The 115,523-nt window shown below is 53.7% G+C and overlaps 3 protein-coding genes and 1 long non-coding RNA gene across 16 annotated transcripts; 3 read left to right on the top strand and 1 right to left on the bottom strand.

The window, feature by feature from the left end:
- Nucleotides 1-2,152: 2,152 nt before the first annotated feature.
- Nucleotides 2,153-47,437, top strand: UBE2F (ubiquitin conjugating enzyme E2 F (putative)). 4 transcript variants are annotated; one of them, XM_070786978.1, is made up of 10 exons: nt 2,161-2,318; nt 7,191-7,324; nt 16,620-16,649; nt 20,473-20,538; nt 31,978-32,045; nt 39,325-39,395; nt 41,234-41,291; nt 42,573-42,605; nt 45,174-45,236; nt 47,169-47,437. In XM_070786978.1, the coding sequence occupies exons 2-10, from the start codon at nt 7,207-7,209 to the stop codon at nt 47,217-47,219; spliced, it is 558 nt and encodes a 185-aa protein (XP_070643079.1). In that variant the 5' UTR covers nt 2,161-2,318; nt 7,191-7,206; the 3' UTR covers nt 47,220-47,437. The 4 variants fall into 4 exon arrangements, with proteins under 4 accessions (XP_070643081.1, XP_070643082.1, XP_070643079.1 ...); XM_070786979.1 differs by lacking the exon at nt 2,161-2,318 and adding an exon at nt 3,608-3,953; XM_070786980.1 differs by lacking the exon at nt 16,620-16,649 and having other exon boundaries at nt 2,153-2,318.
- On the bottom strand, nt 12,731-21,773 carry LOC139182300 (uncharacterized). The gene is made up of 3 exons (XR_011565967.1): nt 21,655-21,773; nt 15,972-16,245; nt 12,731-13,332 (listed from the first exon to the last, which is right to left on the bottom strand). It is a non-coding gene; the product is annotated as an uncharacterized lncRNA (long non-coding RNA).
- Nucleotides 47,438-58,605: 11,168 nt separating the features above from the next.
- Nucleotides 58,606-89,203, top strand: SCLY (selenocysteine lyase). 3 transcript variants are annotated; one of them, XM_019958011.2, is made up of 12 exons: nt 58,606-58,759; nt 61,812-61,927; nt 66,506-66,606; nt 71,312-71,492; nt 74,918-75,045; nt 75,226-75,390; nt 76,463-76,569; nt 82,949-82,985; nt 85,589-85,672; nt 86,177-86,276; nt 87,516-87,591; nt 88,274-89,203. In XM_019958011.2, the coding sequence occupies exons 1-12, from the start codon at nt 58,695-58,697 to the stop codon at nt 88,425-88,427; spliced, it is 1,314 nt and encodes a 437-aa protein (XP_019813570.2). In that variant the 5' UTR covers nt 58,606-58,694; the 3' UTR covers nt 88,428-89,203. The 3 variants fall into 3 exon arrangements, with proteins under 3 accessions (XP_019813570.2, XP_019813571.2, XP_019813569.2); XM_019958012.2 differs by having other exon boundaries at nt 58,607-58,759; nt 61,815-61,927; XM_019958010.2 differs by lacking the exon at nt 58,606-58,759 and adding an exon at nt 66,128-66,215 and having other exon boundaries at nt 61,828-61,927.
- Nucleotides 89,204-89,350: 147 nt separating this feature from the next.
- ESPNL (espin like) lies at nt 89,351-113,247 on the top strand. Of its 8 annotated transcripts, XR_002180429.2 has the most exons (11): nt 89,351-90,502; nt 91,638-91,828; nt 93,272-93,458; nt 95,762-95,944; nt 99,833-99,964; nt 100,538-100,609; nt 106,181-106,295; nt 107,252-107,364; nt 108,042-108,239; nt 110,673-112,711; nt 112,847-113,247. XR_002180429.2 is itself a non-coding variant. In XM_019958005.2 (10 exons), exons 1-10 carry the CDS (start codon nt 89,993-89,995, stop codon nt 112,260-112,262), a joined length of 3,291 nt encoding a protein of 1,096 aa, XP_019813564.2. In that variant the 5' UTR covers nt 89,351-89,992; the 3' UTR covers nt 112,263-113,247. The 8 variants fall into 8 exon arrangements, 7 of the variants coding, with proteins under 7 accessions (XP_019813564.2, XP_019813565.2, XP_070643084.1 ...); XM_019958005.2 differs by having other exon boundaries at nt 110,673-113,247; XM_019958006.2 differs by having other exon boundaries at nt 107,255-107,364; nt 110,673-113,247.
- The last annotated feature ends 2,276 nt before the right edge of the window (nt 113,248-115,523 follow it).

Raw genomic sequence — 115,523 nt, forward strand, 5'->3', positions numbered from 1 at the left:
AGGACAAGGCCAGTCCCCAGAGGCCAAGACTCGGAGCCACTAAGAGCTAGAAGCCAGGCTCCCAGTTTCCTCCTCAGATTGATTCCACATGTATATCTTGTCTTCTAAGTCTTTTGTGCTTGAGTTAGTGAAAGTTTGGTTCTGAAGGGATTATGGATGAAAACCAATTGCTTCCCTCGGAAGCAGGAGGGCCAGCGTTGCCCTTCTCTTGACCGATGGCAGCACCTGCCACCTAAGGGACATGGTGCACAGGTTGAGGGCAGACCCCCAGCTCCACCTTGGCAGGCAGATGACGTCTGTGCCTCGGTTTCCTCATCCAAAAAGCAGAGGTAATAAAACACCTGTTTCATTAGCTTGTTGTGAAGATTATAGGAATCAACCAAGTCCCTAAATAAGGCTCAGATGAAGGCATGAGGCAGCCTTATGAAATGGAGTTAGGAATGGCTTCATTTATCTGCACTGGTGAGGTGTGGCCACCACGGGCCTGTGTGTGTTCAGGCCGTCCTGTAGAGTGCTCCTCCGCAAGACATGTACCCAGGCCAGCCCACTGCACCTTCACATGCTGCCTTGCTTCAAGGCCTTATCTTCTCTCTCCAGGACTCCTGCAACTACCTCGGGTAGTATTTATCTGGTACCTGTTACATGTCAGGACGGGGGAGGAGGGTCAGACGATGGGAAACACAGAAGAGGAGCTGATGGAAACAGGCAGTGGCCCTGACCACCAGGAACAAGGAAGCTCAGAGCTTCAGCAGAGTCACAGAGGGGCACTTGCACCTCCCCAGCTTTCGGCCCTCTCTGAGAAAGTGATGTCTAAGCTTAAAAAAAAATTAGGGTAAAGGAGGAGGAAACTGTCCCCAAACAGAAGTAACACCATGAATTTTTTTCTTGACTGGTCTTGCTGACCCAGGTTTCCTCTTTGCCTGTCCCCTCTTCCATCAGCTTTCGGAACCAGAAGCCTCTTTTAGAAAGGAAACTTGATGTTGTCACACCACCCTCTAACACCTCTCAATGGGGCTTCTGAAAATAAAATTCTAACTTCTTGGCTGTTTCTTCCCTGTCCACAAGGTGAACCTCTTCTCTCAGATGGCTCACTCCTCCAGGAGCCCTGCACAAACCTGCCACAGTGCCTGTTACCAACCTCACCAGGACGCGAAGGGACAGGAAAATAGTGTGTACTCAAGAAGCTTGAGAGTCCCTTGGACTGCAAGGAGATCCAACCAGTCCATCCTAAAGAAAATCAGTCCTGAATATTCATGGGAAGGACTGATGCTGAAGCTGAAGTTTCAATACTTTGGCCACCTGATGCGAAGAACTGACTCACTGGAAAAGACCCTGATGCTGGAAAAGATTGAGGGCAGGAGGAGAGGGAGACACAACAGAGGATGAGATTGTTGGATGGCATCCCCGACTTGATGGACATGAGTTTGAGCAAACTCAGAGAGTTGGTGATGGACAGGGTGGCCTGGCGTGCTGCAGTCCATGGGGGTCGCAAAGAGTCGGACACGACCGAGCGACTGAATTGAAGAAGCTAGAAATTAGAACAATTTGAAACAGACTTTTTTAAAGTAAGTACTTTACAAAAGAGTAAGCGATGAAAGAAGGAATAAAAAACGTAGGGCAACAGGAAAGGCCCCACCGATTCTACTGCGGGCCCCGCGAGCACCCTGGGGAGTTTGGAGGCTGCAAGTCTGAGACAGCTGCGCCCCGGGTCACTCCCGACCGTGCGGGCTTTGGGCGGCTCCTCTGCATTCTGAGCACGCTGATGGGCGTACAGCGGGCGCCCCATCCACCGAGCAGTCAGCATCAGCCTGGCCGACCCCGCGGACCACGCTGCGTGACGATCCGGAGCCGTAGGCACAGACCCAGCACAGGATCAAATGAATGGAGGCAGGAACTTAGCTCTGAGTCCCAGGAGCTCTGGCGCGCAGGCTCGGGAAAAGACTGGGTGACCCGCCCCCCTGTCGCCACGGGCCAATCAGAGAGGGCCGCAAGATCCGTGCCCGCCCCGCAGCCAATGAGCTAGGCCCCATCGGCCGGCCGCCGAATCCAGCCCCCTTCCTCGGTGCACACTGCTGTTCGTGTGTCAGGCTCCAAATAAAGTTCTTCGGGCTTTTGAATTTTTTTTTTAAAGCGCCCGCTGCAGTCGCAGCCGTAGCCGCCGCCGCCTCTGGCGAGAGCGGTCGAGTCTCCGCCCCGCCACTTCCGGTCCCGCCGCCCGGAGCCGGTGCTGGCTGTGAGGGGTCGCGTCTCGCTGCCGCAGGCCGGCTGGGGCATGGTGTTGGGCGCCGGGCCCGCCTCGCCTGTCTCGGGGTGCCCAGGTGAGTAGAGCGCGGCCCTGCGGCGGGCTGCAGGGGGCCGCGGGAGGGCGGCTTGGCTCCCTCGGCGCCGGTGCACCCGGCGGGCGGGCGGCCGCGGGGCCGCCGCAGGCCTCGCCGCTCCTCTCCTCACGGCCCTGCGCTGTGCGGGGCCGGAGGGCCGGCGGGCGCCGCGGGGCGCGGGCTGGGGAGTGCGGGGCCGGGGCGCTGGCGGCCTCCGGGCTCCACGGACAAGGCCGCCTGAGCCCGGGCTTTGGGGGCACGCCGCGGCCCCCCTCTCTCGCCCGCCGTCTCGGGGGGGAAGCTGCGAGCCGCATTGTCCGCGAAGAAACGCAGCGCCCAGCGGGCTCAAGGTCACCGGTCCAAAGTGGCTGGAGGCGGCGGGACTCAGACGCGGGCAGCCGGACTCCTGACGTCCGGGGGAATCGGGCTAGGCCGGGGAGTGGGGGGCACCCCTGAGGGTGCGGAGGAGCCGGGCGGCCGCCTCGCCGGAGTGCCTGCGGCTTCCCACTGGGGGAGACTGGGGCCGGTTTGGAGGGTCTTCCCGGGGCAGAGGATGGGGCGAGGACATCTTGGACCCATCCCTAAGGCCGCCGAGTCCCGGCTGCTGTGGAGTCTTGGGTGTGGCCCTCCCCTCCCCGGGTCTCGGTTCCCTCAACTGTCATACTCGGGATCGGGCCCGCCCCTCTGCCCTCCCCCCAGCTCCCGAGTAGGGTCGGGACGGTTTCGGAGTGGCGGGAGAAGGCTTCTTGGAGGAGGTGCAGGAATCTGCGGCATAGTCATCGGTTATCCGAAGGAAGAAGCAGGATGAGGTGGTGAGGGGAGGCAGGGCATCCAGACCGGGGTGTCAGATAGAGCAGAAGCTTCCAGAAATGAGCGAGGTGTCGCTGAGGAACAGGGAGGAGGGCCATCTACCTTGTACGGAGGGTTCCAGGCTGGTAAGGGGATGAGGCAGGGGAAGGGCGCATGTTGGGGAGATGTTCCAAGAATCACCAGCAGGTTAACTGGTACGGGGCTTGAGGACCTCCACCTGGACAAACTACCCCTCAGGTAGTAGGCAGGGCACGGGGAGGCCGGTTTACCGCTCCGGATAAAAGGGCTGGGCTCCAAAGATCATCAGGCAGCCAACCGCTGAGCCAGGTGGGCGGGTTCCTTGGGCCCTGGCCTTCTGAAGGAGGAGGATGGCTGTGGACTTTTTATGTCCTGATCTGGGCCCCTTTTTGACTGTGGAGTTGGTTGACCCCTAGTGACATGCAGTTTCACCTTTTACACTTAGATTGGGACTCTACCAAGGAGAAGAATTCTGACTAAGGAGTATCCCACCCCAGGAGTTGACTGGCCCCTGTGCAGGTGGCCTGGCCTGATTTTGCCGCTGCAGGCCAGAACGCTGAGTAAATACTTCCTGATGATGAGCCTAGTAAACAGCACAGGGGCGTCCCTGGTGGCTCAGTGGTAAAGAAAATGCCTGCAATGCAGGAGACTCAGGTTCGATCCCTGGGTTGGGAGGATCCCCAGGAGAAGGAAATGGCAACCCACTGCAGTATTCTTGCCTTGGGAAGTCCCGTGGACAGAGGAGCCTGACCGGTACAGTCCCTGGGGTTGCTAAAGAGTCAAATACAACTTAGCAACTAAACCACAGTAAGTAGCACATAAAAATCTTTGAACACTTGCAATAAAGTCCCACCCAGAGGAAGAACTTAAATGGGCCAGTTATAACTTAAGGAATTTAGAGACTGAGTGTGCTATTCAGTGTAATTGATTTGAAATTACTGAAAATGCCGCCATGGTCAAAGTGTAATTTTTGGTAAAAGGGAAATTTTAGTTTTAAACCAGGTCTTCAAAGAGTAAAGCATATTGACGAAGGAAAATAGAATTCTGAAGCAAACCACAGGTGTTCAGTTAACCTGACAGCTTGAATAATTTATTTTCATTCACATCTCTTTGCACAGAGTTAAATTAACAGCTATGGAACATGCCCAAATTAGACCTTTGGTTTATCCCTAAAGTGGTGTATGAAAATGATGCAGATGATGGAGAAATAGGTATTCATTATATAATTAGATTTCTTAGAATGTTCAGAATATGTTTTGTCTTCTATGGAAAAACAGGACATCACAGTTTTTATATGTTGCTTAATCAGAGCCCAGTGTCTTTTATTAAGGGTCACAAACTTGTTGAATATCGAAAACCAGGAATCTGACTCTAAATGGAATTGTGTATGGGGCATACTCTGCCCACAGAGAAGAATTTAGTGTGGGGTAGGAGTGTAAGATGATTAAGCAGAGTCCATAGGCTGAGGCGACACAGAAACATCTTGGTGTGAGCCTTTCTTTGTGTCAGTTGGTCTTGCCGGGATGCTCTGAGCAGCCCCTTCAGTGCAGGCCTGCAGGGAGCTGGGTGTGGGCCAGTCGTGTGCCCTGGAACCCACTCTTCCACTGGGCTCTTTATTATGACTTTCCTAGGGTACTGCCTACCGAACTCTCTTTACACAGGCTGTGCTTTTGTTGTTTGCCATGTTTGTGTTACCAAGGTCAGCTAGAGTGTAAAAACCAAGTGGACTTTGTGATAGATGAAGATCTTGGCGCATCATCAGGCTGCCCTGTCGATACCGCAAGACTGATGTCCTCAAGTCTGGGTGCCTGGCAGTGGGTTTGGTTGGGAGGCAGACACTGCTTTGGGATCCAGATCTGCTTGAGGGATTAATGACAGGCTCCCTGGAGCGGGACTTGGGGGTGGTGGGGGTGAGCAGGACCCCTAGGCTGTAGATGGTGCTGCTGTCCCTGGTAGCTTGTGGGCAAGAGCCCACAGATATTCCTGACGCCACCCCAGCCCTCCCTCGTGAGATTGCTTTGTAAGCTGAAGCGATAGTCCCCCACGCTGGGTGAACCTGAGATGTGTGTTAAATGGTTATATCCTCTCTAGTGATGGCTTGGTATCACATTTTGACCAATCTTATTGAGGTACAACTGAAGTCCACTATGCTGTACGTGTTTAAAATATGTGATTTGATCAGTCTTGATGTGTGTATATAGCCCTGGAACCATCACCACCTTCAGGATAGAAACATCCCCATCATCTACTCGGGGGAAACCAGTGTTTCTATGGTGACCTCTTCTAGAAGCTTCTAGAAGCTGATCCCAGGCCCCAGCTGTTGAGAAAGTGGGAGTCAGGGGAAGGGGTCCTTCCCAGAGCTAACATTCTAGGAGCTCGTGAGTGCTGATGTGTAATAGAACTGTCTCTTGAAGCATTGAGACCAAGGTTCTTAAAGGGATTAGGTGAGTGAGAGATCCTGTGTAGTTCAGAAGAGCATATTCAATATATTGTTTTCATAATAGAAAATAAAATCTTACAGTCTTTGTGGGGTGGGGAGATACACAGATGATGACGTGAAAAGTGAGGGACTGGATTAAAATGGCTCAAGATATTACTTAAGTGTTAGTTGCTCAGTCATGCCCGACTCTTTGTGACCCCATGGACTGCAGCCTACCAGGCTCCTGTGGCCATGAGATTTTCCAGGCAAGGATACTGGAGTGAGTTGCCATATCCTTCTCCAAAAGATACCACTTTTGGAGGGAGAGAGTTATTCTTATAGTTTGGCTTTCAGGATCTTGGCCTCAAACTGAAAGTTCTTTCCTTACATAGGTTTAAATTTTTCATCTGGAAATTCTGGATCATTTTCTCTTGAAAATGATCAGAGTGATATTGCAAGGAAATGATATTAAAACAACAAAGGAAATTATGAAAATACTGAGCTGGTGATCAATTTTTGTCCTCAGTCAAAAGTTCCAGAATTCCTCTCTGACTGGTAAAGCATGCAGGAGGAGTCTGGCGGCCCGTCAGGAATGGCGGTTTGTGTACATAAAGAAGGCGATGCTGGAGGACAGTTCTGTCTGTGAGCACTGCTGACATTTAAGTCCTTTCTCCCAAGCAGGTGCATCACCCATGCTTGGTTTTTATCGTCCTTCCCGGTGAGCTGTCAGGGAGGGAACCTGAAACACAAGTGGGCTGGAAGCAGCCGAGTGAAAAGGATCTAGTTTGGGGCATTAATTATAACTTGATTAAGTTGCTGTTGCCTTCCAGTGTGAGTACAGCACAACATACACAAATGTGAAAATGCTTATTAAGGTTCTAGCCACACCTTTATTAAAGGAGGGAAGAAAGCATTGCGGTGCTCCCTCCTCACCAGGGGCGGAAGCTCCCCTCGGTCTGCGATGGGCCAGACACTGGGGCCACACCCTCAGAGGCAGGGTCCCCGCAGCAGGGGAGGGCAGTGAGCAGTGGTGGGCCCGTGTGGGACCTGTTGATGGAGGCTGCCCTAGACGTGAGCTCTACATCCCAGGGCCTGCTGCTCAGTGAATATTAAATGCTTGGCTCTCCTTTTAAATTTTTATTCATACTTTAAAAAATTAGATTTAGAGAGGCATAGAGATTACTCCGGAGAAGGCAATGGCAACCCACTCCAGTACTGGAGTACTGGATTGCCTGGGAAATCCCATGGACGGAGAAACCTGGTAGGCTATAGTCCATGGGGTCTCGAAGAGTTGGACATGACTGAGCGACTTCACTTTCATTTTTCACTTTCATGCACTGGAGAAGGAAATGGCAACCCACTTCAGTATTCTTGCCTGGAGAATCCCAGGGACGGGAGCCTGGTGGGCTGCCGTCTATGGAGTCACACAGAGTCGGACACAACTGACGTGACTTAGCAGCAGCAGCAGAGATTACCCAAATTCATTATGGAGGAATGCAGTCTTGTTAATCTATCTTACAGCTACATTTTTCTACAACTTAAATTATGGGAAAAAATTAAAAATCACCTTACATCATTGTCTCAGTGTCTGGAGATGAGTGCTTAGCCTGCCTTTTGCCTTTCAGGAAAAAGGCAGCAGCGATGCTGACGCTGGCAAGCAAGCTGAAGCGGGATGATGGTCTCAAAGGGTCCCGGGCGTCAGCCACAGCCTCTGACTCCACTCGGCGGGTGTCTGTGAGGGACAGGCTGCTTGTTAAAGGTAAGGGCCACCCGGTGAGCTATGTTTATATCCCACAACAAAACGATGTCTGGCACGTGGCTCTTTGGGGTTATGAAGCAGCCTGTTGCTGCTAAATAGAAATACCTGTTTGAAAATATTTTTAAATATAATTCCTCATCACTTACAACAGAAGGACTTTGCACTGTGCACACACTGTGGGAATGCTGATGGCAGGAAAATGGTATGAGAACTGTGGTGTGTCTTGTATACTCGGGCTGTTCTCTGCAGGGGCCACCAGAGTGCTCATGGAAGGAGTAAGGCGCCAGGGACAGCAGATCCATGTCTGGTCTCAGTGCTGTCTTAGGTGTTGGGGGGGGGTTTCTCCTTTCTCCTGGACTCCTCGGCACCAGAGGATCTCATTTGTAGAGGGAGGGTAATTTCTTAGGATCCTTCTCTCTCATTCAAATCACAGCCTTAGGAGAGCCTTATGCAAAATTGATTCTCTTCACAGAATTAATAAAGGTGTCCTAGAGCTGTGTAGTGTTTGGAGAAGGGTTATGTAGTGTAGGGGGTATGTGTGTGTGTGGATGGATATGTGTGTGTGTGTGTGTGTGTGTGTGTGTGTTTGTGAGAAACTTGTGTGGTTAGTGACTGAAGAGAATTGCAACTCTTGAGTGCAAAAGGCAGTTTCTCAGGGTCATGAGACCCACAGAAGAAGAAACGGTTTCTTCTTTGAGGGACCTTATAGCTGGCAGCACGTTTTTACTTTAAGACACACGTTTACATTTTGTAAGTGTAAGGCTTCAGGAAGCACGGAGTGTTAAGGAACTTGTTAGAACCCCTGTTTCATTTTGTATTAGGTGGATACCGTGGGGGTTCCTGGCGTTTGCATGTCCAGGAACAGATCTGATGGGGGAGACCTGGCATGTATGAGTGCCCCGTGATGGGCCTTCTCAGAAACAAAGCACCACTGAGTCTGTGAACAGAGGCGTCGGGTTCGGGGAGATGGGTGGTGCCTTCGTCCCTGCTTTCTCTCTGCCTGAGTCCTGACTGAGCTCTGGCTCTCCCAGCTTGAGGGATGATGGGCTAAAGATGGAGTACGGATCGTTTTTGACATTTGACAGTACTTGCTATGTCCGGGAGTGCGTGGACTGCGTTCAGTTTGTCACAATGCAGGAAGTTTACCCTATGGGAAGTGGGTGGGGCCTGGCTGTAGCCCTGTACTTGGAAGGCCTGGTAAGACTTTCCAGGCTGCTGGCTCTAGGGCTCCATCCACAGAGGAAGCCAGGAGCCAGCCAGACAAGCCAGGGAAGGGATTTGATGCTTGAGGTTATAGTCCTTCAAGATGGAGGGTGTTCTAATGCCAGGGAGTTGATATGAGGAGGGTTGTAGCTGAGCGGTTGCGGGTGGGACACTGGCACAATAGACGGTGCTACCTTCTTTCTACCTCCTCCTCATGGCTGACGGCAGCTGCTGTCCACTGAGCACTTGGGGCCAGGCCCTCTGTTGGGGACTTTGTAGGGCAGTTCTTGTTTGACTTTCGCTAAGCCTTGCCAGGTGAGTGGTTCATTTTACAACTGAAGAACTGAGGCTGAGAGGGGTTTAAAACCTTGCCCAGGTTTCAGCTTTATTGTAGCAAGACAGCTAGACCCACATTTTGGGGTAGGGCAGGCACTTGGGGAGCAGGCCCTGCGAACGGAACCTGAAGGAGCAGAACAGAAGTGCGAGTCCACAGCAAAGAGAGTTCAGGGAGGCACAGAGTCTCCACCACCTCCTCCTGCTCGGGGACTCCCTTGGGAGCCCTCAGGTGACTCCAGGGCCTGACACAGCCCAGGGAGCCCACTGAGGCCCATAGTGCTGGACTCTGCCCCAGGTCCTAGCACAGGAGACGTCTTTGGCTGGGTTGACAGGCTGGGTTGAGGTCCTTTCGTGTAAGCCTCATCAGGGAGAGGTGTGGAACCTCCTCGCGAGGCCACCGGTTCATTCTCCCAGAAACACTGGGAGTTATTAGGGTTCTGGGCCCCAGAGCACTTGCAGTTGATGGGTGTTTGTGCAGCAGGGCTCAGAGCAACATGGCCCTCGTGTGATCTGCTCTCTCCCTCAGTCTCAGGGGCAGCCAGGCCAGGGGGCGCCAGGCTGACTGAGTGGTGAGTAGTTTGGGCTTCTGATGGGGGGTAGGTGGAGAGGAAGGGTGGGCCTGTCCTGAGAGAGGAAGCTGTGGCAAGAGGTGCCTGATAGAGGATGCTCTGATGGGTGATGATTGCTTGGTCCACACCTGAAGCACTGCTTCTCCTGGTTGGATGTGGCCGCAGCCTTCATTCTGGGGATTTCTGATGGTGGAAGTGAAGTCTGGTGGAGTCCATGGCTCCTGTGGGCCTGATGAGGCCCTTGGAGGGGTGATAATTGCAAGAATCCCTTCTAGGTGAAACTCCTCTTTTGGGGCTTGGAAAAAAGTAGGTTGGTTGTCTGTGTTCAGCAGGATTGCTGCAGTCAGGACAGTCACTCGGGGCTGTGGCTTTGCCTCTGGCTCATGTGAGAGTGTTATTCATGAGGATCAATAAGTTGTAGAAGAGTGTGTTAATGTGTTTTTGGGACTCAGTAGTATGTGCTGAGTTCCTAGAAGTGGGGAATTTGGCGTGCCATGAAGTTATTAAAGGGTGTCCCTGGGACTGATCCCTCTGGAGAGTGGTGGAGCAAGCAGGAGCAGGGGGAGGGAGAGCTCTGACAAAGGCTCCAGGACAGACAAGGGCCTGTCTGTCTGCTCCTGCCTTTCTGCTCTGGGGCAAGCTCAGCCCCTCGGAGCGGACCCTAGTCCAGTGAGACGGTCAGGCCTTCCTGCTCTGTGTCAACCAGTCTGGCCCGAGGCAAGGGCTCTGTGCAGCTTACGTTTCCCCGAAGGACTGAGAGTGGCAGGCCGTCTGCAGTCAGCCCTCATGAGAGGGCATCTGGGCCATGCGCCCCATATCCCAGAGGAAAGACCACAGACGCTTCCAGGCAAAAATATTTTTTTAGCCAGTCTGTTGTCGTGCTTGGATGACCTTACACGGTAGGGGATCTGGCTCGGTGCAGATGGCCGTGGGGTTAAGATGGGAGGTTGGAGGTTGACAGGGACACTCGTCCCCAGTGGTGAGGGCCAGTGGTGGCTGCACAACGGAAGAATTGTGGGCCTGGTTCGGAAGGTGACAGGTGTGGCCAGCTGTCCCTGGAAGCACCGGGGCCTGCCTTGGAGCAGCTGGCCAGCATGAGGCCTCTGGGCCACACCAGCTTTCCATTTGCACCCCTGGGGTCACCCTCAGGGACGTCCTCCAGGCTGGAACTGGAGAGGTGCTTGCAACAGCAGTCCCTGAGGTAGCGCAGTTGAGTGTTTCTAGGCGAAGACTGTCTGTCCTGAGTCCTGGGGAGCTGGGGATGCTGGCGGGAGAGTGTTGGGTCTGCATTTCCTGTTGGCCTCAGCTCAGGTCTGGGCCTGGCTGGGAGCCGTCCCCTGTGTTCTCAGCCACAGGGTGGGGGCGCTGCTTTCTGATGGGCCTTTGTGGCTCCGCTGAGTCCATTAGTTTCTGAGTCTGATGGTGCTCCCCACCTCCCAGAAAAGCCTCTGGGCAGAATGTCTACTTTCTTGTCTTTCTGAAGCTTACTTTTCACATGATGGGAACATGTCAGTATGTCTCCCTGTCCTCTGACTTATTCACTTGACAAAGATTTATCTTAGTGCCCGGTGTGTCCCAGCCTCTTGTTAGTGACCCCTGAAGACCTCTAGGGGCTCCAGGCAGGCTGGTCGGAAGCATTTGCTAACTGTGGAGATTTGGAGTTGAGTTGGCTGAGTTCAGGGCCAGGTCTGGAGTCAGGAACTACAGGGACTGATTCTGCAGCCTTTGTCCCCTCAGCCCCGTGCCCCACGTGGCCGTGGTGTTGTTGTTGCCATGGCTGTGGCGGCTCTCTGTGCTCCTGGCCTGGTCTGCTGAACCAAGGGGCCTGGCTGCCCACCTGCGTGGGCTTCCCACACCCAAGGTGCAGGCGTCCCCACAGGGGCCACGTGTAGCCTCCCTGGTTGAGCACGTCTGTGCCCACCCGAGCAGTCCAGTGCTGTGGTGGTGTAGGGAGGGCTCTGGTCCAGGGCGCTCCCTGGAAGAATGGGCGAGAGAGAAGCATTTGTTGTTCTCCAGAGCTTTCTTGTCCTTGCCAGCCCTGCCCAGGACTCTGGAGGTGGTCTCGGGGTTGGCTGGCCATGCTGGCAGAGTGTCCAGAGCATTTAGCAGCGTGTGAAGTTGTGGGCTGTGTGTTACAAAATGTGTTTAAAAAAAAAACTAGGGCAGTGGCCCAGAGAGGAGGAGCCCTACTAACGCGGAGTGAGGTGGTGGCCCACGGCTACCCTTTAACACTTTCTTACAGGGTTTTAAACACCAGTGAAACTGCCTGGGAATGTGGCAGCCCCCTCAGGCTTGCCAAATAGCCCCATATAGCCCCAGATCTGGGGGAGGCGGGGCCAGTGGGGGTGGGGAGGATCTGTGCAAGAGGAATGAAGGTTCCAGTCAGCTTTGTCTGCTCATGTTGAGAGTGGGTGGTCGCACGGTGTGGGGCTCCACCCCCATCCAGAGCAGTCTCTGCTGCAGACTCCGTGCTGGTTTTCGGGGTTTCATCATTGCTGCCCCAGAGTGTGGCGCGGCCTGACTCCTCTCCTGTGGGCCTGCTTTCTGCACTGTGCTGCTGGAGGGCCCTTAGACTGAGTGGGAGTGGCTCGGTGGGCGCTTGGCCTCAGCTGTAGCAGTGCCATCTCTGGGGGTGGGATGATGCCCTTGGGGCAGGTGTCTGCCCATAAGGGCACTGTTCGTGGATGCTGGCAATGCAGAAGAGGCACTCAAGGCGTAAAGACAGACAGGAAGCTAAGAGATAAAGTCCTAGATTGAGAAACCTAAGAAGTAGGGGTGATTGAGGTAAGAAGAGGTAATCAAGTCTTCTGGGCAGCAGCTGCCAGCTCTGCCTGGGTCAGAGGGCACAGCTGTCCTGCCTGGGTTTCCTGACAGGGCTCGGAACTGGCTCCTGCCCAGAACCATTGCATCTGTGATTGGGCTTGGTCTTAGTCAGCTCAGGCTGCCATGATAGAACACCACAGCCGGGGCTGGGGGCCTGGACACGGGGAAGGCCAAGGCCAAGGCAGTGGCAGATTCAGTTCCTAGGGAGGGCTTCCTGGCTTGTAAGCACCTGGGTCTTTTCCCATAAGGGCACTAATCTTATCATGAGGGCCCCACCCCACATGACCTCATTTAACCCTAATACCATCACCTGAGTTTAAGGCTTCACCATATGAACGTGGGCAGGGGACTCAGTTCAGTCCACTACACCTTTGGAACTGCTTGGTCACCAGCTGTGTGAAGAGCCAGGCTCCTCATGTCTCAGGGTGTCCACACTGCAACCACTGCCGCTCTGCTGGAAGTGTGCTTGCTTGTCAAGCGTCTCCCAAGCACTCTGTGTGTGCCGAGCTCAGACCCAGGGGCTGGGGTCCCAGGGCTGGATCGGAATGCACAGCCCCCACCATGGACACTGTGCAGGTCCCAGGGGTGGGCAGTGTGGGAGCGGCTGGAGCACTGTGTTGTGAGCAGCCCACAGCAGGAGGGGGTCCATGCTGTATGGGGGCCATTGTGGTGATGGGTGGCTTTTGTAATCTGACATTTCAGTGCAGTTGTGCTTCAAGTGGGCTCTGTGGTTTGGTCTTTAGTTAGAAAGGAAAAGAGTCTAATTTCTCAGAAGGAAGTTGTGCAGCCACTTAATTGTGCAAGGTGCCAGGTATCTCTCCAAAGGCTGGGCTGGTGAGCCAGAGAGGTGTTAGCATCTTTGGAATAGGCAAGACTTCGGCAGTTTAAAAATCTCTAACTTCTTGGTACCTTCCAGGTGGGGGTAGTGAGTGTCCTTCAAGCAGGGCAGGGCTGCCGCTCGGCAAGAGGCCTCTCAGGCGTGTAAAGCAGATCGCTCGTTTCTTTGGTCATAGTCTTTTTGTACGTGGGTTCTGAGTTCATTGGACTTCCCTGCTTGCTCAGCGGTAAGGAATCCACCTGCAATGCAGGAAACTCAGGTTCAGTCCCTGGGTTGGAAAGATCCCCTGGGGAAGGAAATGGCAACTCGCACCAGTATTCTTGCCTGGGAAATTGCATGGAAAGAGGAGCCTGGTGGGTTACAGTCCATGGGGTTGAAAAAGAGTTGGACACAACTTAGAGACTCAGCACTTCCTGAGTTAACTGCTATTGCTGTTAGTGAATCACTGTCTGCCCTCATCTGAAGTGCACAGGTGTCATTTGTGACCCCTCCCTGAGAGGAACGCTGCGTTGTAGTTCATTTATCCTCTGTACTGGGCTGGACCAAAGTGTCCAGCTTCTTTAATGAAACCCTTCTGCCTCTAAGGTCATATTTCTTGCACACACTGGTTCTTGGACTAGAGGCCTTGACTGGTTGTGGTCGTCACTGGACTGGGTCTGGGGGCTGCCCTCCCCGGCCGTCTTCTTCCTTCCCCAAGGGAGTTACACTGAATGGGGAAGGCAGGCGTAACACTCTTCTTTGGAGTTTGATTCTAGACCACGATGTGAAATTATTAAATCCATCTATGAAAATAGCTGTGTGTAGATGTTTTAGCTTGGCAGAATAGCCTACAGTGCTTTCCTACACTTGGAGAGAATAATAAGATTCAAGGGCCTTGGCCCCACCCAGGCTTTTCAGTGTAATTGGTCTGGATGACGGGGTGAAGGGTTGCTCAGCAGGGACTAGATTGTGGGATGGATGCACAGCTCCACATTTCACTAAGATTTACTGAACTGTACACTTGGGGTTGGTCTGTTTACACCACGTGGATTGTACGCCCCCGATGATTGTGCGCAGTCAGGGCGGAGAATCCCTGCCCCGCGTGAGGTGTCCTTGGCCGAGAGCCTCTCGTCCCGCCACCCCATCCCTGTGTGCGGGGTCCGTTCTGTTGATCAACACGATGCTCTGGTCAGCGCCTCTCTGCCCTCCCGCGCCCAGACCTCACCTCTTCCCTGCTCCTTGGTGCCAGCCTGTCTTCTCAACTATTTCCCTTCTGTCATGTGGCCCCCTTATACATCCTCTGGGCACATTTTCTGTTTCACTGGGCTTTTGTAAAACTGAATGACCAGAGCTCTTACGACAGCAGTCAGAATAGGCCTGCCAGAGAAAACTGGGTCCCAGGGGGCAGCGTCGGTCTCTCCAAAGGGTCCTCAAGAAGTGTTGTAAATTCTTGTCAACCAAAAGCTAATAATATAATAAATATGTAAATAGTATTTGCCTTAAAACCATATAGGTTTCGTTATATGGATGATGTTTATTTAGAAGTGATTAATATGCATAACTCCTTTGGTCAGATGTGCGCTTTGTTGATAAAATGAATGCCCCGTGTGCACGGCTGGAGCAGAGCCAGGCCCTTGACCCTGGCCTGGTCAGAGGGCCCGTGTGAGCTGCGCCAGAGCGTTTCTTTGCCCAGTGCCCTGCTCTGTGGAAGGCCTGGAGCGGGGAGCCTGTCCCTTCTCCAGGGGGTCTTCCTGACCCAGGAATCAGACCGGGGTCTCCTGCATTGCAGGCAGATTTGTTACCAGCTGAGCTCCCAGGGAAGCCCATGGAAGGGCTATAGTGCACCAATCAGAAAGAAAGGTCCTCAGGGTCCTTATAAGGATGGTGCTAGTGAAGGATCAGCATCATTTTGTTTTAAGTGTGTATATTCTAATGCACCACAGCACAGTACTGCCCAGAGGATAGACGCCAGGCTCGCATTTGATCACAGACTGCCCTTTTTTGTTTCTTGACTCCTCCTTCCCCTGCCCCATCTCACTTTCCTGGTTACCTATCCTGAATGCCTGGACCCCAGAGCTAATACATCTAGTGGGCCAACTGTCTCTACCCAGATTGTCAATTAGCTGAAACCAGAGGCCTGGCTCTTCCCTAAACCCTCGGCCTCAGAACGAGATGGTTGGATGACATCACCGACTCAGTGGACATGAATGTGAGTAAACTCCAGAGATGGTGAAGGACAGGGAAATCTGGCGTGCTGCGGTCCATGGGGTCGTAAAGACTCAGACACAACTGAGCAACTGAACAGGCCTTCCCACGAATGCACTCAACTCTGCAAACATTGGGGCCCTCCCCCCTCCTCACCTGAAGGAGTTACTTGCTCCTTCCTGTTTTGTCGTCTGGTTTCCATCTTTCCACTTACCTCCCTGCTGGTTTGGATGCACTCCACAGGGTCTGACCCACATCCCAGGCTCTCCCTCAGGCCTCATCCCCCTTGTACCACCGGACCAGCATGCCCTCTCTGCTGAATCACTCCTGCATTTCCGCTGGTGGCTGTCCCTGCTCCTGTCCTCCACTTGCTGCCGGAGGTCTTTCTTCTCACCAGCCTCTTCCTCCGTGGGTCTCATGCTGTCAGGTGGCATGACTGCAGGGGCTCCCAGCCCTGGTCATGAACTCAGACTGCACTCCTTCCGTCCCACCTCTGTCGCCCTCCCCCTCAGGGGCCCCCAGCCGCGCCCCCACAGTTGGCCCATCCTTCCATCTGCCTCACTTTCAGGCCTACTGGCTCTCCCTGCCTGTCAGGAGCACCCACCTCACAGGTGCCCTGGCCCCCGCTTTGCCCTTTATAAAGCTGTGCCCTTGAGGCAAAGCTTCAGATATGTCAGGGGCACAGGCGACTTGCCTGGCTTGCCTGCCCGGTTGGTGGGGGCTTTGCAGCTTCATCCTGGCAGAGCGGTGCTGGGCCTGAGTGCCAAGTGTGTGCCTGATGAAGAACCCCAGAGGAGAGCGCTGAGGCTGAGGAGTGTCGCCCCAGGAGGAGGCTCCCTTGGGTGTCAGTGCACCCACAGATGGCGGGGCCAGCGCACGGGCCCAGCGGGAGGCAGAGCGTTTTCTCTCACTGGAAAAGTTCGAGCGCAAACTGGGCGAGCCCTCGCGGGAAGACGAATCTAGAAAAACTGGAAGAGGCAGAGTTATAAATATAAATCAGATTTTGAGGGCAGTAGTTCCACTACTTGGGGGAACGAGATTTTCAAAACCGCTTTAGTGACTGTTTACCCATAGGTAATTTCTGTTAATTTTGAACGCTTCTCATTTGTACTAAAGTAAATTTCAAGGGCCCTTGACGGCACTTGGTCGGCATCCTGCGAGTCACTGTGTGTATTTGAAAGCAACTTCATGGCTTAAAGTCTAAGCATCAGACCCAAGTGTGGATTTTGGTTAATTCTTTTTTTTTGTCTCTCAGTGTTTTGGAGGGAATTGTCAATTTAGAGCAGGTGATTTTATGTGGAGTAATTAACTAATATTAACAGTAATCTCTTTGTTTCCACAGAGGTTGCAGAACTTGAAGCTAATTTACCTTGTAAGTATAGCGTCCCCAACCAAACATTAAATGCTATAAAGTAAATTGCATGGAGAAGCTCGTTTTATGTTTTAATAACTCTACATGGCAAAAAGCCTATTTTATGTGTGTATTAGAAATGTGTTTGCAAACAGGTATCAGGGTTTTTTCACGGCCCTGAAAAGGAGAAGGTAGCCAACAGCACCCCTCTCCTTACTGCCACAGGAATTCGTTGGTTGGAGCTCGTTCATCCTGCACACCTTCCGTCCCATGTCCCCTTCCAATGAAGAGGCACGCGAATCAGTGATGGGCAGTCCTATTTTTGTTAGAGATGGTACCAGCATTTTGTTCCAGAAAGCACTTATTTGTGACTGGTCCTTGTGCCCAAGGTTGGACAGCTGTGCTGCCTTTATGTCTCCAGGTCCCCTCCCCTTGCTTGGTCCTTCCCGCCCGACACATGGGCCTGACTGAGGGCCTCGCTCTTGAGCAGGCTCGCCTGCCCAGCATTCACGCCTGTGATACGTGTCGTCGGTGCCTTCCCAAGCCCTTTATGGTGTGCAAGACCATCCAAGTCTGAATGCTTTGACCACTGTAGTGGTTTTTGGAATTAGAACTTTTTATCATTACACTTGCTTAAGGCTGAGGACATTTACGATTTCAGTGAAATATTTTATACGTGGGTCTCCTAGTCTGGGCAGATGCTCGGGAGAGCTTGTTACGGAGGCCTGTCTCACACAGGGTGAGAAAGGGCCTTCTCCAACCCCACCGAAAATTGGAAAGATCCTTGTGGGGTGCAGGGCTTCAGTGGTTGTGCAACCAGTATGTAAGGGTTAGTACATACTCCTTGAAACATTCTTTTAAATATATAACATTTATATATGAGTATAGTGGGTTGTGCTAAAATATATTTCTTAGTGTTGGTCAAGAATGTCTTAAAAGTGGCTGGATTGCTTGACTTCAAAGTTTTCTTCCAGGCAGAACAAGAAGGAAATACTTTGGGATTCTGTGAAAAGGTTATCTTTCTACCTACGGAAGTATTTACAAATGGTTTGCTTTAAGTGTGCCAGGAGGACAGGCAGACAACGGCGTGTGGGCAGGGCAGGGAGGCAAGGGCGGTGAATCCTGAAGCGAGGGCGGCTGGGTCACACTGCGCCCACTCTTTGTTTCCCCTCTTCTTTTCAGGTTATGTAATAATCTAGTAAAATCCAATTAAAGAGGAAAAGGATGTGGTCCTTCTGTTCTCAGCCCCCGTCATGTCTTCCCACTGGCCCCCCAGCTTGAACATATATACTCATGCAGACGTTTAATCAAAGACCATAAAAACCCAGAGATTGTTGGTTAGTAACCCATACATAGAGTATAGTTCAGCTTTATCTAAAAGTTTAGTTTGAAAACAATAAAACTATAATTGTCTTTCAAACCAGGATTTTAACTGTATATCTTAGGTTTGAAAAAGGCGTGACCGGTCTTCCCAGGCCGTACAGGTGTGGTGTCAGATTAAACAAACTCCATGCTGCATGCTTCTGTCCGTCTTCCTGCCTGCTTTCCCAGTCTTAGTGGATGCAATATAAATCAGTTTATACAGACAGCCAGGCTTTCCACAGGTACATAGCTCGTTCTAAAGAGGAAGCAAGGAGCCGTGAAAGAGCAGATCTTTCTTGTCTGATTCAATCTTTCTAAAATATTAAGGCAAACAAAATAACTTGCCATAGAGCAATGCTGCTTAGAAATTATTCAGAACTAGTTTGGAACTCTGTACCTGCAAGTTTATAGAGGTTTCTCTGTTTGCAAAAAATAAAAAAACGTCTCTTTCAATTAGATGGAAATATATGAACGTCTTAGCCTATGTCTACAGACAGAGAAAAGGCTTAATTCTGGAGTTTCAGTAGTTAATGGTTTGCCACCATTCCCTTCTCTGTTTAATAAAGCCCCTACACTGAACTAAAACAAAACCTGACTTGAACGTTTTGCTGCCGTTGTAGGAGCTTAGACGTCTCTCTAGCTTTAAAAAGGTTTGGTTCTTTTTAGGAATTTTACTGTTTTTGTTTTTTTTAACCCATCTTGATGATTTCTTTATTCTTGGTGGGTCAGTCTCTATTAGAGGAATTGATGTCCATATCTGTCCCTTTATTAAATGAGAATATGAAGCATTAAAGACAAATGGATGGTGCTAACTCTATTAAATGAAGCATTTCCCACACCCTTGTCTTATGTTTTTGTTACATATATTTCACTAGAAAAATGGCATTTATCTTTTCAAGTTAAATTAGGAAAAACAAAACCCATTTAAACTACTATGCACTTTTCAAATGTGTGTCTTGGATGAAAACCTTGAATTCTTCAGTCCCTGGTTTCTTTGTTTCAAAAACAAAGAAAATGGCAATGTGATCTCTGAGACCCTGTCCTGCTTTTCTAGACTAAGTCACCTTTCACTCTGCGTTGATTTTTCTGAAGGATTGGTCCAAAAACCGCATACACAGTTCTGCCCTGCTGCGTGTCATATCCGGCACGTTCATGGCGTGATGAAATGAGGCGTAAACTAGTTTTATTTTGGGAGCTCACCTCCCTTCTGTTTGATAACCTCACTGAACCTCTCTGGGCCTTCGTGTCATCTTTCACAATCGATGATGTCGGACCAGATGGTCTCTAAGGCTGTGTCCCAGGCTAAAGTAGAATCTTTCTCTTTTGGATAAAAATTCATACCGTGTGAAACTAGGCAGATATTTTCAGAAGGACTTGTAAGAAATTGTCAGTAGATGACTCAAGGAATTTAGCATATTTTCCAGGCTTATAAAATACAATTTTTACCTATATCCCCTCCGTCTTCTGTCTTTATTTAGTCTCTTGGGTATTTGCTCTTCTCGTGTGTCATTTGTTTGAAGGCGGCAGATGTCAGCTGTGGCCACCTTACCTTGTCCGCCCCACCGCAGCAGCGCTCTCCAGGGGTCTCTCCGTGGGATCTCCTAATCCAGACCCTTCTGGGGCGGCTCACGTGGGCCGAGTGTCACCATCTGAGTCAGCTGAGCCTCATTCTACCAACAAACCAAGTGGAGTTACCGGTTGGGTTGTGAGGATGTTGCTGCTGCTCTGCTAAGTTGCTTCAGTCGTGTCTGACTCTCTGTGACCCCATAGATGGCAGCCCATCAGGCTCCCCCATCCCTGGGATTCTCCAGGCAAGAACACTGGAGTGGGTTGCCATTTCCTTCTCCAGTGTATGAAAGTGAAAAGTGAAAGTGAAGTCGCTCAGTTGTGTCCGACTCCTAGCGCCCCCAGGGACTGCAGCCTACCAGGCTCCTCTGCCCATGGGATTTTCCAGGCAAGAGTACTGGAGTGGGGTGCCACTGCCTTCTCCTTGTGAGGATGTTAGGGAAAGATAAAAGAATGCCGTGGCCTGGGTGTGTGCTTCCTTAGCTGGCACGGTTCTTTGTAACTTCTGTGTGCTGTGGTGGGTACAGACCAGAGTGTGGCCTGGGCTCTTTTCCTGGTTTTTCTATGTTTAGCTCGCCTTTACCCACATACATTAATCTCCCTGAGGTGTGACTTCTCAAAGTAAAGTAGCACCAGTCTTGACATGGAAAGAGCTCTGTTTTTAGGAACCATTTAAAGGATGAAAGATAACATGGTCAATTTGGAATTAACTAATTAAAACCTGTAAGGAGGAAAACACATGACAAGTATCACTGGTTTGCAATTTGAGCACATTGGCACGATTATTACCAAACAGAGGAAATCTACTGGTTTAGCCTGTCAGCGCCTCAGCAGCGTTAAACTTTCCATGTATTTCGAGGTTCGCCTCAACTTAAGGACTGTCGCTAGCCTTCCTGACGAGCTGTTTCTTTTGCAGGTACGTGTAAAGTGCATTTTCCTGATCCAAACAAGCTTCATTGCTTTCAGCTAACTGTCACCCCAGGTAATATTCTTACGTGTGTAAATGTTAAAGTGATTTTCAGACAGCAAATTCTAAAGATTTTCCAAGTGTATAATTGTTGGTTTGATTTGTCCTCTAACTTTTTGTAAGTTATAACAGCAGTGACCATTCCAGATGCAGAGGAGATGCGTGCCGTGTGGTCAGATAAAGCATCATGAGGTGATGTGAGGCGTGTGGCATGTGCTCCAGGAACTGGTGCAGACTTTAACAGCACGAGGGAATAACCGTGGAGGCTGCTGATGCGGAGTGCAGAGTGCGGGCTCCGAGGCTGTGACTGCGTTCAGATCCTGTTCTGCCCACTTGCAGCAGCGTGGCCATGCCCAAATTGCTCAGTAACCTCTCTCAGCTGCAGCCCACCCAGCTGCAGAGCAGGGATCAAATAGAACCTATCTCCTGGGACACTTGTGAGGATTAAGTAGATAATGTGTGTGAAGCACTTCAGCCCAGGTCTAGCAGAGGAAACAAGCAGATAACCAGCTGTCCTTGTTAGCACTGATAGGTGTCCAAGCTGGCAGATAGTTCTCCTTGTTCATACTGAGCAGCTGGAGAGAGGGTGTGGGTCTTTCCTAGTTACGGTGCAGTTGGGGGAGTACAGCTGCCAGCATTGCAGCCCACCAGAGTTCATGTTGACAGGGCATTGTGCTGTGGCGGGCTGGCTGGGGATAGGAGAGAGCAGGGCAGAGAGAATTAAGCGAGGGGAAGGAGTGCTGTGGAGGAGGTAGAGGGCGGTGTTTTACTTGGGAGGTGGAAAGCAAGTGGGAAACTGGGAATCATGAGTCACTAGCTAATTAAACAGTGAAGGAGAATGCAGAGTTTCAGTGGGTGATAATGAGCCCGCAAATAAGCCCTCGCGTTGTCTGCCTACAGGTAGGATGGGAGGTGATGTGTGGCAACAGGAGAAACCCTGCTTTCAAATGTGCTTGAATCTTTAAAACCTCACGTAATCTATGTGCTGCTCCCACAGGCGGCTCTGGAACGCATCCATAAGTTCAGTCTGCTACATCTCCATTTTCTAAGTTGAGCGAGCACCAGGGTAGAGATCCTAGCACCAGGACACTGTCATCAGAGGTGGGCCTGACCTCCAGAGAGGACTTTTACCTGTGAAATCAGGAGGCTCTAACCATCCTTTGGCTGCCTTCACAAAGATGTGGCAGGTTTGCTGTGTTTAGCGAGAGGTCCTGAGCACACTCTGTTTCCTGGCGACCAGAGGGCACCATTATGAGCATCACTGTTACTGCTAAGCACTGCAGGGTATTTTCAGAAATGACTGTAGTGATTAAGATTGGTTCTCTGTCTACTAAGTAGTCTCACTCTTGTGTGTTTGCAGTAAAAATATCTTCTTCTCTCTGCCTTTTTAAGCATTTTCAGTGGCTGTCATGGATTCTGCTATTCTGCCAAAGCTTGGGCTTTGTGGTTCTCAGCTCTTCAGAGACCTTGTTTGCTTTCCCAGGCTTGTTGCTCTCTTACATGTGTCGAGTCCAACCTCTGGATAAGTGTTTCTTTTTTTTTGCTTTTTTTTTCAACTGAATGTTTTTACTGAATGACGTGAACGTTCTCACTAAGGTTCTGTCTCTGACACCATCTTTGATGATATTCTTATTCTTGGAACTGTAGCACAACTGTTACAGTTTTTGTGTTCACTGTTCCATCAGGTAAAAAAGTAGCTTGTGTTTCGGTGCCTGTAATTGCTGGTACTTGAGTGTTCGAATCTGTGGACGTGCGCACGTGGAGTTATATGGTGTGCTCGTGTTTTGTGGTGTCACTGGGGCAGGAAGCTGCTGTTTCTCTTGCCCTGGATTATTTAGAGAAGCATCACAGACATCTGCCAACCCCAAAAGCTTACCCAGTATGCTGGTTTTTTATAAAAACTTTCTGGAGTCATGCTGTCTTTAGTATTGAAGAGAAACTATATAGAGATAGGCCCGAGGAGTGACAGTGTTTTAACAGTGTATGGAACAGGTGGTTTTGAAACTGGCTCATTTTGGCCTGTAATCTTGGGGATGAAAACTAAATAACGTACAGGATCTGGATATTTAGGTGGTCGGGGGCAAGAGTTGCATCTGCACTTGAAGCTCAGATCTCTTCTTCTTCTGGCTCTTGGCAAGATAGTCTCTGTTTGTACTTGGTACAATTTTTATAGTTTTGTTTCTTTTTGGAATATCCCTCATGCTTGGGAATAAATGCACTCTTCAGAAAAAAGATGGAAATGTAATTAGGTGATGGAAGAAAAGAAAAAAAAACAAATTTGGAAGAAAAAAAATCTCCACATTAACTCACAAAACAAGAAACAATGCTAGAAAGGGAAATGAAACACAGCAAAAATCTAAAGACCGGCTGAAATACCCGCTGGTGTTGTCTGGGAAGTCAGAGGGGTGGTTTGAAAAACTGGGCCTGCTGACCTGTGGAGGCCCCCCCAGCCTGCTCCCATTGTGGTGTGGTGAGTTATAGGCAGAGGCGACCATAGACAGTTTTTATTTCAAGTTTTACTTTTTAAATAAATTTTACTGAAGTATAAAATTATTAACAATAAAGTGTGCTAATTTGAACTGCAGAACATAATTAGTTTTACAAAATGGACACGTACCCTGGTTTAACCATAATCCTTGTAAAGATTTTGCAGCATTCCCGAAGTTCTTTCTTCCTCTTTGCAGTCAATTCCTCACCCCCTGCTACCTACCCACAATTGCTTTCTGATTTCTCTTATTGTAGTCCTTAAATTCCTTGAGTTCTTGAATTTCATTTAAATGGAATCATACTATGTACTCTTAGTCTCTGGCTTCTTCCTTGTTAACATGTTTTTAAATTCATATGTGTTGTTGTGGGTAGCAGTATTTGTTGTATGAATATGATGAATATAATTATTTTCATATTGATGGGCATTTTAATTCTTTCCAGCTTTTGGCTATTATGAGCAAGACTGCTCTTGGCGTTTTCACACCATCCCAATTTGTTCAGAATATTTTCTTATTAGCCTGCTGGTATCTGTGGGATCTGTCCTGACATCCCTATTTTTATTCCTGATGTTGGTTTATTTGGACCTTCTGTTTTTTCCCTTGATCATGTTAGCTTGTGGTTTATCCAGTTTATTTTTTTGGAAAGAGCAAGCATTTGTTTTTCTGAGTTATCTATCCATTTTATTGATTTCTGCTCTTTATTATTTCCTTCCTTACACTTTAGGTTTAAATTGCTTTTCTTTTTCTGCCTTCTTAAGGTGGAAATGTAGATTGATTTTAAAAAGTTCTTTAAAAGCAATGTTGATGAGATAAGTTACATTATTTTACTTGGCATAACGCTTTTGAGTTTCACCTGTGTTGTATTTTGTGTCTTTTTACTGATGGGTTTACTCTGTCGTATGTGTGTATACCAGTATTTATACCAGGTTATTGATGAACCTTTGTGCTGTTTCCACTTTGGGGCCATCATGCGTAAAAGCTGCTGTAAACCTTTGTGTGCAGGACTTCATTTGCAGTGGGTTTTTTTTTAAATGTTGACAATGTTGTGTTGGTTTCTACCATTCAACAGTGCAAATCGCCATAATTATACTTGCCTCCCCTGCCTCCCCCACGCCTCTGGGTCATCACGGATCGCAGCCGGGGCCTCCTGTGCTACACGGCACCTTCTCACCTGCGCCCGTCTCGCCCCTCAGTGTGTACATGCTGGTGCTGCTTTCCCTGTTTGTCCCGCTCTCTCCTCCCCCACTGCGTCCACGAGTCCACTCTCTGCATCTGCGTCTTTCCTGAAAATAGGTTCATTGATGGTATTTTTCTAGATTCCATACATGTGCATCAATATATTGTATTTGTTTTTCTCTTTCTGACTTACTGCACTCTGTATAACAGGCCCTAGGTTCCTCCACCTCACTAGAACTCAGATTCATTCATTTTATGGCTGAGTAGTACTCCACTGTATATGTGTACCACAGCCTCTGTATCTGCTCATCTGTCAGTGGACATCTAGGTTGCTTCCATGTCCTGGCTATTGTAAACAGTGCTGCTATGGACATTGGGGTGCATGTGTCTTTTTCAGTTATGGTTTTCCTCAGAGTATATGCCCAGTAGTGGGGTTGCTGGGTCATATGATAGATTTATTCCTAGTTTTGTAAGGAATCTCCATACTGTTTTCCATAATGGCTGTATCAGTTTACACTCCCACCAACAGTCCCCTTTTCTCCACATCCTCTCCAGAATTTATTGTTGGTAGATTTTTTTGATGATGGCCATACTGACTGGTGTGAGGTGACACCTCTTTGTAGTTTTGATTTGCATGTCTCTAATAATTAGTGATGATAAGAATAAGTTTAGCTTTATGAAATACTGGCATACTGTTTTCCAAAAAGAAAGTCCATTGCATTCCTGCTAGCAATGAATGAGAATTCCAGTTAACCCACATTCTTGCCAACAGCTAGTAGTATCACTTTTTTCAATTTTAGCCGTTCCAGTGTGTGTGTATCTCATTGTGACTTTGGTTTGCATTTTCCTAATGATCAAAGATATTGAGCATCTTTTCCTGAGCTTGTTTGCTCTGTTTATGTCTCCTTTGTTCAAATATTTTACCCATTTAAAAATTGGATTGCTTGTCTCATTATTGAGTTGCGAGATTTATGTACCTGGGTTCAGTTCAGTTCATTTACTCAGTTGTGTCCGACTCTTTGTGACCCTGTGGACTGTAGCACACCAGGCTTGCCTGTCCATCACCAACTCCCAGAGCTTGCTCAGACTCATGTCCATCGAGACGGTAATGCCATCCAACAATCTCATCCTCTGGCTATATGTTTTTTATTAGATATGTGGGAGTTTTGTTTTTTTTTTTTAATGGTGAATAATATCCTTTTTTTAAAATTGTTACATATGATAAAAGTTCTGATTAGGGAATTACATAGTTATATTGTAAATCTTGTATATTTAGGTATATATTCATCTAAATGTGTTTAAAATGTGTTGATTATCAGATTAGTCATGTTTTCTTAATTTGAACATATAATTTATAAAAAGCTCCCTAACTGATGAACTTGATAATAAAAGTGCACCCTACACTGAGTCGTGAAATTTAAATTATCTATTACCCCGTGATGTTTGGTTCTCAGTTATTCTTAGCTTTGTTTCGCAGCTCTGGAGTTCCAGAAGGAAAAGCTTCTAAATGTGAAATAAAGTAAGAGCCCAATTTCCCAGCAGAGAAGTATGGTTAGTAAGCCTGAGGCATAGGTTTGGTCCCACACGTGAACATTTTGGAGCGACATTTACATGATCATGAGCATGTTTAAAGACATGAAAATGGATGAGAGCACTGAAGCAGACCTCTGGCTTGACCACCACCCTGGTCCCCTGGTAGCTGGAGTGCAGTTTACCGTCACTCCGTCAAGGTTTCAGACACACAGAATGTGTACCCTCTTCCCTGGTTCTTTCTAGGTTGATTTTTAGCTTTCTGGGAACCATTGCAAGGAGAAAAATTTGAAGAGGAAGAGACTTTTTTCCTGATGGCGTCTTTTCTTTCAAATAACCCTGGAAATGCAGTGGCAGTTATTGTCCTTTCATATATAGTAGAAATGTGGTGTCAGCGCTCAAGACAACCAGTTACCTCCCTTGGCACCAGCTAACTTTTGTTAGGGAAACGTTCCCTGCCCTCCTCCTTGTCTTTGCTTAGATCCTGCTGAGCAGGGGATGTGTTGTCTGGTATCCACTGTGCTCACAGATTTCTGCCCTTTGCCTTGCACATAAAACTCTGAGGCAGATTCTCTCTTGGGATGCTCACACTTCAAGGAGTATGAATAAAATGTCTGCCATACTGTTTTAAAAGCCATTATTACCATAGTTAAACATAGATTCTGATGGTTATTGTATATAAAATGTTTTTTAAGAGGACACGCTGTTTAAATGTTAAGCTTTCTGGCCTTGTAAAAATTGCCAGCACACTTTCATTTTCCCGTACCACCTAATAGTGCCTGTCATGTAGCAAGCTTTGTCTTTTTCAAAAATCATGTTCAGTGAAGCATAACTTTACAGACAGTAAATTCACCATTCTTAGGTGTAGCATTCTCTGCATTATGACAACTACATAATGGTTGTACAAGCACCAGCACAATTGAAATGCACGGAGAGTGTGTCCATCAGCTCAGAACTCGGGCCCCTTGTTAGTGAGCTTCCTCTCCCCACCCCCTGGCAATCTTTGATCTGGTTTCTGCCCTGCTGTTTGTCTTTTCCAGAAAGTCACATAAATTGCCCCAACCAAGATGTAGCATTTTGCCCATGGCTTCTCTCACTTACACACCCACGCTGTTGTCTGTAGTATTAACTGCCACCGGCCTTCAGTGACTGTGAAGGTGGAGGAAGGGGCCCTGGGCCAAGGAGCGCAGGTGGCTGCCTAAAGCTGGGGCATGAAGAAAGTGGATTTTTCCTCGAGCCACAGAAAGAGCTGCAGCCCTGCCATCCTTTAGCCGCTGGGACTGGTTTCAGACTTCTGACCTACAAAAGATAATAAGTTTTTATTGTTTAAGCTGCTGAGTTTATAATAATTTATTTACTAATTTATTACAGCAACAGTGCAAACACAATGCTTTTTGTGTCCTAAGAAATCTTTGTCTAAGAAATGCAGGTTTCCCCCTTTTTTTAAAAAAAAAAAAAGGTTTTATAGCTTTGGGTTTTAAAGTCAGGTCTGTGAGCCATTTTGAGTGAATTTTTGCATGTGGTGCAAGATAAGGCTCTAGTTTCTTTCCTTCCCCTCCTTATTCTTCCTGGAATGAATGGGGAAGTGTTCCTTTCTGTTTCCTGGAAGAGTTTTATGTTGAGTTACTATTAATCCTTTATTAAATGATAGAATTCACCAGTAAAACCACCTACGTCTACCATTTTGTTGATTTTTTTTGTGTGGTAGGAATTTAAGTATGAATATATAGCTCATGCGAAGAGTTGACTCACTTGAAAAGACTCTGATGCTGGGATGGATTGGGGGCAGGAGGAGAAGGGGACGACAGAGGATGAGATGGCTGGATGGCATCACTGACTCGATGGACGTGAGTCTCAGTGAACTCTGGGAGTTGGTGATGGACAGGGACGCCTGGCGTGCTGCAATTCATGGGGTCAAAGAGTCAGACACGACTGAGTGACTGATCTGATCTGATCTGATAATAGGTATGAATTACTTGGATTTCTTATTTTTGGGTGAGCTTTGGTGATTTGTATCCTTCAAAGAATTTGTTCATATCATCTGCATTTTGAATTTATTGATGTAAGTTTGCTCTTAATATCTTCTGACCCCTTTACGTTTTATAGAGTGTATTGATATACCTTCCTTAATTCCTGGCGTTGAAAATTTCTGTTTTCTTGATCCAGTTAGCTGGAGGTTATCAATTTCATTGGTCTCTGCAAGGAACCAGTGTTTGGTTTCATTGATTCTCTTCTAATATTTTTTAGTTTTCTGCTCATATGTCCTTTTTACAGTTTAATTTGCTCTTCTTTTTCTATTTTTTAAGGTGGAAGTTTAGCCAGGTTAATAGTGAATTTCCACTTTCCCATTCAGACCTTTATTTAATAATCACGTTTACTTAACAGTGAATTCTGGGTTATAACAAATGTAATTACCTTTGTTTTAGATAATTATATTTTCTTTATATATTTATTGACATATTTACCACTTACAGCTTTCATTCCTTTTGTAGTTCTGAGTTCCCATCTGTTTATTTTCCTTCTGCCTGAAGAACCCCCTTGATTTTTTTTTTTTGGTAATGCAGATTTGCTGATGATGAATTCCGCCAGCTTTGCTGAATGTTGACTTCTTAAGTTGACAGTGCCAGCATTGTAAGGATGCCGTTCCTCTGCCTTCTGACTTGCTCTTTCTCCTCTTGTGAGAAGTTAGTGTGATTCTTTGTTTTACTTTCTGTGGTGTGCATTGTCTCTTTGTCGCAGTTTTTGACAGTTTTATTATGGTGTGCTTTGATGGGATTTTTTTCCGTGTTTATCTCACTTGGGGTTTATTGATCTTTTTGGATCTGTGACTTAACAGTTTTCATCAAATTTAGAAATAACTGACCAACATTTCTTTATTTTATCCATAAGCAGTTTATGGGGCTCCAATTATGTATATGAATGGTAATATCTTGCCTATATATACCCTCTACATATGAACTGTGGGCAACACGGTTCTGTTTACTTTTCTCTGTGTGCTTCACTGTGGATCTTCTCTATTTCTACCCAAAGTTCGCAGCGCCTGGCCCTTCACAGAGAGATTGCCGACCTCCTATCTGCAGGCTCATCTTGGCAGGGATTGTGTTTTTCCTTCGAGTTTAAAATTTGCATAGCATGTGATTCCCGTGTGCTGTAAATATTGACATTTAAAGAGGGGGAAAAGTCTTGTGTTACTCTTTAAAATATTTCCAGTGGAGTCTAAATACCATGGATATACCTACCATCATGCATTTAAAAAACAAATGAACAAGCTCTACTTTAATCATTGGGAGATGTTCATTGCTACTTTTTCTCCATGCACTCATAGTGTTATTTCTCTTGTCTCACAGAATTTTGGGCTTCCCTGGTAGCTCAGATGGTAAAGAAACTGCCTGCAGTGCAGGAGACCTGGGTTCGATCCCTGGGGTAGGAAGATCCCCTGGAGAAGGAAATGGCAACCCACTCCAGTATTCTGGCCTGGAGAATCCCACGGACAGAGGAGCCTGGCGAGTTGCAGTCAGTGGGGTCGCAGAGAGTCCGATAGGACTGAGTGACTAAGCACACACACACAGAATTTTATCCCGAAGTAAACATTTTTCTGCCTATAAGAATTTTTTCACCCTGTCATCCTGTTTTGTAACTATTATTCGGTTATTCAAGAAGCTCTATAACGTAAGGCCCTCGGGTGTTGAGCCTGGCCTCGTGACTGACTGTTTTGTCTGTTCAGCTCCTCGATCCTGGTTTTCCTCCATTGCCACTACTGCCCTTCTTGTCCTGCCTTCTGACCCCTCTAAGCAGAAGGCCCCTCAGGGCTTCGTCCTGTCCTTGGCCCACCATAGTCGGGTCCCTGAGGACCTCTCCAGCTCATGAAGTCTGGATGCTTCCGTGCACAGCTCCCAACCATGCTCCTGTAGCCCCAACTTCTCCCCAGCGCTCCCATCAATGTCTCCACTTCGTTGTGGACATGCAATCTCAGATGGATCTCACATCCGATGTTAAATCTCACAGCTGTGCCCTCCACAGGCTGTCTGTCTCTGAGGTGGCAGCTCTGCCCTTCTCCATCACACTCAGAGATCCGGCACTTTGGCTCCTCCCTTGCCCGCCCACCCTCCTCTGTCCACAGATCCTGGTGGTGTCACTCTCACGGGACCTCTGCTTTAGCGGCTCTCACCTGGTCTTCACCAGCACAGTCTCACCTGGACTGTTTCTGTGGTGCTGCCCCTCCTCTGCCCAAGCCCCCCTGCAGCCTCGCTCTGAATGAAAGCCGGTGTGCTTAACCGTGGTCTGCAGCAGGCCTGCTGCCCCTCCCGCCTCAGCTCCTCCTCCTGCCTCACCTCCTGGCCTCTGCCAAGTCCCTGGGATGCATCAGGCCCTCTCAGGGTCTCCCCCTGCTTTCCTTCCCCCTCCTTTAAGCCTTCACTTTCAGGTCCTATTAGAACTGCAGTTCCTCCCACCTCCTAGCCCCTTAGCTCTTTTTCACTTTCTATTGTATGATTTACTTATTTACTTTGTCTCCCTTCCTCTGGAATATAAGCTTCACGAGGCTAGGAAGGTCTCTTACTGGTGTGTCAACCCTTGTCTAGAACAGTACCTGACACATAGTAGGCACTCCTCAAATGTTGTAGGATAAATAATGACTTTAAACAATATGTTGCAAGCTTTGATGGTTATTAAACCAAATAGCAGTTTATCTGAAACGTATCTGAGAATGTCGAGGTTACTGTTAGCATTTTCCTCTGATTCAGTTAGGTGTTTGTGAACAGAATCACTTAATGCTAGAAAGAAGGGTTCACTCAGTGTCAGTTTTCTTCCTTCCTTTTGTCTTTCTGGATGTAGCCACTGGAAACTTCGTGTGAATAAGTAGGCAGGCGTGGGAGGCGTTTGTTGTCACTGTCGCTGTGTCACTGGGCTTCAGAGTCAGGAGCCAAAAATCATATAAGGGGTTTGATAAGTCGTCAGCTGAGGTTAGGCTCCTTGTGTTGTGTTGATGGCAAAGAGTTGAAAACCAGCTGGTTGGAAATGGCTTTACAGACCTGGTCACTCGGGTCCCTTTGTGTCACGTTTTCCGAGGCTGCCCCAAACCAGTTTCCTGACACCAGCTCACTGACCGCTCATCATACCTGTCCTTCTTCCCTTGACAGCCTCTCATTGTACATGAAGTACTAGATAGCACTGAGAAAATTGATACTAATTTTATCATACCCTTACAGTATTATCATACCCTTACAATATTAAACACGTGGGCCTTACGAAAGCTCGTGAATGCAGATTTAGCTCATTGAATTTATAAGAAATATCTGCATCAATAGACAGAACCAGTTCTGTCAAACCACTCTGTCTCGGGTGAGGCCTTAACTTTTTATAAACTTGAAGGTTTGCATCTGACAGCCATCCCACTTCCAAGTTCAGTTCCTAGTGGAGAGGTGCGGCGTGGAGCTGATCACCATGTGGAGGAGGGTGCCTCTCTGTGCTCCTTGGCGCCCTCTTTGCCTGCTGCTCCTCACAGGGGTGATGCTTTTTCCTTTACAGCAGTCTTAAGATTGAAGTGACTAAATGAAATTTAACCATCCCTGCCATCAGGCTCCACAGTGTGTCTTAATTCAAGACATTCCAACGTGAACCGTGACATCTTATCTGTAGTGCTGTGCTGTGCCCCGAACAGAAGTGGGTGTGAGATGGAGAAAAGCACAAGCCCACACTGGGCCTGGATTCAGGGTGCTCCGCTGTGGGCATGCATCACCCCTGGTACAGCATACCCCAGGGAGAGGCTGGATGAGCAGCGTGCCTTCTCTTTTGAGCGGGAGAAAGGTCGTGAAAGGGAGGTGGGAGGTGACAGGGCCATCCGCCTGCCTGCCCCTTGGAACTGACTTCTCACGGGGAGATGAGCAGCAGACAGACGACCAAGAGCTGAGGCAGGACAGCAGCCTGTCATGAGATGTGCCGGAGGCTTGAGGGGGGCCCCGAGCACTGCAGTTAGGGCTAGGCTGCTCCAGGGGCGGAGGAGGAGGGGAACCAGGCTCCCAGAAGATGCCTCCCCTTTCCCGAGGGCGCCGCCCACCAGGAGGAGAGCGGGCCCGCCAGTACCATCAGCTCAGGGGCGAGCTTGCAGTAACAAAGGAGCCTGACGGTCCTCTTTTTAAACTATTAATTTTAAACTATTAATTTAAACTCTGTATATGCCATATCCTAACATAGTGCTTGCCTTTTGTTTACTTTTTTTTTTAATTTAAAGGATTTCTTTGTTCTGTTTTGTGTTTTTTGATAGATGAGGGTTACTACCAGGGTGGAAAATTTCAGTTTGAAACTGAAGTTCCTGACGCATACAACATGGTGGTGAGTAGCCTGCGCTTGAGTCATGTTCCCCCTTCGCGTGGCGGCTGGCTATCATGGGGCCTGGTGGTCCCCTCCCCAGCATCGTGTCCACATGCGGCCCACCCGGTCCTGGGACTGAGCATGGAATGGCCGGCACTTGTGTGGTTAATGCCCCTCACCAGCAGTATTTAGAGTTTTAGTAGAGAGGTTCATTCTCAGTGCACATTCGCAGGTACTGTGTGCCGGGCAGTCTGTGCCGGGTGCAGCTCTACTGAGGCTGGAATTACTGTCCTGAGACCACACGTTTACAGGGATCTGCCCGCGTATTTCATGCAAATCTTGTTAAATTCTGACACTGGGGGAAAGAATATTTTATTTAAAACTGTACGTTTGTTTATTGTATAACACCAAAATTTGAGAAGCGTATAAAACATGTTTTAGATTTTTGGAGAAGGAAAAAACCCATGGTTTTAAACTATGAGTGTTTGTTTACACCCCTGTAAACATGTCGGATCCTTCAAGGACCCTCCAGGAGTAGCTGCCCGGTGCGGTTACGTTTTGCCTTTGTTTTTAGGATGTGCTGACCACGTAGGAAAGTGAGAGAAAGGGTAGAAAATCAGTCATAAAGTGCTGAAAGTAGTAAGTAGCAGACAATGATCATCAGTCAACAATAGGAAACTGGAGAACTCAGAGAAGGAAGAGAGAAGGTCGTGTTTGGAAAGTGGTCAGGGCCAGTTAAGGGTCTGAGGAGAGCTAGAATTGGGTCGGCTCAAGCACAGCTGAGGCAGGGGTTCTGGGTGACGAGACATGTCTCCTGCTGTACTGACAGCTGTGGAAATGAGAGCCGGCAGCCTTTGTACAGGGCAGGTTGACCAGGTCAACTTGAGGAAGACTTGGGATCAGGAAATAGTGAAGTGAGGAAACCCAGATGTGAGGTTTTGGGGGGTGTTTTCACTACAGCAGTGAGAAATCTGTGAGGGCTCCGAACAACCCCACGCCCCCCGAGCAGGGGCAAGGAGAGGGCATGGTGCGCCCGCCCAGGCTCTGCGCCCCCGGGCTGGCACGGGGCCAGCTCTACGGATTTATATATTTTGCATATTGATGTGTCTACTTCCCGCCATGTTTCTTCACATTCTCTAGGCCTGTTGAGCAGGAAAGAAAAATCTGATGGTAAAATTCAGTCTCCTGTGAGTCTGAGGCTGAGGGAGTTGGCACCGCTCGGGCCCTTGCTCCCCTCAGTGACAGCTCCCTCCTCTCTGACAAGTGGGGTTGTCCCCCTCCTCCTGTGCTTCCTCCCCACCCCCGACCCCCAACCCTGGCTGTCTAGTTCAGTGGCTCTAACACTTGTCTATTTAAAGCCAAAACTTTTCTGTATGGAAGTTGATCTCTTCTGGGCTACTGTGTTCAAAGCCCTTTTGGAGGATGTGGAAGAGTTGGCAATCTAAGAAAAAGAAAAAGGAAATTTAAATGTTACACAAAGATAGGAAGATACGCCTTCCAGGCCTTTGTTGACCCACCCATCCAGCTGCCCACTGAGACTTCCTGTTGCCCTGGTCACTGACAGGGGAACCTGCACCTCCTCAGGCAAGAGCAGTGTGAGAACTTGGTTTACAGGCACATGTTTCGAATGTGGGGCTATTTTGATGGTTTCTGGAAACAACCAAACATGCAGTTCTTAAAACTCCAGGCTCTGGCTTCCTGGACATGCGCCCTCTCTGTGAAGAGAGGTAAAGGTCGTAGGTTTGCGATACCACGTTCAGAAAAGCAGGGAATTTCAGGGGAGGAGGATAGATCATAGGGTTTATCATAAGCTGGTGAACTTTCCAAACAAGCCTCGAAGCTGAGAACTGCTGTAGGTGTGCGTCAGACATCATTTGGTGGGAGAGTGTCTTCTTCCCAGTGTAAGGAGAGAGCAGAGAGTCAGGACAGGAAGGGAGGAACAGAGGCGTGTTTCGGGCTTCCACGTGTCAGGCGCTTCCACTCATTTTGCTTAGGTCACCAGTCGTTTGGGTGACCTCAGTATTCCTGTGTTTACCCATCAGGAAGTTAAGGCTCAGAAAGGAAAGGTAAGAACTTACCTAGGGGGCCTTGCTGGTCTCAGTGTCTCCATTGCCAAAGCCGATTCTTGTCAAGAGCTGCCCGCCTTCCTAACGTGTGCCCTTCCCAGCACACCTGGTGGCCGCTTTGTAGTCAGAAGTGTTGGTCATACTCCCCTGTCCCTGTGACTTCTTTAAGAAATGAAGTCAGAAATGAAATAAGTAGCAAATAGAAAACCATTGAGCCTCAAAGACACATTCCCTCTAGTACTGGTGGCTTATCTCACATTTTTCTATTTTAGTTTCTGCCTCCTTTGGAAAATTTCTAAGTGACAGGGTTAGTCCTCTTTCATTGGGAACAAAACCCGTGTTCTCCAGCCAGAAAGTACTGAGAAGCCAGGCCGTCCGGGTGTATCCAGACCCCACCCTGCTGCCGGGAGGGCCTCTGCGTGCTTTGTCTGCCTCTGTAGGCAGGGGCCAGCCAGAGCCGTGAGCTCACAGCAGGGTGAAGAGGGCGGCCCAGTCCCTGGAGGCGTGAGGTGGTGTGCTTCGTAGGCACAGAGGTGGTGCTGTCCCCTTGTTAGTAGTCCATCTTTGTCTAGTTCTCCTCACTGTCTCTCTTCACTGGACTGTCTGCTCCCCAAAGGAGGAGTCTGGGGGTGCCTTGATCTCACGGTATTTCCACTGCTGTGCATAGGTGGCCACACCAGGCATGTGGCTCACATTTGTTCAGTGGTTGGTACGTTCTCTGCCCCCAAGAAATTTGTGGTGTGGAAAATAAACCAGCATTTGAAAATACAGAGGTTCCAGGCATGTGGAGTAGGGATTCTGAGAGCAGACATTCCAGACTTTCAGGAATTCACGTTTCACTGGAGTGAGGAGAGACAGCCGGTTTTCAGCAAGTCAGCCTGAAAGGGCTTTGTGGAGCTTTCTCAGAACTCATTTGCTTTTACATCACAGTTATAGGATTTCTGTACTTTATAAGGGCTTTTTTTCTTTAAAACCCCTTACGCTTATGGTTCCTGCAGTCAAGGTCAGTTTTTAAGATTGTGAATGAAGCTTTTTTAATCAGTTAATCATCAATAAATCATTATTTTAGAATAAACTTTTTTAAAAAGAAAACACCTATTTGATATCCCCTCACCCCCTGCCCACCCCCCTCAAGCCCTCTGCCCCAGCAGCTAAAATGCAGATATTTCCTTTGGTTCTTTGTCCTTTGATCCCTGAACTTTATGTCACAATCTCCAGCTGCTTCACAGTCTCTCTCAGCCCTAGAAGTTGGCTGAAAGTGGAGTGACATTTAATGAGCTCCTAAAATGTTCTGGGTTCTGGGTCAGGCCTTGTGGGCTGGAGGTGAGAAGTCAGGCGGCCTTGAAGAAGCTCAGCCTCTGGACCCAGAAACGGTGACAAGCCAGGGTGGTGATGCGGTGATGGTGATGCCCCAGAGTGTGGGGACGCGCAGAGCAGGAGGAGGCCTGGGAGCAGATAGCAGCTTGGCTGCGGTCTCACACGCTGGGCCCTCACGCGCTCCCCTGGCTCGTCACCTGAGCTGTGGGAGGAATCCGCGTGCTGAAGCAGGAGACAGGAATGTGGCTTTTCTCTCTTCCTGGAAGTGAGGTTATGTGATAAAACCACATCAAGCAACATGATCGCGAGCAGTCCTAAAGGGGTCAGGAAGGGCGGTCCTGCCACATTTCCAGAAGGAGAGCAGGAGGTACCACCTGAATGCCCACAGGCCCCTCTTCTTTTTAGGTAATTTATTATACTCCATGGAAAATTGAGGAAAAAATCACTGTGCACAAATAGAATATTAGTCATCTGTTGTCTCTCTCCAGCATCAGAGATGATCATCACTAACTTTCTGATGGATGTTATGCACGATATCTAACCATACATACAAGTGCCATCATGCTACACACAGCTTGGTGGCTTGGCGTTTTTAATATTACAGTATAGTACAATACGGGCTTCCGTGGTGGCTCGGCCGTAAAGCGTCCACTTGCCAATGCAGGAGACGCACGTTCGCTCCTTGGGTAGTGAAGATCCCCTGGAGAAGGTGATGGCAACCCACTCCAGTATTGTTGCCTGGGAAATCCCATGGACAGAGGACCCTGGTGGGCTACAGTCCATGGGGTCCTAGAGTCACAGCAGCAGCAGCATAATACATCATCAGATCATAAGAATGTATGTTCTCTTGTCAGTTAGTATATAATTATATCATCCTTAGTAGGAGCACTTAATTGTGTGATGTATCATGGTTTTAAACTAACCTTTTATGGTTGATCACTGGGTGACCAGTGTTTGATAATATGAGCCAAACTTTTGTAAAGGGCCAAACAGTAAATATTTTAGGGCTTGTGGACTATATATGGTCTCTGTCATATATTCTTTTTTTTAAAAAAAAAAAAAAAACACCCTTTAAAAATATAAAGGCTGTACTTAGGTCATAAACCACTTGAAATCAAGCTCGGGCTTATTTGGTCCATGGGTTGTAGTTTGCTGACCCCTGGAATAAGCAGTGCTGTGACGCAGGTCCTGGGCAGCAGCACACGCATGCCTGCTGCTGCTGCCTTTGGATAAATTCTTAGAAGTGCGATTACAGGTATTGAGTTGTTGATGCTGATTTTAAGGCTTTTTAATCAATATGATTCAGTTACCTTCCAGAGAATTTCCATTTGGCATCTCCACCATCAGTGTGTGAAAATTGTTTTTCCTAAACCTTGACCAACATGGGATGTTTTCATTATTTTTTTTCTTTTTGCTCTTTTGGAAAGAAATAAATAATGTCTAAATGTTATTTGCATTTTCATTTCTTAAATAGGATGCTAATTTTTTTCCCTACTTATTAACTGTTTATGTCTTTTATGGGCTATTATTATATGCTTAGCCCCCTCCTTTTTTTCTGTTGTGTTTGTTTTTCTTATTGTAAGCATTCCTATATAGATATTATATGAAACTTTTTTTTAGTTTACTTAGCTGTGTCATAAACATTTTCGTGTTTTCATTTGTCTTTTTGTTGTTGTTCTGTAAAAGCTTGTGGCTTTTTGTTTTAAGGTGTAGCCAAATCTACTTTTCCTTCTTGAATTTTTCATGTTGTGGAATGCTTGTAACAGGCCTTCGGACCCCGAGGTAGCTCATCTGTTTGTTCTAGTGCTCTTAGAGGTCTGTGTTGTTTATGTTATGTGAAGCTCTCAGCGAGCATCTGACTGTACTTTTCTGAATAGTTAACCCTTGAAGCGCCCGTGTCCCCATTGATTTGCAGTTGGCCTTTGTCATGTACACACCCTGAGCTGTGTGACAGGATGGCTAGTGATGCCAGCCCCTGAGGTAGGAGCTGGAGCTGAGTGCATCTTGTTAGTCTGGTTTTGGAGGTGGTAGGGGTCTGTGAGAGTAGTTAACAGACTATTGAAAAGTGAAAAAGTGTGAAAAGTGTGTGTCAGAATCAGGTCCCCAGTTGTGGTGCAGAGGTCTGCTGTCTCTCTGGGGCACTGCTGTCTCTCTGGGGCACTGCTGTAGAGAGGGCCATCGACAGCCTCCAGCTGTGGGAGGGGTGAGGGGTGAGGGCAGGTGTGGCCCCACACTTGGAGCTGCAGGGACACCAGGCAGGTGGCAGTGCGTTGGGGCTTCAGAGCAGGGAGGGGGCCTTCAGTCCCTCAGACACTGAGTCAGTGATGCAGTCTGCCCTCCAGGTACTGTGTTCAGTAGATTTATCACATGCGCAGTGCCAGCAGGGCTGACCTTCCTCTTGAGCCTGAAGGCCTTGCTGAGAGTGCAGGCTCTGCTAGTATTTGTTCTGTCAAATGCATTCCTATTTACCTGCAGAAGAGCAAGTTAGAGAATATTCAGATTGATTTCAGCTCCCACTGATCCTAAATTTTGTAATCCTCACATACCCACCTCTACTTGGTTGGACTAATCATTCAGGGGAATCTGTTGACGTCATGTGGCTTTGAAATCAGGAAGAAAATTTAATGATGGTATGAAAAAAAGTGTTTAAAAATGTTTGTTTTATACGGATTCAAAAGGTGACAATATTAGAGTACTAGAAAAAATACAGAAGATTTGGATGGTGACATATTCTCTAGATTTGGTCTCAGAGATAAAAATTACAAAGATTTTGTATCTGTGAGATGACCTGTCTGGTGAGATTCTGAGAGACGACTGTCATGCTCCTCAAACCAAGGTGACCTTGCAGTGGACTGGGCCTGGGGAAGGGGCTACCCACTGGAGTCAGGGATGGGCGTGCAACCTCCCTGGAGGCGAGGGCGCTTGGCACTGGCTCCGCAGCAGCGCTCTGGCCAGAACCCCCCGCCCAGTTCCTGGTCTTATCCCAGTGAAGTATTTCATTCCGGTGTGAGTGAAGATAGCATTGATTTAGCGGTTTTGTAGTAGAAGTGGGAAGAACCTAAGCTTCTGGGCTTGCTAAATGCTAGTGTTTGTGCCATGGAATGCATGGACGCCCAAAGGCATCGGAGACAAGAATAAATGTGGAAAATGTACAGCACGTCTCCCTACTTCTAGAAAGAAAAACGACTGTGCACCACACACATCTGTGTGCATGGCCTCAAAAAGAGGCTCCAGAATACGCATCAGATATTAATAGAAATTATTCCAGGTAGAGTGCTATATCTCTGTCTACACACATATTAGTATCTTTCCTTTTTGTTTTTGCTATTTTTTTTAGATGAGTGTGATCGGTTTTAAAATAGAGTAAGATTAAAAGAACGTTACCCAAACACGCTCCATGCTAAGTGATGTTGATGTGTCTTATTCCCACGTGATCCTTTTCGTTCTCTCTCCCTAAGTATTAGTGGACAAGGACTTGCATCTAGACATGGAAAATGACAGTAGTGTCTTCAGAAACACCCACAGAGGGTGCCAGCGCTGCTGTGGGGAGCAGAGCTTCAGCCGCTCAGCCACGCAGTGCGAAGGAGTCTAGGGGCTCCTGGTTCACAGCAGGGTCTGGGGGTACAGAGCTCCTTCCCCAGGCCTCTGCGGCTGCTCCCCGACAGCCGGAGCCTAGGGAGGGGCAGGGGGCAGGAGCCTGGCGGCCAGCACCATCTGCTGTCAGCCCCAGGGTGCGGAGGGGTCCTGTGCAGGGACAGCAGCCGCCCCCAGCGAGACCAGCACTGCATGCAGTGTGCAGACACTGCTATAGGGTCTGGGGCCGCTGCCTGACGATCCGGGAGTGCGCGGTAAAACGGCGCTGGATGAGGGACACAGAAGGTCTGGAGCGCCTGCGATCTCTTCCTTCTGTGTTGCAGCCTCCCAAAGTGAAATGCTTGACCAGGATCTGGCACCCCAACATCACCGAGACTGGTGAGATATGTCTCAGGTGAGTTCTGTCCGCTTCCATCTCCTGTGCTCTGAGTGCTGCCTGAAGCTGGGCTTCCCAGGGGTCACCTCCCCCGAGAGGACACTCTGAGGCTGGGCTTCCCACCCGTTACTTCCCCTGAGAGGACACTCTGAGGCTGGGCCTGGAGTTGGGAGGCCTTGGAGCGGTCTCTCGGCTCCCCCATCCCAGCCTGGCCTCTGCAGTCCACCTAGGACGGCCCCTCTAAGGACCTTTACCCCATCCCCTCTTATTTTAATGAGGCACACTCCTGCCACGTGGCTGATTTTAGATAAAAGGGGAAACTATGATTAATGGAATTCACAGTGGGAGGATAATGCGGATGGCAGGCTTCAGAAGACCGCCCACTTACATTTAAGTGTCCTTTCTTGTGGTTTTTCTTTTCTACTGTTTTTGGCTGCATGCACGTGGCTTATGGGATCTTAGTTCCCTGGCCAGGATCAGTCCCAGGCCCTGGCAGTGAAAGTGTGGAGTCCTAACCACTGGACTGCCAGGCAGTTCCCTCAGCATCCTCTTTACCAAAACGATGTGCGCAGGAGCGCGTGCCTGGAGCCTTTTATCCGTGGTGCCCGGGGCCCTGCCCTTCCAGGGGCAGATGGCTGGGAACCAGCCATTTCCTGCTTCTAGAGCTTGCTGGTCACTAATGTAGAGAACCAGAGAGGTTGTGTAGGGTGGGGGTGGAGGTGGTTTTCAAGTCAGTTTAGCCTGTGGGCTGTGTCTTGTCTTGTGTCCCGCACATTCTCTGGCAGGGCAGTGAGGTCAGCTTGCAGGGCTCTGGTGCTGGCGTCCTCGCCCAACCCTGGTGGCCGTGTGACCCGGGGAGCCCGGCTGCTCCATGTGGGGCATGTCTCCAGCGTGCTGTGTGCTCCCTTGCTGTGATCTCATCCTCAGGCCCTGCCTCTGGGTCCTGTCCTCCCACCCTCTTCTCCCTGCAGAGAATGCCAGCACCTATGAAAGGCCATGTGCAAACTAATCGCCCTCCCTGCAGGCATGAGGATACCCACTTTCACATCCACTTTGGCTTTTGATAGTGAAAAATACATTTTATAAGAGTGTATTTTTTTTAAAAGGCATCTTCCCTTTTAACTATCTGCCCTTTAAGTGTTGAAACTTTAGAAATCTGTGATCTTCAGTTTCGGATCCTAAGTGTCTTGTCTCCCCTCCTCCAGTCAGAGTGGGTCCAGAGAGGGTGTTTCTCTGGTCACTTCTGCCATCTTCTGAGAAATCAGATTATTAACAAAATATAATAGGAATTTAACAGATGGTCGCCTGCTGCAAAACCTAGAAACCATAGTTAATAGATTTAGCCACGTTAAAATTAAAAACACACAATTTGAAAGAGAAAGTATCAGCAGGATTGCACCCCTTGTATGTAAACAGTCCTTTCAATTGATAGGAAAAAGATGGGGCCCCCCCCTCCACTGGAAAAATGAGCTTTGGCTCCAAGTAGGGGATTCACAGGAGGAGGCACACTGTGGGCAGAACACGTCTGGGGCTGCTTGGTCTCCATGGCGATGGGAGACGAGCACGTGGAAGCAAGGGGAGGCTGCTCGCCACTTCTCAGGCTGGCAGACAGCAGAGCGTGCGTGTGCGTGTGCGTATACGCGTGCATGTGTGCACAGGCTCCTGTCCACTGGAGGGCGTGTGGATCTGTACACCTTTGCCTGGTCCTTCAGCCATAAGGAGACTGCAAACCACAGAGAAAAGAAGGGCCCGGCAGACAGGAGCCGCTCGGTGCCGCTGCGCCCAGCTGCGCACCTGCGGCTGGTGGGCCTGTTGGCCGCTCCTCACTCACCACTCCGCTTTTCTGTCTGTTTCAGCTTACTGAGAGAACACTCGATCGACGGCACCGGCTGGGCCCCCACAAGGACGCTGAAGGTGAAGTGTGGGCCTCTGCCTGGGGCCTCCCCGTCTGGGAGGAGTCTCCCGGGAGGCCAGCAGTGTGCACACTGTCCCATCCACACGGCTGGCCACCCTCCCCGTTCCTGCTGCCCTCAGCGCCTGCCAGCCCTCCTGGGGCTCCACCACCCCCGTTCCCTGAGCGGGTTGAAGGGGCATCAGGTCCTCTCTGCCCTTTGCCATGGGCGCTGCAATGCTTTGCTGTCCCTGCTTGTCCTGCTGTTCCCCAGGCTTGCACAGTGGTCTCCCCTAACTCAATGCAGGCTTGCCAGCAGTGGGTGGGGACAGAGGAGGGGGAGGCTGGGGGTCCCGTATCTGCTCTGAGTCACCTCGGCCAGAGGAGGGGTGGCGGACATGGCCAGGTGTGCTGGAGGGGGCGCCTCTCTGGGGCGGGGGGTGATCGGGGAGCCACAGGGACTCAGGAACCGGCCCCAGGTGTTTTGCCAGCGTGGCTCGAGTGGGCTTCGGGGGGTGTGTCCTGGGCGCCCATGTGGCGCCATGGGCTGTGCATTGTCTCTGGGCTCTCATGCTGCTGCCCCCGGGCCCCTTGACTGTCTTCACTGACCCTTATCAGAAGCATCCTGGCTTTTGGCCAGTGTTCAGTGAGTGGCAAGCAGCCCCTGACTTCCTCCATCTTTGAGTAGTGAAGTGGCTCCACGGTGTCGTGCCCCTGCCTGTCTGCTGTGGGGTCTGTCCTGCCCAGAGGAGCACTCGCCTCAGACTGGGTCTGGGGGCAGTGGTGTTCCCAGCCTTCGCTTCAGCGCAGATATGTGGCCTTCTGAGCAAGGCCGTTTTCGTGGTGACCATCCCCCTCCTCTAAACCTGAAGGGCCGCAGGCAGCACATCGGCCCATCTGAGGCTCTGGGCTGCCTGGCATAGTGCACATGCTGTCTCCCTGCCTCTGTCTCCCATAACATTTTCACACATGGCACCTTGGCTCAGTCAGGTATGGACAATAAACGCCGTCCTCACTGGAACCGCTCACAGGCCTCAGTCTGCGCCGAGGTCACGGAAGCAGGCAGCGGCTGGTCGTGGAGCTGCCGCATCGGCTGCTGTCCCTGGGTGGCAAGGGTGGGCCTGAGGGGACTGGACCGGTGTGCAGGCTCTGCTTCCCCGTGGTTCTTTGCTGATTCACTGTCTAGGGCCTGCCTTTTAAAGCAACTTTGAAAAACTAACCTTCATAATATGCTGACTTAACTGGTTCATCTCTTGGAGACCACTCTCACCTGAAACTTGTTTTTTTCTTTCTTCTCATTTCAGGATGTTGTTTGGGGATTAAACTCTTTGTTTACTGTAAGTATATTGACCAAAATTCCAAATTGTTTTTAATTCCTCTGTCTGCTGGTTTTAAAGATAACATTAAGGATAACACAAGGGAATTACTGAACCCCTCTCTTCTTTGGCACTTTTGTGAGTCGGAAGAACAGTGAGTTAAGAACGGAGGGTGCTTTGGAGTGACTCATGGGGAGGTTGGGGGAACAGGTGGGGAGAGAGCAGAGGGAGGGGAGAGGAGAGCGTCCCCAATGCCTCGGGGGCAGCACAGGCCAGCTCCAGCTCCGTTCCCTGTGGTCTTCTCCATCGGGTTATGCTTCCCTGGGGGCCTGGCCGCCCCACACTCCACTCTGCTTCACTCCCAGGTGTCCTGGTTTGGATGAAGGAGCATGTAGTCACCAACCTTTAGGCTTTTCACAATTAGTTGTTCCTTTGAGTTTTGACTTTTTGATCATCATTTCAGTTCAGTCGCTCAGTCGTGTCCGACTCTTTGCAACCTCATGGACTGTAGCACACCAGGCTTCCCTGTCCATCACCAACTCCTGGAGCTTGCTCAAATTCATGTCCATCGAGTCAGTGATGCCATCCAACCATCTTATCCTCTGTTGTCCCCTTCTCCTCTTGCCTTTAATCTTTCCCAGCGTCAGGATCTTTTCCAGTGAGTTAGTTCTTCATATCAGGTGGCCAAAGGATTGGAGTTTCAGCTTCAGCATCAGTCCTTCCAATGAATATTCAGGACTGATTTCCTGTAGGATGGACTGGTTGGATCTCCTTACAGTCCACGGGACTCTCAAGAGTCTTCTCCAACACCAGAGTTCAAAAGCATCAACTCTTCAGCACTCAGCTTTCTGTATAGTCCAGTTCTCACATCCATACAGGACTACTGGAAATACCATAGCCTTAACTAGACCGATCTTTGTCGGCAAAGTAATGTCTGCTTTTTAGAACGCTCTCTAGGTTCGTCATAGTTTTCTTCCAAGGAGCAAGCGTCTTTTAATTTCATGGCTGCAGTCACCATCTGCAGTGATTCTGGAACCCCCCCAAAAAAAGTCTGTCACTGTTTCCATTGTTTCCCCATCTATGTGCCATGAAGTGATGGGACTGGATGCCATGTTCTTAGTTTTCTGAATGTTGAGTTTTAAGACAGCCTTTTCACTCTCCTCTTTCACCTTCATCAAGAGGCTCTTTAGTTCTTCTCTTTCTGCCATAAGGGTAGTGTCATCTGCATATCTGAGGTTATTGATGTTTCTCCCAGCAAACTTGATTCCAGCTTGTGCTTCATCTAGCCTGGCATTTCACATGATGTACTCTGCATATAAGTTAAATATATTTGATCATAAAGGAGCTTTAAAAGAAATAAACTTAAAAAAAAAAAAAAAAAAAAGGAACTTCAAGGACCTGTCCTTGGGCAAGAAAAAGCTGTGCTACTTTGAGTAAAACCTCAGGTCCCTCCAGGAAAATGAGCCCGTCCTGGACAGTCCACAGGACAGCCCCCTGCTGCCTTGCCCTGTCATCTTCAGCAAATGAAACACCCAGAGCCTCACCAGAGACTCTTCCACACCTCATACATTCACTGTAGGTCAGGTACTAATACACGGTCGAGCAGATGAAGAATTCTGTGTGTTTGGTGTAGTCTCCTGTTACATGTGCTTCATACTTTTGCCTGTTTCTAGGACTTGGAAGCTAATTTCCCAGCTGTTAATGATCATAAAGAGTTACAGATTTTCCTTGCTCTATTTGTGACTATCAGTCACAGCCATATTTATTTCCAAATCAGGAATACAGTCCCTAGATTAAACATTTCTGCTGGGGAGAAATACAGTTTCTTTACAAGGATCCATTGATGGCTTTGGAAAGCAATGACTCATCATAAGGACAAATCTTTCTACCCTGGTCTTTAAGAAGAGGAGTAGATAGTATGAAGATAAGATGTGGCCCCCTGTCTGAGACCTGTGCTTATTCTTGGTGGAGAAGCGGTAGGTGGAAGGATGGGAGGAGGGGAGCCCTCCCAGGGCTTTTCTGAGGGGGGAAGGTGCTTCCTCCTCAGGCTGGGGAACGCTGACCTAACGGCAGTGTCCTCCGTTCAGTTTGGGTCCAGACGTCATTCCTTCTGGGTTGTGAGGGCAGTGCTTGTGGAGATGAGTTAAAGATGAAGGGGAAGCTCAGGCAAGACCGGAATGATAGCATAGCAGGTACAGTTGTTAATCACAGAATCGAGGAGAAAATGAGTTTCTAAGGAAAAATAGAATTTTCATTTATAAATGCTCATATTGAGAGTGGTTTGTCCTTCCCCAATTATAAGAAATAGCATTAGAAATTAATGTGATTGCTATTTCCTCACCAAACTGTGGAAAGTCATCTGTACACACATTCCACCCTTCTCTCAGTCAACCATGAATCACCATTTTGAAAAAAATGTCTCAAGTTCAATGCTTCTGCATCAAAAGAACTTTATTTCTTGGCAAATTTCTTAACTCTCTGGGTCACTCTAACATTTTCTGATTAAATTTCTGTTGCCTGTTTCATAAAATGAAGACTGGTAACAGCAGAAAAACAGGTTCTTTCCACTGTTTACTCTTTCCTTTTAAGGATCTGTTGAATTTTGATGATCCACTGAATATTGAAGCTGCGGAACATCATTTGCGAGACAAGGTAAGCTATTCACAGAACATTCTAGGTTGATGTGTTTATCAGTTGTAGCTGACTCTGTGACCCCATGGACTGTAGCCCTCCAGGCTCCTGTCCACGGGATTCTCCAGGAAAGAATACTGTGTGGGTTGCCATTTCCTTCTCCAGGGGATCTTCCCGACCCAGAGATCAAACCCGAATCTCCTGCATTGGCAGGCGGATTCTTTACCTGCTGCCACCTGGGAAGCCTAAAAAGAGAATTACTGCCCCTTGAGTAGATAAAGATGAAATTGAGAATGGTGGAACCCAGGGTTGGAGCTTAAAGCATTTATAATTATGTTATAATCAATGTGCGTGGTCTCAGGAAAGTGACCCCAGGTCAGACAGGGGTGTTCCTATAAGGTGTGATTTCCTAGCGGAGTTCAGTGTGAGTGAGTGATGACAGGCAATTCTTGCTTCACCCCGTGACAGTGAGGAATGCAGGCAGAAGGATGGAGGCGGCCTCCAGCCCTCACACCGCAGGCTCTGTCCCGCCTGCCCCAGGACCCATTCGTTCTGCCCACAGCTCCACACGGGAGGGGCTCACCTTGTCCCTCATTTGCTGTGAGGAAGCAGGGCCACCAAGAAGGGAGAAGACCTGCCAGGAGGGGACAGAGCTCGGGACTTCAGCCCGGAGTTCCTGGCCTTCTCAGGCAGCCTCAGAGGAGCGAGGGGGGCTGCAGGGCCTGTTGGGGAGGACTGCTCACCTGGAGGGGCGTGGACACCACCTGTGCTCCCGGGGTCACACTGAGGGCGGGGCTCCCCGTGGGATCGTCACTCCACCCCGAGAGCTTTGGCCCCAGGAGCAGATGGTACTGTGGGCTTCCGGGTGCTGTGGACGTGGGCCTTGTGAGTTTTGCTGAAGGCGGCCAGGGCTTCTGTGCAGCCCGTGTTGGCTGTGGGCAGGGGGCTGGTGAGGGGCTCCGTGTGCAGCCCTGGGCCAGCTGGTGGCGGTCACAGCTCTCCCCTTCCTCAGCCCAGAGCCCGCCCCCACCGGCAGAGTGAATTCAGTGAGGTTCTGCCCACGCCCTCCCTAGGGGCCCCTGCAGGGGCCTCCCGGTCACCAGTAGAGGGCGCACGTCAGGCCCTGGGCTGTGTGTGTTCCTGGCTGCGGGTGAAGGGCGGCACCCTGTGGGCAGCAGTGCGGGGAGGAGGGGGGCTGGGAACCCACCTTCAGCTCACACGCTGCCCCAACAAACGCGGACAGGCCTTCTGAGGTGGACGAGCTCCAAGTACTCTTGTGGCTCAGACAGTCCCGGGGCCCTTCCCAGTCCTGCAAGGCCAAGGAATTCTGATCCTAACCTTGGAGAGGAAACACCGAGGGACACACTTGGGGCATTGGCTCAGATGGGAGGTGGCTTTCCTGCTCGTGCTGGCCTGGGAGGGGCATGTGTCCATACGGCCTTTTTACACCTGAGGGATCAGTCAGGTCCCAGGCAGCTTTTGCTTGTTGCCCAAGGAGGCGGCTCTGTTCAAGCCCCCCTTTCCTCTCGGGCAGGGTGGGCACCTTGATGGCCTGCTGCACCTGGGTCGTAGGTAGCAGGATCCCGGGAAGACGGATCTGGACACAGAACCTTTCCGAGAGCAGCAGCCGGGACCCGTTTGCAGTCCAGAGCACTGGCCTGACCAACGTGGGGACCTTGACCGCACTGGGCATTTCTCCCATCTGCAGAATTAAGGGTCTTCTGTTCCCTTATGACCAGAGTGTGTTGGCATCCCCACCCCGGCACCCCGAGTGGCAGGGAGGCAGCACTCTGCCCGTGGGTCTCTGCGCACCCTGCCCCTTGGCTACTGGAGATGAGGCTGGGCCCTCCACACACTCCCCAGAGTTCACGAGGGCCCTTGGCTCGGGGGAGCCTCACTTGTTCCCAGAGAGTCGCTCCCCCATGACTCATGGCCCTGATCCCCGCCCCGCAGGAGGACTTCCGGAATAAAGTGGAGGACTACATTAAGCGCTACGCCAGATGATACGGGGAGAGGACTGCAGGGCCGCGGACTGTGCGTGAAAAGATGGGCTCCACCCGCAACCAGAGGAGCCTCTCCCCGATCCTCGGCTCCCCTCAGTCCCGCCGGCTCGTCCGGGTCCTGTGACCGTGTTGTCCTGAGGAAGAACCTCTTCACGACCGCCCATTGTAGCCGGAGAGTTCCACATAAATACAGCCAGAAAATGTGTCTGGGGTTCTAAAGAGTTGTCTGCTTCCCTTAACATGTTTACTTTTTTGAAACTGTACTGTATAGGCTGTTGATGAGAATGAACTCAGCGTCGAGGCTAGAGCTGCTTCTCCCCTCCCCCGTCAGTCCCGCGCAGGTGATGCTGACGCTCAGTGTAGCCCGCAGATTGGCCGTCAGAAACCCGCTACAAACAGACTGTGATTGGTGCGAAGTCTCTTAGCTCCTCCCACGAATGTCGGCCCTGCCTAGGTGTCGTGAAGCTTCCCAGAATGCAGAGTCATTCACTGTAGATCTCTTAACTGAAATGCGTATTTTATTTAATGTAAGTATATTTTGGAACAGATTTGTAATTTGTACAATTTAATGCTTTAATTATTTTTTTCTATTCTCATTTAGTTTGTATTTTCATTGTATAGAGCAGACAGATGTTGGGTCAAGCAACTATGGAGAAATACAAAGAAAATATGAAAGGCACAGTATTCATTGTGTCCAAATATGCCAAGAATCTTGGTTTTAAAAAATCAGCCCGTTTCCAGGTCCAGATGGGGCAAAGAAGCTTCGGGAGCCTTTGCAGCTAGATCTGGAAGATTTAAAAGAAAAGCAAGGTCGTGTGCTGCTTGGAGGACCCTGGCTGCAGCCCAGCCCGCTTGGGGGCTTGGTGCTCCTGTGTGGTGACACGCCTGCGAGCCAGTGTGCAGGGAGCCTTATGTTCTGGGGCCGGGAGGGAGACCTCAGGCAGCAGCCTGAGGCCCTGACACTGCACCTGTGGCCCTCTGAGGTATTGGCGGGATTTGGGGGTATTCCCGTGCTCCCAGGCCCCTGGGTCTCCGGGATGGTTCTCCTAACCCTTGGCAGGCCAGGAGTCAGAGGTGGCACACCTTAGAGTAAGAACAGGGAAAAGAGGTGAGTGGGTTTACTCTGGCCTTAGACATCGGGACAGCTGGAATCAAATAGTCCTCTGCTGCCTGCCTGACACGCTCAAGTTTAACTGACAGCTTCCTCAGGCCTCTGGACTGCCCCGTCTGCCATGTGCACGGTCTGGTTGGTTTCTCTTAGTTGATAGCATTGTCTCTGATTATGAGATCAGTCTGTCCAGAAAGGAATTGGGGCCACACTTCCCACTGGTCATTAGGAACCCTGCCCATTAGACAAGAGGGTGACCCAGCTGCTAGGCCGCTGTGTCTGGTGCACGGAGCAGAGGGTGGGGGGGTTGGCATCTCTGACCAGGCCTGTCAGGACAAGCATCCTGGGAGAGGGACCCCAGTCACATACTTCTAACTGGAACCCATTGTCAAAGTATCACGGGAACTCCCCCACAGACCACAGAACTCCCTCTGCTAGGTGGGTCAGGAGAGCAGTAGCCGGCAGTCCACATGCCCTAGGGCACACTGCTCCCTGCCAGCTCCCGCCCAACCCCCTAGGTCACACCCCATAGCTGTCCAGGCAGCCCGCCCAGTAGTGCAGATGGAGGTAGAAGAAATGAAACATGGGTAATGCAGGGCAAAGACTGCTTGCTGGACAGAGTGAAAGGGATAAAGCTCCCTGTCGGTTATGACCTCACACACAGATCTCTGCTCATCAGGAGTCAAGCAGTTCAAAAGTGACACTCCCACATTCTGGATCATACCTTTCTGTCCGGTGGCCCTCCCTCAGAGGCATCCTGCCCCCAACCCCACCCCATCTTGTTAAGGAGCTCACCCAGCTTGGCCCATGGCCCGTGGTGCTGTCTTGGGTGCCTGCCCAGCGGGCCCCGCAGCAGCTTTTGGTGCCTGTGGGACACTGACCTCTGGGACTTTGGCTTCTTAGGGTCTTTTCGCACTCTTAAGCCACAGTAACATTTCTGCCCGTGGTGCCTGTGCCTGCCAACCCAGGACAGTTGGTGATGTCTGATCTGCCAGGGGTGGGGCTGCTGGGCCTCTGGGTACCCCAACGGCCCTGGAGCCAGCTGGGGTGGTGCTGTGTCCCCATGCCACTGCTGCTTAGAATCGCACGCATCAGCTGCGTGGTTTTCAGGCACACTACGTGGAAATGGCTCCAGGGTACCCCTGGCAGGAGGAGAAGCTCACATCTCCCCTCTTCCCTTCCCTCGGACAGACCGCCTGCATGCTGCCTCTGGGAGGAGCCAGGGCCAGCGTTACTCAGGTGCTGAGCACTGACCTCCTGGCCGTGTCTCTCCCTGCAGCCCAGGACGTCGGGTCCTGGTGTGCTTTTCAGCTGCTGTGTCTGTGTTGCCCAATGCCAGCCTCAGGGAGCAGGATCTTGGGTAACTTCAGGAGATGCCCTGCTTTACCTGCCCTTCTCTCTAAGCCCTGAAAGCCCCAGAGGCCTGCCTGTCTGACCTCTGGCACTCAGACTAAGCTGGGTGGTGCACATGCGGGAGAAGTCTGCAGTACGAGATTTGTGGGAAGACTCTGTGCTATTCAGACTATTTGTAGTAGCTAACACTTTGAATGTCGTCTTTGAAAGGAACGCGTCCCTTCATATTTGCCAGTCTCAGTGTTCCATGCATATTTTCCTCTGCCCTTGTTCCATTCCTGGGGACTCACAGGAAGATGTCACGGTTCCAGGAGGGAGCAAGCCTTCCCTACGGTGTGGCCGCAGCCAGGCCAGTCTCAGCAGAGTCCCAAGTCTGCTCTCGGGACATCTGGTGGCAGAGGCACCAGAAACAGATTGAACCGACTTGCTGGACTCTGAAGCTTAGCAAAATTCTCTCAGAGGCCAAACTCCCAGGTGGCGGTGACCACCATGATGTGTCACGTGTCTTCAGGGGACAAGCCTGGGCTGCTCTGTTACCCCACCCTTCTTTCTTTCTTGAACTGCTGTGGGAAAAAAATTGCGGTTGCCATGGGATCTTTTGCTGGGATGATCAAGTCAAGCAGAACTTTTTCCATATAAGAAGTCCAACAAGGCGTTAACTGCAGCTTTAACAAGATCCTTTCACGGCTGGTACAGTCTGTTCCAGGGTCATTTCACTTCCATCCACTTAAAAATGTTTAATCTTGGAAAGTCAGGTTTGCTACAAGTTCATAAAGTGTGTGTAGTAAAATGCCATTGATACATAGTAAAATAATGTTTTCCTTTTCCTTTGCTGAAGAACTTGGGAAATGGGGAAACCAGTCTCACCTCTCCTTCCCTGCTCCTACAGCCCTGCCTCAAACAAATCCAGCAGATTGGAGAGGCCAGTTCAGAGGAATCCACATCTCCTGCTGGAGTTCTCGCTCATGCCCTGGGGTTCCCCAGGTTACCAAAGTGACTTACCGAAAGAATCATGGTTGGGCAAATGTTCTTCAAGAAACCCAGAGATGGAGGCATTTGGGGACCTTGCACTGTTAAGGATATCTGTTTCCTCGTGTCAAGCTGTATAAAGAACTGAATTATCATCTCTTTTTAAAAATCCATCTTAGGGCTTTTTCACTTTGATCACCAGTCACACTGGGCCAGAGTTCTTCTGGTAAATTCACTGGTGTTTTGGTTTTTTGTCTTTTTTAAACTTACGGGCAGTTAAATCATTGGTTTTGCAAGAGTTCCCAGTGCTGGAGGAGAGACTATGGACAGGCCTGTGCTCTGCAGACCAGGCTAGATGGTGGTCGGGGGCCTGGGGAGAGGGTTGGCATCCCCACAGCTCACGGCCCGGGATGCTCACCCCTGCGTGACCCCGGGGAGGCCCTGCAGTTGTTCCACAGGCCACGCATGGTGCTCGATGGTGAAAGATCATTTTGCTTAAATCATTCGTTATCCGACAGCTCTTTCTGAAATGTATTCCGGGACTTCCTTGGTGCTCCAGTAATGACAACTCCACGCTCCCAGTTCAGGGGGCCTGGGTTAGATCCCTGGTCAGGGAACTAGATCCCACATGCTGCAACTAAAGGTCCTGCACGCCGCAATGAAGATCAGAGATCCCACAGACTGAAGCTGGGGCCCAGTGAGCCAAAGAAAAATAGAATTTACTCCAGCGTCAGTAACCCTGTTCATCTGCGTCCTCCCGTCCCCTCACCTGGATGAGGGTGGGTGCCACGAGCTGGGTGCAGCGCTTGGGAGAAACAGCCTTGCTTCCTGCTCCTACACGCTTCAGCCTCAAGAGTCTGAGAAATGACGCCTGTGTCCTGGGTGAGCACAGTGTCACTGCCACGTGTGTGGCGGGACCAGTGACCAGGGTGTGACACAGACCGCAGTCCCCACAGAACAGCGGCCGGGGGCGGGGGGGGGGGGGGAGGGCGGGGGCGGGGAGCTGCCACACACCCGCTGAGACCGGAGCAGACACAGGGCAGCGGCCCCACACCCTCCCAACGCGTGGCCACCGGGGCTTCCTACAGCCTTCCCGCGCCTCCAGAGGAGGCACCAGCCTGGCATCCAGAGCCCGAGGCAGCTGGGCCCATCTTTCTGCCTGCTGCTGCACCCAGGACCCTGGCTTTCCTGCCCTGGGGAGGCCCGTCCCACCCCCAGCGTCAGCGTCCCTCCTGGGGCTTCCTTCTGGATTCAGTTCAGGTGGTGCCCCTGTGTGGCCGGCCGGTCTCACAGGCTGGTGGACAGTCTTGCAGTGTGCTCACCTCGCCCAGGCTTCCAGAAGCACCAGGGGAGGTCTGCACCTGCCCGTGTGTCTATTTCTGCTTGTCCGGGCATCGGTCAGCTCCTGGAGCACAGGGCCTCATCTTCGCTGCAGGCGTGACTGAGTCAGTTCTTACCACGTGATGATTGACGGTAGGTAGGTGCAGCGGGAGCTTGAGAGCATGAGTCCGCCAGAGGCAAGCCTGCTCAGGACAGGCCCCTGCCTGGGGGCGGGAAATGCCGGCCAGCCCAGGCCACCCGGGCCAACAGACCCCCACCCTTCAGTGACAGGTGCTGTGTCTCAACAGTTGGCTCTGCTTGAGTAAATGGGCCTCTGGAAAAATCCTGCTGAGAAAGAAGGAATAATATCCAGCAGACTTGGGATAAACATGGTACTGGGAACCAAGTGTAGGATTTAAAGAAACTTTTCCAGGGGGCAAAAAAATCCACCTGCTTAGGAAAATGCAGTAAATGGCACCTTTGACCCCACATGAAAAAGTCCTAAGGCGGCCTAGCGGTTAAGAATCCACTTGTCACTGCAGGGGACACGGGTTCAATCTCTGATCTGGGAATCATCTACATGCAGCCGAGCAACTCAACCCTTGCCCCACCAATACCGAGCCAGTGATCCAGGGCCCGCAAACCACAGCTACTGAGCCCATGCACCACAACTACTGAGGCTCGCACACCTAGAGCCAGCGCTCCACAAGAGGAGCCACTGCAGTGAGAAGCCTGCACACTGCCACAGAGCAGCGTCCGCTCACTCAGCTAGAGCAAGCCCACGTGCAGCAGTGAAGACCCAGTGCAGGCAAAAAGTAATAGTAAATGCACAACAGCACAGGGCAGGCCGATGTGGGGAAATGGATCAATGATCAGTGATGTGGAGGCAGACTTGGTTAACTCTCCAGGAAAGGACAACAAAGAGACAAAAGTCATCTGTAGAGAGGACAACATGGCAGAGGGGACTCGTCCGTGTGGCTAAGATGGATTGACCTCTCTGTGCCAGGAACAGGAACAAAGGTCAAAAATACATTCCTTACCATAAATCAGTGTCTCAGTCATTAGGGAGATGCAAATCAGGGCCACTTCACACCCATGAGGACAGCTAAAATAAAATTTAAAAAACAGACATCAGATGTTGCTGGGGATGTTGAGAAATCGGAATCTTCATACACTGCTGATGAGAATGGCAAATGGGGCAGCTCCTTTTAAAAACATTCTGGAAGTTCTTCAGTTTAAATATACAGGAACCACACTGACTTCCCTGGTGGCCCAGTGGTGAAGAATGTGCCTGTCAATGCAGGGGTCTCAGGTTCGATCCCAGGTTGGGGAACTAAGATCCCACATGCCAAGGGGCAACACAGCCTGTAAGGCAACTGCTGAGCCTGCAGGCTGCAGAGCTTGAGCACAGCAACTAGAGGAAGCCCGTGCACCGCAACCATTTATCACAGTCAAAACTGGACACAGTGCAGATGCCCATCAAGCGATGGATGGGAACACGAAATACGGAATAGCCAGGCACAGGAACAGTGAACACCAACAAAAAGGAATTACTGATACATGCTACAACATGGGCTGAAACCTTGAAAACAGTACCCAAACTGAAAGAAGCTAGACACAAAAGGCCACATGCTTTATGATTCCATTTATATAAAATACCGAGACAGGGCAAATCTATAGAGACAGAAAGTAGCTGGTTGTTGCTAGGGCTGTGGGGAAGAGGAAGTGGAGATTGACTGCTAATAAGTGCAGTGTTTCTTGTCGGGGGTGATGAAAATGTGCTGGGATTAGATGTACTTAGTTGCAGAACCTATGAATACCATACACTTTAAAAGGTTAATTTTATGGTATATGGATCATATCTGTTTTTAAACATGAAGAAATGAAGGTGTAATACTGGAAAATGTTCACATTATCCACAGGAAGACAAGCAAAGAGAAAGAGTTGAGAACCAGATGAAACAAATAGAAAATAAATAATGGTAGATTTAAGATTTATTACCATTTAATAATTATATGTAAATGGTCTAATTCACTAAAAGGCAAAGATTTGCAGGGTGGATTACTATGGTTTAGGGAGATGTTACCATTGTGGAAAACTGAGTAAAGGACTTTGTATCATTTTTACAACTGCATGTAAACCTATAAGGGTCCCAGTAAGATTTTTACGTAAGCTATATACCCAGCACCCAAGAAGGTAAAATTTACAATGCCTAGTATTCAACACAAAACTTCAAGGTATGCAAGAAGCAAGTAAATAACAGCCATGGTCAGAGGGGAGAAAAAAATCAGTCTATAGAAACAGAGCCTATCAAATATGATAGTATTAATAGATCAGAGCGTTAAAATAACTCAAGATGATAAAGAAAAGACTACTGGTGTTAAGTAGAGATGTGGAAAATATAAGACACAAATTCAGTTTTCGGAAGAAAAACAGACATGATGAAAACTTTACTGGATGGGTTTAACGACAGGTTACATATTGCTGCAGAAAAGATTTATGAACTGGAAGACAGCAATAAAAAAATGAAAAACGGTGGGTGGCGGTATATCTAAGGAGAAAACACTCAGAACTTGGGTGAGCTGTGGGCAAACTTCATGCAGCCCAATAAACTTGTAATTGGAGTTCCCAAAGGAGCAGGGGAGAGAGAAAATTATTTGAAGATTTAATTACTAAAAGATTTCCAAATTGATAAATGCGCCAAGCCCACGGATACCAGGTCAACAACTTCAAAGCACAAGAACATGAGGAAAACATCAAATCACATTCTACATTGCTTAAAATCAGTACCACAGCAAAATAGTAAAAGCAGTCAAGAAATAAAGACACATATTGTATAAAGGAACATAGAAAAGGGTGGTTGCACGTTTCCCGTTGGAAAAAATGAGCAAGGAAACAGTGGAGGAAAAAAAAAAAAAAAAAAACTTTATTGAAAGAAAAATCTCAAGCAAGAATTCTGTATCTGGGGAAGGTATCAAAGCTGAAGGCAAAATAAAGGTGTTTCTCATACATACAGAAGCTGAAAGTCATGCCAGCAGATGAACACTGCAAGGAACTTTGAACAGAGTCCTCAGACATGGTATCAAGTGGGAATATGGAACCACATCAGGGTTTCTCAACCTCAACACTAAGCTGACACTTAGGCCAGATGTGGCTCCCAGGTGGACTGTCCAGTGCATTGTAGGGTGGTTAACGCATATATGGCCTTACGAGTTATTAACAGGTCCCAGAAGCACCGACCACAGTGATGGGGGACAGCTAACGTTTTAGACATTGTTAAATGTCCCCTAGAGGGAAAATACAGAGAAGGCAATGGCACCCCACTCCAGTACTCCTGCCTGGAAAATCCCATGGACAGAGGAGCCTGGTAGGCTGCAGTCCATGGGGTCGCTAAGAGTCGGAGACGACTGAGCGACTTCACTTTCACTTTTCACTTTCATGCATTGGAGAGGGAAATGGCAACCCATTCCAGGGTTCTTGCTTGGAGAATCCCAGGGATGGCGGAGCCTGGTGGGCTGCCTTCTATGGGGTTGCACAGAGTTGGACACAACTGACGCGACTTAGCAGCAGCAGCAGCAGGAAAGAAAAAATCACTCCTGGTTGAGAATCACCTTTCATATTTTGCATCTCTGTTTTTGACCAATGATCTGACAGAATTCCTCTGCTTGGGCATTTAACACATTAATTCACTCTTTATGCCTGTTCTATTCAGCCTATTTATTGATTTTTTTCAAAAACTGACTTTATTTTTCAGAGCAGTTTTAAAGGTTCCCAGAGAAATTGAGCGGAACAGTTCCCCTATCACCCTGTTCCCTACACGTCTACCTCCTCTACTACTGACGTCACACAGATATAAGACATTTGTTAACAACCGCTGAACCTACACGGACACATCATTGTCATCCATAGTCCCTAGTTGACACTGGGGTCCACTCTTGCTGTCTGACATTATATGAGTTTCCACAAACATATAATGACAGGCATCTATTGCTATAGTATCATTTACAGTGGTTTTCCTGCTCTAAACATTCTCTGTGGTCTGCCTGTTCATGCTTGTCTGACTCCCTATCCCTGGCAACTCTACTGAGTGTTTTTTTACACACTTTGTTTTTTAAAATTTTTATTTACTTCTGTGAGTGTGTCAGGTCTTAGCTGTGGTCCGAGATCGTGTTGCCGCACGCAGGATCTCCTGTTGTGGCGCGCAGGCTCAGCAGTTGCGGAGCTCGGCCTTAGTGGCTCCACTGCATGTGGGATCTTAGTTTCCCCACCAGCGATCAAACTCACATCCCCTGCATTGCAAGGCGGATTCTTAACCACTGGACCATCAAGGAAGTCCCCCCTATTGAGTTTCTAAATCTCAATTATTATAGCTTTCATCCAGTTGTTTTTTTTAACTGTTGCTTGTTCTTATGACTACCTTTTTAAAGAAATAAGATGTTTCCTTAACTCCTTGAAGGGGACAAAAGAGGATGAGATGGTTGGATGGCATCACCGACTTGATGGACATGAGTTTGAGTAAGTTCTGGGAGTTGGTGATGGACATTGGAAGCTTGGCATGCTGCAGTCCATAGGGTCGCAAAGAGTTGGACATGACTGAGTGATTGAACTAACTGAACTGACCCCTTGTAGACCTTTCCTCTCTGAGGACTTACTCTGCTTTATGACTTTTTCCCCTTAGGTGTGAGCTCTTTGCTGCATTTACTATTTCACTGCCATGGGGATGGCATTTCCTCAACTATTTGATCTTTACTGGACACTGATTTCATAATTACCCTCTGCAGGCATCTGCTGCGTGTGTGACCAGCCCACTTGGAATCATGTGGCTGCTACCGCTTTTAGGAAGAGTGGAGTCGAGGCCATGGTCCTGAGTGTGGGGCACTCTCGACTCTAGACTCCACCACTACCTTCGATGTATCCATCCAGAACCACAAACCTCTAACTGCTGCCTAACTAGTCCAAGGAGGGCTGGATCAGTCCCCTTGTGGGTAGTTCCTGGCCCATCCAGCTCCCACCCTGACAGCATTCCATACAGAGAATGAAGCCTGCCCCCCACCTGTCAACTTCCCCACCCACCTCTGCTCTTAACCTCCTAACTGCTCACTGCCTCCAGGACTTTTTACCTCTTCTTCATCTTCCGCCTCCTTGTTAGCTGCCTTCTTGAAGCCCCGTCATCCTGTGCCCCTTCTTACCTCCTTCCTCAACCTTCTAAGAGCTGACTACATCCTCCACCTTTTCCTGTCTCCTTGCTTCCTCAGCACTGCACTCTCATCCTCCCCCACTGCTCTCCTGAAATTCCTTTCACAAAACCATGAGTATCTCCTGCGTGTTATATACAGTAGACACTTCAGACTTCCTCTCAACTACGACCTGTGCTCTTGACACTCTTCATTCTGTTTCCTCTTCTTTTCACTGGCCCTGAGCTTCTGTATATCTATTTGCTTCTTAAATTTTCATGTGTCTTTTGCTCCAGACTGCATTTGGCAAGACATGAGCTCGGTTTGCATGCAGGAATGAAAGGAAATAAAGAATCCAGAAAGAGGCTTGCTGAGCTGCAAAAGACAACTTCTGGACCCTAAGAGATAACACTGAGCAAGTCTACAAAAAATCCAACTAAAATTCAATTTCTTGGCAAAGCACCCCTGCGTTCAAATACTGGCCCCATTCTTCCCCGTGTGAAGGTGGGCAAGATGCTGGCCTTTCCTCTAACTGAACGTCCTCGCGTGTAAGGTGGAGCTGCCAGGTACCTACTGGATAAAGGTGATGCCAAGACGAAACTAGTGAATACACGAAAGGCGCTTGGAACACCGCCTGGCACACGCTCGGCGCTCAAACTCAGAAACTGTTAACTTGCCAAAAGAGCAAGAGAAGGTGGGCGGCTCATTAGCATTCAGGAATCTGCATCCTCGCCCTCTCGCCGCTTTCGCAACCGACTCGCGTTACGGTCGGCGGCGGTCGGCGGGATGCACGAACGCTAGACACTCCCATCCAACAGGTCGTGCTCCGCCGGTCGGGGCGCCTTCCCGTCCGGGTACCGGCGCTACTCCTCCCCTCGCTCCCGCGTGCCCGGCGGCGCCCCCGCTCCCTAGGCCCGCCAGATCCCCTGCCCCGCGCCCCGCGCGGTGTTCCTCCGGTCTCTCCTAGCCCCTCAGACCCACCCTCGCGAGACGAGCCCTAAGTCACCCGCGCAGAGGGTCGGGTCACGGCGGAGGCGCAGGGTGCGGCCTACCGGCCTCGGCTGACCGCGGATCCAGCTCCAGCCGAGCAGACATAGTCAGACCCGCGACCGAAGCCCCGCCGGCCCAGGTCAGGCTCCTCCTCCTTGCGCGCCGCCGCCGTGACCACGCCCCCGGGACGCGCTTGAAGCCCCGCCCCTAGCCCGTCTCCTCAGCGCGCGCGACCGGGGGCCCCGTCTCCCCGCGGAGCACATCACCCTAGCGCGCCGCCCGCCCGCGCGCCCGCGCGCCGCCGACATGACCACCCCGGTGACGCGTTTGAAGCCCCGCCCCCAGCCCGTCTGCTTGGCGCGCGCTACCGGGGACCCTGCCTCCCCGCGGAGCGCCGCTGCAGCGCGAGGATTGGCCGGAGCTGCACGGCTCAGCCAATCCGCACGCGCCCCGGCGCCCGCAGCCCCGCCCCGTCCCGGCGGCGCTCTTAACCGTGACAGGCTCTGCGGGTCTGGGCCTCGCCTGAGGGGGCTGGCTGGAAGCGGGCCGCGGTGGCGTCGGGATGGAGGCGGCCGGGGCGCGGAACAGGGACGCGCGGAGTCGAGCGGAGAAGAGCCCGCCCGAGAGGTGCGCTCCTAGAGGGGAAGATAGGGAGAGCCGTCGGCGCGCTCCTCCAAGAAGCCCTCCAGGCGCCGCGTGGCGGCCGGCGGGTGGTCATTCCCCGAGGGACGCTGGGGCGGCCGGCGGCCGCTCTCGGCGGAACGGGGCTTTCCCGGGGAGCGGCCAGCTGGCCGGTCACTCGCGCGCAAGAGGGTCCGCGCAGGATGTGGCGGTGACCGCCGGGAGGACGAGCGGCGCACGGCGGGGCCTGGGAAGGGTTCCGGGGAGGTGACGATTCGGCCGAAAACCCCAGGGACACCCAGGAGTCCGCAGCAGGAGTTCTGCCCGCGGGGTCCCGGGCGGCGGGGGCCGCGGACCGCAGGGCCTGGGGCAGCTGTCCACTGGCAGAACCCGGGGTGGGGGGGAACTTGGGGCGTATTTTCACTGCGATGGGGCTCCTGGAGGTTTGAGCAGATGTAATTTAATTATAAGGGAAGTGATGTAATCTAATTATATTATAGGTTGCTGTTGTATATTTTACAGGACTCCTTCTGGCTGCTTGGTAGGGAGTCAGGGTTTGCAGCAATTGGGAAAACCCGTTAGGAATCCTTTGCAATCATCTGGGAGGCAGAGGTGGTGTGGACCTCAGCGGGCGCAGGTGTGGCGGAGAAGCGAATGTACCTGACGAAACCTGCCCGACTTGCTGATGCTTGCTCCAAGCGGGGGTTGGGGGTGAGGTGGGGTGAGGGAAGGAGTCGGGGGTGGGAGTGTTAAGAAGGAAGCTCGCAGGCTTGAGCAGCTGGCAGAGTGGGGAGCAAGACTGGGAGATACTTCAGTCCACCGACGCTGGGACCTTCTTCCCCTGGGTGGGGGTGGGGTCGCGGCGGGAAATGCTTTGGGTGTGTGTTTGAAAGAGTCTTCATCCTCAATCCAGGAATTTGTTAAATACTTTGGCGGGGGAGGGGGTAATCCTCTCTACCGGAATGTGAGAAATGGGTATGTATCTTTAACATTTGGGTCTAGGCCTAAATCTGACTGCTCTTTCTTTCGGTTTCATTTGCCTGGGACGGAGAAAAGGGAGCTAGGAAGGAAAACGTACTGACTGAAGGCAGAGATTCACGATGCCTCTTCATTTTTCAGTTATGAATCTAATAAAGTTTAGTTTTCCCATGCAATATTGATAACACTTTAAGGAAGCAGCATATACTGGGGCAGAGTAATCTGTGATGCGTTCCTCTGAAATTCAAGCTGTGAATTAACTCAGCCAAGCAGAAGATTGAAGAGCTGTGTGTTCACTAGTAGTATGAGGAACTTCGAAATACCTACCGGAAGTGAGAGCAGAGTTAGGGACACAAGCAGATTTAATTCTCAGCAGCAGGGATTCCTAATCCCAGGGTGGTCAAGGAATGCTGGTCAGGTTTCCCAAGCCCCAAAGCCCTGTACTTGGGCATCTTAAAGACAAGATGTTGCATTCAAACACTCCGTGGATTTAAAAAAATGTATTTAGCAGCCACCATTGGTAATTGTGTTTGAATTTTCATGTGAATTGGCTTAAACACTATTGTTGACTTAAAAATCAGGTAAAATAATGAATAGTATCTGACAGGATTGCCTGCTATATACATTCATGAACGTTTCTGAGATTTTTAAGAAATCTTTGTTGGAGTTGATTTTCAATACTGTGTTAGTTTCAGGTGTACAGCAAAGTGAATCAGTTATATATATACATGTGTCCACTCCTTTTTTTTTTTAAAGGCTCTTTTCCCATATAAGCCATTACAGAGTATTAAGTAGAGTTCCCTGTGCTTGAAAGTTTTTGATTCTGATAACTCTCTCTATATATAGTTAGTTAGTTAAGTTGCTCAGTCCTGTCCGACTTTTCGCGACCCCATGGACTGTAGCCCACCAGGCTCCTCCATCCATGGGATTCTCCAGGCAAGAATACTGGAGTGGGTTGCCATTTCCTTCTCCAGGGGATCTTCCCAACCCAGGGATCAAACCCAGGTCTCCCGCATTGCAGGCAAACACTTTAACCTCTGAGCCACCAGGAAAGCCCTCTTTTATATATATATATATATGTATGTGTGTGTGTGTGTGTGTGTATACACACAGGTAAATTTCACCTAGGAATCTTTCAGGGACTGTGCACTTTCTTATGACATTTGTCACCTTATATGTCAAGCCCCTACTGTGTGCCAGCTGTTGTCCTCAATGTTGGTGACACACCTGGGAGGAATATGGGAGCTTGTGGAGCTGCTGTTCAGTTACATTCTATCAAGGCAGAGAATTAACAAGGGGCAAGTCTCGTGTGTTAGATGATGGGGTGCTGTGGAGAAGCAGGGGGACACACAGCCCTGGGGAGGAGGGCAGGGGTGGCTGCAGTTTCATTTAGAAACTAGCCTCATGAGGTCAAGTTGAGCAAAGACCTAAAAAGTAAGGCAGTGGTGGAGGGCATCATCATTACGGGCAAAGAAAACGGAAAATGCAAAGAGAAGAACCCCTGAGATTGCAGTGTGGGGGACACAGAGGGGCCGTGAGAGGAACCGTGGGAGCCTAGGTTACCCGAGCCTCATGGCCATCACAGACACCACGGGGAAATACAGGAAAACTGCCAGTGAAGTGGCGAAGTTCAAACACCAGGGGAAAAGCCCTCAGGAATGTGTGACTCCCTGGGCCTGCAAGGTTCCCCCTTTCCATCAGAAGGAAGCAGCACGGGGTGGAAAGAAGCTCTGGAAGTCTAAGTGGACAGTCTCCTAGCAGTGGTAAAGGAAACTAGCAAATACTCCTCCTCCTATAAGCTACTTCAGTCATGTCCGACTCTCTGCAACCCTACGAACTGTAGCCAACCAGGCTCCTCTGTCCATGGGATTCTCCAGGCAAGAATGCTAGATAATGAGAAATCCTGCACACATTTCCCGTAAGTGACACAGATGCGGACGCCCTAGGCGCACAGTGTGATTGCAGGAGAGCCCCTGGCCTTGACGTTATTTGCTCCTGCTGACAGCATAGACTGAGTGCAGCTGTTCTTCCACATTCCATCTTCTTGTCCTTAAGAGGCACGTCTTTGTTTTCTCTCCAGCAGGAAAGTGTATATGGACTATAATGCAACCACTCCCCTGGAGCCAGAAGTCATTGAGGCCATGACGGAGGCCATGCGGGAAGCCTGGGGAAATCCCAGTAGCTCTTACCCAGCAGGTAATTCTAGAAGACGTGCCCAGATCTGAGATGAAGGGCAGGGGAACTCTTGCAGGAACTCTACACCACATGGCATGACTCGGTTTTGAGTGGATTTTCTGGTAACTGCACGTCTTTAGCTGTAATTCTGGAGAGTTTTTTTTTTTTTTTCTTGAAAAGACCAAATTTGAGCTTTGTTGATACCATAATCTTTCATCTTTAACATGCTCTCCTGTCCCCCTTTCTCAGATGAAAAAGATGTCTTATTAAGAGCTGCTTGTAGGGCACTTCTCTGGTGATCCACTGGTTAAGACTCTGTGCTCCCAATGCAGGGGGCAGGCATGGGTTTGATTCCTGGTCAGGGAACTAAGACCCTGTTTGCTGCAAGGCACAATCGAAAAAAAAAGTTGTTTGTAATAACAGTGCTTATAAGACCCTGTCATGTATCTGTCTCCATCGATCCTTACAAAATTGCAAACTAGATCTTTTACGTAATCAGGATCACATAGAATCCTGGCCTCCTTTTTTAAAAATAAAAATTAAAGTTCTTTCAGTTCAGTTCAGTTGCTCAGTCACGTCTGACTCTTTGCAACCCCATGGACTGCAGCACGCCAGGCTTCCCTGTCCATCACCAGCTCCTGGAGCTTAATCAAACTCATGTCCATTGAGTTGGTGATGCCATCCAACCATCTCATCCTCTGTCGTCCCCTTCTCCTCATGCCTTCAATCTTTCCCAGCATTAGGGTCTTTGCCAGTGAGTCCATTCTTCGCACCAGGTGGCCAAAGGATTGGAGTTTCAGCTTCAGCATCAGTCCTCACAGTGAATATTCAGGATTGACTGGTTGAATCTCCTTGCAGTCTGAGGGACTCTCAAGAGTCTTCTCCAACACCACAGTTCAAAAGTATCAATTCTTTGGCACTCAGCTTTCTTTACAATCCAATTCTCTCATCCATACATGACTACTGGAAAAACCTTAGCATTTATTGTATTGACCTTTGTTGGCAAAGTAATGTCTCTGCTTTTGAATATGCTATCTAGGTTGGTCATAACTTTCCTTCCAAGGAGCAAGTGTCTTTTAATTTCATGGCTGCAGTCACCATCTGCAGTGATTTGGGAGACCAAAAAAACAAAGTCTTCCACTGTTTCCATTGTTGCTCCATCTATTTGCCATGAAGTGATGGCACACGGTACTATGATCTTAGTTTTCTGAATGTTGAGTTTTAAGCCAACTTTTTCACTCTCCTCTTTCACCCTCATCGAGAGGCTCTTTAGTTCTTCACTTTCTGCCATAAGGGTGGTGTCATTTGCATATCTGAGGTTATTGATATTTCTCCCGGCAATTTTGATTCCAGCTTATGCTTCTTCCAGCCCAGCATTTCTCATGATGTACTCTGCATATAAGTTAAATAAGCAAGGTGACAATATACAGCATTAATGTACTCCTTTCCCGATTTGGAACCAGTTTGTTATTCCATGTCCAGTTCTAACTGTTGCTTCTTGACCTGCATACAGATTTCTCAGGAGGCAGATCAGGTGGTCTGGTATTCCTACCCCTTAAAGAATTTTCCACAGTCTGTTGGAAATATGTTTCTCATTTATTGTTGTTTCCATGTAGAGCTTTAAGTTGGAGGTTCTGCAAAATAATTTGCTTTAGATCAGTAGTTACTTGGCTGAGTCACATTGTGTTTTGCAGATGGTGAGCTGAAGCTGTGCCTTCTTATTTACAGTTTTATCAGGGATGCATGCTGCATGCATGATAAGTTGCTCAGGCGTGTCCAACTCTTTGCGATCCCATGGACTGATGGACTGTACACTGTGCAGTCCGTGGATTTCTCCAGGTCAGAATACTGGAGTGGGTAGCCTTTCCCTTCTCCAGGGGATGTTCCCAACCCAGGGATTGAACCCAGGTCTCCCGCATTCCAGGTGGATTCTTTACCAGCTGAGCCACAAGGGAAGCCCAAGAATACTGGAGTGTATAGCCTATCCCTTCTTCAGCAGATCTTCCCGACCCAGGAATCAAACCAGGATCTCCTGCATTGCAGGCAGAGTCTTTACCAGCTGAGCTATCAGGGAAGCCCCTGTCCCGGAGTTCGCTCAAATTCATGTCCATTGAGTCGGTGATGCCATCCAACCATCTCATCCTCTGCTGTCACCTTCTCCTTTTGCCTTCAATCTTTCCCAGCATCAGGGTCTTTTCTGTTGAGTTGGTTCTTCGCATCAGGTGGCCAAAGTATTGGAGCTTCAGCTTCAGCATCAGTCCCTCCAATGAATATTCAGGGTTGGTTTCCTTTAGAATTGACTTAGCAGTGTTGTTTTAGTCACTAAGTCATGTCGGACTCTTTGCAACTCCATGGACTGTAGCCGGCCAGGCTCCTCAGTCCATGAAATTTTTCAGGCAAGAGTACTGGAGTGGGTTGCCATTTCCTTTTCCAGGAGATCTTCCTGACCCAAGGATGGAACCTGGGTCTCCTGCATTGGCAGACAAGTTCTTTATGCTGAGCCACCAGGGAAGCCTCTGACTTAGCAATACTTGTGTACAGATTTACAGGCTTTTGTGGGTTTTCATGTCCATTTGCTTAGTAAACTTGGTAACTAAAAGCCTTTTCAAAATCAGATACTAGTCATTCATTAACTTCATTGTTGGTTTATTTTATACTTGTATTCTGATTAATCTTTTGGACTTTGCCTTGTAGCTAATTTTTCGTCTAGAGAAACTGAACTTTCTCATGCATAAACTGGAGAATGTGGAAAAGAATTGAATGCTAATAAAAAGCATTTGTCATGAAGAAGTTTAGGAATAACCCTCAGGAAGAGGCTCTCGTCCTGCCCTGTGAGCGGTGGGCATTGTTTGTGTCGGTATGAAGATGGGATCTTAGCAGTTTTCATCTGGCTTCTTTCCGTCAGCGTAGTTACCTTGAGGTTGACCTGTGTGACTGTCACAGCTGGTTTGTCTTCCCTGCCAAGTGGTGTTCTGTTATGCCGTGTTCATGCTCTCACCTGCTGGTGGGTGTGTGAGCTGGTCCGGTTCTTGGCAATTGAAAATAACACTGCTGTGAACGTCGTCGATGGACGAGTCATGGTCATCGCCTCTTTTTTCCTGGGTAAACAATGTTTACCATAAATACCTAGGAGCAGAATGGTGGGATCAGATGGGAAGTGGAGATTGACTTCTTAAGAAACCTCTGCCCTCTCTCCAGAGCACTTGTACCATTCTGTGTTCCCACCGGCGGGATGAGAGTTGCATTTCCTCCATAACGTCCTGACCACTTGGACTGGCCAGTCTTTTCATTTTAGCTGCTCTAATAGGCACATGACGGTAGAGAGGTAGCCCCACGAATCCTTATGAAGAAGGGTCTCCAAGACTTTGTCGATGAGTGGAAGGGGGAGTTTTTGCAAACCAGTATGTAAATTATGAAACCCACTTCTGAAAAGGAAAAAGAAAAGAAACGCTTAGAGGAAGGTCTGTCAGTGCATCTGTCAGTGCCTCGGGAAAGGCTGCAGGCTGGGAAAGGCTGCAGGCTGCCGCACACTATGGGGAGGGAAGGCGGGGTGGGCCGAGGATCAGCCCAGAGGCTCCTCTGAGGGGCTTCTCAACAGAATCCTGGGGCAGGATGGGGAGGGAGCAGGTGGACGGGCCCGAGCGGCGAGCCCGAGGAGCTCCGCGGTGCTCCTGCCCATGTTGACTGGCTCCTGCCCATGTTGACTGACGCTAATCACAGTCTTTCAAGTATCACTAACTGAACTGACTGGGTCTCCTAAATACCGCAGGCCTTCCTAACTTGTAATGAAAACGCAGTAGTCTTAGGGAGTGTGTGGATGACTTTGTATATATATTTTTACCGCATCTTTTTACATTTCTATCTTTATGTGTGTTTTCTTATTTACATATTTATTATAGTGGTACCTGCTCAAAAAAGTATTTTTATAAATAGGACTGAGGTCAAAAGGTCTGGAGGCTACTGGTCTGTAGTCGAAGTATGAATGGTCATGGACATCTCCACAATTCGTGCCCTGAGCCCTTCTTTCTCTACCACGTGAAGCTCAGTTCCTGCTGCCTGCTCTCCCGTGAACTGGGCTCTGAGCCCAGGTTTGAAAGCAAATGTGTCCCTGGGGCGGTGACCTCTTTAGTGACCGAGGGGACCTGCACTGTGACATATGGCACTGGGCTTTGTGTCAAGCAGTCGTGGGTTCTGTTTCTGCTTACTTTTGTTGTTTTGCAGCGTGGTCTATTACTCCACCCTTTCCTTCTCCCATCTTCCCAAATGGGAAGCAGAGCAGATGGCCACAGATCCTCTCTCGTAGCATCGGGTAAGAAGAAAGCCACATCTCAGAGTTTTAGGGCTCCAGCCTCCTCCCCCAGCTGTTTCTAGCTCCTCCCAAGTCCCTTGAGTCTCAGTAGCTTCCCCTGATTTGCTGGCCTCCTCCCGCTGTCCCTTGGCCACGTGACATCTAGGCTGTCACTCACGGTAGTGAACACGTGTTGTCCTAGAACCACCCACTCGGCCCTCCTGCTCCCTCATGGCTGGTCGTTCCTTTAAATGTGTGTTGATTGGATTTGGTGCAGCAAAGTTACTGAATTTCCACTTTGGTTCCTCCAGGTAGGAAGGCCAAGGAGATTATCAACACGGCCCGGGAGAACCTCGCCAAGGTGATAGGTGGGCAGCCTCAGGACGTGATCTTCACTTCGGGGGGCACCGAGGTAAACAGTCCACAGTCTCGTGTTCTTTATTAAAAAAAAATATGAGGTGGTGCCCTCTTGGTATTATTGTCTTTTAAAGAAAGAGTAATGCTTTGTCCTGGTATTTTGCAAATCAGCCTGATATTATTAGGCAGCATTCATCCTATAAGTGAATTCCAGGGGGCTGATAGGATATTTGTTACCTAACATATGAATTAACGTGCTTTGCATTGCTGTCTCAATAAAGAGAGTTTCTCCGTCATTTTGCCCTGGAATCATTCCTTTATATCCTAAGTTTACTTATTAAGAGGTTTGCAGTCAGAATGGCCATCATCAAAACATCTATAAACAACAAATGCTGGAGAGGTTATGGAGAAAAGGGAACCCTCCTACATTGTTGGTGGGAATGTAAATTGATGCAGCCACTATGGAGAACAGTATGTGTGTTTGCTTAGTCACTCAGTCATGTCCAACTCTTTGGGACCCCATGGACTGTAGCCCGCCAGGCTCCTCTATCCATAGAATTCTCCAGGCAAGAACCCTGGAGTGGGTAGCCATTCCTCTCTCCAGATCTTCCTGACCCAGGTATTAAACCCAGGTCTCTCACATTGCAGGCGGATCTTTACCATCTGAGCCACCAGGGAAGCCCTATGGAGGTGCCTTAAAAATTAAAAATAGAGTTACCCTATGATTCAGCAATCCCACTCCTGGGCATATACCCAGAAAAGCTGAAAACCCTAATTCAAAAAGATACGTGCACCTCAGTGTTCACAGCAGCACTGTTTACAATAGCCAAGATGTGGAAGTGACCTAAGTGTCCATCAACAGACGAGTGAATAAAGAAGACTTGGTATATAAATTAATGCATGCTGAGTGAGGTGACTCAGAGAAAGACAAGTATTGTATGATATCTCTTATACATAGAATCTTAAAAAAAATGATCCAAATGAACTGATTTATAAAACAGAAATAGACTCACAGACTTAGAAAAGAAGCTGTGGTTACCAAAGGGGAAGCGGGGGCAAGGAGAGATAAGTTAGGAGTTTGGGATTAATATATACACACTACTATATATAAAACAGATAAGCAACAAAGACCTATTGCACAGCACAGGGGGCTATATTCAATATCTGGTAATAACTTGTATTGGAAAAAAATCTGAAAAAGAATGTATGTATGTATAACTCAATCCCTCTGCTGTACACCTGAATCTAACACAACATTGTAAATCAACCATACTCCGATTTTGGAAAAAAAGGAGTGTGAGGTTTGACCCATTTGAAAGGGATTTCTTTTTAAACAGATAGAAGATTCTCAATGATAGTGTGATGGCATCAAGCCCTCTACTCAGTCATTCTCACCACCTCATTTCCTTATTGGAAAGGAAGGTCTTTCACAGGTGATGTGACTGTCCACATTAAAAAAAAAAGAATCTGCAGCTAGATTATTAGTAAGTAAATTTAACAAAGTTATTAGATTAAGAAAATCAAGTGTATTTTTATGTATCAGCCACAATGCATATTTATCAGAGTACCAAAAAATGTCAAATACTTAGGAAATAAATCGAGTAAAAAAGATTTTGTAAACCACTCCCCGCTCCAATACACACACACATTGGGAAAGGAATAGAATTTATTACCGAGAGCCTTCAAAGAAGTTCTGAATAACTGGAGCGTGTATCATGTTCACAGATGGGAAGACTCAATGTAAGTGTGTCAGCTCTTTAGATCTGTGGATTCAGTGCGACGTCGGTCAGAATTCTGACTCCTTTTTTCATGGCGCCTCACCATATGGAAATACAAAATGCCAAGAATAGCCAAGACTTCTTGAAGATTAAGAATGCAGTGAATTGCTCTATGAATTAAGATAGATGGTCTTAGGGCTATGAGAAGCACCGGGCCAGAAACAGGGCCGTACCTGAATGGGCCCTGTCACGTGATGAGCCCTGGCCCTTGTGATGCTGAGGAGGGAAAGATTTCCTAAATAAAATACAGAAACCTTTAACCATAAAAGACTGAAAAATTCTCCCACCACCACAAAGCAAACTGTAGTTCCTCAGTGAACCCTGAGGGAAATCAGAAGCCCAGCCAGGTGTTGGGAAAAGATGTTTGCCGCAAATAACGGACAGAAGACTCACATCCAGAACATGCCTGCAGACAACCCGGTAGGAAACGGGCGAGAAACGCGTTAAACCGCGCACTAAGGAGACGCCCTTGTGGTTTCTACGTGGGAAACGGTTCTCAGCCTCATAACTGTTCAGAATCCAAGGTAAACAGCAACATGGCGCCTCTGCACACCCGTCAGGATGGAAGAAGTAAGACGTCCGATGGCAGGAGGTATCGAGCACAGGGCAGGCAGGGGCCCAGGCTGGAAACCATGCTCAAGGTGGGCAGGCACTGCCCAGCGAAGCTGAGGCCGTGTCTCCCTGTCAGCCAGCTGCTCCGCTTGGGGACATCCCCGAGAAGAACGGGCCACGTGGACACCAGGGGCACGTGGGGCCATTCATGCCACCTTCGTGACAGCGGAGACCAGGGGTGGCCCACACGTCCCTCCAAACAGCACGGATGCGTGCTCATGTCTCTGGGGCAGTCCCAGGTGGAGGGTACCAGCTGGTGCCCTGCGGCAGCCAGAGCACTCCCAGGTGTGGATCAGAGGGTGCCAGCCCAAGACTAAGCTGACCCCCGCCGGAGGGGCCGGGTTAGGGGCAGGGGGCTGCTTACAGGCCCCTGGGCAGTGAGCACCCCCACACACCAGGTCCAGACTCCTGATGGCCCGTAAGCAACCGCTCCAGCTGCCCTGTGGGCCATCTTGATCTCGTCTGGGGCCAGGTGCCAAGCCGCCTGTTGACCTGAAGGCACGAGGCGCGTTTTCGGTTGTGACCGGCTGGTTCGCACAGGGGCTGCCGTGTTTCCAGCAGCTCCGGGGCACTCGGCATGGCGTCCTGTGCCCCTTGGTACCTGCGGGTGGAGGCGGCCTGGCACCTTTGTCAGTTCACGGTGGGTCGATCAGCTCTGACCCAAGGTGTGCGGCCCCCGAGGGCCCCCCTTTCTGGACCAGGAATCGCTGTGCAGGCAGCAGTGTTCTCAGAAAGGGGTGACCTGGGACTTTATAAAGAACCACCCGCCACTCAGAGAAGCACATCCAAGCCGTCCATCCTGACCCGCTCCCCCCAGCCACCCAGGTTGATGCGTCTCGGGCCTTGGGGTCCCTGCACTGCCTGCCTCATTCTCCCCCAGGGCCCCCTGTTTACACTCAGAGCCTTTCAGTCCCAGCGGGTGACAGTGTGTGGGCTCCTCACAGCCCCTGCCTTCCTGCAGGCCGTGCCTTCGGGCGCCTGAATAGGTTCAATGTTCAGTTGAGAAAAAGAAGGTCAGAAGGAGGCAAAATAAGCAAAATCAGTTAGCAATGCTTACACAGGAAGGAAACGTGTAAAGACAAGCAGGAAAATGAGTACCATACAAATCAGGGTGGCGGTCAGCTGGGGTGGGGGAGGTGGTGATTGCGGGGGGCTAAGTGGGGGCTGTTTTTCCTCTTGATCCAGGTCACTGTTACTCAGATGTTCACTGTCATACTTTCTCATTAAACTTACATTCCTATGCTCTTCTGTATGTATGCTATATTTAATAACAAGAGTGAAGTGAAAGTCGCTCAGTCGTGTCCAACTCTTTGCAACCCCATGGACTATACAGTCCATGGAATTCTCCAGGCCGGAGGATCTTCCCAAGCCAGGAGTCGAACCAGGTCTCCTGCATTGCAGGCAGATTCTTTACCAGCTAAGCTACCAGGGAAGCCCATATATAATAATAATGATGAGAACAATCATAATAATACTGTTATAATAATAATAATAAGAGAAAAAGATTTACAAATCTCCCACCCCATCTCCTGAGTTATCCACTTCCTGTCCCTACAGGAGACCAGCACTGTTTCTGTCGAGTCCTGCAGAGACAGTCTCTGCCTTAAAAGCAGCTAAGGGTGTAGCTGATTTTATCTTCTCTCCTTCCCTTTCTACCTCTTCGAGGAAGAATGTGGTGGGGAGCGGGGTGTGAGTGTGTGTCTCGCCCTTTTTATACAGACTGCAGGGCGCTGCGCCCAGCGCCTGCTGCCTTCCTGCACTTAACGCGTGCCTTTGAGGCCTGTGCACCAGCCTGTGAGCAGTCCGTCAATGCTACAGCTGCTTGGCGTCCACTAGACAATGTGTAGCTATTTACCAAGTCCCCGTATTGACAGACATTGAGGGGCTTCTAAGATTTTGCTGCTTCATCTTTGTACTTGATCAACTTCACGTCCATCGCTTTGCTTCTGGGCAAGCGGAGCTGTAGGATCAAGTACGGGAAGTAGACCTCCTGAGTCAGAGGGCTTATTTGATGGATGCACCAGGTGGCCCTTAACAGGGGTTGCGCCAGTTCACACTCCCACCAGCGGTGGGTGCCTGGGCAAAATATGCTTTTTTAACAGATTTAGAAAAATTTTAATGTATAATGTTGCTTAACAACAATAACAAAAATCAGAATTCACCAGAAGTGAATTCTGACATTTCTGAAAATTGAAAAGCCCCAGATCTTTGTATTTGGGTCTTTCAGAAGGCGCAGCTCAGGAGCTGAATTTCTTTGAGACCATTTTTTCCCACGTTAGCCAGAAAAGAAACTGCAAATGAGAGCGGTTGTCCCTCGACGGCTCCCCTCGGGTGGTTACTGTAAGTGACCTTTCCACTCTGTCTCTGCAGTCAAATAATTTAGTAATCCAGTCCGTGGTGAAGCACTTCCACAAAGTCCACGCCGCCAACGGGGACACGGGCGGGCATCCCAACCCGGTGGACGGGGCCCTGCCCCACATCATCACCTGCACCGTGGAGCACGACTCCATCCGCCTGCCACTGGAGCACCTCAGGGAGGAGCGAGTGGCCGGTGAGTGACTGCTGGCCGGCCCGGGGGCCACGTGGCCCACCTGCCCTCTGGCACCCGCCCGCCAGGCCGTGCTGCGGTGCGACGCTTACACGGCCTGTGCTTCTTCCAGACTTTCCCTAAGGGACAAATCGATCAGTGTGTGGAACAGGTCATTTATCACTGAATGGTGCATAGACTCTTGTGTGTGATCACACACACACACAAACACACACCACTATAATCAGTGTGTGGAACTGGTTATTTATCATCTAATGATACGTAGAGTCTTGTGTATGATCACACACACACCACCTCCCGGTTGCCAAGTTGCTTACTCTCCCATAGTCCAGTGCCTCATAAGACTTGAAGACCTGGAAAGAATTACCACTTTGCTCAATCCAGAGCCCAGCTCACCATGAACTCTTCGTTCTTTACATGGTATGGTGGTGGTGTCCAACTCTTTGCAACCCCATGGACTGCCTTACCAGGCTCCTCTGTGGAATTCTCTAGGCAAGAATACTGGAATGGGCTGCCATTTCCTCCTCCAGGGGATTTTCCTGACTTAGGGATCAAATTCGCATCTGCTGCATCGCAGGCAGATTCTTTACCACGGAGCCAGCAGGGAAGCCCTTTGTGCACGATAAGTAAATGCATATTTAGTAGCACATCTATAAACGCTAACTCGTGGTTTTCATTCTTTGATTTTAATCATTAAGTCTTGGCTTCCTCCCTCTGGTAGAAAGGAAAAGGACGCAGTAGACATGACTTCTGGTGGCAAAAACAAGAACAAGTGCCCTCCTGCTGGGAGCCCTTCTCTCGGCACAGAGGAGGCTCGGGCCTCCCTGTGAGGGGCAGGGGTGGTCCAGGGCCCCCCAGGAGGTGCCCCTGCCCATGGGGTCTGAGGGCAGGTAGGGCTTGCTCAGCAGTGGCAGTGGCCCTGGTCACTTCCGGTCCTTCCTCCACTTTTCCTGTGATGTGGCATCCTGAGACATAGGGTGTCAATACTAGTATTTCAAAACCAGTTTTTAAAAGTCATCATTCTCAGAACAGCTGAGGTTGAACTCTTCTTGGAATAAGACAGTGCTTTTCTGTTCAGCGTTAGCCTTATTACCTGATCTTCCTGGAAACCTGGGGGGAAGCAGGGAAAGTGCTTTTATCTTAAGGAAAAGGAGTGGGACCGAACTGCTCGGTCTGACTGTGAGCCTTGTTACTGGTTTTCCCATTCAACTGTTTTCCTGTTCAACTACTGGAAAGGGTTTCTCTTTGTGATCTTTCCTGAGAGGACCACTTTAACCAAACAAGTCAGGTCCGACTTCCTTGTTTAAACTAGTTCCTCTTCATCCCTGTCGCACCTGTACAGGGAAAGGCAATGTAACGCATTGTCATTAGTTACTGTTACAGGTTACCTCATTTAAAATTACACAAGTTTTTACAAAGTATAGACACGCAGGGATAGAAATAATGTAAAGATCTGCAGAAAGGCTTCAAGAAAAGCAAAGGTTCTTCCCCAGCAGCCCTAGTCCTGAGGCAGCCGCCCTCGAGTTTGCCGTCAATACTTTCTCCCGCTCAGTATTATCATTTTAGCTGCTTCCACGTGAATACTTAGGCGCTTACAAACATAACCTCCATTTCTCAGTTTATCACTCAAACACCTGTCTGTCGACTCCCTGGTGTGAATGGGGACTTGACCTTGCCTGTCTCCCACCCCTCACCTCCACACACCCAAGTGGGTTTGCTTTCGTGAATGTCCGCTTACGGAGACGGAACTCACACACTACACCCTGAACCCATTTGAAGTGTGCATTTCAGTCTCTTTAAAGTGTATTCACAGAGTTGTGTGACCATCACCACGATCAGTTATGATGCCTTTCATGTTCCCACAAAGGACCTCGTTACCTGTAGCTGTAACTGTTTCCCTCACCCCGGGCAAGCTGGTCCACAGAGTTGTCTCTGGAGATTTGCCCATTCTGACTGTCATGTGAGGGAATCATCGGATATGTGGCCTTTGTCATTGGCTGCTTTCACATAGCACCGTGTCTTCAAGGCTCACCCGCATTGTAGCCTGTGCCAATACTTCATCCCTTGTTATGGCTGAATGGTATTCACATTTTATCTGTTCATCATTGATGAACATTTGATATTAATATGAATAATGCCATTAGGAGCATTTGTGCAGAAGTGTTTGTCTGGATGTATGTTTTTGTTTCTCTCGAGTATCTATCAGTATCTATCAGTATCTATCAGTATCTATCTCTCTTGAGTATCTATCCAGCAGTTCCCAGGAGTGGAACTGCTGGGTCTCATGGTAATTCTGTGTTTCACCTTTCAAAGGCTCTACTTGTTTAGCCCTAACCTTTGTATTCCACAGGAGTTGCCCCATTTTACTTTCCCACCGCTGGTGCCTGGGGTACGGGTGGGCTTCCGATTTCTCCGGGTCCTTGCTAACATTTGTCTGCTGTCAGTGTTTTTTATTACAGCCATCCTAGCAGGTATCAGGTGGCTCTAATGGGCGGGCTTTAATCTGCATCTCCCTGAGGACTGATGATGAGGAGCAGGTGTTCATGTATGTAGTAAAGAGACAAAACTCCTGGCTGGAGTAGCCTTTGCTTCGCTCCCCTCTGAGTCCCACAGTGGAGGCACCAGCAGCAGCCGTCTCTTGCTGCCCCCCCGCCCCCTCCCACCCCCACGCCAGGAGCCCGCCTGGGCCTGCTGGCCAGGCCAGCGCCTCTGCCGCCCACTTGTGGGCGTGGGGTGGGGTCCTCTGCCTGCCTCCACAGTCGGTGCCCCCCGCCCTGCTCTCCGTGTGTGCACCTGAACTCAGCTGACCTCTGGGTCCTTTCCTACTCTTTGTGGAGTTAGTTTTCACCTGTCCACAACCTGGGTGGGTTTCCCTGTTGGCATTAACCTGATGCCACCATCTCTGTGTATTCTGGGCATGGCTCAGAATTCCTTGTCCACAAGTTGCTGCCCATGTTGAGAAATATATCCGCTCTCTTGTTTCAGTGGGATCTTGAGGGGAAAGTGGGTGTGTCGTCTTCAGCATTTTGCACCCGAAACCTGGGCTTAGTTACCCTGCCTGTCTGCCATGTGCAGTAGCAGGGGTCTAAGTGCTGGGGCAGTGCCAGGTACAGGAGGGGCTTAAGGAGGGCTGGGTCAGTGCCGAGTGAGTGAAGGTCACGTCGCTGGCACCTCAAGATGCTCTTGTGAACCAAGCTGTCTCAGCTGCTCACAGGCCCCTCAGCGGAGAACAGAGGGTCCCCAGAGACCCCACCACTAAGGCTCATTGGTGAAGCCTGCAAGCCACTGTCTGTGGGCCTGCTGACAAAGAGTGGCTCATGTTCCTTCAGAGTCTTCTGAACCTTCACAATAAATTGCTTTTTCACTGTGTCCCATTCCAGAGAGGAGGCCTTGTTGGGCTGACCTCACATTTGTGTCTTACTCCTCAGAGGTCACCTTCGTCCCCGTGTCCAAGGTGAATGGGCAGGTGGAGGCTGAGGACATCCTGGCGGCCGTCCGCCCGGCCACGTGCCTGGTGACCATCATGCTGGCCAACAACGAGACGGGTGTCATCATGGTGAGTCGCTGTCCTCCTGGGGAGACCGACGGGGACGCGGGCTTCTGGCCCGGACTCCCCTTTTCCTCCATTCTTTAGTCTGGGAACTTCCGCCACACTCTCGCTCACAGCTCCTCGTTTCTTTGACTCCGTCTCCATGGAATCAAAGTGACTGCCCACTGTCTGCTCTCCCCTCTCCAGCCCGTGCCTGAGATCAGCCGGCGAGTCCGAGCCCTGAACCAACAGCGGGTGGCAGGGGGGCTGCCGGGGGTGCTTGTGCACACGGATGCTGCCCAGGCCCTGGGGAAGCAGCGCGTGGACGTGCGGGACCTGGGCGTGGACTTCCTGACCATCGTGGGGCACAAGGTTCGTCCGCCCGCCCCCCTGCCCTCCCGCAGGGAGGCTCCTCGACACCCGTGAGGCTCACCCCTGACCAGAGCCTAGGGCACCACTCACCCTCCCTCACCTGGCGTGCCTGGCGTGCCTGCCCAGCAAGGCCCTGGGTCAAGGTGCCAGGCGGACTGTGGCCCTGTGGCCAGGCAAGGCTGTGGAGAGGGTAGAGGGAGGGGGTGGGGAGGTAGGGAGGGAGAGGGTGGGGGGTGGTCTCAGGTGGGCTTAGCCCGGGAGTGAGTGTTCTCTGCAGCTTCCCAGGTGGCACAAGTGGTAAAGAACCTGCCTCCAGCGCAGGAGACGTAAGAGACTCGTGTTCGATCCCTGGCTTGGGGAGATCCCCTGGAGGCGGGCATGGCAGCCCACTCCATATTCCTGCCTGGAGAATCCCATGGACAGAGGAGTCGGGCGGGCTGCAGTCCATGGGGCTGCACAGAGTCAGACATGGGTGGATGACTGAGCAGCTGCAGAGTGTTCTCTGTACTCCCAGCCCACCCCCAGCCCCACCCAGCAGGGCTCAACAGTGAGGGCTTGTCTAACCTGATTCACAGGGCAGCTCAGACAGTGAAGGTGTGCTTTTAGCGACCCTCAGCTCTAGGCTGTGCTGGGGAAATACTAATAGTTAGCAGTAAAGACCCTTCTGAAGCTCGTGTGTCTCTCTCCAGCAGCCAAGAGAACTGGGAGTATTTTTAGTACTTTCTTCCCAGCTGGTTCCCAAGGGAGTGAGTGTGCCCACCTGACGCGCCGGCATGTAAAACTTCTCCCTAATGAGGCTGTGAGAGCAGGAGCTGCCCACAGGACAGCCCTCGGCCACCTCTGGCTCCAGCCCATCCGTCAGTCTCTCCTGTGGCAAGCAGGTGCCCTCTGCCCCTGAGCTGGAGCCCAGCGTCCAGCACCTGCCCCGCACCCATGTCTGGACAGGTCCCGGCCACGAGGCCGCAGAAAGCAGGGCCATCACGTTAGAGAGCATCTCCGTGTCCGTCTCAGCACGTGCAGGAGAAGGTCCCCGAAGGTTCTTGTTGGATGAGTGACTGGCTTTTCCTTTCAGTTCTACGGCCCCAGGATCGGAGCGCTCTACGTCCGAGGGCTTGGTGAGCACACCCCTCTCTACCCGATGCTGTTTGGAGGCGGACAAGAGCGGAACTTCAGGCCAGGGTAAGGCAGGAGGTGGACGAGCTGTCTGACCAGTGGCTGCGCTGTGCGTGTGTAGGGCAGCGGCCCTTCTGCCTCTTGGAAGCAGTGTGATAGACCCTCCGCTGTGTCTGACATGGCTCCACTGGCTGACTCTGCACTTGGGACCCACGTGCGCGCCATCTTGCCGGAGAGGGTTCAAAGCAGATGAAGGAGTCTGTCTTGTGGCTGCTTCAGTGCGTCAAGTTCCTTCTGTTATCTGGGCCCGGCCGATGTAGAGGGGCCACTGCACCCCACCCCAGTGCCGGCTGAGATGTGCTGTCCCCCCTGACTGGGGGTGCACAGGGCCACGTGGGAGCATCTGGCTTCCTCTCCACAAGCTCCTGTGTCCTCGGGCAGTGGAAGCAGGACAAGCACCACACATGTTGTCAGAAAAGTGATAACAAGAGGGAGACCAGACATGCGCTGGGTCCCTGGGGTTTCTTTTGCCTCCTTTATTCCAGAGCTAGAGCGGAAGAAGCCAGCGACTCAGAAACACCAGTAAGGGCTGATGAAGAGAGCCCAACGAGCCTGCTCTCCAGCTGGGGGCAGGGAAAGGACATCCTAGAAGACGGAGGGCTTCTAGACAACACCAGCTGTCCTCCAGCCCTCACCATGGACGCCTGCCTCCACCCGCACCTGCACCACGGAGGTGCCAGGGGGCCCAGACTTCCGCCCACACACACTGTGCCAGGAAGCCACACCCTCCAGTGCCAGGCAGGGCCCAGGGAGGAGCCAGGACGCCTGCCCCGCCACAGCGGTGCGCACCCCCGCCCCCAACCCCGGTGTCAGCGGGGCCCGTGGGGACCCAGGCAGGGCCCAGGGAGGAGCCAGGACGTCTGCCCTGCCACAGCGGTATGCCCCCACCTGGTGTCAGCGGGACCCGTGGGGACCCTGGGCCTCGGCCCACATCCGTCACCAGCAAGGTGCCCCCTCCTCTTGGGTATTGACCTGGACTGAGCCGGGACCCCAGACGTCTGCCCCTGCCTGGCAGTGATGAGCAGGGTCAGAAAATGCCAGCTACTACAGAAGGGTTAACAAACATTGAGAATCATAAAATAACATACAGACGTTCAGGTTTCAGTTAAAAATTGCTCATCGTACAAGAGACTATCAATAGATGCCAACACTGAAATGACAAAGATATTAGAATTGACTCACAGGAGGTTTTAAGGCAAAAACAATAAAATGCTTTAATGACCTATTATGAACACACCTGAAACAGAAGAAATAGAAAGTGTCAGCAAAGAAGAAGAGCTAGACTGAAATGTTAGAACAAACGATTTCAACAACCAAAGTAAAAAGGCCACGGACAGGCTCACCAGCAGCATGGGGCAACAGAAGAAGAGACTCGGTGAACTGAAAGAACAGAATTAACCAATATTAAAAAAAAAGACTGGAAAAAATTGATCAGAGCCGGAGAGACCTGTGGGACGAATAGAAGATCTAACATGCATTTCACTGAGGTCCGAGAGGGCAAGGAGAAGGAGGATGGGATGAAAAAGAACTTGGCAAAGAGACAAATTTGGAAAGAGACAAATTCAGAGATTCAAGAAGCTGAACAAAACCCAACCAGGGTAAACCAAAAGAAATCTAAGATACAGAAAATAAACTTCCGTAAGTGAAAGACAAAGGAAAAATCCTTAATACAACCAGAGGAAAAAATAAACAACTCCTTATCTCTAGGGAAAAATAATTCAAATGATAGTGGATTACTCATCAGAAACCACAGAGGCCCAAGGAAGTGAGGCAGAATTTTCCAAGTGCTCAAAGAAAAGGCCTGTCAATCCAGAGTCATGTCATCCGGGAGAAATATCCTTCAGGAACAAAGAAGGAATCAAGATGTTTTCAGATGAAAGAGAAAACTAACAGAATTTGTCACCAGAAAACCTAAATGCTAAAAATGACTAAAGAAGTTCTTTACACAGAAAGGAAACAGTAAAAGAAGGAAACTTGGAACAGCAGAGAGAAAAGAGAAAAGCAAGAATATAGGTAAATAAAATAGACTTTCCTTCTCCTCTTGAGTTTTCTAAATTACATTTGATGGCCTAAGCAAAAATCACAGCACTGTCTGATGTGGGTCAAAATGTATTGCAGGGGGCTTCGCTACTGGTCCAGTGGTTAACAGTCCACCTGCCAATGCAGGGGACATGGGTTTGATCCCTGGTCCAGTGAGATCCCCCATGCTGTGGGGCAGCTAACCCCATGCACCACAACTCCTGAGCCTGCATGTTGCAGCTACTGAAACCCACACACCCTAGAGCCCTCTCCACAGCAAGAGAAACCATCCCAGGGAGAAGCCCAAGCGCTGCGGCGGAGCGCAGCCCCTGCTCGCTACAGCTGGAGAAGAGCCCCTTGCAGCAACAGAGACCTGGCACAGCCAAAAACAAACAAATAATTTTTTTTTAATGTAAGTGGAAAAAATATTTATGATGATTATTTTATGAATGGGGAAGAATAACAGATGTATAAAGAGGTACATTTTCTATTCTTGAACTTCTGAAAACTGTTTAAGTTACTCATAGAAAAGTAGGAAAAAGAAAACAGAGAAAAAAATAGAACAAACTGAAAAAATGGCAGACTTAAGACTGAATACCAACTATTACATTAAATATAAATGGAATAAATGTATCAATTAAAAGGCAGAGGTTGGCAGAATAAGTTTTTGAAAACTGATCTAACCATATGCTGTCTCTAAGAAACTCACTTCAAATATAGCAAGTTGGGGACAAGTGTATCATGTATATCTTAATCTAAGGAAAGCAGACCTATCTGCATAACATGAGCTAAAGGAGACTCCAGAGCACAGACAATGACCATAGGGTGAGAGGAATAGAGTCGGCTCACTGAGAAGACACGGCATCGTCATGTGGGTGCGCTGAACAGTGCAGCGTCAGCACACATGAGAAAACAAAGCCTGGACTGAAAGGGAAAGAAGACGAGTCCACAGTTATGGATGGACACTCCAACACCCGTCCCTCAGCTATGGATAGAACAACTAGATGAAAATTGGCCAGGGTATAGAAGAACTCAAACGCCTATCAACAGGATCTAATCAACATGTTTGGAACTTTCCACCCAACAACAGTAAGATACCCATTCTTTTCAAGTGCCACGGAATATACACTGAGATAAGTCATATTCTGTACCATCAAACAAACCTCAGCACATTTAAAGAACTGAAATTACACAGAGTGTTTTCCTTAACCACAGTGGAATCAAACTAGAAATCAATAACAGAAAGATAATAAGAAAATCTCCAAATACTTAGAAACAACACACTTATGAGTAATCCATGGGGCAAATTACTGAAATGAATGAAAATACACTTATCAAAATCTGTGAGACACAGTTAAAGGCTGGCTGAGAGGAAACTTAGAGCACTAAATGCACATGTTAGATAAAGGGACGAATCTCAGATCACTGAGCCCCCATCTGAAGCACCTAGAAAGAGTAGACCAAAATAAAGCCAAAGCAAACAGAAAGCATTAAATGATAAAGATGTGAACAGAAATCACTGAGATTATGAACAAAAATCACTTTTAAAAATCAATGAATTGAAGATCTGGCTCTTTGAAAACATGGATAAAATTGACAAACCTTTAGCAAGACTGACCAAAAAAAGAGAGAAGAAACAAATTGCCATTATCGAGAATGAAACAAGATATCACTATGGGCCCTAGAAGAGCCCACAGAATAAAATTCTTTTTATTATCAAAAAGAATAACGGAATGCTACAAAGAACCTCACATACATGTATTTGATATGAAGAGTGGACTACTTCATCAAAAAATATAAGCTACCGTAATTCCCCTAATATGAGGTAGCTTTTCAACGTTTGGTGCTGGAACGCTTAGACATCCATAGGTAAAGACAGACATCAGCCCAAGTCTCACGCCTTATAGAATGTAACAAAATAGATCATGAACTGAAATGTAAAACATAAAACTGTAAAAATTTTAGGAGAAAACCTTCAGAACCTAGAGCTAAGCAAAGAGTTGTTAGACTCGACACCACAGGCATCCATAAAAGGAGAAGTTGATGAACTTCATCTAAACTTTTCCCTGAAGAAGGCTTTGTTTAGAGGATAAAAAGACAAGCTGCACATTAGGAAAAAATGTTTTCAAATGACAGATCCGCCAAAGGGCTGGTACCTGGACTACATAAATGAAAAACTAAATACACAACTACTATACAACCCAGGAGTCTCATTCCTGGACATTTATCCCAGAGAAGTGAAGACGTGTTCACAAGCAAAACCCGTGCCCAAAAGTGATTAGCAGCTTTATCCATCACAGCCACGAACTGCAAGCCACCCAGATGTCCTTTAACAAGCAGGCAGGTAAACAAGCAGGGGCACGTGCGTGCTCTGGAACTCCCCTCAGGGCTGAGGAAGAAGGAACCCGGACACACACGACAACCCGGAGGAACCTCCAGAGGATTTTGGCGAATGCAAACAGCCAAGCCCTCCACGTTATGAACTCTGTGATGTCACTTACATGACAAAATTCGAAATGTCCTCCAGGGTTAAGGAGGGAACGGGGCTGAGGGTGTGGGTGATGACCAGTGGGCGAGGTTACAGAAGGGCTGCAGGAGGGTCTTTGTGGTGGTGGCTGTGTCTCTGTCTGGTCAGTGTCCTGCAGTGCTAGCAACTGAGTTCAGGATACACAGAGTGCCTCTGTGCTGTTTTTTCCAATACATTTGAATATTGGAAAACATAGACATGTGAATCTATGTTCTCTCAAAATAAAAAGATTAATTAAAAGAGAAAGCAGGAAGAGAGGGGAAACAAACAAACAAACAAAAAAAACAGGAAGAAGAAGGACATCCCTGGTGGTCCAGTGGTTAAGACTCCGCCTCGCAATGTGGGGGATGTGGGTTCGATCCCTGGTCGGTCACTGAGATCTCACATGCCACAGGGCAGCTAAGCCCGCACACCACAACTCGAGAGTGTGCGCCCTGACAAAGATCCCACGTGCCGCGAGAGAGATCTGACACAGCCAAATAAATAGATACTAGGAACAAGGTGCGGAGAAGGCGATGGCACCCCACTCCAGTACTCTTGCCTGGAAAATCCCATGGATGGAGGAGCCTCGTAGGCTGCAGTCCCCTGGTAGGCTGCAGTCCATGGGGTCGCTAAGAGTCGGACACGACTAAGCGACTTCACTTTCCCTTTTCACTTTCATGCATTGGAGAAGGAAATGGCAACCCACTCCAGTGTTCTTGCCTGGAGAATCCCAAGGACGGTGGAGCCTGGTGGGCTGCCGTCTATGGGGTCGCACAGAGTCGGACACAACTGAAGCGATTTAGCAGCAGCAGCAGCAGCAGCAGGAACAAGGTGGGGAGGGAGAAGAGGTGGAACGGCAGCTGTGCCAGAGTCTTAGGGCAGCTTCGTGGGCAGACAGGTGTGGGAGCAGGTTCTCATGACTCTGGGTGGGGGTGGAGGGCTTCGGCGGGGCAGGGGCAGGGCTGGGCTCAGCCCAGGTCACAGACCTTGAGCGGTGCGTTAGCTCCAACCGCATCATCCTACAGAGGAGGATGACATTAGAGGTCTCAAAGCCCTGGATGGAGCCCAGAGCTCCTGGCTCTTCCCTGTCCACCCCGCCCCACCCCCTCCAGACGTCAGAGCCCATCGCAGGGACAGACTTCACCAGTAAACTTGTCCAGGCAAGGTCAGTAGGACCTTGTTTCCTGTACTGTCTGTGCTGTTCATCCGAGTCCATTTACCTTGCTCTCTGTTAGTAAACGAGCAGGAAACAGCTCCAGAGGTTTAAGAGAACTTTATTTAGCGAAAGCGGAAAGTTAAGTTACTGTTTTGGTTTTTCCTGAAATGGAGTGAAGCGTTGTCGTTTTAGTTTGTTAGATTAACACGTGGGAACCACTGGTCAGGGTTCTGTCCCCTCCTGCACAGCCATGCACGTGCACGCATGCACACACACACACACAACACCCCAAATCCCTAGTCACCAAAGATCCACCCCATATTACAGCTGGGAGGCTGCAGGGAGTGGGGTGGGGACTGAGTCCCTGGACCTTGGCTGGGTTTGGCAGGGGAACCGAAGAGACGGGCTCTGGGGCCTGCGGCCGGAGGGGGGTTTCTCGCAGGGAGGGGAAGGGTCCAGAAAGAACTGTCACTTGGCCGGCCAGTGACAGCTAGGGCAGACTGCCCATAGTGCACTGCACCTGCTCTCCCCGGGCCACGACCATAGAGGGCTTGGGGGCTGGCAGCTGCCCTCGTTTAGGAAAGATGTTGGTGTGACTGTCTTTACTCGAACACCTGACTTTCATATGGCTGGGATATCTTCCAGGGGTGTTGGTTAATTACTCTGCGTGGAAACGGCACTGAATCTCTTGTCTCTTATAGGACAGAGAACACCCCGATGATTGCCGGCCTTGGGAAGGTAAGCCCTGGGGGCCTCGGACGGATGCAGCTCGCTTTGTCCATCAGCGTGCAGGGGAACTTCAGTCTTCCTCCCGTGTCTCTTCCTCACTCTCACCCCATGTGCGGGGCGGGGTCCCCACCGAGAGGACCCGTGGCACCAGCCGGGCGTCCTGCAATTCAGCTCCATCCTGACACTGCCCACCCTCAGGGTGAGGGCTCGGTCCCACAAGACCCCCACCCCCGAAAACTTCAGATGCCAATTGCCACCTGTGCTTGTGACCAACTGGCTGTGAATCAGAGGTTACCATGACCCGCTCCTCGAGTTCAGTGGGTCTGCTAGAACAGCTCACAGAACTCAGAGGAACTAGACCACTGACCCCAATAAACAGTTTATCATGAAAGGGTGTGATAAAGGATGCAGGTGGACACCCAGAAGGGCAGGATGTGAGAAGGGCGTCCATGCCCTCGCCAGCACCCCCCTCCCAGCACCTCTGTGCTCAGCAACCTGGAAGCTCTCTGAAGCCCTCCTCCCGGGGTTTTACTGGAGGATTCGCTCAATCATTAACTCCTTTTCCAGCCCCTCTCCGCTCTCTGGATGTGGGGCCCGGGGCACTGAAAACCCCACGCTTCTAATCCCGGTTCCGTGACCAGCCCCCACCTAGAAGCCCACCCAGAATCACCTCATTAGAGCAGGAAGCACTCCTGTCATCCAGGAAATTCCAAGGGACTTGGGAGCTCGACATCAGAACCAGAGTCCAAGGCCGAAATTAGAATAACACAGCCCTCTCATGCCACAGTGACTCGGGGAAGTCCCGGGTCTCGTCTGTGCAGGGCCAGGGCAGACCCCTGGGCACGTTCTGTGGGCTCACAGCAGTTTCCCAGCCACTCCAATGGGCTGCCCCGGCTTCAGAGAAGGTCACGTTCATGACCCCAATAAACGGACCAATGTATTAATAAGAGAAACCTCGAATTTTATTTATCAACCTGGAGACATGCTTTTTAGGATCCGTGGAGTGGGTTTCAGGTGCCTAGCATTTGAAAGGAACAGGCTCTCTTTTCGAGTCGTCTAACATAAGAAACAGCGACATCATTCCCGCAGGCTTGCTAGTCCCCAGTCCTGCTGCCCGCCCCCTGCACCGCCCCCCGCCCCCGCCGCGCCCCCGCGCCCCCCACACACACCTTGCTCCCCCCGCCCCCGCCTGAGCCTGGCTGCCCCTCCCCCGAAGACAGGGGCACAGTGCAGCCTCTTAAGGAGGCTCCTTCCCAGGACCAGCCGGCGGCCCAGCAGCAGCTGCGGCCCCTCCCTGGCCGCACACAGCCTCTCTGACCCTGCCCTCACTCGGAGCGGGGGCCCACCATCGTCGCCCCCTTGCTCAGCCTGGAGCCCCTCGGTGCACTGAGGCTAGGACCCCCCCTACACTCTGCTCACCTTCCCCGGGAGGCGTCTGTGTCCTCGCCCACCAAGGCCAAGTCCAGGTCTCCTGGCACTCTCTGCCCCTTCCCCGTGGGGCTGAAGGCAGGCCCCTCCTGCTGTCGTCCCCTTCCCACCCCCGCATCCTCACACTCCCCTTCCTGTGTCCTCGGCCCATGGAGTGGCCTGCACGCACCCCCCTCCTCCTGAGGCCTGGCCTGCTGCTTGCTCTGCTCCCCTGAAGCCTCAGAGAAGGCCCCCATTTGCTCTGTGACTTCCAGAAGACGTGGGGCCAGTTCTCGACCCCGCCCCGGCCAAGTGCCTTCTCTGCTTCCTCTCTTTCAGCCCCCTCTCCCGGCCTGGTGCTCATCCCCCCCACCCCGGGGCTCTGACGCCAGCCTGGGTTCCGGTCTTCCATCTGCCATCGCAAGGCAGACCTTGACCTCCGGGGAGCCCTAGGTCCCCACCTGCTTTCTTGGCCCTCAACGTGTGCTGCTATCTCTCCCCAGGGTGCCCCCTGCCACCCGGGCTCTTGCTGAGAAACCCAGGAGGTGGCCTTGGTCCTCCCCATCCTCGCCCCCTGCACCTGACATGGCAGCTGGTCCCGTCCGTCCAGCCTCCGCCACAGATGAAGACCTGCCCCTTGTCCATCTCCACCGAGCCTAGGCCAGGTCTCCCCCGCCTTTTGTGTGGACGCCTCGTGCATGTTCCACAGAGCACCCAGCTGTGAACACACAGGTCAGGCGGCTCCGACCCGGCTTCAGCATCCAGGTTTCGGCTCAGAACCTGCCATCACGAGGCCTCTGGGCACCATCCTCCCGCTCACACTGTTCCAGGAGCGCTCGCCCTTCCCTCCTCGGCCTCCGCCCGGAACGCCCTTCCCCGGGCTCTACACTCTCTTCAGGGCGCCCACCTGAGGGCAGACACGGCCGCCTCTTCCTCCGTCCTGTCTGTCTGTCTCTAGAGTGGACAGGGACAGCCTCCGGTCACTGACTGGGGACTCCGCAGGGCCCCGGGCGTCAGGACGCCTGACAGCTGTCAGATGCCAGTCGACAAGTGAAGGGCAGGCAGTCGGCACGCGGCGCGTGTCCGTGAGGCCCGGGGAGGAGCAGTTGGAGGCGACATCGCCTCTGCCCTCAGGAAGCAGCACCTCCGCTGCTGTCTGCCCCCCACCCCTGCCCATCATCACCCACACCCTCCTGTGTCCGCAGGCGGCCGAGCTGGTGGCGGAGAACGGCGAGGCCTACGAGGCCCACATGCGGGGTGTGCGCGACTACCTGGAGGAGAGGCTGGCGGTAAGTGCCCGGAGCCCGGGGGGTGGACGCGGGACCGAAACACCAGGGACAAGACACCTGATGCTTCTGGAAGACCCAAGTGCGCTCAGAATCTTTCTTTTCCAATTTACCTTGCCTTTCACACTCAGTCTCCCTGAGTATTATAAGGAGATGCTTACAGATAAAATAATAATTCTGTGGGGCTTCCCTGGGGCTCCATGGTAAAAGAACCCGTCTGCCAGTACAGGGGACGGGGTTCCATCCCCGGGTCGGGAGGACCCCCTGGAGAAGGAAATGGCAACCCACTCCAGTATCCTTGCCTGGAGAATCCCAGGGAGAGAGGAGCCTGGCGGGCTACAGTCCATGGGGTCCCACAGAGTCGGAGAGGACTGAGCTACTAAACAACAAGAAAGAACAATCACTCTGTGTGTTGAGGGCGAGGCTTTGTTTTCCAGAAAGTCTGAAGTTCAAACAGTTGTGAGGAGGGGGGCTTCGAAGACATGACACATTTTGTGCGTTTTTCAGGCTGAATTTGGTGAGAGAATCCATCTGAACAGCCAGTTTCCAGGCGCCGAGCGGCTCCCCAACACCTGTAACTTCTCCATCCGGGGACCCCAGCTCCAAGGTGAGGAGAGGGCCGGCTCGGGCCGTCGAGGGGCTGGTCGGGGGCTGAGGGCAGGATCGGCCCACCGGGCGCTGTCCGAGGGGCTCTGATCACAGCTGCTGACCGGCTTGGGGCACTGAGACCACGGAGGCAGAGGCGCTCAGCACCCCCAGGGGCCCACGCCAAAGATGGAAGGGAAGGTCAGATGAGCAAAAGGTCAGGCCGCTGGGCCCAGCTCTGCCGCAGTTTTTACAGAACACTGTGAGCGGTGGGGAAGGAGAGGCAAGCTACTAAAGCCCGGCTTGGGGTGAGGCTGACGCAGGTGTGCGCCTCCTCCTCGGCTCCGCCATCACCGCCTCCGCTTCCCGAGTGGAAACCCTGGGGCTCAGGTTCCGGTTCGGATGACTCGTCCCCCAGACGCCCGAGTCCCTGAGGCTGGAGTCCAGGGCGCAGAGCATCCTGTCTGTCTGGGAGGGGGCTCCGGGGGCCCAGAGAACACCGAACTGCAGCTCAGTTTTCACTTCTTAGCCGAGGTCGTCGCCTTGAGGGTCTCCTGGGTCACTCCAGGGAACGGGCAGCGTGTTCGGACCATGCAGGAGCCCCAGGGCGGCCGTCACTGGACTGAATGCGTCCTCTCTGGGAAGGAGGCTGTGGGAGGGGAGTTCCTCAAGTACCTTTCCCCCTTTTCTGGGGCAGACTTTATATTCTCTGAGGGCCTGTGTTAATTTAAACGAGACAGGTTCCTTGTTCTGATTAAATCAGCCCTCACTGATGTGTTTTTTTTGGCCACACCGTGGGGCTTGTGTGAGCTTAGTTCCCCAACCAGGGATCGAACTCAGGCCCTGGCAGGGAAGGCGTGGGGTCCTAGCCACTGGACCGCTGGGAAATTCCATCAGTGTGTTTTTGTTTTTTTTCAATCTCCATGCTTGTGAAGGAAGAAGGCTTAACAAAGCCTTAACAAAGGCAGCTCCCGGTGTCTCCACCGTTAACACACGGAGACGTCAGGATGGACATTCTTACCAGGCCAACACAGCACTCAGCAGGCGGCTGGTCGGGATGCCAGCCTGGTCAGGGTGCCGCATCCTCGAGGCTGGTTTCAGGAGGAGGCGGCGGCAGGAGGAGGCGCTCCCCCAGGTCCCGCAGTGGCTCCCCACCCCGCAGCCAGAGAGGCCTGTGCCCTGGGATTCGCCAGGTGGCAGCAGGGAAGAGAGGCGGCCGCCGCCCAGCCTGCCCTCAGTGGCCTGTGCTCTGTCTCCTCAGGCCGCGCGGTGCTTGCTCAGTGCCGGACTCTGCTGGCCAGCGTGGGGGCCGCCTGCCACTCGGACCTCGGGGACCGGTGAGTGCTCCACACAGCGTGGCCGCGGCATCTGGGGCGCGTCCCTGCACCAGGCGGCAGGGAGCTCTGTGGCCTGGCAGGGACCGGGGGTGAGGGAGCATCACAGGCACTCTGGAGGGCTGGGGGAGCTGGGCTGGCCCTGGAGATGCGGCAGCGTCTCAGCGTGGGGCGGGGGCCGGGCTGGAGAGCCAGGGCCTCAAGACAATCGGGAACAGATTTGAGTTCCGATCGCTCCCCCTGCCAGGAGCAGACAGAAGCAGGAGGGGCCGCTGTGGGGGCTCAGGCCCTGGGAGCAGCCTGGTGGGAGGAAGGGAAGGGGGTCTGCTTTCTTGCGGGGGTGGGGGGGCCTGCAGGTGGGAGGGGAGCCGGATGAGGCAGCCTGTGCTCTGGAGAGAGCAGGGCTGGGTCCTGACGAGCAGGGGCCCTCACTCGAGGGAGGCCGGGGCTGTGGGAGACCACACACCACTGACCAGGGGCCGCAGCCTCCTTGGCGCAGCAGGCCAGCCCCCAGCCGCAGCAGTGGCTGCGCAGCCCCTCTGAGAACCAAGCCCGTTAAACTCCGAGGGGATGGGAGGCCTCTCCCGGGGAGGGGCCTGTGGCTGCCTCCAGGGGGACACCACACCCTGCCACCCTGGAAGCATGGAGAGCTGAGTCCCATGGGCTGACCGGCTCCCGCCCGCAGGCCGTCCCCAGTGCTGCTGAGCTGCGGCGTCCCTGTCGACGTGGCCAGGAACGCCATCCGGCTGAGCGTGGGCCGCAGCAGCACCCGGGCTGAGGTGGACCTCGTCGTGCAGGACCTGAAGCAGGCGGTGGCCCGGCTGGAGGGCCAGGCCTAGTGCCTGCGGGAGCCCCTTCCCTGTGCTGAGGGCCCGGCGATGGCACCGCCGCCCCGCAGCACCCGAGGAAGGGGAAACGCCGTGGCCGCCTCCCTGCTCCCCTCTGGGAAGACGGGCGAGCTTGTCACGGGCACCCCCTTCCTGGAAGGTGGCATTTTTATCCGAAAGATAAAATCCTAGCATTTATCACCAGCTGCTACCATGAACATAGGAAGCGTGATTTTCAGGGGCCGTCCTGGCCTCCCCGCACTTGTCTGCAGAGAGGGCAGTGTCGCCTCACCCCGGACCCTCCTCAAGGCCTTTCCAGAGGCGGGGGCTGCTGCGATCAGGCCCGCTTCCCGTGGGGCACCCCGCACTTCCCTCCCTGCCCATCCCCCTGGTCACCTGCCGGTTCCTCGGCCGTTGGTCGCTGGGCGCCTCCCCGTCACCCCCGGGTCCCTGCCGCCCCTTCCCTCTGATCTCTCGCTCAGGGTCTCGGCTCCTCAGTCAGCCGCAGGCGCCCTGTGGTCGGGTCATCCCCGGGGTGGGTGAGCCTCCATCCCTCACACCCCTTCCCTCCCAGGTGTATTCGGGAGGATTCTGGGATCCCCACAGATGCCCTGGGGTGTCTGATTCACGTCAAATGTTGTCTGTGGAGACATTTACATAGGAGTGATTTTTTTAATTGAACAACACATTTAATGTGTGATTGAAAAGGGCAGAGAACTTCACGATGACACTGAGGAAACGACTGTCAGAAACGAGATGAGCTAATAAGAGGCGCGATCTGTTCTGGACACCTTGTGGCTTTTCTAGTCTCTGCTTTGGTGGGGGCACCGGGTGTCCGTGCCTGCTGTGGGGGTGGGGTCAGCCAGCAGGCCACGGAATAATCCCACGTGATCTCCAGGGCTTCAGCTTGAGACCATGTCTGCAGGAGCCCCACAAGGCAGCTCCCTGACATGAGTGAGCACCCAGCGGGCTCCAGGCAGAGGCTGGGGCGCCCCGAGTTCACCAGCAAGCACTGTGGGTGTCCAGCCCCACTGCAGATAACAGCCTGGGAAAAGACGCTGGGCAGCTCTGGAAAATGAGCTTGGGACCATGAACTCCAGTCCCTGTGGCTGAGGGTGGGTAGGGCAGGGGACCTGAGACTCTCACCCTCCTCTCAGAGGCCTTCCTGTCCAGTGCCAGGCCCTGTGCCCGTCACTGGTCTGCAGAGCCACTGCTGCCCAGCAGTGCGTGGAGCCCCCAGTGCCAGCCAAGGCCAGGCTCCAGGAGAGCGTTCCCAGGGGGCAGCGGGCCTGGGTGCCCATGGCTGACACGGCCCAAATGCTTAGAAAGGGCTTCGCTTGGATGGGTCTGCCCTCCCGGGAGGAGGGTCTCCTAAGCGGCCTCTGCACGGCCCACCACAGCGTTCGGAGGCTGTCCCCTGCCCGGAGAAAGCAGACTCTCAGGAGCTGACTGCTTCCTGGAAAGGACACTAACTGTGAATACCCACTCAGCGTGGGAAGTCCGTCCCAGCCCTCAATCCACGTGAGGGGGAGGCATGGTCCAGCCACAGGGCAGTGCCCACCTCCTACCCAAACCTGATGCGGGCCCTTCCCCTGCTCTGGGTGCCCCGGGAGTGGCTGGGGCAGGGCTGCAAGGCCCGGTCCCCAAGGCCTATCCCCCCCCACCCCCACCGCCTCCCATCTGCCCTGTGCGCGCTTATCGGTAACCGGAGCCGCGAGCTGCGTCCCATCCTGAAACAGGAAGCCCGGGCCTGTGTGAGCCTCGGAGAGCCGGCTGGGCGGCCAGGGCGGAGGATGGAGGAGCAGCGGGCGCTCGCAGCCGCCAAGGACGGGGATCTGGCCACCCTGGAGCAGCTGCTGGAGGCGGGCACCCTGGGCCCGCATGTCACTGATGCCTTGGGGGCTGGCCTGGTGCACCACGCCGCCCGGGCTGGCCACCTGGCCTGCGTCAGGTTCCTGGTGCAGCGAGCCAAGCTGCCCGGCAACCAGCGGGCCCACAACGGGGCCACCCCCGCGCACGACGCCGCGGCCACTGGCGGCCTGGCCGAGCTGTGCTGGCTGGTGCGCCACGGCGGCTGTGGTCTGCAGGTGAGCGGGGCGCAGCAACGGCGGCTGCAGGGTGCAGGGCCCGCGTCCATGGGGAGGCGCGAGCCGAGAGCCAGGTCTGGAGCCCGGGCTTCCCCAGGGCCCTGGGCTGCTGCTCTGGGGGGAATGGCCACCGGACTCCCACAGCACACACAGTGGTGTGTCTCCACCCCATGCCCCTCCCCAGCCCCAAACAAAGCTCTCAGAAGCCACAGACGCCCCCTGAACCACCTGGTATTCCTCAACGTCCAGCACAGAGCGGCCCCTCTCGTCCTTTCACCCAACGCCCCCACCCAAGAGCACTCGGCCTTGCCAGTGGGGGGTCTCCTGGGGTCTCTTTCTTATCAAGCCTGATCCGTGGGGCCTGCTTCCAAAGGTCTAGAAAAGGGTCCGGGCAAACAGAAGCCCAGCAGGCACTGGGGCTCAGGAGGTGCTGGCCCACCCCGGATGCTGGGGGACCACGGTGGGAGCTCTGGGGCTCAGTGATGGTCTCCCCACGGAAATTTCTCCTGCCCGCCTCTCCCTCTCCCTGCTGGCCCAGTGGGTGTGGGCAAGCGAGCTCTGATGGAGAGAGGAAGTCCTCCCGGAGCCCAGAGAAGCACTGGGTCCCAGGGGAGGGAAGACCCACGGGTCACACAGCCTTCAGCGGCTCTTCCCACAGCCCCGAGGGTGGGAGCAGGGCCAGTCCAGAGCCCAGGAGAACACCCAGGTGTGCGGGTGCCCGCGGTGCAGAAGTGCCCCAGCAAGAGGGCCCGGGTACCAGGGTGGGCGCTGAGTGAGGGCGGGGCAGAGGCCCCTGGACCACCCCTGGACAGGCTGCCAGCCCTGGGCCAGCAAGCTGGGCTAGTGGAGCCTCCCCGGCGAGCAGAGAGCGAGAAGGGCGGGACTGCAGCTTGGAGGGGGCTCGCATGTGCAGGACCGGGGGTTTGGACCCAAAAGCCCTGACTGGTCCCGGCCCTGCTGCTGACCGCGAGCAGATGGCCTGGCTCAGTCCAGGAGACCCCTCTGCACCCCCGCGCTGGAGCCAGGTGGAGGGGTGGGAGCTCTCCCGCGGGTCCGCGCGGTGCGGTCTCAGGCGGCTGCCCGGCAAGCCTGGTCCGGCCCGCCGCCCGCTCACCGGCCGCCTGCGCCTCCATAGGACCAGGACGCGTCGGGCGTCTCCCCGCTGCACCTGGCCGCCCGCTTCGGACACCCGGTGCTGGTGGACTGGCTGCTCCACGAGGGCCACGCGGCCACACTGGAGACCCTGGAGGGGGCCTTGCCGCTGCACCACGCCGCGGTCAGCGGGGACCTGACCTGCCTGAAGCTCCTGACCGCCGCCCACCGCAGGTGAGGGGCTGCGGCGCCGCCTGGCGGGGTGTCCCATGGGCGCGGGCGGCGGGGAGGGGGCCTCATGAGGGAAGGGGAGGGAGCAGGGCCCGGGATGGGGAGGGGAGGGGAAGGGAACGGACCTTGGGAGAGGGAGGGGGAAGGGGTGGGCGGAGGGGGAGGGCTGGGGGAGGGGGCCGGCGGGGCGGAGGCGGAGGGGGAGGGGGGAGGGGAGGACGAGCCCTCATGCCGCTCACGCGTCTGGAAGGGAGCAGAGTGAACACTGGTCTTGGGGGCAGTGAGCCCCCCAGGTGGGGGCCTGGATTCTCCCTCCACACGCCCGGTCCCACTGCCCCGAGTGGGCGGCTGGGCGAGGCCAACAGACAGGGAGGGGACCGGCCCAGCTAAGGAGGGGGCAGGGGGCATCAGGCCACCAACCCTTCCCCCGTCGTGGGCCCGGCTGCGGTCCTAGCCCCACGGAAGACACCCGGGCGTGTAACTGACCGTCTGCGGGTGCGGCGTCTGTGGCCTGCTGCGGCCATCTGTCCGCAGGACGGCTGTCCTGGTTGGGAGAGGGACTCTGTCCACCACTCACCTGAGCTGGCCTTTCTCCCCCGAGCCCCTGACACTTCTTCTCCTGCGGGGCTCTGGCTAGCTGGCCGGCCTTCCTGGCCGCCCCCCGCGACAGTGCTGCTGTTCCTGCGCCTTCCCGTCCCGACCTCCCTTCCAAGGCCTTTGAGACTTGCTTCTGCGTGTCTTCCCCAAACAGTCCACACTGGCTGCCCCGGGCCTGGCCGGCCGCAGGGTGTCTCTCAGACTGGCAGTATTAGAAGTACTTTCTGTCATTTGAAAACCGGGTGATTTCACTTTAAAACACACACATGCACAGGGACGCTGCCCCAGGGCCCACATGCCCACCGGCAGAGGCAGAGACGGCAGGAGCCCGAGCAGAAGTCTTTGTCAACAAGGGTGGGGTCCAGTTTGGGGGAGGGGGCTCCTGCTCCCTGCAGGGGTTCAGAGGGGGACCGAGAACTCGCCTGGCCCCGTGACCGTATGGAGGCAAGGCTGGATGCGGAAACCTGACGACCCTGCCCCAGTCTCTCCACACGGAGGGGCCTGGAATACGGATGCTGGCCGAGCGCTGGGAAGGGCTAGTATCCTGCTCACAATGGCCCCTTGCACGGAGCAGGCCCCGGGTCCGGAGGTTCCCTGAGCCGCCCACTACAGCCCTCTGGGCCATTCACCCTAAGAGGAGACCCCTGCCGGCCAACCCCCGGCAGCGCGCACAGCTTGATGGCAAGTTGAGGGAGCTGGATTCCTTGGGGTGCGCACAAGCTGGGCGGGTAAGGGGGTGGCCGCAAAGAGCCAGGTGCCGGGCCACCCCGCCCCGATCTGGGCCCTAGGCCGGAGCGGCTCCCCGCGACCCCCGGCCGAGCGCGCTCTGAAGCCCGGCCTCCCCCGCAGCGGCGTGAACCGGCGGACGCACAGCGGCGCCTCCCCGCTCTACCTGGCCTGCCAGGAGGGCCACCTGCACCTGGCGCAGTTCCTGGTGAAGGACTGCGGCGCTGACGTGCACCTGCGCGCCCTCGACGGCATGAGCGCGCTGCACGCCGCCGCCGCCCGCGGCCACTACTCGCTCGTCGTCTGGCTGGTAAGGGGGTGCTGGGGTGCGCGCGCAGGGCGTGGGGGACGTCCGCGGAGGCTGGCACCTGCTCCCGCCTAGCAAGCGGGGCTGCTGGGGCGGAGGCGCCATGCCCTGGGTCTCCGATCTCCCACAGGAAGTTCGGGGACCACGGGGTGGTGGGCGGATCAGATGTGCCTGCAGCGCCTTAGAGCATCCACGTGCCAGACCCAGTCTAGGGCACAGCGGGGAGCTTCAACTGGGGGTGGCCGTGGACTGGACCCGCCCCTGCAGGACCCTGGGGGTGTGCAGCACCCCCTGCGGGCTCTCCCAACCCCTCCCCGAGGAGTCCTGGTGGGAGTCCAGGTTCTCAGGGTGGGTGGCACAGGCAGTGCCTGGCCCTGCTGTTTGGCCACTTGTCCATGCCTGGCCACCCAGACCCTGGGGGGTGTTCCCAGACCCTGAGGGGAGCCCCACAAGCCCCACTCTTCTTCCCTCTGGACCCATGGAGGCACCATCTGGGCCTCTTTCCAGAAAGAACACAGAGTGAACTAGATGGGGGAGGATGCCTTCTTCCAAGACTTTTTCCAGGGCTGGGGACTTCCGCCTCCGCCCTGGAAAACCAGGCCTGTGGGGTGTCTGGGCACTCTGAGGGTCTCCATTATGGAGAGGGTCTCCATTACCCGATCAAGGGTCAAAGTGGGGAGGTCTCTCCCGGGAGGGGTAGAAGGGCAAGAGGTGGCTGGGGAGGGACTCAGTCCAGCTGCTCCGCTCCTTGTGCCTGGCATAAGAGCTGTGGGGATGCTGCGTGAGGGAAGGAAGGAAGGAAGAAGGAGTGATTTCCTCTGGCCTCCCACCACTCACCTTGGCTTCAGAAGCCCCTAGCAGTTGGCTCTGGCCTCCCTTCACCACTGCCTCTCCCAGGCTGGCCCTTTGCCCCTGGAGCACCTGCCAGCACCCACCTTTGCACCAGCTGTGCCCGCCCTCCCCCCTTTCCCCCCCCAGCCAAGCCACCCTTCTGCAGCTGCTCCTACGGGCCAGCCCCACTCGCGGGAGAAAGCTCCAGGCATTGGCCCTGCCCTGGCCCTCGGATGGAGCTGTGCTTCCATCGTCTCGCCTGTAGTTCAGATGGTGAACTTCAGAAAGGTGCCTGTCCCCAGACCTGGACTCCCAGCGCTGTGGCAGCCTGAGTCCTGGCCGGGCCTGGCCGCGGGCACAAAGGCGGCACGTGCTCAGCACACATGGCGGGAGTGAGTCAGCGGGGTGCGCGGTGTCTCAGAGCGGCGGGGGTGCCCAGGAGCCAGGGGCGGCGGCGGGGGGCTGGTGTTGGCAGGCAGGTCCACACAGCACCCCCCACCACCGGGCAGCCTGACAGGGGCTCATCCCAGGAAGAAGCAGCTGTGGCCGAGGGTCCCAGGGCCAGAAAGGCTCTTCCAGATGGGCCTCCCCACCCCGCCTCCTGCAGGATGGACCACAGGCAGAGGGCGCAGCATCCAGCCTGGCTGACCCACTCAGGGCTGGGGCCCCGCTCCCCTGGGAGGCGCTCTCCTCCCAGCTCGCTGTCCTTTTTCTAACAGACACGTTTGAATGTCGGATAAGCCAGCGTTTGGCTGCAGTGCCCCGGGAATTAAACCACCGAAAGGCTATCCCTTCCACGTGGGAAACACTGCAGGGCGTTCACGCCCGGTCACATCCTTGCTGTTCTCCTGGCCTCGCCTTCTTGGAGAAGGTTGGCCGTGTTCAAAGCAGGAAAAGGGAGAAAAAGGGGGTGACGCCACGTGCACTGGCCCTTCCGGTGGGAAGGCGGGAGAAGAGCCCCTTCGGCCTCACGTTGGCAGGGGTCACGTGGCTGCCCTGGGGGCACGCGGTCCAGGCTGGGGGCCTGGGCCAGAGCCCACGGGTGCCCTCACAGCAGGGCCGACAAGGGCTGTGAGGAGGGCTGGCCTGAAGGCTGCTGCTGGGACGGGGCGCGCCCCCCAGCACCCTGCATCCTGGCACTGGAGCTGTAACAGTCAGGACGCAAACAGGCCTGGTGCCAGGAGGTCCTCCCTTCATCAGCAAACACCTGTTTACTGGCCCTGGGGTGCTGCCCAAAGGCGTTCTTTATTTGAAGTGGGAACACCCCTGGGGGTGTTCAGCTTAAGATCTGGGCTGGGGCAGGTTTGGGGGCTGTGGAATCTCGCAGTAAAACCACCGAGCTCGCTGCCCCCCCACCCAGGCTGCCCGAGGCGCACAAGAGGAGCCAGCCCTCTCCCCAGGGCCCCCTGCCCCGAGGGGGGAGTGGCTGCCCCCGTCCGGCCTCATCTGGCCCGTCCCCCTTCCTCCGTCCACAGGTCACCTTCACGGACGTCGGCCTGACAGCTCGGGATGACGAGGGGGCCACTGTCCTGCACTTCGCTGCTCGGGGCGGCCACACGCCCATTCTGGACCGGCTCCTGTTGATGGGTGCCCCCATGATGAGAGACTCCTGGGGGGGGACCCCCCTTCACGATGCAGCGGAGAACGGGCAGATGGAGGTAAGGCGCTGGGGGATGGGGGTGGGCAGAGGAGCCTCCGAGAGCTGGCAGTCCTGGACCACTTCCTGCGAGTGAGTCACCGAGCCCTCAACACAGCCCTGTGGGGTACACATTATTAGCCCCTTTTACAGACAGGTAAACCGAGCCCCAGAGGGGCAGCCGTTGCCCAGGATGCAGACTCAGACTCAGATCTCTCTGGGAATAAAGCCCGTGCTCTGCCCTCAGCGCGGGACGCCTCCCTTCGCTCAGAGACTCCCCGGGTGCCAGCTCAGGGGTCAGTCTTCCCGCTGGCCCTCCCAGGAGGGGGTCTGCTGGTCCCCTGCTCTGAGCAGCCTGGGAGCAGGGCCCCGTGGGGGTGTGAGGTCAGCCCCTTCGCTGTGCTCCAGATAAACCTAGGGGCACACGTGGCCCAGGAAACAGCATCCGGAAACCTGGAGTGGGCAGGGTCGGTGTTCCGATACTTGAGGCCCAGCCCTGGGAGTGGACCCGGCCGTGAGCGCTGGCCCTGCACAGGCGCGCCCTGCCCAAGGACCTCCTGCGAAGGCAAGGCCGTGTCTGAGCGGAGTGCGTCTGAGGCGAGCACGTGGGATGACTCCTCTGCCCGCTCCCCCCAGAACCACCCGGCAGGGCTCCAAAGTGGGTCAGTGCATCTGCAATGTCTCCTGGGTCTTCCTGCAGCGTTCCCGTGGCCCCCAGTCGCCGCCCACATGGGCCCAGAGAAGCTAGTCGAGGGCAGGGGGCGGGTGTTTTATCAAGGTGCAGCCCGGTATCCCATTTTGGACTTTGGTTCTGGACAGCTGTTTCCCGCTGGAACCTCAAGTATTCCTGGGCCCAGGTGGCCCACGAACAGCACAGAAAGTCCCAGGAAGGCATGCAGTCCTTCTGATAAATCAGAGAGAGGCGTGATGCCCCCATGCTAAACAGCAAGGCTGAACACTTCTTCCTGACTCTCAGGAGCCCTGAGGGCCCCCTCCTGCTCCCCCCACCCCCCAGCCACACCCCCTCCTTTCACCCTGCAGGCCAGCATTCAGCCCCATGGGCTCACCAAGCAGACGGTGGGGGTGGCGTCCAGAGGGGCCTGGGGTGGTCCCTCATGTCCTGTACCTGAGAAGGCGGTGGGGGTGGCGTCCAGAGGGGCCTGGGGTGGAAGGCCGCGGGTGGCCGGAAGGGCCCTGAGCCAGCGTGATGTAGCTCAGACAGCATCCTGCCCCCACAAGCCACGGCCTCCACAATCCTGAGGGTGGCCAGAGCAGCACCCTGCCAACTTTATTTTTAAGCAGCATCATCTTTTTTCAAATGAAGTGTTCTGTAGGGGACCAGGAGGTTCAGCAGGTAAGCCAAGGGTTCATGAGGCCCTCACCCTGCTCGCTCGGCGGGAAAGGAAAGGAACCCAAGCCTCAGAGCTGAGAACCGCCCTCCTCCGTCTCTGTGTTGTGGAAATTCCTCCTGCCTGGGCTGTGCTGGGGCTTCCCTGCTGCCCCCACCCCTCCGGCTTCCTCCGCTTGTGGCGAGTGGGAGTGGGTCCTCGCTGGGGTGCAGGGCCTTCTCATCGTCGCGGTGGCACCTCTGCTGCGGGCCCGGCTCCAGCGCTCGCAGGCCTCAGTGCTGGCAGCACTCGGGCTCAGTACTTGCGGCTCACAGGCTTAGTTGCCCTGAGACATGAAGGGTCTTCCCGGACCCGGGACCGGACCCATGTCCCCCTGCCTTGGCAGGTGGGGTCGTAACCACTGGACCACCAGGGAAGTCCCACGATAACGTCTCCATGCCATCTACTATCCAGCCTGTCTAATGTCCATCTCATATCCATGTCTCTGGTTGTGCTATAACCAGGATGGAAGCAGAGTCCATGCATTATTGATCGCCTGTTGGGTCTTAAAGTTGTTAACAGTTCTGGAAAATTATGATCATCCCGGAAATATGATCACCCCATGCCACTCCGTATTTTATTTAATTTTATTTTTTTGTAAATTCTTTTAATTGGAGGTTAATTACTTTACAATATTGTGGGTTTTGCCATATATTGACATGAATCAGCCATGGGTGGACATGTGTTCCCCATCCTGAACCCCCCTCCCACCTCCTCCCCAATCCCATCCCTCTGGGTCATCCCAGTGCACCGGCCCTGAGTGCCCTGTCTCATGCATCAAACCTGGACCGGCGATCTGTTTCAAATATGGTAATAATACATGTTTCGGTGCTATTCTCTCAAATCATCCCACCCTCGCCTTCTCTCTCAGAGTCCAAAAGTCTGTTCTTTACATCTGTGTCTCTTTTGCCATCTCACATATAGGGTCATCATTACCATCTTTCGAAATTCCATATATATTCATTAATATACTGTATTGGTGTTTTTCTTTCTGACTTACTTCACTCTGTATAATAGGCTCCAGTTTCGTCCACCTCATCAGAACTGCTTCAAATGCATTCTTTTTAATAGCTGAGTAATACTCCATTGTGTATATGTGCCACGGCTTTCTTATCCATTCATCCGCCGATGGGCATCTAGGTTGCTTCCATGTCCTGCCTATTATAAACAGTGCTGCGATGAACATTGGGGTGCACGTGTCTCTTTCGATTCTGGTTTCCGTGGTGTGTATGCCCAGCAGTGGGATTGCTGGGTCATATGGCGGTTCTATTTCCAGGTTTTTAAGGAACCTCCACACTGTTCTCCATAGTGGCTGTACTAGTTTGCATTCCCACCAACAGTGTAAGAGGGTTCCCTTTTCTCCACAGCCTCTCCAGCATTTATTGTTTGTAGACTTGTTGATAGCAGCCATCCTGACTGGCGTGAGGTGGTACCTCATGGTGGCTTTGATTTGCATTTCTCTGATAATAACCACGCTGTATTTTAAGATAAATCCTTGTTTTAGAAGAGTTTAGAGTTGTTTCAGATTTGTAGGAAAATGGAGGCGCTGGCACAGACCGCTCTGCTCAAGTCCACATCCGCTTTCCCGCCCCTGCTCACAGGCGCCCGCTGTGGTGGCCGTCACTGCGGTGAAGTCGTCTCCCTGTCCCCAGCGCCGCTGCCCCAGACCCATCTAGGCTCAGGCCCTACACCACAGTGCCTCGCGCTCCACTCGGCTTCTCTTGTGACCCCTGCCCCCCAGGCTCTAGATAGACAGCCTGCTCCTGCGGTCCACACACCCCCACCACAGCCTCCTTCACAAAGGGCCTTCACAAGCCCAGTCTCCTCTCGCTTTCCACGCTTCATCCTCTCCTCTGCTCCTCGCTGCTGAGCCTCCCACCCTCCTTTCCTCCTGGTCCCGGGGGCCCAGCCAGGAGGGAAACTGGGGGCCCAGCGCCAGCCTGACCCGGGGAGGGGGCATGTGAGACCAGCACAGGAGCCAAAGGCTCAGAGATGGAGACATCGGGGATGGAGTGAGGATCCCCGGAGCTCACCCTGGGCCTGGAGCCAAGAGGAGGGGCTTGTAGAGCACCAGGCCTGAGCGGAAGGCCAGGGAGCAGGCAGGGCAAGGTGGGCGAGGTGGGCGAGGTGGGCGAGGTGGGCAAGGGCACAGCCTGGAGAGCTGGGGGCGGAGCCATCTCTCTTAGCCTCTGCACCCCAGTTTCTTAGTGTGAGAACGGACACCGCTCCAGGAGTTGCTGGCTCCGTATTTAAACCCAAGGCCTGGGCTGCAGGGGCGAAGTCAGGGTCAGGCGGCCTGGCTGGAGTCCCGCTGTGCCCCCTGCTGACCATCTGGGCCCTCAGCAAGCCTCCGAACGAGGGCGCCTGGGGCTCCCACCCCGGATTCGGGGTGTTGGTGCCTGTGGGACCCCATGCCGCCAGGAAAGGGCGTGCCAGGTCAGGGTGGGGGCTCAGGCCTCCGTGTCTCAGCTTGGGGGGTGCGGGGAGTTGGCAGTGGTCACGTGTCTGCCCCCCTCCTGCAGTGCTGCCAGACCCTGCTGTCCCACCGCGTGGACCCCGCCCTGCGGGATGATGACGGCTACACTGCCGCGGAGCTGGCGGAGTACCACGGCCACCGAGACTGTGCCCAGTACCTGCGGGACAGCACCCGGCCGGTGAGCCTTGCGGCCCCTTCCCTCCCAGGCCCCCCTGTGCTGATGGCCAGGGAGCTCACCTGGACACCGCGTGGTTGGGAGGGAGCAGGGGAGAGCCTGGCCCCGGGCTGTGAGGGGACCGGGGCTACAAGGGGGACCAGGGCTGGGCCGTGGTTGGAGCTCCGCTGAGATCTGCCCTCCACCCAGGCCACAGAGCCCATGCTCACACTCAGGCCAGACGGCTGGGTCGCGCTGAGGATACCCCAGGGGGTGGGAGTGGGGTCTCGGGTCCTCGGGCGATGTGACCTCAGGAGGCGGGCCAGCCCTGTGCAGCCCAGAAGGGGACAGTTTCAGGCAGGCTCCCATCTGGGCACATGACCTCGCCCAGCCTCGCCTCTGCAAGGGCAGGGACCCCATGTGCCGGGCCCCCCAGCCCACGATGGGCCATGCATGTTTGCTGAATCAATGGAGCAGTGGGCATGCAGGTGTGCAGGGGGGAGCCCAGCAGCTCCGTCAACGTGGGGAGCCAGCTCCCCCCAGAGCCCCCCAGCAAGGCCCCGGGCGGTGACTGACGACGCGTCCCAACCTGCACAGATTTTGCCTCAGCCTTCTGTATTGGCCACCCCTTCAGAAGCTGTCCCTGGGACCGGCTGGCCCCCCACTCAGGTGAGAACACTGAGGCCCACAGGGGCGCCGTGCCCCCCACGCCGGGTCCCACCCCGGGCTGCCGCGCCTCCCTTTCCCTCGGGGTGTCTCCCCCGGAGTGTCCAGGACAACGGAGGCAGAGCCGCCTTCCTCCCCGGCCCTGGGCCAGTGGGATGGTCCTCACCCGGCCACCACCAAGAGAGCCAGTCTCCACTGCCCAACACCCGCACCAGAGTGGCCAGAGGTTGGGGGCTGGGGGTGCTTCAGGGCACATGTGTTGGAGTCCTGGTTTGTCTCGGTAGCCTAGTTTCAGACACAGGAACTGCAGTCACTGCTTGAAGCAATCTGTTTACTATTTACTGACCCTTCAATTGGCTATGGGCTTCCCTGATGGCTCAGCTGGTAAAGAATCCAGCTGCAATGCAGGAGACCCCGGTTGGATTCCTGGGTCGGGAAGATCCCCTGGAGAAGGGATAGTCTACCCACTGCAGTATTCTTGGGCTTTCCTGGTGGCTCAGCTGATAAAGAATCCGTCTGCAATACGGGAGACCTGGCTGTAATCCCTGGGTTGGGAAGAACCCCTGGAGAAGGGAAAGGCTACCCACTCCAGTATTCTGGCCTGGAGAATTCCATGGACCGTATAGTCCATGGGGTCACAAAGAGTTGGACACAACTGAGCGACTTTCACTTTCATACTTTCTTTCGATTGGCTATTGCTTGACAAGAGTTGTCTTCCTGGCTTGGGTTCCAGAAGTTGGGGGAACTCTGCGGGTTCCTGGTGTGGTAGACGGAGCTCCGTGGTCCGCAGGTTGGGGACGGCCTGGCACCCGTGTCCCCGGCCTCTGTGTGGGCCCTGGGGCCAGCCTGGAGGTGGGCTGGGCGACCCCTCTGCTAACAGGGAGGTGCCTCCTGGCCCCTGTCTGGGGGTCCCCGGCTTGCCCCCAGCCCACGCAGCAGTGCCCACAGCCAGGCCTTCTGTCCGAGCAGGATCTCTGTGCCCAGCCCCTCTCCCCAGGCCCTGGCACACCAGCCCACCCCTCTTGGCCGCTCTGCCCAGCTCTCTTAGGGGTGGGCACTCTGGGTGCCCTGCTGACCCCTCCACTGGGGGTTGTGGGGACCAGCCCATGTCGGGTTTCCTGGGGTTCCTTCTGGTGCTGGCGGTCTCCCCTGGTGTCACCACAGGATATGAGGCAGCGATCCGCTTGGGATTCCCCACGCCGGCCTGGGTGGTCCGTGTAGCCTCCCTACCCGGCCTGCAGGCCCGCAGCATCCAGCCCGTCCACCTGCCCCACCTGTGTGGCAGAGGGGCAGGCTCATCAGGCTATGAGCTCGTCCCTGTGAGCCGCTGCACCCGGGGCTGTCTGGAGTCACCCTCGACCCCTCACATTCAGTCTCGGCCCCGCAGGAGGGCAGGCTATCAGCTGGGGCCACCTCGCTGGGGGAGGCTGGGGCTGATGCAATATTGATGGAAACACGATATCCAGAGGTCGCCTGCGCGGCCTCTTCCTGTGTTGGGCTCGGAGGAGGTGGCGAAAGCCTGTCTTTTCCTCTCAACCTCGCCACCTGCCTCTGCCCCCCGGGCGTCGTGGGTCCCAGGAGAGGCAGCCTGGGGGGTGAGGCTGGACACATGCTCCCCCCGCTGCCTGCGCCGCCCCACTTCGATCCTGGCCACGTCTTTCCGCTTCCCAGGCCTGGGGTCACCTCTGCACAGTGAGGAGGTCTTGGGCAGTGGCTAGAGGGGGCCCCCTGCACCCCAAACCTCCAGGGCGTGGGCTGGGTGAAAGGGACAGACCGGCCGAGCCGCCGCAGCTAGGAGCAGCCATCGGGAAGGTGAGCACAGCCCTCCGCGCAGGGGCAAGCCCAGCCTCTCAGCTCGCAGCCCCCACCCCTGTACGCACGTCTACCAGAGCTGGCATGACCCTTCTCGGCCCAGCGACACTCATGAGCCCTGAGCACCCGTGAGCCCCGGTTTTCTCATCTGAGTGACGTAACCGAGGAGCCTCGCCGGGGGTTGGAGGTGCACCTTGAGCGCCCAGTTTAGTGGCTAATTGACCCCCCTGGGTCTAGAGGGGCACTCAGACCCCTTCACTGTCCAGATGGGGAAACTGAGGCCCAGAGAGGGCCAGGGGCTCCCTGAGGCAGACTGCTCCTCCCCGGGGGAAGGGCAGCCCGTAACCCAATCTCAGCCGTGGTGCCTGGGTGTCCAGCACCCATCTGTGGGTCATGATTTTCTCGGCCCGGGTGGCGTTACAGGCCTGTAACCCGGCTCGCCACAGCGGTCCTCCATGTATAATGCATGGCAGGCGTGGCGCTGCTCAAATCTCATCAGAAACACAGAAAAAGAGACACCGGACCACGGCAGGTCACCAACCCAAGGCCGGCTGACCACCAACCTTGGACGCGCCTAGCTGTCAGGACCCCAGAGGTTGGCAGCGCTCCCCCAGGTCCCGTAGAGTCGGTTAGCGCCCAGGCCCTGGATACTCCGTTACCAGGGGCCGCCACAGCGGACCCCCATCCTGGTTAAAATTCAGAGATCCTCCTGACACCATGCTAACGGCAGCAAGGAGGTCTGTGTGCTGCGGTGCGCCGGGCCCTGCCAGGGGCTCCCGGTAAGTCCCAGCAAAGGCAGAGAAACTCAGGCCTGTGGGACGCTGAGCGACTCCCCGGGGCTTCTCCTTGGGGAGAGTTGCAGCAGAATTTGGCCTCAGGGACCCGTGGCATGCAGCCTCCCAGGCTGCTGGTGCGATATTCTGGGGCCACGGTCTGTTCCCCTGGGCCCTGGACCAATGTCCTGCCTTTTCCGTTATTCCTTCCACCCCAGCTGAGCCCTGCACTCTGCCGGGAATGGGAGGCCCTTTCCCCTCACCCAAGAGAGCAGATTCAACTGGGGGTGCAGGGATATGGTGAGCCCCGAGGGCTCCCAGGCGGAGGCGGCCAGGGAGGCTCTGTCAGGCTCAGCGCCTGGGGCTCAGCCCTGCTCTGTCCGTCAGACCATCAACACCAGGTTCCCCAGCCATCGGGTCTGGGGTCTAACTCAACCCTCCTTCAGGCTCCTAAGCCACCTCATGCCTGCGTTGTGGACACTGGAAGACCGGAGAGTCCCAGGTCTGTGGCACACGGCAGGGAGCAGGTGTCGTGTTTTGTCAGAACCCCGCCCCCCGAAGTCCCGGGGTGACCGATCCCGGTGCGGATGGCTGTTGCATGCAGATCTGTGTCACAGTCCGGAGCCCCGAGCCGGGCGCCCCCTGATTTGTAGCCAGTGTGAGCAGCCTGGTCTTCCTTCTGGGTCCCCTGTGCCAAGGCAGGCGGGCGAGCAGCAGCCAGGGCTTGGCATCCTTGGCGGGGGTACCAGGGACCCCACTGGTGCTGGGCATCCCCCAGAGGCCCACCCGCCTGCCGCTCCCTCCATGGCTGGTGGGCCTGGACCGAAGGAGCAGTGACTCTAGGGGCTCAGTGCTGGCAGGAGCAAGGAGGGGGTGGTCTCAAGTAGGATTCCGGTCCCAGCCCTGTCCCGTCCCCACCGAGGACCCTTGAGAAAGCGCCCTGCCTCCCCGAATCTGTTTCCCCAGCTGTGCCTGAGGGCTGTCCTGGTTGACCCCTCTGTGCTGTCTCTTTTGTGCGACCAAGGAGCTCTGGTCTCCCCTCCCTCTCCGGAGGGTCTGCTCCCCCGGCCCCTGTTTGGGGGAAGGTTAAGGCCTGGTGGTAAGGGATCCCACACCAGCCCAAAGCCCGCCAGGCCACCTGACACCTGTGCCTTCAAATATTAATGCGACGCCTCCTGCTCCCGGGGGTGGGCGCTGTGACACCCCCCGGGCTCCAGACGGCTCAGCTCCCTGTGCTCACTCAGGGCCCAGTGCCTGCCTCCAAGGGTCCTCCCAGGCCTGGGGGCTGGTGGACGCTCTGCCAAGGCCGGGCTCCTGGGCTCCAGGCACCAGTTTCTTCAGAGAGAGGTAGGAGGCGCCGGCGACGGGCAGATAAGCACTTGGGCCCCAGGCTCCCCTCCTGGTGGCCCCGGAGTGCAGAGGGTCCTGGGATGAGACAGAGGGCCCTGCGGCAGTGGCTGTAGCCACAGGGGTTCTGAGGGGTTTCCCCAGGCCGGGGCGGCCACCCAACACCTGCGCCTCCTTGTCCGGGGGGTTAGGGACCCGGCCCACCTGCAGGGGAGCTGGGGACACTCAGTCGGACGAGGGACTTAACCCCAGCAGTGCCAGCTACGTTGTCACGGGCAGGGCTCCGCGCAAAGCAGACACATGGGCTTCTTGTTAGAAACCGATCAAGGATTTCAGGACAGGGAGAGGAGAGGATATTGAATGGAGCCATGGCTTGAGCCACCCACTCGACGCTGGGGCCAGCACTGGGCCCAAACCACACGTCCCTGTGGGGCAGGTTTGATCCAGCTCCTCTGCCTGGCCCGGGGCTCTCTCCAGTGCCAGCCTGGGGGCCCCAAGGCCCTCACCCACCATCGCTGCCCACGGGAGGGAGCAGGCTGAGGCACTTCGGTCTGACGGTCAAGGGTGAGTGGTGGCCCTCTCTGCTGGAGCCCCGAGCTGGGGCGGGCGTGTGTTTTCAGGCATCAGGGCGACCAGGGGGGCAGCTGGGAGACAAGCCACCTGCAAGACGGAGTCCGCCCGCCTGCGATGCTCAGCTTTAAACCCAAAGGCAGCAAGCCTGCCTCTAGAGTCCTTGGAGGATGGCTCACATCCTTGTGGAAAACTTCTCTGCCACCTGAGGGGGTGCTTGGGAAGGCAGACAGCGAGGGCAGTTCCACACAAGGCGGCCTGTGTGCCCCAGTCTCTGCTTGGCCAGGCCCGGCCAGCCGTCTTGGTGCCTGCTGGTCAGAGGCCAGAGCGGAGGCCTCGCACGGCTGCGCTGGGGACGGGGGATGGGGTTCGGACGCCTCCAGGTCTAGGATTCTTCCCGGTTGCCCACCAGTCAGTGTTGGGGGGAGGGGGGATGGTGGGGGTGCCGCAGACCTGGGGCAGATGTGGGGTTGCAGTGTGGGGGCCCCTGCACCCAGACGTGGACTCCCTGGCCCCGGCTCCCCAGGACTGGAGGGTGGGCCTGGGCCCTGCACCAGGGCTCTGAGGTGCGGTGCTGAGAGCACGTCCAGGTTCGCTGGGCTTCCCTCTGTGCCCAGGGCTGAGCGCGGGCGCAGGTCCGGGCAGTCTGTCTTGGCACCGTCAGGGGACAGTTGGCAAGGGGGTGTGTGTGTGTGCATGCACGTGAATGGGCACGTGTGCCCGCAGGTGTGCGTGTGTACACATGTCCCTTGTAAGGCCAAGGAGTGCTGAGCACGAGGGGGACGCCAGCCCCTGACCCAGAGCCCAGAGCTAAGCTGCCTCCAGAGGGAGCTCACGAGCTGGGCCTTGAGATTGGGGCTCACCCAGTGGGGGTAGGTATGTGTGCCCACAAGGGTGGAGAGACACGGGGGCATAACCTCCAGGGGTACCTCCCCTCGCCCCTGCACACTTCCCTTTCCTAGCCCCACCCCAGGGAGACCAGGCCAGGGCTGGGTCCCCCCCACCCCCACCTGGCAGCCCAAGTCAAGGCCCGCCCCCCCGCCTCCCACTGACCAGGCCTGTCTGCCCCCAGGTGCCGCTCCTGATGACCCCCCCGCCCCCGCCGTTCCCCCCTCCTCCACTGTCGGCCGCCAGACATCCCCCGGAGGATGGCAGAAGTGGGGGCGCAGGCCTCGGGAGCCCCACCCGTGAGTAAATGCGTCCTCGGGGGGTGTTGGCCCAGGTCAGGGGTCAGGGACTGGGCCCTGCTGGCCTCCCCTCTGAGGTCCTCCGAGGGGGCCTGGACAGCTGGGCGCAGAGGGCACAAGGCCCGGGCTGCGGCCAGCCCCCAGCTCTCCCCGGATTCCGTACGTCCTGCCACCTTGCTAAAGTGAGCACAGAGCACTCCATGACCACAGTTAAACCGCCTCCTGCCCCGTCCTCCAGCGTCTCTGTGAGCTCCGAGCCCCTGCAGCCCAGCTCTCCTGCCGCTGGGGTCCCGGGCAGCCCGTCCCTGCTCTGGGCCTCAGCTCATCCGGAGGGACTGCGGAGGTCGGCTCTGCCCACTGCTGTTCCTGAGACTCCAGCAGGGGGCGGGGGTGGGGCGCGGTCCTCAAACCGCAGGTCACCACCCACTAGGGGGGCTGTGACCAGCATTTATCAAAATGAAGTAGAATGGGATAGCGTGAAAAATGTCAGCAGGCCCCGTGTGTAGTGAGGTAAGTGTGCTTCATGGAATGGGTGGTGGTTATATAATCACACGTAGGGGTGTGTGTGCTTGTGTGTGTGTGCAGTGGAGGAAGGAGTCATAAAAGGACAGGTTTGCTGTCTGATGGGGCTGCCTTTGGTCCCCGGACTACCAGACCCTACACCCGTTCTAGCTCCTTGCAGGCCGTAGGACAGCTGGGGAGGGAGGACAGGCCGTCGCTGGGATGAGGTGGTAAAATGTAGGCTTCCCAGCTGGCCGGGCTTGGAGCTGGCCCCATGGACACCCATGGGATCGCAGCGATGAGTGAGTTTGCCCAGGGCACTTGGTCAGGGGACTGGCTGGGCCTTTGGCTCCCAGTCCAGTGGTCCTTCAGGAAGGCTGGCTGTGCCCAGGTCTGGGGTCTTCTGCCCCCCACCCCTGGCCTCTCCGACACGAGCTCCCACTTCCTCCCGGCAGCAGCATCTCTCAGCCCGGCCTGGCCCAGCCAGCCAGACCAGCCTCCTCTGAGGGAGCACACAGCCCACACAGCCACCCCGAGGGTCACCGCCAGTGCCATGGCCGTCCCCACGGTGAGTGCCCTCGCCGTGCCGCTGTCTTCCAGGGCCCCCAGCCCAAACCCAGCTGGCCTCTCAGCATGTCTCCTACGCTGGCCCTGGCCAGGTCACTCTGGGGGCAGCCAGCCCACTGCTGTCTGCCCCCCACCACCCCCTGGAGATTCCCACTGGCCACACCTCCCCCTCCTCCTCTCTGGGCACCAGTCCCTTACACATCCAGCCTACCCTTTCACTGACCGGAGGCTGGGAGCTCCCAGACCCTGAGATGTTCTGTGCAAGTCTGGCAAGTGCAGTCACAGCACACAGCACATTAAAGGCTCTGACGAGTCCTGCAGTCCACGACTGACCACCAGACTGTCCATGCAGCTGTTCCCCAAAGGAGTTTCCCCATCCACATGGCATGCTCTAAGCAACCTCTTCTCCGTCATGTACCAAGGAAGGAGGGAATCTCTCAGCCTGCGAGCCTCCCCACACATACCGGGGTCCTACAGGGACAGGGGGCCCTTGCGCTCGAAGCCTCACACTTGAACAGCCTGGGAGTGCGGTAGTGGTCAGCTCCTCTGTCCTCCCTGGTCAGCCCCCACGCCCCTCCTCGCGCAGCTGTACTCCTCCGGGCCAGCCCTCCCCTCCGCTCGCTCCTGGACTGCAGGTTCCTACGGGCCTCCTCCAATGACCTGCCTGCCTGCACACAGGGGGCAGAGACGGCGGCGGGGGGCGCCCCGGACAGCCTGGTCGCGCTGCAGCTGGACGGGATGCCCTTGGGCGACCTCGACGGGCTGGTACCCACGCGGGATGAGCGCGGCCGACCCATCCCTGAGTGGAAGCGGCAGGTGATGGTGCGGAAGCTGCAGGCGCGCCTGGGCACAGCTCTAGAAGCGCCAGAGGCCCAGGTCCGTCAAGGTGGGGCCAGGGTGGGGGCGGGGCCAGACATGGGGCGGGGGCAGTGTTGGGGCGAGGCCAGACACGAGGCGGAGCCAGGCGTGGGGTGGGATCAGACATGGGGCGGGGGCAATGTGGGGGCGAGGCCAGGCATGGGGCGGGGCCAAGTGGGGGCGGGGGCAATGTGGAGGCGAGGCCAGACGCGAGGCAGGGCCAGGCGTGGGGTGGGATCAGTCGTGGGGCGGGGCCAGGTGGGGTGGAGCCAGACATGGGGCGAGGCCATGCCTGGGCGGGGCCGGGGAGGGGCGTGGCGCCGCTGGAGGTGGGCGGGGCCAGGGTGGAACCAGGGTGTAGAGGGCAGAGGCGGGGCAGGAGGTTTAGTACCGGCAGGTAGACGTGGAAGGTGGGTTCCTGAGCCCACACCTCGAGTCCTGAGACCCGGGTACCCTACTGCATGTCCCTCTGTGGCCTCAGCTTCCTCTTCTGCCAGACGATGAGGTTGAACCAGATCAGAGGGCTGCGAGCAGTGCCCCTTCACCTGCCTTGGGGATGTGTTGCCCAAGTGTTACTTTGATCTCACGATTTATATGTCGTGCCCACCGCATATCAGGCTCTGTTCTCGGCAGTGAAGGGGACCAGCCTTGCCCGTTAATGCTTCCATTCCATCAGGAAAGGCGGGGTGCCTGGGCAACTGTGCTGGGGATGTCGGCGGGGTGGGGTGGGGAGTGCGGGGAGGGAGGGTCCAACTGCTATGGAGAGAAGGCAGTGGAAAGGGGAGGGGGCTGCTTTGTCCGGGTGCTCAGGGGCAGCCTCTCTGGAGAGTGTCCTTGAGCGGGAAGTCAGGCGGAAGTGAGGGGCAAGCCCTCCGGGGATGAGGGACAAGCGATTGTGAGTGAGGCAACAGTGAGCGCTCTGGAGGCAGGGTGGGCTGGCCCAAGTGAGGAGCAGGAGGAGGCCGCGCGGAGGTGAGGGAGAGGCGACAGGCAGGCATTACAGGACCTTCGGGGAGCCGTTGAGAATCTGAGCAGGGAAGGGCTCTGGTCTGACTTGGATTTTAATTGGCTCCCTCTGGCCTCCCTGTGGACAGCTGTTCTAGAGTCGTACCCTGACGGGGTGCGGCTTTGTCTTGAATGATGTATTCTGCAACCCTTGGTCTAGAGCTGCCCTGCTAGTACCATAAGGCCAGCCATTTGTGGCTATTTCAATTCACTTCAGTTCAGTCATTCAAACTTGTCCAACTCTTTGATACACCATGGACTGCAGCACACCAGGCTTCCCTGTCCATCACCAACTCCCGGAGCTTGCTCAAACTCATATCCATCGAGTCGGTGATGTCACCCAACCATCTCATCCTCTGTCATCCCCTTCTCCTGCCTTCAATCTGTCCCAGCAGCTGCAGCTATTTAAAGCTGCAATTTCAAATGAAATAAAACCCCCTGCGCCTGAGTTAGCTGCACTTTCTGATGAATGGCTCCTGCAGGGGTTTCGGCATGCCTTCCCCTCATCTCAGAAGTGTTGGGCGGCTCTGGTCTAATGGCCCAGCCTGTCCTTGCTGTCAGGATGCCCCTGGGGTTGGGGGTGGAGCAAGGCAGGAGTGGGTGGGGGGTCCTGCCACAACCCGGAGGCCTTTTAGAAGCTGACCTTAGGGCAGAGCCAAGGGTGTGTGAAGAACTCAGGGAAACTGAGAAAACAGGCCGAAGGGGCAGGGGATGGGCTTGGGCACAGCCTGGCCATTGGCTGCGAGTTCCCAGCCTGACGCTTGTGGTCCGAACACTCCCCAGTCTCCCCTCTCTGCCCCGGGCCTCGTAGGGGCTTATTGTGCCGAGTGCCCACCTGGCTTCTTGGCAACCAGGCAGGAGCTCAGGCCCCTCACCTGTGAGACGGGGCAGACACAGGGCCTCCCTCAGGGGTCTCGGGGGACTGAGCGGGTGGGCACGGAGCCACCCAGAGGGACCCCAGCTGGGAGGCTCTGTGTGCGTCTCTCACAGACTGCAAGCACAGGAGTTGGGCTGTATCCTGGCATCAGGGAAGCCCCAAGGGGTGATGTTCTGGGGTGAGGTTGGCCACACGCCATGAGAACTCGGAGGCTGCCCTTCGTAGGGGACACTGCCCACCCGCAGGACATCCTGTGCAGGGATCCAGAGGGTTCTGGGGACAGTCTTTGACTTCACCACGGAGGAGAGGAGGAGGACTCGGGGGTGGCAGAATAGAGGCACCCCTGCCTCTTCTGAGGGCAAGGCTGGCTCTTCCTGGGGTGAGAACTGCCCTGAGCCTCGGGCTGCGGCCTGGGGCTGGCCTGCCACCTCCTGTACCCTCTGAGCCCAGGCAGGGGCCAGCCAGGGTCCCCAGGGCTCCCTGGGGCCAGGCCACCCAGGGGAGCTTGTGTCTGGCAGGAGCATGCCATGTGGGCTGCGTCCCCGCTGACCTCCCCTCCCTGTGTCCAGGACGATGGCGGGCACACAGATGCCATGGAGCAGGCAGCCTGGCGGTACTCGCAGACGCACCAGGCCATCCTGGGCCCCTTCGGGGAGCTGCTGACCGAGGACGACCTGGTGTACCTGGAGAAGCAGATCGCCGACCTGCAGCTCCGGCGCCGCTGCCAGGAGTACGAGAACGAGCTGGGCCGGCTGGCGGCCGAGCTGCAGGCCCTGCTGCCCGCGCCCCTGGTCAGCATCACTGTCAACAGCCGCTTCCTGTCCCCGGGGCCCCGGCTGGAGGCCGCGGATACCGAGCCCCGGGGCTCCGAGGACGGGGCCTCGCAGGCCACACCCGGCGGGCAGCCCCTGCCCTTCTGGTGCAGCCACGTCGCCCGGCTGGTGCGTAGCCTGTCCCTGCTCCTGAAGGGCGTGAACGGGCTGGTGCAGGGCGAGGAGAGGGGCCCCCTGGAGGCCCAGAGGGAGGCCCACAGGCCAGCCCCGGCCAGCCCCCCTAGGAGCGAGGCCCAGCGTGAGATCCAAGAGTGTGGGGTGTCTGTGCGGACACTCCGCGGCAACTTTGAGTCAGCCCCCGGCCGGCCCTGCACCCCAAGCCCTGGCCCCTGCGAGCCGGGGACCCAGCCGGGGTCATGCCCGAGGGGCTGCTGGCCTGCCCCGGCCCCGCCCTGTAGCGGCCCGATCGGAGGGAACCCCAGGCCGGGCGACACGGAGGAAGCCAGCGACTCGGGCATCAGCTGTGAGGAGGCCCTGTCGGAGGTGGGTGCTGTGCCAGGCTCGGACCTGGCCAGCCTCCGCAAGGAGCGCATTGTCACCCTCTTCCTCAGCCACTGGAAGAAGTCGGCTTACATGCCGGCACTTAAGACGGCAGCCTGCAGGACCCTGGAGGCCCGGCGCTCGGGGCTGCGGGGGCAGGAGGCAGCCAGGGGCCCTCCGATGCCCTCCCCGCTGCCCAGCGGGAGCCCACGGCCCGGCCGCCTCTGGCAGCAGCGCAGCGTCATCGCCCAGCTGCTGGGCCACTGGAAGGCCGTCCTGGCCCATGTGCCCGCCCGGCAGCTGCGGCGGCTGAGCCGGCGGCCCCACGGGCCCCTGTCCCCTGAACAGTTCCTGCCCCACGTGGACGGGGCGCCCGTGCCCTACAGCAGCCTCACGCTGGACCTCTTCATGCTGGGCTACTTCCAGCTCCTGGAGTGCGACCTGCCGGCCGAGGAGCGCAAGATGCGCCACCTGCTGTGTTTCGAGGTCTTCGAGCACCTGGGCGCCCACGGCTGGGAGGCGGCGCGCGCCTTCCACAAGGCTGTGACCGACGAGGTGGCCGCTGGCCGCCGTGCCTGGACTGATGGCTTTGAGGACATCAAAGCCCGCTTCTTTGGCTCCAGCCGTGGTCGTGCCCGGGACGCGGAGCCCGGCCGCAAGTCTGGCCTGACCCCGCTCAGGCCCCTGCCCCACGCTGGTCCCGGCGGCCCCGAGCCCGCAGCACAGAGGCTGGGGTCCGGCCCCCAGCGGGGCAGCTTCAACAGCGAGGACATCTGTGGCTACATCGACCGGAGCTTCGCCTTCTGGAAGGAGAAGGAAGCCGAGATGTTCGGCTTTGGGGAGTGACGTGGGCCTGCCTTCCTCCCGGAGCGGGTTTGGGGTGGTTTTGGTTTTTCTGTTCTCTTTTCCTTTTTGCCCGCCTGGTGGCCAGGTGAGCCTTGAGGCCAGGCCGGCAGGGACTCAGTGTGCTAGTTGCCGCCCACCGTGTCTGCCCCCCGACGGCTTCCTCCTAGGCTGCAAGACTGCACCTAGAGTCCCCCTTGTCACCGCCGCACCCGAGAAGCCCTCTCAGGACCCCAGTCACCCTGCCTTGGGATGACTCGCCAGCTCCGCCCGTGCCCTCCACCTGTACGTCCCTTGGGCGCCTGTGATGCCAGCCTGTTCCCCACTGGCCACCCTCCAGTCCCTGCTGAGTCACCAGGATGTCCCGTCTCCCAGTTCCTCCCGTGCCCGTGGCTCTGGCCACATCCTGAGCCTCCATCTGCCCTCTGCCAGTGCTGCCTCCACTCCTTCTGGTAATCTTGGGCCGTGCCCCTCCCCCTCTGCAGCCCCCCTCCCCAACCTGTGAAGTGAGGGAGGAGCTAGGACAACAGGATCAGATGGGCAGGAGGCCTTCCTGTCAGACTGGACTTCCCTCCCGAATTTTCCAGGTCAGGCTGCGGAGTCCAGAGGGCTTCAGGGAGAGGTATTCTGCAGCTCTGCGATGGCCCCACAGGCAGGAGTGGGGAAGAGGTTTCAGGAACCTCCCACAGCCTTCACCCCCCCCCCCACTGCAGAAACCCCCTGGGACAGCTGTCTTGCCTGTTCCTCCCCACCTGCAGAGCTTGGAGGACTCAGGCCAGCTGTGGGGGACCAGGGAGTCCTCCCATCCAACTGGCTCAATGTCTCAGAGAGGGATGCTCGGGAAGAAATAAAATGGGGGGTGTCAGGCTGTCGGGGCTTCCCCAGACCAGTCAAGGGGGTGGTGCTGGCCTGGGTTCTGGCTCCAAAGCCTCCTGCAGAGTAGACACCGGATGTGAGTTTGCTAAATAAAGACCCGTTCCTGCCTGCCTTCCCATGTGTGCTTGTTGCCCCTGAGCCCAGAGAGGGCCCTGCTGGAGGGACACTGAGACCTCAGTGCTCAGCTCAGCCGAAGCCCCAGAGCAGCATCCTTACCCCACAGAGTGTCCACATTCTCATCTGTAAAATGGGGGCGTGGTGTTGACCCGCCCATACCCAGGGTCCTGGCAGGATGGACTGAGGCCCCCCATGGGGGTCTCTGTCCTGGGATGGCAGTGACACTCTCCAGCCGCATCAGTGTTTTAAGGAGCACATGCTAAGGATCACAGTCCTGGCCCCAGGCAGCCGCAAGCATCCCATACGGTGTTGAGGCCCTGGCTCTTGGCCCTGAAGCTCGACCATTGGAGCCAGACAAGGACTGGTCTGCAGGACACTGCTGCTGCCCAGGCTGGTGGGTGAGCCTGGAGGTGGGGGGGTTAGAAGGTGCTAGGTGCTCAGAGGCCTCCCTCCCCTGGGCCACCCACAGGACCCTGCGGGAGCAGGGTGGCCGGCATATGCAGAGCCCAGTCCCAGAGGTGGCCTGCTGGCCAGGGCTGCTCAGGAGACAGTGAGCAGAAGGCCCGCACACCCAAGTGGGGGCTCCCCTCCCCCCACTCACTGTGGCCTTGCACAAGGCCCTCCACGGCCCTGAGTCTCATGTTCCCGTGAGCATCCAGGACTCCAGGAAGACCGGGACTCCAGGGTTAGGCGGGGGTGCTCAGACCCCAGCGTGAGGCCTGGCGCAGGGAAAGGACCTCTCTGCTGGGCACTCACGGGTGACTCCCCAAATGCCCTTCTGCAGGCACTCTGCTTCCTGGGGGCCTCCTTATAAATACACCGTATCCTGAGAGTACCCCAGGGACCCTGAGTCCCTTGGGCTGGGCCAGAGAAAGCTGGTTTGTTATTTAAAAGATGTTCCAAGTGATTCTGATGCTCAGTGACCTCGGAACCCCACTAAGCAACTCACCTGTGGGAAGCAGGTGTCCACTGCCACGGATGGGGGGTGCTGGCCCCGCAAGGCCACACTCAGCTGTAGGGCCCTTTAATCTTGGCATTCAGTTGTCAAAACTCCACTGAGGACCCCAGAGCCCCTACCTAGGGATCCAGAGGGTGCAGACTTCAGTGAGGTGACCAGACACAAGGTGCAGACCCAGGGGCTTCCAGCAGAGTCGGGAAGACACTGGAGGAGGGGAGCCCGGTCTCTCTCCCTGGCCCCTTGTAAGTGCACGCAGGACAAATACAAAGAAAACACTGCACCCAAGGTGGTGAGAATGTCACCTTTTTATCATGAGGAGAATAAATATTGGAACAGTGTAAGCTCTTTGAATATCAATGCTTGGATTTAGAAGAGTCAAACTTTTTTTTTTAATGCCTCTAAAGTTCTTTTGAAAGAAACCATGATCAAAGCTGGTTTCCCAGGTGGCGCTAGTGGTAAAGAGCCTGCAGGGACCAAGCCAGCCGTGAGGCCGGTCTACAGGAAGGCCTCCCGAGAGCCTGCCTGCTGCTGCCACGGCTGGTGGGGCCCTCCCTCACTGTACCTTGGAATATGGCAGAAGCCACAGACTGCACCTCCAAGTAGGCTGTGAAAGACTCCCATCTTCGTGGCTGTCTTGTTTCTGGGGGAGCCAGCCGCGGTGTTAGGATGGTGCTAACTATTGCTTTATTTCTGGGGGAGCCAGCCGCCGTGTTAGGAGTGGTGCTGTGGAGAGGTCGGGGTGGACCTCTGCTCCAGGCCAGCCTCCGTCCCGTGACTGCAGTCCCGTGGTCCGCTTGGCACCAGCTGTGGACAAATCCTGAGGCAGAACCACCCACTAAAGCATTTCCAGAGCCATGAAACTGTGTGAGGTAATAAATGTTCACTGTTTTACAACACTGGACTTGGGGTCATTTGTTACGCAGCAGGAGCTAGCTAATACAACAGACTAGAAGATTTTATATAGGAGAGTGATGAAGAGGCTTACATTGCAGGTATGAAGAGATCATAAGTATAGAGTAACAGTCCATTGATGGACTAGGGATCTCTTCAAGAAAATTAGAGATACCAAGGGAACATTTCGTGCAAACATGGACTCGATAAAGGACAGAGATGGTATGGACCTAACAGAAGCAGAAGATACTAAAAAGAGGTGGTGAGAATACACAGAAGAACTGTACAAAAAAGATCTTCACGACCCAGATAATCACAATAGTATGATCACTCAGCTAGAGCCAGACATCCTGGAATGCAAAGTCAAGTGGGCCTTAGGAAGCATCACTATGAACAAAGCTAGTGGAGGTGATGGAATTCCA

The sequence above is a fragment of the Bos indicus genome, chromosome 3 (assembly GCF_029378745.1).
Source record: "Bos indicus isolate NIAB-ARS_2022 breed Sahiwal x Tharparkar chromosome 3, NIAB-ARS_B.indTharparkar_mat_pri_1.0, whole genome shotgun sequence".
NCBI lineage: Eukaryota > Metazoa > Chordata > Mammalia > Artiodactyla > Bovidae > Bos > Bos indicus.

What these genes read in the sequence shown, in the direction of transcription:
- UBE2F (XM_070786978.1), top strand. Translation starts at nt 7,207, where the DNA reads ATGCTGACGCTGGCAAGCAAGCTGAAGCGGGATGATGGTCTCAAAGGG. An exon ending in ACTTGAAGCTAATTTACCTT is followed by an intron (nt 16,650 to 20,472) that starts GTAAGTATAGCG and finishes TTTCTTTTGCAG; the next exon opens with GTACGTGTAAAGTGCATTTT. An exon ending in AACATCATTTGCGAGACAAG is followed by an intron (nt 45,237 to 47,168) that starts GTAAGCTATTCA and finishes CCCGCCCCGCAG; the next exon opens with GAGGACTTCCGGAATAAAGT.
- SCLY (XM_019958011.2), top strand. Translation starts at nt 58,695, where the DNA reads ATGGAGGCGGCCGGGGCGCGGAACAGGGACGCGCGGAGTCGAGCGGAG. An exon ending in ACGAGACGGGTGTCATCATG is followed by an intron (nt 75,046 to 75,225) that starts GTGAGTCGCTGT and finishes TCCCCTCTCCAG; the next exon opens with CCCGTGCCTGAGATCAGCCG. An exon ending in CCGGGGACCCCAGCTCCAAG is followed by an intron (nt 86,277 to 87,515) that starts GTGAGGAGAGGG and finishes CTGTCTCCTCAG; the next exon opens with GCCGCGCGGTGCTTGCTCAG.
- ESPNL (XM_019958005.2), top strand. Translation starts at nt 89,993, where the DNA reads ATGCGGGCCCTTCCCCTGCTCTGGGTGCCCCGGGAGTGGCTGGGGCAG. An exon ending in CTGACCGCCGCCCACCGCAG is followed by an intron (nt 91,829 to 93,271) that starts GTGAGGGGCTGC and finishes CCTCCCCCGCAG; the next exon opens with CGGCGTGAACCGGCGGACGC. An exon ending in AGGCCTCGGGAGCCCCACCC is followed by an intron (nt 106,296 to 107,251) that starts GTGAGTAAATGC and finishes TCCTCCCGGCAG; the next exon opens with CAGCATCTCTCAGCCCGGCC.